The 144,179-nt window shown below is 37.5% G+C and overlaps 2 protein-coding genes across 3 annotated transcripts in view; both read right to left on the reverse strand.

The window, feature by feature from the left end:
- Positions 1 to 21,106: 21,106 nt before the first annotated feature.
- LOC101400020 (organic anion transporter 7-like) lies at positions 21,107 to 81,396 on the reverse strand. The gene is made up of 10 exons (XM_014792959.2): positions 80,956 to 81,396; positions 80,162 to 80,265; positions 56,402 to 56,556; positions 56,131 to 56,299; positions 54,714 to 54,837; positions 26,211 to 26,326; positions 24,752 to 24,966; positions 23,265 to 23,373; positions 22,593 to 22,796; positions 21,107 to 21,270 (listed from the first exon to the last, which is right to left on the reverse strand). Exons 1-10 carry the CDS (start codon positions 81,355 to 81,357, stop codon positions 21,210 to 21,212), a joined length of 1,659 nt encoding a protein of 552 aa, XP_014648445.2. The 5' UTR covers positions 81,358 to 81,396; the 3' UTR covers positions 21,107 to 21,209.
- A 58,323-nt stretch (positions 81,397 to 139,719) lies between these two features.
- LOC101405702 (solute carrier family 22 member 10) overlaps positions 139,720 to 144,179 on the reverse strand; it is a 13,200-nt gene continuing 8,740 nt past the window's right edge. For both annotated transcript variants that reach the window (XM_004437508.3, XM_087423227.1), the window contains 4 exons: positions 143,231 to 143,445; positions 141,571 to 141,679; positions 140,888 to 141,091; positions 139,720 to 139,780 (listed from right to left, as the gene is read on the reverse strand). In XM_004437508.3, the coding sequence (XP_004437565.1) occupies positions 139,720 to 139,780; positions 140,888 to 141,091; positions 141,571 to 141,679; positions 143,231 to 143,445 (589 nt within the window). The remainder of the gene's footprint in view (positions 139,781 to 140,887; positions 141,092 to 141,570; positions 141,680 to 143,230; positions 143,446 to 144,179) is intronic.

Consider the following 144,179-nt stretch of genomic DNA (forward strand, 5'->3'; position numbering starts at 1 on the left):
CCTACCCATCTAATACCTATCACTGTTCAGTTATACCAGAAAACATAAATTTACTTGCTCTTATACCATAACTAGGAAAATATTAGGATGACACCTTAATGCAGTACACTTTCACTCCTGGAAACACAGACTTGGAGTTATATTGGATCCCCCCTTATTCAGTGGAAGTGCCAGTTTTTGCAACTAAAAGTACAGTGTGCCTAGTTAATTTTGTATTCAAATAAACAGTGAATAACTCCTTAGTATAACAATGTTACGTGCAATACTTGGGACATACTTATATACAATGTTATTTGTTATTTATCCAAAATTTGAATTTAATGAGACATTCTGTATCTTATCCAGTTAGCACTTAAAAATATAGAACTCTCAGGTAAATAGAAATTTCACGTAAACAATGAATAATTTTCAGGGTAACTATGTGCCATATAATACTTAGGATATTAGAATACAAAAACCTGTGTCATTTATCCAAAAATTCAAATGCAATTTAGTGTCCATGATGTTATCTGGCAATGTTGTCTCTTCAGCTTCTTGATTTACACAGATTAGTAGAGCAAGGGCTCAATTGTTGACCAAGGACCAAACAGAATTCATGTGTCCCAATTCCATACATCTTTCATTCCAGGATCCTCTAAGACTAAGAGAGAGCTTATACCTTGAAGACAGAAAGATGGCAAATGCCAGCCCAGAAACCACCAGCTGGAGGGTGCACCAGTCTTGAATGGCAAAATCTAGACCTCCTATTATATCTGCCCAATACTGGCACAATCTGTCAGTGTCATTCCCATGGCTTGGAATCAGGGCACTGTCCATTCTACAACTGAAAGAAAACACAAACAGAATTTTGACTTTAAACCAAGGTGGAATGTCAACAGGAAAGTCAAGGCTTGGAAAATTTACGAGATCAAAAATGTTGAGTTACTGAGCATAGTACTATTTACCATGATGATCATGACAGAAAGGCCAGCCAAGAAGTATAGTGAGCAGTAAATGAGGAAGGTGGGAGCAAAGGCTGCACAGATGTCAGCAATGGCGAACTGGAGCAAACACCATCTGAACATTAACCTCCTCCGTAACCTGAGAAACAGGTATGGGTTAGATTAGGAAACAACAACCACCTATTGTAAAAATATGTGTGAAAAAGAAGGTGCATTTCGAAAGTTAGGGAATGTTTTCCCAAGTGAAACTTTGCACTTAAAACCTTACAGAATCATCAGATAATCAACAATAGATCTTCTCAGAAACAACCCTCCCTGTTAGTAAATAGATACTGAGTCTAACAAAGATTCTTCTCTGTTCTGTTACCAGCAGATCTTTGACACCAATTGAAATGAAATAAGACAGGCTGCATTATTGGAAATTTTAACACTTCATTAATATTCCTTGTACAAACAGAAGCACTTAGCATGGTAGAAAGTCTATATAGTGTCTGGAATGCAGTGGATCTAACTCTGTTCTTGAGACTCTAGGGCCCTGCAGGCTAAGGCTAAAGTGATGTGGATGGTTTCCTTCTCTTATTGATCTCTACCTTCATACCACTGTTTTCAGAAAAGATACTTCATAGGATTTCAATCTTCTTAAATTTTCTAGGAGTTTTTTTGTGACCTAACATATGATCTATGCTGGAGAATTTTCCACATGCACTTAGGAAGAATAGATAGTCTGCTGCTATTAGATAGAATATTCTGTATATGTCTGCCCCCTACTATTATTGTGTTGTTGTCTATTTCTTCCTTCATATGTGTTAGTAAATGCTTAATATATTTACATATTTTGATATTTGGCGTATATATTATTTTCCAGTTTTATTGAGATATAATTGACATACAGCACTGTATAGATTCATGGTGTACAGCATAAAGACTTGACTTACATATATTGTGAAATAATTACCAAAGTAAATTTAGATAACATCCATCATCTCATATAAATACAAAAATAAAAATAAATTTTTACTTTGTGATGAGAACTTTTAGGATCTACTATGTTAGCAACTTTCAAATATATCATACAGCAGTTTTAACTATAGTCTCATGTTGAACTTATTTATCTTGTATCTGGAAGTTTGAACCTTTTTACCACTTCACCTAATCCGCCCCACCCACCCACCCCGCCCCGCAGGCCTCTAGTAACCACAAATTGATTGATCTCTTCTTCTATGGGTTTGTTTTTGTTTTTTCAGAATCCACATTAGGTGAGATCATACAGTATTTGTCTTTCTCTGTTGGATTTATTTCACTTAGCATAATGTCCTCAAGGTCCATTTATGTTGCTACCAATGGCAAGATTTCCTTCTTCTTTGTTACGGCTGAATTATATATATGTATATACTTATTTATGTATGTATATATGTATATGATTATGTATATATATGATTATGCATATAGTATATATGTACATATATATTATTATACATATATGTATATATATAATCACAACTTCTTTATCCATTCATCCCTTGATGGACAATTAGGTCATTTCCATGTCTTGGCCATTGTAAATATGCTACAATGAATACAGGGGTGCAGATATCTCTGCAACATAGTGTTTTTGTTCTCTTCAGATACATACCCAGACATGGAATTACTGGATCATATAGTAGTTCTATTTTTAATTTTTTGAGGAACCTCCATACTGTTTTCCACACTGGCTGTACCAATTTACAACACTACCATCAGTGCATAAGCATCCCTTTTCTCCACGTCTTCACCAGCATTTGTTCTTCTCTTTTTGGTGATAGCCATTCTAACAGATGTGAGGCAATCTCATTGTGGTTTTGATTTGCATTTTCCTAATGGTTAGTGATGTTGAGCACCTTTTCATGGACATGTTGGCCATCTCTATATCTTCCTTGGTTAAATGTCTATTCAGGTCCTTTGCCCATTTGTAATTGGATTATTTGATGTTTTGCTTTTGAGTTGTATGACTTCTTTATATATTTTGGATATTACTCCTTATCAGATATATGATTTGCAAATATTTTTTCCCCTTCTGTAGGTCGTGCATTAATTTTATTGATCAATTTTTTTTTGCTGTGCAGAAGCATTTTAGTTTGATGTAGTCTCTCTTGTTTATTTTTACTTTTGTTGCTTGTGCTTTAGGTAACATATCCAAAACATCATTCCTAAGGCCCATGTCAAGGATCTTTTTTCCCATTTTCTTCTAGGAATTTTATGGTTTCAGGTTTCACATTTAAGTCATTAACCCATTTCAAGTTAAATTTTGTGTTTATGTGTTCTTTTGTTGTTCCATGTAAGTTTTATGATTCTTTGTTCTATTTCCATAAAATACAACACAAAGACTTTGATAGGGATTGCACTGAATCTGTCAATTGCTTTAGGAAGTACAGACTTATTAACTATGTTATTTCTTCCAATCAATTAGCACGGAATATGTTTCCATTTTTTAATGTCTTCTTCAATTTCTTTCAGTAATGTCTTACTGTTTTCAGTGTATAGGTCTTTCACCTTCATGGTTAAGTTTATTTCTAGGTATATTGTTCTTTTTGTTGAGATTGTAAACGGGATTGTATTCTTGACATCACTTTCTGCCAGTTCATTATTAGCTTATAGAATAACAACTGATTTTTGTATGTTGATTTTGTATCATGATACTTTACTTTGTTTGTTGATTCTTTCCAGTAGTTTTTGGTGGATTCTGTAGGATTTTTATGTATAGAGTCATGTCATTTGCTAATAGTGAGACTTTCACATTTTCCTTTCCAATTTGGATCCCATTTATTTCTGTTTATTTCCTAATTGCTCTGGCTAAAACTTCCAGTACTATGTTGAATAAGAATGGCAAGAGTGGGCATCCTTGTCTTATTCCTTTTCTCGGAAGAATGACTTTCAGTTTTCTCCATTGAGTATGACATTGGCTGTGAGTTTGTTGTATATAGACTTTATTATATTGAGGTATTTTCCTTCTATACCCATTTTTTTGAGAGTTTTTATCATAAATGGATGTTGAATCTTGTCAAATTTTTCTCTGTATCTACTGAGATGATCACGTGATTTTTATTCTTCATTTTGTTAATGTGGTGTATCACACTGATTGATTTGCCACTGTTGAATCATTCCTGTATCCCTGGAATAAATCCCACTTGATCACAGTGTATGATCCTTTTAATGTATGGTCTATTTTGTTTACTAATATTTTGCTGAGGATATTTGCATCTATGTTCATCAGCGATATAGGCCTGTAATTTTTGGTTTTTGTGTTGTCCTTGTCTGGTTTTGATATCAAGGTAATGTTAGCTACATAGAATGGGTTATGAAACGTCCCCTCTTCTTCAATTTTTGGAATAGTTTGAGAAGGAGAAATATTAAATCTTCCTTGAATGTTTGGTAGAATTCTCCAGAGAAGCCATCTGGTCCTGGACTTTTGTTTTTTGGGAGGTTTTTGATTACTGTTTCAACCTCCTTACTGGTGATTGATCTACTCAGAATCTCTATTTCTTCTTGATTCAGTTTTGGAAAGTTGTACAATTCTAAGAATTTATCCATTTTTCTGGGATATCCAGTTTGTTGGTAGCTTTTCAAGTATTCTCTTATTTCTCCTCTTTTTTTTTTTTTTTTTTTTGGTGAGGAAGATTGTCCCTGAGCTAACATCTGTGCCAATCTTCCTCTATTTCGTATGTGGGATGCCGCTACAGCATGGCTTGATGAACAGTATGTAGGTCCACACCTGGGATCTGAACATCTGAACCTGGGGCCACCAAAATGGAGCACATGAACTTAACCATATGCCACCACACCAGCCCCTCCTCTTTCATTTCTAATTTTGTTCATTTGAGTCTTCTCTCTTTTTTTCTTAGTGAGTTTAGCTAAGGGCTTATCAATTTTGTTTATCTTCTCAAACAACTAGCTCTTAGTTTCATTGACCCTTTCTTTGTTTCTTTAGTCTGTGTTGTGCTTATTTCTGTTCTGATTTGCATTATTTCCTTCCCTCTACTGACTGTGGGCTTTGTTCTTCTTTGTCTAGTTCTTTTAGGTATATTTGAGATTGTTTATTTGAGATTTTTCTTGTTTGTTGAGGCAGGCCTCTATTGCTATAAATTTCTCTCCTAGTACTACTTGGGTACTTTCCATAAGTTTGGTATGTTGTGTTTTCATTTTCATTTGTCTCTAGTTACTTTTTGACTTCTCCTTTGTTTTCTTCATTAATCCAATAGTGTTTAGCAGCATGTTGTTTGACCTCCACACATTTGTGCCTTTTCCAGCGTTTTTCTTGCAGTTGATTTCTAGTTTCATACCATTGTGGTCAGAAAAGGTGCTTGATATGATTTCAATCTTCTTAAATTTATTGATCCTTGCCTTGCATCCCAACATGTGCTCTATTTTTGAGAATGTTTCATGTACACTTGAGACAAATATGTATTCTGCTGTTTTTGGATGGAATGTTCTATATATATCTATTGACTCCATATGGTCTAGTGTTTCAGTTAAGGCCACTGTTTCCTTGTTGACTTTCTGTCTGGAAGATCTATCCATTGATGTAAGTGGGGTGTTAATGTCTCCCTACTATTGCTGTGTTGTTGTCAATTTCTCTCTTTAGGTTTGTTAATATTTGCTTTATATACTTTGGTGCTCCTGTGTGAGGTGCATATATGTTAATAAGTGTTTTGTCTTGTTGATGGTATGTCCCTTTTATCATTATATAATCTCCATCTTTATCTCTTTTTTTTTATCTTGCAGTCTGCTTTGTCTGATATAAGTATGGCTATACTTGCTTTCTTTTGCTTGCCATTTACTTGGAGTATCATATCCCATCCCTTTACTCTGAGCCTATGTTTGTCTTTAGAGCTGAGATGTGTTTCCTGGAGGCAGTATATTGTTGGGTCTTGTTTTTTAACCCAGATAGCTACTCTGTGTCTTTTGATTGGTGAATTCAATTCATTAACATCTAGGGTGATTACTGATATATGAGGGCTCAATAGTGCCATTTTATCTTTTGTTTTCTGGTTATTCTATATTTCCATTTTTTCTTTTCCTTTGTATTTCTGCCTGTCATTTCAGTTTGGGGCTTTCTATGATGTTTTACTCTTTTTTCTTCATTTATAATTTGTGAATCTGCTCTGATTTTTTGTTTAGTGGTTACCATGGGGTTTGTATAAAGATCTGATAGATGAGATAGACCATTTTCTGATAGCTTCTTTTCTTTGTTAACCTAAGCAGGTTCCATCCATTTCCTCTTCCTTTTCTATGCTTTAGTTGTCACAAATTATTCTCTTTCGTGTTGTCAGTTTGTGACCAAATTGAAGTGTTTGTAGTTATTTTTGATGCTTTCTTTCCCTTTAACCTTTATGTTATAATTAAGTGTTGCTAACCTATTCTGATACAGAGCTGCAATTTTCTGAGTTTGCCTGTCTGTTTATCTCCTTTCTGAAAGCTTTGGAAACCTTTGCCTTTTTGTTTCAGGCAGGAGGTCTCTTTACAACATTTCTTGTAAGGCAGATCTAGTGCCAATTAACTCCCTCAGCTTCTGTTTGTCTGGGAAACTTTTATTTCTCCCTCATAACTGTAGGGTAACTTTACTGGATAGAGTATTCTTGGCTAATAATTTTTGTATTTCAATATTTTGAATATATCATTACACTCTCTCCTAGCCTGTACGGTTTCTACTGAGAAATCTGCTGATAGCCTAATGGGGCTTCCTTTGTAGGTTTTTTATTCTCTCTGGTTGTCCTTTATATTCTTTCTTTGTGATTGACCTTTGACAGTTTTAATAGTATATGCCTTGGAGAAGGTCTTTTTTTCATTGATGTTCTTAGAAGATCTATTGGCTTCATGTACTTGCATATCCAGTTTCTTCCCCAGGTTTCAGAAGGTCTCATTTATTATTTCTTTGATTAAGCTCTCTGCTCCTTCTCCCCTGTGTTCTCCCTCTCAGACACCTATTTCCTTATGTTACTTTTCCTAATTGAGTCAGATATTTCTTGAAGAACTTCTTCATTATTTTTTAAATCTTAGTTTTCTTTCATCCTCCACCTGAAACATTTCTAGATTTCTATCTTCAAGCACACTAACTCTCTCCTCCATAAGGTCTGCTCTAGTTTTTTGTTTTGTTTTGTTTTTTTGCATTCTACATTACTTTTTATCTTATTAATTGTGTTCTTTATATCCAGAATTTCTGGGGGTTTTTTGGTTTTTATTTATTTATTTTTTTGAGCTTCAATATCTTTGGAGAAGTACTCCTGTTCATTTATTTTATTTCTGAGCTCATTAAACTGTCCTTCTGAGTCTTCTTGTAACTTGTCAAGTTCTTCATGACAGCTATTTTGAATTCTCTGTCATTTTGGTTATAATCTTCTGTGACTTCCAGTTTGGTTTCTGGTTAGTTGTCATTTTCCTTCTGTTCTCTCATGTTACTGTAGTTCTTTGTGGTGTTTGATGAATTGATCTTCTGCTGGAGCATTTGTGGTAGTAGTCACTTTTTCTTATTTGGTTACAGCTTGGTTAATTAGGTTCACTTAACCAGGATCTCTTATTCCTCCAATGGCTCCACACAGGCTTGGCTGCTGCTGCCCCATGCACCACCTATGCTGCTGTTCTCTGGTTGTCTTGGGGTACTGGTTTCACTGCTGCCAGTGGGGCTGGGTTCATGGGGGTCATTGTTGCTGACAGGAGCCTGAGGACCTGGGGACTTTTATGCAACCCTCCTGTTGGTGGAGGTGCTGTTGCGGTTGTCCCCACTAGAAGCTGGATCACTGGTTCTGCTATCATTCCTGATGCATCTGGTTGCGGAGTCCACCTGCTACCACTGTGGGCTGTTTTCTCTGTTCCCACCCCATAAGTTCATAGTAGTGCCAGTTGGGCCACTCTGTGTTCACATGGGTGGGACTGCTGCCACTTGGCGAGGCCTGTTTGCATGGCTGGGTTGTTGCCTTACAGTAGGACATATTCACATGGGTGGGGCTACTTCCCATCAGTGTGTCGTACTCATGCTGGTGGGGCTGCTGCTACTTGTTGATTCCTCTCACAGGCTGAGCCACTGCCATCTGGAGATGTTTGTGTGTGAGCCAGGCTGCCCCTACCTCCACTCACAGTCATGCTGGCTGCTGTGTGATGATCCACAGCCTGGATGCTGCTGCTGGGGATAGGGTAAGGGCTACTCCCCTAGTTCCCGTAGTTCCCGTGGGTCCAGTCAACTACTTTCAGATGTATAGCAGCATGGATCCCTCACATATCCTGTTGTGCTATGTAGGGAATCCTCTGTTGGTCAATGGATGTCTGTTTTATAGTAACTAAGAGGGAAGAGACAAAGGGAACAACTAACTCCACCATGACACTGATGTCACTTCTCACCAAAGGGTTTTTAAAAGAGTGCCATATTCCCATGTGTTTAGTAAAAAAGAATCCCTGTCATGGAAGTTGAAAAGGAAAAGGGGGGCCGGCCCCGTGGCTTGGTGGTTAAGTGAGCGCGCTCCACTGCTGGCGACCCGAGTTCGGATCCCGGGCTCCCACCGGCACGCTGCTTCTCCGGCCATGCTGAGGCCGCGTCCCACATACAGCAACTAGAAGGATGTGCAGCTATGACACACAACTATCTACTGGGGCTTTGGGGGGAAAAATAAATAAATAAAATCTTTAAAAAAAAAAAAAAGAAAAGGAAAAGGGAAACAGAATATGGCTGAAGTCAAGGAGACCTATACAGAAGGATATTGCAATAGCTTGCGTGAGATATGAAGAAGGTCTTAATTAAATTTGTTGAAGTGAGATGGACATAAAGAGATGATTTTGAGAGATATTTTTATGGAGATGTTATATGATGATACATTTTTATCATCAGAATTTTGTGAATCATTGAGTATTGAATTTATGAATAGGGAGAGTGAGGAAATCAAATTGACTGTTAGATTTCTTTCTTGTGCATCTGAATGACATTCTCTAAATTCAAAATATAAGAGGAGCAGATTTATGCTTTCCTTCCATTATTTGCTTAGGGATATTTAGGTAGGGTTTTCTAGTTGGTGTTTGAAACATGTGTCTAGACTAAATAGAGGGTCTGGGTTGGAGACGTAGTAGGTATAGATACAGGTTAAGTGCCTATTAGTGTCAGGAGCACCAAAGAAGATTATGTCAAAGGAGAAATGAAGACGGCTAGGGATGAGCTCTTGGAACTCTGATTTTAAATACAGCATCAAGAAGATTGATCCAGCAAAGTAGATATTAGGAATGTCTAGAAAAACTACAAGAGAAACAGAAATGTATCATTGCTACTATCTCCTTCAGATCCTCCTCCTCTTGCTATCACTTGCTCCTCTTATCTATCTCTGTAAATGGTACTCCCATCCACCAGTTACCCATGTCAAAAGCTTTTACAATACCTTTGACTCTCCCTTTACACTCACTCAAAACTCAGTCAATTCCAAATCCAGTCAATTCTACCTACTAAATATCTTTCCATAATCACAATAAGACCAGAGAGAAAATTGTAGGGTTGCCTGACTCAATATGGTTCCAGTAAAAAATGAAGAAACAATATCCATGCTATCTTGGGCTGCTTCACTGCAGGCACATGGACACTTTAGTGTTTGTCTTGGCTTGGTTTCCTGTGAAAGAAAATCTGAGGCACAAGTTTGCACACAGGAGGTTTAGTAGAACATACTCTAAGAACTACAATCTGTAAATGTGTGAGGGAAGCATGATTGTTGAAAGGTACATGTTGAACCATGATAGATAGTCTTTAAGCCATTCCATGGGCAGATATGGAGATGGAATGGCTCTTCATAAATGTCTGGAATTAAGCCATAGTGTGAACCACTGTAACCCAACATTGACTACTCAGTCAATAGAAGCTGCCCCTTAGTAGAGGAGTGTAACCTTGGAGGATGTAGTTTCCTTTGGCTAAAAGCAATTCCAAGGGAAGCTGTGAACTATCACTTGCCCAAAGTCAGAGCATTTAAGAATTAGTATTTCGATCCTGAAAGGGAAATCTAGATGGTGCTTCACAGGTATCACAATTTCCATGACAGTTCAATATTTGTGCTACACAGATGTACTTGATTTGTATAAGTTCATCTCACAGTGGAACAACTCTTTCAGGAAAAACTTTTAAGAGGGAGTTAGAGTGATTATCTACACACATATCCCACCATTATAGCTGGTCTCAGGGCTGCAGATGTTACTCATCATCTCTATCCTCCACAATCCATTATAGATATCTCTCATTCTCCTATTCTAGGTGGCATACCAGAAGGAGTGACACAGACCCAATCTCTGAGGTGTCAGAGCTCTACACACCATGGCCTTTTCATGTCCTGGCAAATTCTCATATCCTTTTACTATCAAAATCAGGCAGGGTAAAACCAATAGATGTCCCAATGGAATACTGTTGGGAGAGAAAATTATGTAGGCACACTGGGAATATCAGCCCTACCTCCTGTTGATGATCAGGCTCTGTTATTCTAGTCAGATTGGTGACTCTTTTCCTTGCCTACTAGCCTCTTAGCCCAGAAGTCTGATGTGACTAAGGGATAGGCATAGCTTAATGTTTGACACCCTCCCTATTTCTTCAGGTGCAAATCTTTCCATTCTGTATACCGTGATCTCTTTACTCACAGAGGCTTGATTTGCCGTGACAGAAAGAACAAGTCCCTAAGTGGGACATTGGGTGTTTGGTAAAAGGAGCCTTTCAACTTCCACCATTTTGTTCCTAGGCCATTTATCCTACCTCTGGGGGAACAAAGCACCATGTACTGTGCTTCAGATTTAGAGCATATGTTGCATCCTGGAAAATGATATCCCATTTTAGCAGAGTATCATCTCAACTGGAATCTCATCTGCACTTTCACAAGGCTGTCCCATTGCTCTTGGAACTGGGAGCTTCTGGGTGGTAGACTGTATGATAAAACCAGGGGATCCCAAGCTCATGAATCCACTACCGTACCTCTTTTCCTTCCATGTATGTCTCTCAGTTCAATGAAGCGTTATGAAGGATCCTGTGTTGATTGATCATACACTCTCAAGGCCTTTGGGTAGTTGTGCTGGTTGAAGCCATGAAGGCAAGAAAGAGAAATCCTTACCCAGAATATATGTTGATTCTGTTCAGTATGAACCCCTGAACCTTCGGAGATGAAAGGGAACTAATCTAATCAATTTGTCATCAAGGTGCTGGTTGGTCTCCTTGAAGAATGGTGCTATATTGATGACACAGCATTTGTCTCTGCTGCTTGCAGTTTAGACATTTGGAAGCAACAGCAGATATTTTAGAGATGGTGAGTGGGATCCCATGCCATTGGACCCCTGCATAGCCTCAATACTTGCCTCCAGTCAGAAGCCAATTTTGCCCATGTTGGGGAGGCTGACGAAAGAGGATGGTGGATATCAACTCGAAGTCATTTTGCTTACTCAGTGGTTTAATGCCTCACCTATGGTCTATGGTCTCCCGTGGTTGATAAATATGATACAAAGATCTTCACACATCATTCCACTCCCACAAGTGCTGCCACATGCCTCTTGCTCAGGCCTCCTATACTGCTATCATCCAATTTTTATGTTTTCCCACCCAGAACAGGAAGCTAAACCATTTGAAAACCTCTTTAATCCATATATATCTTATGGCAGGCTGTTTCTTTCCACGGACAGTGGATGATCATGTATAATGTGTGGATCTCTGCCTACTTAGAGAGCTTCCTGTCAGCATTGACTTTCGAGGTCACGCAGAGTGGGCCAGTAGTATGGAAGCAGTCCATTTGTGGCTTGTATTCATATATTGAGTCATTCCACATGTGAGCCTAGCTCAATTATTTTCTTCCTGTGTCATCTGGTGATAACAGACACCCGGGGGGCTTGGTGTCAACTGGAATTAGGTGTAACATTAGTAGATGATAGGGTCTCAAAACCACCTCTTATGCATCTTATTTCTGTCCTCTGTCCCTACCTATGCTTGTTGCAGATGAACCACCCCCATCTTAGGATGGATTGCTGCTGGCCCACCTGACAATATGACTTGGTGGCTTTAAGACAACTTAGTGATCATGTGCTCTGGTCACATGGCAATTTAGAGTCTTTAGTCATGCTTCAGGTGGCATGACCTTGTTCCACATCATCAGGGGCTATGATGTATTTCTCCTATTGAGATGACATAAAATTTATACACCTTTTCCCACTCCAGATGACTCTTCTACTGTAGGAGGTATTTTCAGGTAGTATGACCCAAGTGCGAGACTGCTCACAGCTTTTCCAGAGCCATTTCATATACTGGGTCCCCGTAAGACCTGGCAGTCTTCCATGATACTCAACTAATAGATTGAAAAGAAGCACTCCAAGTATGGAAAATCTACCTATAGCAGTAATGAGGCCTCCTAGGCACTGTGCTTCCTTCTTAGTAGTGGGAGATGCAAGATATAATAATTTGTCTTTTATTTTGTAGGACATATCATGGCATGCCCAAGCTATCTGGAATTCTAAAATATCCCTGATGTTGTGGGCTTGTGAATATTTGCAGTTTATTTCTCCCACTTAGTATCACATATGTCTGGCCAAAGTCTCCAATGTACTGCCATTTCTTGATCATCTATTCTGATGAATATCATGTCATTGGTATAAAGGACCAACATGATATTCTATGCAATATGCACACAGTCCGGGTCTTTTGGATTATATTATAAGGATAGGAAAGAGAGGTAACAGATTCTTGGGGCAAGAAAATAAGCGTATATTGCTGCACATCTCATGTGAATGTGGACTACTTTTAGTTATTATACTTAATAGGGATGGAAACAACACATTCCACAGATTAGGACTCATGTGCCATGACATGAATCTGAGTTAATTGGCTCCAGTAAAGACACTACATGTGGCAACAAGCTGTAATTCAGTCTAATGTTTGGTTCTATTTATGGTAGTCTCCCATTATCCAAGATAAGTCAACTATTTGCAGTGCCAGACTTAATTTACTTAACTCTGACCCTACAAATAATTAAATGGAGACATGATGGAAACTACTACCCCTGTGTGCTTTAGGCCTCTAAGGGTGGAATAACTTTTGCTATTCACCAGGAATACACTATTGTTTCTGATTTACTGTCTTGGGAGTGAGTTAGACAGTAGTTTTCAATTTCTACTTGTTTTTTTCCGCTAGGATAGCTCTTACTCCACAGGCCAAGGAACCAATATGGGGTTTCTGCAAACCTCTCAGTATGCTCAATCCCATTACACAGGCAGGAACTGGGGACATAATCATTTTAAGAGGGTGGACCTTGTGGTTCTACTGTGAGTCAGGCTTTAGTCAAGACACTCAATTACCTGAGCCCCTAAGCTCCTGTTCTTAGATGTGGAGCATGATGATTTTTTGAGTCCTTCAATCTTAGTGTCACCATGAACTCTGTGTCAAGCAGTCCTCAAAATGTTTCCAGTGCATGTTCACCCAAGTAAATCATGTCAGATCTCTCTAAGAAGGACTGGAAGAATCTTTCCTGTATGCGATTACCATGGTTTTCCAGAGTTCTTGCTTATGGGGATAAGTTTTCTCCTCCAGTCAGTGGTTTTGGGTTCTGAGAACTAGCTCTGGTATGAAAATTAGATAAGGGATCATGATTTTTTATTGGGACAGCTACCCTCAAATTGTTGATTATCCTTCCTTGATTTATTTTGATTGTATATATTAAGTAATACTCTTGTTGGCGTCCCATTTTTCTATATTTTTCCCAAAGTGTTACTGTGTTTCATTAGCCATTGCCATAGGTGGTTTTTTTTTTTTTTTTTTTGGTCCCTGGGAAAGAGAATCTGAGGCAGAAACATATATGCAGGAAATTTTATAAAAAGTGCTTCTAGAACCAACATTTGTAATCGTATAAGGGACTCAGAAGTAGAAATTGAACAAAGAGGCAGTTTGTGGTTTTTAAAATAAATATATCCATACACAGTTTGATAAATTTCCCTTTAAAAGTTGGAGTGCCTCCCCCTGCATGTCCTTGAGCATGGGCTGGACTTATTGACTCATCTCTGAATAAGTGAACAGAGTATAAATGATAATGTGTGGTTTTAGAGATTAAGTCATGAAAAGAAACTGCAGCTGCCATCTTGGTAGCTATGTCTTCTGAGTTATTTGCTCCTGGGCAAGCAAGTTGCCACATCATGAGGACATTCTCTGAGAAGAGACCCCTGTGACAAGGAACTGAGGCCATTTTTCAATAGCATCCAGAAAGTGAGCCATGTTGGAAGTAGATCCTCCAGCACCAGTCAAACCTTTAGATAAGTTAAACCTCTGCTAACAGCTTGAGTGTGACGTCATAAAAGACCGTGAGCCAGAGGTATCCAGCTAGGTTACTTCAGGATTCTTGACCCTCAGAAACTGTGTGAGATAACAAATGTTTGTTTTAAGATGCTAAGTTTTGGAGTGATTTGTTTTGCAGCAATAGATAACACCACATCTCCACCAACACTTATTATGTCTTCTCTTTTTGATAGTAGCCTTTCTAACAGGTGTGAGGTGATATCTCATTGTGGTTTTGAGTTGCATTTCTCTGCCTGTTAGTGATGTTGAGCACCTTTGCATATATCTATGTCTCCTTTGGAAAAACGTCTATTCAGGTCCTCTGCCCATTTTAAAATTGGATTTTTGGGGTTTTGTTTTTTTTTTTTTTTTTTGGCTATTGAGTTGCATAACATCCTTATGTTTTCAATTCAGTTATTGTATTTTTCACCTTTGCAATTTCTGCTTGGTTCTTTTTTTTATAATTTCTCTCTCTTGTTATAGTCTCATCTTGTTCATATATAGTTTTCCTGGTATCTTTTAGTTCTTTGTCCATGTTTTCTTTTAGTTCTTTCAGCTTATTCAAGATTGTTGTTTTAAAGTCCTTATGTGGTGGATCTGAGGCCTATCTTTACAGAGGGATGGTTTCTGCTGCCATTTTCTTCCTTTAATTGCACGACATTTTTCAGTTCCTTTGTAAGACTCATGATGTTTTGTTGAATATTGGGCATTTGAAGAAACAGCTCCCTCTGCTTATCTTTGTAGATTGGCTTTCTGTGGGGCATGGTCTTCACTAATTAGCAGAGTGTGTTTTGAGCCTTGTAATCAGCTCAAGGTGAAGCTTAAGGTTGTCTCAGGTCTTTTCTGAGAATGCATCCTGCATGAGTCTTCCTCTGGCTTTGTCAATTCCCTTATATACATAGCTGCTTTTAAATTTGTTTATTTTGCAAAGAGTCTCTGCTTTGGAACTTTAGAAAGTCTATTGTATTTCTCCACTAGTAATCTCTCCCTCAGGCTTCTATAGATTTTACAGTCATGTGTCTCTTAATGATGGGGACGGTTTCTGAGAAATGCATCATTAGGTGATTTTGTCATTGTATGAACATTATAGAGTGTACTTACACAAACCTATATGGTATAGCCTGCTACAAACCTAGGCTATATGGTATAGCCTATTGCTTTTAGGCTACAAACCTGTATAGCATGTTACTGTACTGAATACTGTGGGCAATTGTAATACAATACCAAGTGTTTGTATGTCTAAACATATCTAAACATAGAACAGCTACAGAAAAATACTGTATAAAAGATTAAAAAACTGGTACACCTGGGGGCCAGCCCAGTGGCATGGTGGTTAAGTTCACAATCTCCTCATCAGTGGCCCAGGGTTTGCAGGTTCGGATCTTGGGTGCGGACCAAAGCACCACTTATCAAGCCATGCTGTGGCAGAAGTCCCACGTAAAATGGAGGAACATGGACACAGACGTTAGCTCAGAGCTAATCTTCCTCAAAAAAAAAAAAACTGGCACACCTGTATAGGTAACTTACCATGAATGAAGCTTGCAGGACTGAAAGTTGCTCTGGATGAGTTAGTGAGTGAGTGGTGAACGAATGTGAAGGCCTAGGACATTACTGTACACTACTATAGACTTTATAAACACTGTACACTTAGGCTACACTAAATTTATTTTTTTTTAAATTTTCTTTCTTCAATAATAAATGAAGAGCTTACTGTGACTTTTTTACTTTATAAACTTTAACTTTTTTAAACTTTTGGAATCTTTTGTGATAACACTTAGCTTAGAACACAGACACATTGTACAGCTGTAAAAATATATTTTCTTTCATTATACCCTTATTCTATAAGCTTTTTTCTATTTTTAAATTAAAAACTGTTTTTTAATTTAAACTTTTTTGTTAAACACTAAGACAAAAATACACATTTTAGCCTAGGCCTATACAGGGTAAGGATCATCAATATCGCTATCTTCCACCTCTGCATCTTGTCCCACTGGAAAGTCTTCAGGGGCAATAAAACACATGAAGCTGTCATCTCTTATAACAATACCTTCCTCTAGAATACCTTTTGAAGGACCTGCCTGAGACTCTTCTTGAGGAGGTGTTGCTCTTCTCATAAATTTTCATCTCCATTATAATCTTATTGGACCACTGTTTTATATGCAGTCTCTCATTGACCGAAATATCATCATGTTCATATGCCTGTAGTCCCTCCGAGCTTTTGCGACCATTGTTCACCAGTTTCAGTCTCTTTTTCCAGCTTGAGATCTGAGTTATGCTCCTTTTCCTGCCCTGAGCTCTTACACAAAACGAAGACAACTGCTTTATGCAGCCCCCAGACAGTTTAGGACATTGCAATTAAGGTCTTCTCTGCTCCTTCCAGTTTTACACAAGGGATTGGGAGCTGGGCTGCTGCTTCCTCTAGACCATTACTGTGCTGCACTGGGGAAGGGGTGGGGTAAGCGTGAGTAAAAATTTCCTGCCTTGTTAAATGTGCCTTTTTTTTTATTGGCATTTGCTTGGTTACTGTAGTCCTTTAGTTGTTTTCCAGAACTCAGATAAAGTTACTTTACTCAGTCTCTAGATTTTTATTAATGTTGCCATAGGGCAATAAATGCCTTGTGTTTCCTAGTTTGCCACCTTTCCCCCTCTTACTTTATATCTTTTGAGGGTCTGTTATTAGGTGTGTAAATATTTATAATTGTTAGATATTCTTGCTGTATTGAAGCTTTTATTAACATATAATATTCTCTTTTGTCTCTTGTAAACTTTTTTATTTCAAGTCTATTTTGTCTAATACTAGTATAGCCAACCAGATCCCTTTTGATTACTATTTGCATGAAATATCCTTTTCTATCCTTTCACTTTCAAACTATCTGTGTCTTTGCCTCTGAAGTGAGCCTCTTATACACAGCACATAGTTGCAGCTTTGAATTACTGTCTATTGTTCTTTTATTTCAACTTGAAAACTACCTTTAGCATTTCTTGCAGGGCAGGTCTAGTGGTAATGAACTCCTTGAGCTTTTCCTTATCTAGGGATATCTTAATTTATCTCTCATTTTTAAAGGACAGTTTAGTCAGATATAGAATTCTCAGCTGATAATTTTTTTCTTCAGCACTTTGAATATATCAACCCACTGCCTCCTTGCCTCCAAGAAATTGAAGAATTTCACTGATAATCTTATTGAGGATCTCTGTACCTGATGAGTTGCTTCTCTCTTGCTGCTTTCATGAGTCTTTCCTTGTCTTTATCTTTTGACAGCTTGGTTATAATGTGACTTGTGTGGGCCTGTATAGGTTTATCACATTTGGACTTTGTTGAGGTTCTTAGATTTGTATATTCATGTCTTTCATGAAATTTGGGAAAATTTCAGCCATTATTTCTTCAATTTTTTTTTTGGTCCTTTTTTCTATAACTCTTTCATGCATTTATTGATCATCTTGAGGGTGTCACACAGGTCTCTTAGGCTTTGTCTCTCTTTTTTCAATATTTTATGTTTCTGTTTCCCAGATTTGATAATTTCAATGGTCTTATCTTTAAGTTCACTGATTCTTTCTTCTGCCTCCTGAAATCTGCTTTTGGACCCCTCTAGTGAAATTTTCATTTCAATTATTGTACTTTTCACCTCTATAATTTCTTTTTAGTTCCTTCTCGTATCTTCAAGCTTTTTATTGCCATTTTCATTTTGATCATACATCATTTTCTCATCCTTTTTCAAGTCTCCTTTCAGCTCTTTGTGTATCTTTAAGACAGTTGTTTTAAAGGCTTTGCCTAGTAAATTCATCCTCCAGCTTCCTCAGGGATGACTTTTGTTGATTTGCGTTGTTCCTGTAAATGGGTAATATATTTCTCTTTCTTTGTGTCTCCTATGTCTTTTTGTTGCAAACTTGACATTTGAAGCTTAATGCAGTAAAACTGGAAGTCAGATTTTCTGCCTTTACCAGGGTTTTCTTTCATTTAAAAAAATTGTTACAGGGTATCTCTGTGCCAGAGATCATCCTAAGATGAAATCTTAAGGTTTTCTTGGTTCTATTCTGAGACTAAATCTTTGCCTGAGCCTGAATTTTGGCTTCTAAACTTCCATGTATATGTGGTTGCTTTTTATTGTCCTAGTACTTAAATGTATAGCTCACAAAAGGAGAAAAAGGGAAAAAGAAGAAAAAAAGTGCTTTTTCTTTACGTCTCTTAAAGCTTCTTCAGCCTGTGCAGTTTGTAACAATGGCCACCTACCTCTATGTAGGCACCTCTGGTATCAGAAGCAGCAATCAGAACACAGATCCTTGATGTTTGAAGGAGAAGGTCCTTTTTGCCCACCCCGGCTCCCACAACCTGCTCCAAAAACATGGGCATGGCTACTCACCATAGGGATAAGTGTGTGTAGATGGTAGCCACTACTATGGTAATTGTTGAAATTGACTGAAATTAATCACAGTTTATCAGCCAAGCCTCACCTGGGAGCTGCAAGCTTTGACCTGACTTTATTTTTCTAAAATAGTTAACCAGATACTTTCTGCCGTTACTTTTGTTGTCCACATGCAAAGATGTTTTCCTGGTGCTTCCTACTCTGCCATCTTCCCTGATGTTACTACTTACATCACTCTTTTTCAATCCTTGCACCACTGACCATCTCACGGAGCACAGCTGCTGGTTTGCACGATTAAACGCCCATGAAGAACTGTGGGACATTCTCCCCCAGACACACCAGAATCTATGGATTGGCCACCATCCTTCAAAGTAAACAACCATAGGTTCAACCTGTTCCTTTTTGTGATAGGATCTCAAACATTTCATTAGGAGAAAGAATGTGGCTGGAGAAGCCAATGACATTCGTTATGGATGATTCCTTTGGAATTTCTGATGTGTCTTTCTCAAATTCTATAGTTTGTAATTTTTCTGCTTCTTTGTCTCTCAGAAGGCATTATAGAGGTGAAAGGAAGAAGCTTGATTGGCTTTGTTTTCAAAATCTAAAGTTCATAAGATAACTTGAGGGTCTCTGGAAGAGGTAATCAGAGAAGAGGAAGGAAGTTGAGTGTTTGGGAAGGGGCAAAATATGCAGAGGGTCTGTAGGTTATGGAGGAGAAAGACCCAGTCCTGAACAATAGTAGTGCCTTAGGGAAGCAGATGACACAAACAGAGTGGCTGCATAGGGAGCAGAACAGTCAGAGTGGAAGCCCCAGATTCCAACACCTCATGTGGTAAATGGGATGTTGTAGCAACCAAGTGTGTACAGGGCTATTATTAACCTGGTAATCTCTTTGAACAGATAACTGATAACCAGTAGCTGCCCTCTCTTGTTGTCATGCCATATCTTTGGCATTGTATGTGCCCAGGGGAATTAGATAGTTCTGCTAGGGAAGGATTGTGGAAATAATCCCCAAAACTAACTGATTTGTGGTTTACCGCCAACCTGGAGGAAATGGGAACTTAAATTAAATTACGTTGACCTGTAGAAAATAAAAATGTGAGAAAACACCCGCACTTGTGTACTAAGATACAAACCTGTTATATGTATTTTATGCCTATTTTTTCATTTCATGTTCTGATGCTTATCATACTTCTTGGTAGTTACTACATGCTCAATGAATGGCTATTGAATTAATGAAAGTTTATTTCAAAGCTCATAATAATGACACCAATCTGTGTTTTTAGCAGGTCTCTAGCAAGAATTATTTTATAATTTCACCATCAATCAATGAATTTCTATTTAACTGCACTCCACTAGCCTTGACAATGAGCATATTGTAAGTTCATCTTACATTTTATTTTATTTTGTATTGTTTAATTGCAGTGGGTTTGTACAGTTTTTCATAGATTTATTGCCCATGTTTCTTTTTATCACTTGAAAATGATATGTTCTACCTTTTATTCATTTTCTATGGAATTATTTATTATCTTTTTGCGTAGAAATTATGAGAATTCTACATTTTAAAGCACATTTTGAAAACAGTTTATGTTGTCATTTGCTCTTTTCATTTTTGACATATAATATTTCGAAATTTTATGTGTTCTTTGTTTAAACTTTGACTACAGAAACTTACAAAGAAGAAAGTAACAGTCACTTCAAAGTCCACCACTAAAAGTTAACTGTTTTTATCATTTTGATGAATATTTTTCTAGTTTTGTCTAATAAGTTGTTAGGGTTTTGCCCGGCAGAGTCTTCAAATGAGTAGTATTCAAATCTACTTGTCTTTAAATTTCTGGCTTCTGTTTTACTATCCAAAAAGTACTTAACCCAAGATATTGCAGCCAAGGTTTGTAATGAAAATTATAGTTCTTTTATTTCATTTAACTTTTCATTAAAGTGGAATTATTTTAGTTTAGGTTATGAAGTCTCATTATTAGTCATTTATTTTTAAATAATTATTTATGTGATCTGTTACATAATCCTTATTTTTGCCCTGTGATTTATTATGCCAATATTATATATTGTGTTACATTTACTATGATCTGTTTCTGGAATTCGCTTGATATGTACATGCATCTGGTATTACTATTTTGACTATTGCACTTATAATAAAATCCCACATATGCTACCTCATACAGTAGCCAGCCTCCCCTCACTCCATGATCCTCTTTTTTTGAATTACCTTATTTTTAGTTTCTAGATAAATATGTAACTATTTTTCAAATCTTCCAAAAGTATGTATTTTTTCATTGTAATTACTACATCAATTATTCTACCTATTAACTGGGTGAAGAATTGTTATTTTTAGTACTAATCAAACTGGCTATCCAGGAACATGCTGGTTAGCTACAATTATACTACTATTATAAGTTGTTTTAAAATATTATCTTTTCTTCACATTTCTTATTATGATAATTATAGGTATTTTATACTTAGTAATTTAACTCTGCAATGGGAAAAAATTTCATTTTTCCATTATATATTTTATTTATTTATTTTACATATTTTCCCTTATGAGGAATTACCTCATTTTCCCCCTTTATTTTGGTCTTGAATCAGCAGTTAGTTAGTTCCTGGAGATCCTTAAAATGGTGTGACTTTCATGGAAATATCTTCCTTCTTTGCTTTTCTCCAGCCTTTTCTCCTGGTAAAAATACAATGAAACCAATAAACAAACACAAAAAATGAAAAGACATGAAATAAGCATACATGTCCTGTATTCTTTAGAGCAAGCTTATCTTTCACCAAGCAGCTTTCCTACAAACCAGGAACCCTGTCCCAAGGGTTTGAGTAAATCTTGTGAAGAAAAAGACCTTGTTCCCAGAGCAGGATCTGACAAGGCAGCTTTGATAGTTTCTTGTCTCACCCTTGGACAGCTTGGCATTGGAAAAATGGTTTTGGAAAAGGCAAAGAAGTATAGAAAAGTTTTAGAACCTTTTCACTTTCTTCATCAGTTTAAAATCTCTGGTTCTCAACACTGTCTTTCCCAGTCAAAAACAGATGGTCTGAATCTCACAGGAAGCAAAACAGGACTCCTTCCCCTGAGAAATGTTGTCATCTGTGGGAGGGGCTCTTGTCCTCTCCCTGACCTTCCACAGATTCCTCAGTGACCAGGGCAGTCCTCAGGCCTTGTGGTGGTTAATATTGTAGGTCAACTTGGTTAGACCATAGTGCCCAGATGTTTGGTCAAACACCAGTCTAGAAGTTTCTTTGAAGGTATTTTTTAAATGTTATTAGTATTTAAATCAGTAGACTTCAAGTAAAGCACATTACACTTCACAATGTGGAGGGTCTCATTCAATCAGTTGAAGGCCTTATGGGAAAAAGACAGATCCCCCAGAGGAATAAGGAATTCTGCTTCCAGATTTGCCTTCCAACTGGAGAACTCTTATCTTCCTTCAACTATTCCCTGGGAATCCAGGCTGCTGTCTGCTTACAGACTTCAGACTTGTAAACCCCTCCAATCTTGTGAGCCAATTCCTTAAAGTAAATCTCTCTTGTGGTATATATACACATCTTATTGGTGCTGTTTCTCTGGAGAATAAGAATCAAATTACACAGGTCTACAGGAATCAGCAATCTCAGAGACCTTACCTGCACTCCCTGGGTTGAGGGCTTCCAGGGACAGGGAGATGAGAATCAGGTGTTTGGATACGTGCACGTTTGTGAAATACCTTAGGGGCTGTGTATGTCACACTAGGGTGGCTAATTTTGGCCTCTTCACCACAAACCTACTAGTTCAGGCTGTGCAGAGCAGATCTGTGTGATCTAGGGAGACTTGTGGGAGTCTGAGGTCACTGTGGGAGAAGAATAAGCCTGTAGCTTAACCAAAGACACTGACCACATGGAAATAGTCTAGGTCTAAAGCTTCCCCTGGGGAAAATCACCTTGAATTGTGTGTTGTCCCTCTCATCACAGATGTATAATGCACAGCAACCCTCAGAGACATCTAGAAGATTTACTCACTCATTTTCCACATCCTGGATGGAGTCAGGCAGAGGCTGATTCCTGGTTTCAGGAAGGAGTCGGATAAAAAGTCCAGCGAGGATCGGGAAGACTCCATACATGATCCATGGCAGGTTGGTGGAATACACCATTAAGATCATCAAGAGGGGAGCCAGGGCTGCCCCGATATTACCAGCAATTCCAATGATTCCTAAAGCTATTGCTCTTGGGGTGCAAACAATAATACAAAAAAATTGGTGAAAATCCACACATATTACTTGTGATTTATTATTTTGCTTTGGTTATGGTAGATAGCACATCAGTGTGTTTAGAAATGGAGATTGATGACATACTCTTATGTTGGAAATTTTCTCTCTTATTTGTTAGCAATTTTTTTCAAGTTTGCGTTGCATTAGGACAAAATTCAATCATTAATAAACTACTCTTATCTATAGCATTTACACTTCATGTGGTTGAGAAGATTACCGGAGAAGAAACATTAAAGGATATAACTCAGTGGCTGGCAACAAGTCAGCTTTCAGTAAATTTTGGCTATAATTTTTGTCATTATTATTACTATTTTAATTAATTATTTTTCATAACTAACCTGCCTTAGTTTACCTCCCCCAATAAGTGTAAGTTATCTGGAAATGATCTGTTTTTATTCTGAGTGACCATCCATGAACTTTTTACCTGATTACAGTGGGGATTAGTTCATTTCCATAGGTAACAAAATTGGTGAGAGCGGCAGAAGAAAATCCTACTCCCAAAGTTGCCAAAACCACACGCAGGGTCTGCATTTCTGGAAAGAAGACCAGTGAGACTCAGAAAATTGGAGCTGAAGAAATCAACATTCCTCAAATTACAAATGAAGAAGACCATATTGGAGGTGTTTTTGCATGTATAAAATATATTGTAGAGAAACTGCATGGAGTCAGAAAACGTGCATTGTCCAATCAGGTGAGAAATGTGACTTATCTACATATTATGGATTATGGTGAATAAAAAGATTGAGTTATTTCATCAACTCCATTTGCATATCTCAGATTTTCTGAAAAAGGAGAGGGGAAGGGGAGTCCATCAGGTGCTGTCTTGCATTAATTCTGTTCTGTGTCTCCTTTGCCTTCACATGAAATGTAGGACTGTCATGTGAGCAATTACTGAGTGGTGTAAGACTCATCCATTTGAGAGTTTTAAACCTAGGAACTTGCACAATATCGACAAGAGGCTATTAATGTAAAGAGAGTAATAAAAGAAACAGGACTCCTATTGTAATGGAAAAGCTGGTGAGTAGCTTGATCTAGAATAATGTTTCACTATTCAAGTATAAGGATCTCTATTAGCAAAAAATCCTGACTTTGGAAACTAATGAAGTGAAATTTTAGTTTTCTATCCCTGACTTGCCCTCCCTCCCCCCAAAAAATTTCATTAAGAGCATAGCAGGATTGAAGTGAGCTCTGCAGTTAGGTAGCAAACTTGCATCATTGCTGACATTCAGGATGAGTGGAGCCCACCAATGTGAGATCTTGGAAATCACATAACTATGCTGGTCGTCAGGTGAGGCATGGCGACCACCTGGGTCACCTATTCATTACATACAATCATTCAATTTAGTAAAATAGATTCTGAGAGAGGCTTAGTGCCTTGTTCCTGCTGTACACCTGTCTGCCTGAAGACAAGGAATTTTTGTTTTCTAGAGGTCAAGATGATTCCCCTGAACCAGTGTTTCTGTTATGGAGACCTGATATGAGACACATGAGTAGATACATAGAGATCAAATAATAAACTGTCACTGAAGCTGTAGTAACAAGAAAGAGCCTATACAGAGGAAGTGACAGTACTGGGTCCTCACATGGGATACAATGACAAGGTCTAGACCCTCCATGATTTCTACATAAAGTGTGATTGGCCAAAGGTAAGTGGTTAATTGCTGTCCTAGAGAAACTGTCAGTATTAGATGGCATCAGTTTCCAGATACTTCTAGAATGTGATGAAGACAACCATATAGCTGTGCTGTCCTATACTCACCTCTGGTTCTTTTCCCAGCAACTTCATGGCATAAGATGTACTAATCCCTTAGAATATAATTCTCCCTTTCCTTCTGGCTTCGGATAGGTGTGACCCACACAATCCTTGAGGAATGCAGAGAAGCCATTTCCCACTCTGTGCTCTTTTCTCACCTTCGGGCACAAATGTGATGGTCAGAATGGAAATTCCCAGCAAGAACAGGAAAAGCATCAGGCTGACTCGACGGCCCAGGTGATTCAGTGCAAAAAGTGCAACATAATTGCTTGGAAGTGTGACTACACCAAAAAGAATCAGAAACAAGTAAATATTCATCCCCAAGTGCTGGAGGTGGAGAGTCAGGCCGAAAAAAGGAATAAAACTTGAAAATCTGTGGTAAAAGGAAGAAACACAGATATCATAATGTTTAGATTCTCTGTCTTACAAATGATAATACTGAGTCAAGAAGCCAAGGGTTGTTGTCATGTAAGAAGGCATGGTCTGATTTGTAGAATATTTGTGTTGATTATACTATCTTTTTTTCTATATTTTGATACTCTGGCATTTAGGGTCTTGATCCTGGAGAGTTTTCCTTTCCCAGGGCTAACTAATTCTTAGAGATAGCAAATGACTCCCCTGTGAGTGCACCTTTAAATACAAACCAACAATCCAGAGTCCAAACTCCCAACAATCTCCTTTATCAAACTCACACAACAAGTCAATATTCCCCCATCCTAAATCAACCAAGGGCCTGGTACTGGACAACTATGGACCACCACTATAGCCCAGAGTCCACTAAAATTATTCAAACTTTCCAATCCTAAGCTTTCTCAGAGTACCTACCTTCCTTTCCCATTCCTTCTGACAAAAAAATAAATAAATAAAATAAAGACTCTTGGCCATGATCTTTCTTTTCTCCTCTACTTTACCATCTAACCAACCCTAGTGCCTCCCTGAATGACCCTGTGGGCTGTTTCATGCCTCCTCTTTCTAAGGATCTGTGAGTATAAACTTCCTTCACAACAATCATTCCTGAGTCTGTGTGTCTTAGCATACATGATTAAAACAAACCGTAGGTACATTTTAAACACAATTTCCTTACAAGCTAATGATTTAAAAATTACCATAAAATAATAGTATGATAAAGGAGGTTATAATTGTTGTTAAGTTTCTTTGGGGGGAGGTGGAGGGTATTCTTTTTGGAGTATATGAGGGGGCCTTCTAGAGTTTTAGAGTTTTTCCATATCCTGATCTGAGTGATGGTCGTATATTTACATATGGAACTATTCATTGATGCATATGTTTGAGTGCTTTGCTATTTGTAATTTTACCTCAAATAAAATGAAAACAAATGAAGAATGCTAAGCCAAGATCTGTACCATGATTGAAGTTCTCAGCATCATCTCCAGTGATGAGCCTAGTAGAATGATGTGACAACAAAACTCCTCATGATACAAATAGTTCCATGTCAGTCTTTTCTTAGCCCTTTCTCTACCTATAAACATAGCAACTATCTTTGTGACTTTCTCATTTCTTATCTTGAATCTATACTTAAGCATATGGTAGCTCCTGAAATAACACATAGAATCATGTCCCCACTAATTTAATGTTCTTTATGTACTTTCTGAATCCTACCTCACGAAGGACAGTAAACAGATCCTTTTACGCAGGTTGGGTGTGCGGAACAAGTCACACACAGATGGTTTGGTCCGTGCTGCCTCCAGCTCCTCCTGCATAGCAGATGTCAAAACCTTCACAACAAGAATAGGAAACAGTTCAGTTGTCACAAAATGGTAGACATTGTGAACCTCCAACAGAAGACAAGATAGATGACTTTCCTTTTTGTCCAACAGAAAATATAGCCATGGAAGATAGATGCAATTCATGAGATGAAAAATAGTGTATAAAGCATTAAACATAGAGCAGACTATATGGAGGACACAATTAGTGACGTCAAGGATTGAAACCTATACAAGCCCTATGATATGACAGAATTTTATATGATAGAATTTTCTAGAAATTTCTATGATAGAAAACATAGAAACTCATGAATCAGGCCAAGGAAGAGGGAAACCAAGATTTTTAAAAGAGAAAGGAATTCTTTGAGAGATATCTCACTCAATTAGGAAAAGTAGCATAATGATTATTGGTATCCCAGAATTAGAAGAGGGAGAGAAAGGAGCAGAGATCTTATTCAAAGAAGTAATAGCTGAGAGCTTCCCAAACATGGGGAAGGACGTGGACATGCAAGTATATGAAGCTAATACAACTCTTAATTACCTCAATACAAAAACACGTTCTCTGAGGCGTATAATAAAACTCTCAAAGGTCAATGACAGGGCCCGACCCCATGGCTTAGCGGTTAAGGATGTGCACTCCACTACTGGTGGCCTGGTTTGGGTCCCAGGCATGCACTGATGAACGACTTGTCTGGCCATGCTGAGGCAGCATCCCACATACAGCAACTAGAAGGATGTACAACTATGACATACAACTATCTACTGGGACTTTGGGGAGAAAAAGGGGAAAAAAGGATGAAGATTGGCAATAGATGTTAGCTTAGGGCCAGTCTTCCCCAGTGAAAAGAGGAGGATTCGCATGGATGTTAGCTCAGGGCTGATCTTCCTCAAGAAAAAAAACAGTCAATGACAAAGAGCAAGTATGAAGGGCAGCAGAGAGAGGAAAATAACCTACAAAGGAACTTCCATCAAACTTTCAGAAGATTTCTCAGCAGAAATCTTGAAGGCTAGGAGATAGTGGAATAATATATTTAAAATACTGAAAGACAAAAAATTAGCAGCCAAGAATACTCTATCCAGTGAAACTAACCTTCAGATATGATGGAGAAATAAAAGATTTCCTGGACAAAAAAAAAAAAGCTAAGTGAGTTCATTGCCACTAGATCTGCCTTACATGAAATTACGAAGGGAGCCCTTTCACCTGAAACAAAAAGGCAAGAGTTTACAAAACTTTGAGCAAGGAGATAAATAGAGAGACAGAACTGAAAAATTGCAGTTCTATACGAGAATACATCTGTAAACACTTAATTATAACATAAAGGATGAAGAAAAAGAAAGCATTAATAATAAATATAAACACTTCAATTTGTTCACAAACTCATAACAAGAAAAAAATTGGTGATAATGAAAACATAGAATGGGAAGAGGAAAAGGACAGAATATGCATAGGCTAATGTAGATAAGAGGCAATGAGAAAAAGGAATATCTCATCTATGAGATCTTTTATACAACCTCATGTTAACCACAATGCAAAAATTCAGAGCAAAATCACAAATTATAAATAAAGAGAAAGCGGAGAAAAACATCCCAGAATACCAGCAAACTGAAATGGCAGACAGAAATACAAGGAAAAAGAAACAGTAGAGGGGGAAGATCAAGATGGTGGCATAAGTAGACTCTGAACTCACCTCCTCACGAGGACACAGCCAATTTGCAACTACTCGTGGAAAAATTACCCCTGAGACAGAACTGAAAACTGGATAAGAGGAACTCCTGCAACAAAGGACAATCTTAATTGAGGTGGAAGACGCAGAAACTCCCTTCAGGAGAGGAAAAATGCTGTCTTCAAAAACCGCCAGCTTCACGGCCGCCCGGGAGCAGCCCACAGGTAAGCAGCCTTCCCTGGAGGAGTGGGCCCTGAGCCAAGAGCACCCCCGCTGTGGGCATTGTGTGGACCCAGCACAATCGAGACGAGTGGCATAATATCTGACATTGCCTGCTACTAAAACATTGGGGAGTACCCCCAGAAAAGCTGGTTCACAAAGAAATTGAAACCGGCTCTTAAGGGGCCCATGTGCAAACTCACCCATTTCAGAAAGCAACCTAAAATCACCAGAAAGAAAGGTGCACAGTGCTTTGGTGAAAAGAAACACAACTAATAGGCCCTGAGTTCATCTCGGTGACAGGCGAGAACTCCAGGGACTGGGACATTGGTGGTGGCCATTGTTGTGCCCTGGTGTGGGCGAGCTGACACAGACACCATTGGAGTTCTCCCTAGGGCCTGCTAGCCCAGGTCTGCCCCACCAACTAGAGCACAGATTTAATCCACCTTAGCCAGGGCAGGCAGCCCACCCTAGAGACTGGCCCCACCCAACAACAAGCCCTCAGGCAACATGTGGGCCTGCATGGGTTGGTAACTGGATTCGCTGCAGCCTGGCAACTAAGCCCACTTCAGTGGTGCAGGGCATGCACAAGGAGCAGGTGGAAATGTGGGGCAGTGGTGCAGTGTGTAGGGCTCCCACCGTGGAGAGACTGGGTCTAGTTCAAGAGGTGGGGGTGCACACATGGAGCAGGACTGTGTTAACTGTGCGTGTGGAACTGTGGGCGGCAGGTCTTGTCAGCTGAAGAAGACTTGTGCTTCTCAAAGACCCAAATAGGGGGTTTGCCCCACCTTCCAAAGCCTGAAACAACTGGGTGCTCCCATGTCTGAGGCCAGCCCCACACAGCTGCAATCCTCAGAGAGCTGACAAGAGACCTAAAGGCTGGAGGCTTATAGCAATTGTAAGACCCTGAGCGTAACAACCTGCCATGCTGGGGGCCTACTCACTTAAAAGAAATACTGCAACACAAATGTGGTATTAGAACTTGCAGCCAACAATGCTGGGGCTCCCACACCTGATAAAGAGACTGAAGGGCCCACAACAACTACAAGAAGCTGAGCATTACAACAACTGGTCAGCAGCATAACTTAGCCTACCTGGGTGCCTACAGGGAGAGCAAACAGGCCACAACAGAAGGACACACATAGCCCACATAGGGGTCACCCCTGGAACATTGAGAACTGAGGGAAGCACACTGCAGACCTCCTAAGGCATCACGTATATAAGGTCAGAAATCCAAGAGCAGGAGACGTAGCTGACCTACCTAATACGTAGACACAAGCATAGGGAAAGAGGGAAAATGAGGAGGCAAAGGAATACATTCCAAGTAAGGGAACAGGACAAAACCCCAGAAAAGGAACTAAGTGAAACAGAAATGAGCAACCTACCCAACAGAGAGTTCAAACAAAGAGTGATAAGAATGCTCACTGATGTGCAGAGAAGAATAGATGAACTCAGTGAGAATGTCAACAAAGAAATGGAAGATATAAAAAAGAACCAATCAGAAATGAAGAATACAATACAGGAAATGAAAATTTCACTAGAAGGACTCAAAAACAGCATATAGGATACAGAAGAATGGATCTGTGAGCTGGGCGAAAGGCTAGAAGAAATTACCCAAGCTGAACAGGTAAAAGAGAAAAGAACTAAAAAGAGTGAGGACAGTCTAAGGGACCTCTGGGACAACATCAAGCGCACTAACATCCGTGTTATAGGTGTCCCAGAAGGAGAAGAGCGAGACAAAGGGGCAGAGAATCTATTTCAAGAAATAATAGATGAAAACTTCCCTAACCTAAGGAAGGAAACAGACATCCAGGTACAGGAAGCACAGAGGGCCCCAAACAAGATAAACCAAAAGTGGTCCACACCAAGACACATCATAACCAAAATGCCCAGAATTAAGGATAAAGAGAGAATCCTAAAAGCTGCAACAGAAATACAAGTTACATACAAAGAAATCCCATAAGGCTATCAGCTGACTTCTCAGCAGAAACCTTACATGCTAGAAAAGAATGGAATTATATATTTAAAGTGCTAAAAGGAAAAAACTTACAGCCAAGAATACTCTACCCAGCAAAGTTATCATTCAAAATGGAAGGAGAGATCAAAAATTTCCCAGACAAGCAAAAATTAAAGGAGTTTGTCACCAAGAAACCAGTGCTACAAGAAATGTTAAAGGGACTGATTTAAGGGGAAAAGAGACGATCACAAATAGGAAAAGTTATCTATTTCCATGATAAGAGAGTAATGGATACAAATGCACAAAAAAGATGTTAGATATAATATCAACAACATAAAAGGATGGAGGAGGGGAGTTAAAGAGTAGAGCTTTCAGACACAGGTCAAACTAAAGAGACCATCAATTCTGTATAGAAGGAGAAAGGAACAGAGAAGGACTACTAAAACACTGAGAAAAAAAAGTTAAAAATGGCAGTAAGTAGATACTTATCAATAGCTACTTTAAATGTCAATGGACTAAATGCTCCAATTAAAAGGCATAGGGTGGCTGACTGGATAAAAAAACAAGACCCTTATATATGCGGCATACAAGAGACACACTTCAGACCTAAAGACACTCACAAACTGAAAGTGAAGGGATGGAAAAAGATACTCCATGCAAATGGCAATGAAAAGAAATCTGGGGTAGGAGTACTCATATCAGACAGAATAGACTTTAAAACAAAAACTGTAAAAAGAGACAAAGAAGGGCATTACATAATGATCAAGGGAACAATCCAACAAGAGGATATAACACTTGTAAATATATACGCACCCAAGGTAGGAGCACCTAAATATATAAAGCAATTATTAACAGACATAAAAAGACAAATAGACAGTAACACAATAATAGTAGGGGACTTTAGCACTGCACTTACAGCAAAGGATAGATCATCCAAACAGAAGATCAATAAGGAAACATTGGCGTTAAATGACACACTAGAACAGATGAACCTAGTAGATATATACAGAGCATTCCATCCAAAAACCGAAGAATACACGTTCTTTTCAAATGCACATGGAACATTCTCCAGGATTGATCACATATTAGGCCACAAAACAGGTCTCCATAAATTTAAGAAGATTGAAATATTACCAAGCATCTTTTCTGAACACAACATTATGAACTAGAAATCAACTATAGGAAGAAAATCAGAAAAACTACAAATACGTGGAGATTAAACAAAATGCTACTGAACAAAGATTGGGTCAATGAAGAAATCAAAGGAGAGATCAAAAAATACCTGGTGACAAATGAAAATGAAAATACAACATGCCAGAATTTATGGGATACAGCAAAAGCAGTTATAAGAGGGAAGTTTATAGCAATACAGGCCTATCTCAACAAACAAGAAAAATCTCAAATAAACAATCTAACAATGCACCTAAAGGAACTGGAAAAAGAAGAACAAACAAAGCCCAAAATCAGTAGAAGAAGGGAAATAATAAAAATGAGAGCAGAAATAAATGAAATAGAGACTAAAAAAACAATAGAAAAAATTAATAAAACCAAGAGCTGGTTCTTTGAAAAGATCAACAAAATTGACAAACCTTTAGCTAGACTCACCAAGAAAAAAAGAGAGAAGGCTCAAATAAGTAAAATCAGAAATGAAAGAGGAGAAATTACAACAGACACCTCAGAAATACAAAAGATTATAAGAGAATATTATGAAAAGCTATATGCCAACCAATTCGACAATCTGGAAGAAATGGATAAATTCTTGGAATCATACAACCTTCCAAACCTGGATCAAGAAGAAGTAGAGAATTTGAATAGACCAATCACCAGTAAGGAGATTGAAACAGTAATTGAAAACAGTATGGAGATTCCTCATAAAATCAAGGATAGAACTACCATATGATCCAGCTATTCCACTGCTGGGTATTTATCCAAAGAACTTGAAAACACCAATGCGTACAGATACATGTGCCCCTGTGTTCATTGCAGTGTTATTCACAATAGCCAAGACTTGGAAGCAACCTAAGTGCCCACCAAGGGATGAATGGATTAAGAAGATGTGGTATATATACACAATGGAATACTACTCAGCCATAAGAAATGATGAAATCCAGCTATTTGTGACAACATGGATGGACATTGAGGTTATTATGCAAAGTGAAATAAGTCAGAGGGAGAAGGTCAAATACCGTATGATTTCCTTCATTAAGTAGTAGATAATAACAACAATAAACAAACACATAGAGACAGAGATTGGATTGGTGGTTACCAGAGGGGAAGGGGGGAAGGAGGAGGGCGAAAGGGGTAATTCGGCACATGTGTGTGGTGATGGGTTGTAATTAGTATTCGGGTGGTGAACATGATGTAATCTATGGAGAAATAGAAGTATAATGATGTACACCTGAAATTTATACAATGTTATAAACCAATGTTACTGCAATAAAAAAAAATTAAAAAAAAAATAAAAGAAACAGTAGAAATGTAGAACTGGAATATAAAATGGCAATATTGAGCCTTCCTATATTAATAATCATTCTAAATATAGATGGATTGAATTCAGCAATCAAAAGACACAAAGTGGCTGGATGGACTAAGAACCAAGACCTAAAAAAATGCTGCCTCCAGCACAACTCATTTCAGCTCTAGAGACAAACATAGGCTCAGAGTGAAGGGATGGAAGATCCCTCCAAGCAAATGGCAACCAAAAGATAGTGGGTGTAGCCAATCTTATATTAGAGAAAAGAGACTTAAAGACAAAAGGGTATGAAGAGATAAAGATGGAGATTATATAATGATGAAAGGGATAGTCACCAAGAAGACATAACACTTATTAATATGTATGCACCTAACACAGGAGCATCAAAGTATATAAAGCAACTATTAACATTCCTAAAGGCAGAATTGACAGCAACACTACAATGGTAGGGGACCTGAACACCCCACTTACATCAATGTATAGATCATCCAGACAGAAAGTCAACAAGGAAACAGTGGCCTTAACTGAAACACTAGACCAGTAAAATGTAATAGATATATATAGAACATTCCACCCAAAGGTAGCAGAATATACATTCTTCTCAAGTGCACATGGAACATTCTCAAAAATAGACCATATATTGGGAAACAAAGCAAGCTTCAATAAATTTAAGAAGATTGAAATCATATCAAGCATCTTTTCCTTCTACAGTGGTATGAAACTAGAAACCAGCTACATGAAAAAAGCTGTAAAAGTCACAAATACGTGGAGACTAAACAACATGCTACTGTACACTATTAGATCAATGAAGAAATCAGAGGAGAAATAAAAAATTACCTGGACAGAAATGAAAATGAAAACACAACATGCCAAAACTAATGGGATGCAGCAAAAGTGGTACTAAGAGGGAAGTTTATAGATATATAGGCCTACCTCAAAAAACAAGAACAATCTTAAGTAAACAATCTTATACTGTACCTAAAAGAACTAGAAAAAGAAGAACAAACAAACCTGAAACTCAGAGGAAGGAAGGAAATAATAAAAATAGAGCAGAAATAAATGAAATAGATACTAAAAAAACAATAGAAAGGATCTATGAAACTAAGAGCCCTTTTTTGAAAAGATAAACAAAATTGGCAAAACCTTAGCTAGAATCACTAAGAAAAAAAGAGAGAAGACAGAAATAAATAAAATCAAAAATTAAAGGGAGAAATTATAATGGACACCACAGAAATACAAAGGATTATAAGAGAAAACTATGAACAGCTATACACCAAAACATTGAATGACCTCAAAGAAATGGATAAATTCTTAAAATCATGTAACCTGCCAAACCTGAATTAAGAAGAATAGAGAATGTGAATAGATCGACCACAAGTAAAGATATTAAAACAGTAATCAAAAACCTCCCCAAAAACAAAAGTCTACGACCAGATTGCTTCTCTGGTGAATTCTACCAAACATTCAAAGAAATCTTAATACCTATCATTCTCAAATTCTTACAAAAAAAATTGAAAATGATGGGACCTCCGGACTCTTTTTACAAGGCCAAAATTACCCTGATACCAAAACCAGACAAGGACACCACCAGAAAGAAAAATTAGAGACCAATAGATGAACATAAGTGCAAAATACCTCAACAAAATATTAGCAAATCGAATACAACAATACATTAAAAGGATCATACACTATGATCAAGTGGGATTTATTCCAGGGATGCAAGGATGATTCATCATCCACAAATAATTCAATGTGATAAACAACATTAACAAAATGAAGAATAAAAATCACATTATCATCTCAATAGATGCAGAGAAAGCATTTGACAAGATCCAACAACCATTTATGGTAAAAAAAAAAAAAACTCTCAATAAAATTAGCATAGAAGGCAAGTACCTCAATATTATAAAGGCCATATATGACAAACACACTACTAAAATCATACTCAACAATGAAAAACTGAAAGCTAGTCCTCAGAGAACAGGAACAAGACAAGCATGCCCACTTTCACCACTCTTGTTCAGCATACTACTGGAAGTTTTAGCTATAGCAATTAGGCAGGAAAAAGAAATAAAAGGTATCAAAATTGGAAAGGAAAAAGTAAAACAGTCACTATTTGCAGATGACACATTTTTAAACATAGAAAACTCTAAAGAATCCATCAAAAAACTATAAGAAATAATCAAGGAATACTGCGAATTTTTAGGGTAGAAAATCAACATACAAAAATTAGTTGCAATTCTATACACTAATAATGAACTAGAAAAAAGAGAAATCAAGAATACAATTCCATGTACAACTGCAACAATAACAACAAAATACCTAGGAATAAATTTAACAAGGGAAATGAAAGACCTATACACTGAAAACTATAAGACGTTATGGAAAGAAATCGAAGGAGACATAAAGAAATGGAAATATATTCCATGCTCATGGATTGGAAGAATAAACATAGTTAAAATGTCCATATTACCTAAAGCAATCTGCAGATTCAATGTCATCTGAATCAGAATTCCAATGACATTCTTCATGGAAATAGAAAAAGGAATTCTAAAATTTTCATGGAAGAATGAAAGACCCTGAATAGCCAAAGCAATCCTGAAAAAAAAAAAAAGTTGGAGGTATCACACTCCCTACTTGAAAATATACCACAAAGATATAAAAATCAATACAGCATGGTACTGGCAGAAGAAAACACACAGAGATCAATGGAACAGAACTGAAAGCCCAGAAATAAACCCACACATCTATGGACAGCTAATCTTCAACAAAGGAGCCAAGGACATACAATGGAGAAAGGAAAGCCTCTTCAATAAATAGTGTTGGGAAAACTGGACAGCCACATCAAAAGAATGAAAACAGACCATTGTCTTACAGCATGCACAAAACTTAACTCAAAAAACATTAAAGACTTGAATGTAAGATCTGAAATCATAAAACTGCTAGAAGAAAACATAGGCAGTACACTCTGACATTGGTTTTAGCAGTATCATTTTGAATATCATGTCTACTCAGGCAAGGGAAACAAAATTAAAAATAGACAAATGGGACTCTTTCAGATTAAAAGGCAACTGCATGACAAAGGAAATCATCAACAAAATGAAAAGACAACACAAACTAGGGTAGAATATCTGCAAATCATATATCCAACAAGGGGTTAATTTCTAAAATATATAGAACTCATACAACTCAACAGGAAAAAAATGAACAACCTAATCAAAAACTGGGCAGAGGACACGAACAGACATTTTTTCAAAGAAGTTATACAGATGGCCAATAGGCACATGAAAAGATGTTCAACATCACTAAATATTAGGGAAATGCAAATCAAAACTATAATGAGATTTCACCTCACATCCATCATAATGGTTATAATTAACAAAACAGGAAATAACAAGTGTTGGAGAGGATGTGGAGAAAAGTGAATCCTCATATACTGCTGGTGGGAATGTGAAAGGTGCAGCCACTATGGAAAACAGTATGGAGATTTCTCAAAAAGTTAAAAACAGAAACAGCACGTGATCCAGCTATCCCATTATTTGGTATTTATCCAAAGAACATGAAATCAACAATTCAAAGAGATTTATGCATCCGTATGTACATCACAGAATTATTCACAATAGCCAGGATGTGTAAGCAACCCAAGTGCCCATCAACAGATGAGTGGGTAAAGAATACGTGGTATATATATACATATACAGTGGGATACTACAACCCATAACAAAAGACGAAATCGTGCCACTCACAACAACATGGATGGACCTTGAGGGTATTATGCTAAGCAAATTAAGTCAGAGAAAGAAAGACAAACAGTGTATGATTTCACTAATATGCATAAGATAACCTAAAACATAGATAGGGAGAACAGATTAGTGGTTACCTGAGGGAAAGGGGGTGGGGGAGGACAAAAGGGACAAAGGGGTACATGTATGTTGATGGATAAAAACTAGTCTATTAGCGGCTAACATGATGCAGTCTATACAGAAACTGAAATAGAATAATGCACACCTGTAATTTACACAATGTTATAAGCCAATATGACCTCAATAAAAAAATAAAAATCTCCTCATAGTACAATTAGTTCCCTGTTAGTCTTTTCATAACCCTTTCACTGCCCCCAAACATAGTCATTATCTTTGTGTTTTCCTCGTGTTTTATTTCAAATCTGTCCCTATAGCATGTTATATCTTTGAAGTAAAAAATAGAATCATGTCTCCACTATTTTAACATTCCTCATGCACTGTCTGAAGCCTACCTCATAAAGGACAGTGAACAGATCCTTTTATACATGTTGGGTTTTCAGAACAAGTCATACACAAGAGTATTGTTCTGTGCTACCTCCAGCTCCTCCTGCATGGTGGATCTCAAAACCTTCAACAACAACAACAACAACAAACTGTTCAGTTGTCACAAAATGGTAGACATTGTGAAGCCCCAACAGAGGACAAGATAGATGACTTCCCTTTTTGTCCAGTGGAAAATATAGTCATGGAAGATGCAATGACAGGTGTAAAAGAGGTATGAAAGGTGAATTAGGGAGTTAAAGGGACCTGAGGGAAATTTTACATTGACAAGGACATTTTAACTTGAGAATCAACTTGGCTGCAGGGCATAAAAATGGGTAGGTAGGTTAGAGACATAGATCAGGAAGGGGACTAAATGAAGAGTTGCTTGCATTATAGTCCAAAGCTTCATTTACACTAGAAGGGCATGAAAGGCCTGGCAACTGAGCTTGGTTCTCAGCTGGCTGCTCTTAGTAGAAAAACAGTTTTTTTCAGGAAGGAGAACAATTTCCTAAGAGCCTTTATTCTGGTTCTCGGGTCAGCCTCTTTCAGGGAAATCTTGGCATATGTTGTGCCTCCATGACTGAGATGCCTAGAATTAAATCTGAGGATCAAATCAGGGGAGATTTTGATGTAGTATGATTTATACCCAGACTTGTATAACCCAGAGCATGATACAATGGCTCTGCCACGTGCTAGGTATACCTTGAGGAAGGCAACAGGAAACCTTCAAGTCTCAATTTCATTGTCATTAAAAAGATAAGAAGAAGAAGATGTGGCAACCTACCAAATAGAAGATATTTGCAAATCATATATATGATAAGGGGTTAATATCCAAAATATATACAGAACTCATACAATTCAATAGCAAAAAACAAACAATCTGATTAAAAATGGGCAGAGGATGTAAACAGACAGTTTTCCAAAGAGGACATACAGGTACATGAAAAGGTGCTCAACCTCACTAATCATCAAGGAAATACAAATCAGAACCACAAGGAGTTATCACCTCACACCTGTTAGAATGGTTATCCTCAAAAAGACAAGATATAACAAGTGTTGGTGAGGATGTGGAGAAAAAGGAACCCTTGTGCACTGTTGGTGGGAATGTAAATTAGTGCAGCCACTATGGAAAACAGTATGGAGGTTCCTCAAAAAATTAAAAATACAACTACCATATGATCCAGCAATTCCACTTCTGGATATTTACCTGAAGAAAATGAAAACACTGACTTCAAAAGATATATGCACCTTCATGTTCATTGCAGATTTATTTACAATTGCTAAGATATGGAAACGCACTAAGTATCCATTGATGGATGAATGGATAAAAAAATGTGGTATATATTTATATAAAATGGAATATTACTCAAGGATAAAATAGAAATCTTGCCATTTGAGATAATATGGATGGAACTTGAGGACATTATACTAAGTGAAATAAGTCAGACAGGGAAGGCAAATACTATGTGTTTTCACTTACACGTGGAATCTAAAAAATAAAACAAAACAAAACCAAGCTCATAGATACAAAGAACAGACTGATCATTGCCAGAGGCAGAGGTTGAGAGAGTGGACAAACTGAGTGAAGCAGATCAAAAGGAAGAAACTTCCCATTATAAAATAAGTAAGTCATGGGGATGTAGTGTACAGCATTGTTACTACAGTTAATAAGACTGTATTGTGCATTTGAATGTTGATAAGATAGTAGATCTTAAAAGTTCTTATCTCGGACTGACATCAGCATCATGGCTGAGTCAGCTTCCCCCAGTGAACTCTCCCCCTCTAAAACACAATAAAAAGGACATTCGTATTCCAACAGAAGCTATTCACACAACACAGGGGACATCTGAGGCACCTAGGCAGCCATACACCCGAGGACTGAGGTGCTGGAATTACAAGAGTAAGTGGAAGGAGGTAAGAGGAGCTCCCTTCCTTCCCCAAGGACTGAGACCCTGAGAGTGAGACCACGTGGCTGTTGGGGGGGGAGGGGTGGCTATATGCGGGAAAGCCAGTGCTCTCCAAGTCCCCTCAGCCTGTGGGGAATCTCCCTACAGAGGGAACAGAACTGTTCCAAGGGTTCTTTTGACAAGCTAGACCCCCAGGAGAGCAGAGGTGAGAGACTTCTGAGATAGGGGATGCGAAAGTAAGTACCCCTCCCCCACCTGGCCTGGCCACCTGGTGCTTCAGCACAGTGGCGCTTCAGCTCAGCCCCACCCCCAGAGGCAGTGGCCCCTAGGTGCCCAGGCCCCACCAGCAGCACAGCGTGCCTGTGCCCTGCCCCCAGAGGCAGTGGCCCCCAGGTGACCAGGCCCCACCAGCATGCCTGCGCCCCCACACCAGAGGTGGTGGCAGCTCAGGCTCCACTGCACCACAGCCCCAGCTGCTCTGGGTGGATCACGACACAGACCCAGCTGTCCTGGCTCCACCGCGACACAGCCCCATCTCCTTTGACTAGACTGTGCCTGGGCCCCAGCTGCATCAGCTCGACTGTGCCCCACTCCCAGCTCCTTGGCCTTGACTGCCCTCCTAACTCCAGCTGCTTCAGCTTGGCCATGCTCAGGCTCCAGATGACTTGGCGCCAGCAACTTCAGCCCAGCAGCACTCCAGTTCCAGCTTCTTCAGCCCAGTGTCACTCCAGCTCCTGCTTCTTCAGCCCAGTGGTGCTTCAGCTGCAACTGCTTCAACCCATCTGCACCCAAGCCCCAGCTGCTTCTGCCTAGCAATGCTCCAGTCCCAGCTGTTCCCACGCTTCACCCTCAGCAGCCTCTGCTCAGCTGCACTTCAGATCAGCCATGCTTCAGCTCAGTCATGCCTCAGCTGAGTCTAGGGCTGACCAGAGTGCCTGCAGATCTAGGCAGGCCAGAATACACAGCCCTTGACCCCCACCCAGTGGCAGCAAGAGGAAACTGAAACCATACATTTTCACTATGAGAAAAAATAAGCCAACACCGACAGGCACTATGAAAAACTATATTAAATCTCCAGACCAAAAGGAAAATGACAAGTGCCCAAAAGTTAACCTAGAAAGCACAGAAATGTATAACCTTAATGACAGAGAATTCAAAATAGCCATCATAAAAAAGCTTAATGAAATACAAGAAAAAACAGATAGACAATTCAATGAAATTAGGAGTTTCTTCACAAAAGAGATTGAAACTATAAAGAAAAACCAATCAGAGATCTTAGAGATGAAAAACACAATAGAGGAGATAAAGACAAATCTGGAAGCCTTAAGCATAAGGGATGAAAATATGGAGGAAAGAATTAGCAATATTGAGGACAGCAATGCAGAAATGCTCCAGATGGAGGAGGAAAGAGAGCTAAAACTAAAAAGAAATGAAGAAACTCTCTGAGAAATATCCAACTCAATTAGGAAATCCAACATAAGGATTATAGGTGTTCCAGAGGAGAAGAGAGGGGAAAAGGAGCAGAGAACTTGTTCAAAGAAATAATAGCTGAGAATATCCCAAACCTGGGGAAGGAGCTGGAAATACAAGTGAATGAAATAAATAGATCTCCTAAATATATCAACACGAAGAGACCCTCTCCAAGGCATATAGTAGTAAAGCTGGCAAAAGTCAACAACAAAGAAAAAATATTAAGGACAGCTAGACCAAAAAAAAAAAAAAAGTACAAAGGATTTCCTATCAGGCTCTCAGCTGATTTCTCCAATCAAAAGACACAAAGTGGCTAGATGGATTAAAAAAACAGGACCCAGGGCCGGCCCCGTGGCTTAGCGGTTAAGTGCACGCACTCCGCTGCTGGCGGCCTGGGTTCGGATCCCGGGCGTGCTCCGACACACCACTTCTCTAGCCATGCTGAGGCTGCATCCCACATACAGCAACTAGAAGGATGTGCAACCATGACATACAACTATCTACTGGGGCTTTGGGGGGAAAAAAGGAGGAGGATTGGCAATAGATGTTAGCTCAGAGCCGGTCTTCCTCAGCAAAAAGAGGAGGATTAGCATGGATGTTAGCTCAGGGCTGATCTTCCTCACAAAAAAAAAAAAAAAAAAACAGGACCCAACAATATGCTGCCTCCAGGAAACACATTTCAGCTCTAAAGACAAACACAGGCTCAGAGTGAAAGGATGGAAGACAATACTCCAAGCTAATGGCAAACAAAAGAAAGCAGGTGTTGCCATACTTATATCAGACGAAGTTGACTTCAAGATAAAACAGGTAATGAGAGACAAAGACGGGCAATATATAATGATAAAAGGGACACTCCACCAAGAAGACATATCACTTTTAAATATATACGCACCCAACACAGGAGCACCAAGGTACATAAAGCAACTATTAACAAACCTAAAAGGAGATATTAACAACAACACAGCAATAGTAGGGGATCTTAACACCCCACTTTCATCAATGGATAGATCATCCAGACAGAAAATCAATAAGGAAGTAATGGACTTAAACGAAAAACTTGATGAGATGGACTTAATAGATATATATAGAGCACTCCATCCAAACACAGCAGGTTACACATTCTTCTCAAGCACACATGGAACATTCTCAAGAATAGACCATATGTTGGGAAACAAGGCATGCTTATATAAATTTAAGAAGATTGAAATCATAGTAAGCATCTTTTCCAACCATAACACCATGAAGCTAGAAATCAACTAGGAGAAAAAAACCTGGAAAGGGACAAAGCTGTGGAGACTTAACAACATGCAACTAAACAACTAGTGGATCGTCGATGAAATTAAAGGAGAAATCAAATCATATCTGGAGACAAATGAAAATGAAAATACACCATACCAACTCATAGGGGATGTAGCAAAAGCAGTCTTGAGAGGGAAACTCGTAGCAATACAGGCCCACCTTAACAAACAAGAAAAAGCCCAAATAAGCAACCTCAAACTATGCCTAACAGAATTAGAAAAAGAAGAACAAACAAAGCCTAAAGTCAGCAGGAGGAGAGAAATAATAAAAATCTGAGCAGAAATAAATGAAATTGAAATCAAAGAAACAGCAGAAAGGATCAATGAAACAAAGAGCTGGTTCTTTGAGAAGATGAACAAAATTGACAAACTCTTAGCCAGACTCACCAAGAAAAGAGAAAAAGAGAAGGCTCAAATAAATAAAATTAGAAATGAAAAAGGACAAATTACAACAGACACCACATAAATACAAAAGATTGTAAGAGAATGCTATGAAAAACTACATGCCAACAAATTGGAGAATCTAGAAGAAATGGATAAATTCTTAGACTCATACAACCTCCCAAACTGAATCAAGAAGAAATAGAGAACCTGAATAGACAAATCACAAGTAAAGAGATTGAAACAGTAATTAAAAACCTCCCAAAAAATAAAAGTCCAGGACCAGATGGCATCTCTGGAGCATTTTACCAAACATTCAAAGAAGATTTAATACCTATCCTTCTCAAACTATTCCAAAAAATAGAGGAAGATGGAACACTTCCTAACACATTCTATGAGGCCAACATCCTGATACCAAAGCCAGACAATGACAATACTAAGAAGGAAAACTACAGACCAATATCCCAGATGAACGTAAATGCAAAAAACCCCAACAAAATATTGGCAAACCAAATACAGCAATACATTAAAAAGATCATACACCATGATCAAATGGGATTTATATCAGGGACACAGGGATGGTTCAACATCCGCAAATCAATCAATGTGATACACCACATTAACAAAATGAGGAATAAAAACCATATGATCATCTTAATAGACACAGAAGTCTATTTCTATCTTAATGCAGAGAAGGCATTTCACAAGATCCAACATCCATTTATGATAAAAAAAAAACTCTCAACAAAATGGGTATAGAAGGAAAGTACCTTAACATAGTAAGGCCACATATGACAAACCCATACCAACATCATACTTAATGAGGAAAAACTGAAAGCCATTCCTCTGAAAACAGGAACAAGACAAATGTTCCCACTTTCGCCATGCTTATTCAACACAGTACTGGAGGTTCTGGCCAGAGCAATTAGGCAAGAATAAGGAATAAAAGGAATCCAAATAGGCAATGAAGAAGTGAAACTCTCATAGTTTGCAGATGACATGATCTTACATATAGACAACCCTAAAGAATCCATTGGAAAACTATTAGAAATAATCAACAACTACAACAGAGTTCCAGGGTACAAAATCAACTTACAGAAATCAGTTGCATTTCTATATACTAACAATGAACTAACAGAAAGAGAACTTACGAAGACAATCCCATTTACAATTGCAACAGAAAGAATAAAATATCTAGGAATCAATGTAACCAAGGAAGTGAAAGACCTATACAATGAAAACTATAAGACAGTATTGAGTGAAATCAGTGATGACATAAAGAAATGGAAAAATATTCCATGCACTTGGATTGGAAGAATAAACATAGTTAAAATGTCCATGCTACCTAAAGCAATCTACAGATTCAATGCAATCCCAATCAGAATCCCAAGGACATTCTTCACAGAAATAGAACAAAGAGTACTAAAATTCATATGAGGCAACAAAAGACCCCGAATAGCTAAAGCAATCCTGAGAAAAAAGAACAAAGCTGGAGGCATCACAATCTGTGACTTCAAAACTGCAAAATGATAGTAATTAAAACAGCATGGTACTGGGGCCGGCCCCGTGGCTTGGTGGTTAGGTGAGCGCGCTCCACTGCTGGCGGCCCGGGTTCGGATCCCGGGCTCACACCGACGCGCTGCTTCTCCGGCCATGCTGAGGCCGCGTCCCACATACAGCAACTAGAAGGATGTGCAGCTATGACACACAACTATCTACTGGGGCTTTGGGGGAAAAAATAAAAAAAAATCTTTAAAAAAAAAAACAGCATGGTACTGGTACAAAACCAGACACACAGATCAATAGAACAGAATTGAAAGCCCAGAAATAAAACCTCACATCTACGGGCAGCAAATTTTTGACAAAAGAGCTAAGAACACACAATGGAGAAAGGAAAGTCTCTTCAATAAATGGTGCTGGGAAAACTGGACAGCCACTTGCAAAATAATGAAAGTAGACCATCTTCTTTTGCTGTACACAAAAATTAACTCAAAATGGATCAAAGACTTGAAGGTGAGACCTGAAACTATAAAACTCCTGGAGGAAAATATAGGTAGTACACTATTTGTCATCGGCCATAAAGGGATATTCTTGAATTCCACATGTACTCAGATAAGGGAAACAAAATAAAAAATAAACAGGTGGGACTTCATCAGATTAAACAGCCTCTACAAGGCAAATAAAACCAGGATCAAAATGAACAGGCAACCCACCAGCTGGGAAAAAATATTTGCAACCATGTATCCGACAAGCGGTTAATCTCCATAATATGTAAAGAACACATGCAACTGAACAACAAAAAAACAAACAACCCAATCAAAAAATGGGAAGAGGAAATGAACATACACTTCTGCAAAGAAGACATACAGATGGCCAATAGGCACATGAAAAATACTCAACATCACTAATCATCAGGAAAATGCAAATCAAAACCGCACTAAGATATCATCTTACACCCGTTAGAATGGCTATAATCACCAAGACAAAAAACAACAAATGCTGGAGAGGATGTGGAGAAATGCGAACTCTAATCTGCTGTTGATGGGAATGCAACTGGCACAGCCTCTATGGGAAACAGTATGGAGATTCCTCAAATAATTAAAAATATAAATACCTTAGGATCCAGCTATCCCACTACTGGGTATCTACCCAATGAACCTGAAATCAATAATCCAAAGAGGCTTATGCACCCCTATGTTCATCGCAGCATTATTCACTATAGCCAAGACATGGAAGCAACCCAAGTGTCCCTCGACTGATGATTTGATAAAGAAGAAATGGTATATATATACCAGGAAATACTACTCAGCCATAAAAAAAAGACAAAAGCATCCCATTTGCAACAATGTGGATGGAACTGGAGGATATTAAGTTAAGCAAAATAAGCTAGAAAGAGAAAAACAAACACTGCACGATTTCACACATGTGTGGCAGATAAACGAACACATGGACAGATAGAACTGTTTGTTGGTTACCAAGGGCAAGGGGGGTGGGGGGTGGACACAAGGGGAGGAGGGATGCTTTTTTATGGTGATTGACAAACAATAATGTACAACAAAAATTTCACAATTAAAAAAACTTTATATAAAAAACTGTATCTCAAGAAAAATAAATTTTGTAACTATGTATGGTGATGAACGTTAACTAGACTTACTGTGGTTGATCATTTTTCAATGTATACAAGTATGGAATTGTTCTGTTGTACACCTGAAACTAATATAATGTTATATGTCCATTATACCTCAAAAAAAGAAAAGAAACTATAAAAGAATTAGGATCAAGACAAGAAGAAGTAGGAGAAAAAAATAATGTCTCTCTCACAACGATTTCCAAGGCATACATGAGGTCACAAATGTGTGTATGAAATCATATCTATCACAGCTCAGGTAGTTATTGATATGTTAATTATTCAAATGCTATTAGCTCTATTCTCTTCCTATATCTATGAATGAAACAATGCCATAAGACTCATTAGAAAAAGTTCCATGATGAAGGGTATTCAGAAAAATGAATGGCCACCCTTCCCAGAGATCTGGAGTAATCAACAGATTGGTATTGATATAAAGTGGACCAGTTTTAAGTTAGAAGAATTACCTGGAGGAGGTGTGTTTGGCAATCCATCAGATGGATATTTAAACAGGACTAAGACCGCAAATTTCTGAATATCTTTTAAAAATTTTTTTTAAAATAAAATGAATGTATATTAGCTACCCATTCATGAATAGAATCCCTTGCTTAAACCGCATTTTAACTGCTACTCCTGCACCATGCTCTCTTTCTTTCCCCTGGTATGGAGTGATTGTCAGTTGCCATTTTCCTTGATCATGCATTCTTTTTCTTGGTTTCAGCTAGTATCACTTATTTTTGTATCTGCCTGCGCCCTGTAAATACTTAAGCTTTCCTTCTCTGGATTGGACCAATGTGGTAGGCAAAATACTAATGTGTGCTTGGAACCCAAGATAATTCCTGAGAGGATAGTTGGTCCAAAAGAATTTTGTATAATTTAGGCATATATTGACACAGTATGAATGTACCATAGAGGTCCACCTAAATTTTAAGGACAACTCCCATCCTTTTTTTTTCTAAAGCACAAGCCAATGTCCTTCCGATCATATCAGGAACCCTCAGTGCCATTGTCTGTGTAATGGCTTCATCTCTGGAAAATCTTGATTTCATCCCACCATCTTCAGTGGGATCTGAACTCTCAGGAGCATTATTTGAAATCTTCTAAAGGCTCCTGTTTTTTTCTGGGACTATAAGAACTTCCATCCGGTGTGCCATTGTACACGTGTCCAGAAATGTTTTATCATCCTTTTTGAATGGTTGCCTTCTAATCTTCTCTTTTATCAAAAAAAGGAGGGTAGATTTTTTTCCTTATATCCATTAGCATTCTTTACATTCTCTAATCATTTTAAACATTTGGATTTAAAAGTGTCTATAAATTTTTCACTCTCATATTAATATGAAAGTTCCTTGAAGTCTGAGACTCTGACTTATTCTGTATTCATGATTTAGCACCATACCTGGCACAATATAATTTTTCAATAAATACTTTATGTATGTGCATGACATAAAGGATGATTTAACTAATGATGCACAGCAATATCTGCCTTCCATACCTGGGATGGAAAATAAAAAAGAGAAAGACTTCTCTGGGGCATTTCCATTACAGTCATGCTCTTGGAACTTGTTATAAGGAGAATGCAAACTCCATACAACATGGATTTGGACTGTTGTGGTCACTGCCATATTTCCAGGGATAGAAGAAAACCTGCCACAAGTAGGCACTTAGTAAAGATACCATGAAATGAACTGCATGGGTGAATAAACAAATAAGAGAACCTCATTATGCTCTACTCTGCGTGGTCACTAATCTTTCTACTGGTGTTACTGATCTGTAAAATGGCCATCAGACCATTAATTGGAAGAGAATGGATTACCTTTTATTACTTTCTCTTACATAGGGTGAGGCCAACATACAAGGTTTTTTAAAAATAATTTTTCTTTAATTAATTTTTGAGGTAACATTGGCTTATAATGTTATGTAAATTTTAGGTGTACATGATTATATTTTGACTTCTGTGTAGACCACATTGCGTTCACTACCCAAAGTCTAATTGTCATCCATCACCAAATCCATGTGACTTTTTACCCATTTTGCCCTCCTCCTTTCCCTCTGGTAACCACCAACCTATTCTCTGTGTCTAACTGTGTTTGTTGTTGTTCTTTTTTATCTTCCATACATGAGTGAAATGATAAAGTATTTGGCTTTCTCCATCTGACTTATTTTGCTTAGCATAATTCCCTCAAGGTCCATCCATGTTATTGCAATTGGCAAGATTTCATTCTTTTTATGACTGAGAAGTATTCCATTGTGTATATATAACACATCTTCTTTATCCATTCTTGCATTAACGGGCACTTAGCTTGTTTCCAAATCTTGGCTATTATGAATACTGAACATAAGGGTGCATATATCTTTTCAAATTAGTGTTTTCATATTCTTTGGATAAATACCCAGAGGTGAAATGGCTGGATCATATGGTATTTCTGTTCTTAATTTTTTGAGGAATATTCATATTGTTTTCCATAGTGGCTGCACCAGTTTACATGGCGACCAGCAGTGTCTGAGAGTTCCCTTTTCTCCACATGATCTCCAACACTTGTTATTTCTTGTCTTTCTAATAGTAGTCATTTTGACAGATGTGAGGTGACATCTCAGTGTGGTTTTGATTTCCATTTCTTATAATTAATGATATTCAACTTCTTTTCATGGGCTTCATGACCATCTGTGTAACTTAATTGGAAAAATGTCTGTATATATCTTCTTCCCCCTTTTTAATTGGGTTGTTTCTTTGTTGTTGAGTTGTATGAATCCTTTATATACTTTTTAAAAATTTTTTTGTTTATTGCAGTAACATTGGTTTATAACATTGTATAGATTTCAGGTGTACATCATTATACTTCTATTTCTGCATGGATTACATCATGTTCTCATGTTCACCACCCAAATACTAATTACAATCCATCACCACACACATGTGCCTAATTATCACTTATATATATTTGAGTTATTAACCCCTTATCAGATATATGATTTGTAAATATCTTCTCCCAATTGTTAGGTTGTCTTTTTATTTTGTTCATGATTTCCTTTCCTGTGCTGAAGATTTTTATTTGATGTAGTCCCATTTGTTTCTTTTTTCATTTGTTTCCCTTGCCTGAGTAAATACGGTATTCAAAAAGATACTGCTAAAACTGACGTCAAAGAAGACCAATCACCAGTAAGGAGATCGAAACAGTAATCACAAACCTCCCCAAAAATAAAAGTCCAGGACCAGATGGCTTCCCTGGTGAATTGCACCAAACATTCAAAGAAGACTTAATACCTATCCTTCTCAAACTCTTTCAAAAAATTGAGGTGGGGGGGAGCTCCCTAACTCATTCTACGAAGCTGACATTACCCTGATACCAAAACCAGATAAGGACAACACAAAAAAAGAAAATTACAGGCCAATATCACTGATGAACATCGATGCAAATATCCTCAACAAAATACTAGCAAATCGCATACAACAATACGTTAAAAAGATTATACACCTTGATCAAGTAGGATTTATTCCAGGGATGCAGGGATGATTTAACATTCGCAAATCAATCAATGTAATACACCACATTAATAAAATGAAGAATAAAAATCACATGATCATCTCAATAGATGCAGAGAAAGCGTTTGACAAGATACAGCATTTGTTTATGATAAAAACTCTGAATAAAATGGGGATAGAAGGAAAGTACCTCAACATAATAAAGAGCATATATGACAAACCCACAGCTAATATAATCCTCAATAGTGAAAAACTGAAAGCTATCCCTCTAAGAACAGGAACCAGACAAGGATGCTCACTCTCACCACTCCTATTTAACATAGTACTGGAAGTCCTAGCCAGAGCAATCAGGCAAGAGAAAGAAATAAAAGGAACCCAAATTGGAAAGGAAGAAGTGAAACTCTCACTATTTGCAGATGACATGATTTTATATAGAAAACCCTAAAGAATCCACCGGAAAACTTTTAGAAGTAATAAATGAATATGGTAAAGTTGCAGGATACAAAATCAACATACAAAAATCAGTTGCATTTCTGTACACTAACAATGAAGTAGCAGAAAGAGAAATTAAGAATACCATCCCATTTACAATTGCAACAAAAAGAATAAAATACCTAGGAATAAACTTAACCAAAGAGGTGAAAGAGCTGTACACCAAAAACTATAAAACATTTCTGAAAGAAATTGAAGAAGACACAAAGAAATGGAAAGATATTCCGTACTCTTGGATTGGAAGAATTAACATAGTTAAGATGTCCATACTTCCTAAAGCCATCTATAGATTCAATGCAATCCCTATCAAAGTTCCAACAACATTTTTCACAGAAATAGAACAAAGAATCCTAAAATCTACATGGAACAACAAAAGACCCTGGATAACTAAAGGAATCCTGAGAAAAAAGAACAAAGCTGGAGGTATCACACTCCCTGATTTCAAAATATACTACAAAGCTATAGTAACCAAAACAGCATGGTACTGGCACAAAAACAGACACACAGATCAATGGAATAAAATCGAAAGCTCAGAAATAAACCCACACATCTATGGACAGCTAATCTTTGACAAAGGAGCCAAGAACATACAAAGGAGAAAAGAAAGTCTCTTCAACAAATGGTGTTGGGAAAACTGGATAGCCACAAGCAAAAAAATGAAAGTAGACCCTTACCTTACAACATACACAAAAATTAGCTCCAAATGGATTAAAGACTTGAATGTAAGACCTGAAACTATGAAACTTCTAGAAGAAAACATAGGCAGTAGGCTCTTCGACATCGGTCTTAGCAACATCTTTTCAAACACCACATCTGACCGGGCAAGAGAAACAATAGAAAAAATAAACAAATGGGACTACATCAAACTAAAAAGCTTCTGCACAGCAAAGGAAACCATCAACAAAACGAAAAGACAACCTAACAATTGGGAGAAGATATTTGCAAACCATACATCTGATAAGGGCTTAATCTCCAAAATATATAAAGAACTCATGCATCTCAACAACAAAAAAACTACCAACCCAATTAAAAAATGGGCAAAAGACCTGAACAGACATTTCTCCAAAGAAGATATACAGATGGCCAACAGACACATGAAAAGATGTTCAAAATCACTAACTATCAGGGAAATGCAAATCAAAACTACAATGAGATATCACCTCACGCCCGTCAGAATGGCTATAATTAACAAGACAGGAAACAACATGTGTTGGAGAGGATGTGGAGAGAAGGGAACTCTCATACACTGCTGGTGGGAGTGCAAACTGGTGCAGCCACTATGGAAAGCAGTATGGAGATTCCTCAAAAAATCAACGATAGAACTACCATATGATCCAGCTATTCCACTGCTGGGTATTTATCCAAAGAACTTGAAAACACCAATTTGTAAAGGTACATGCACCCCTGTGTTCATTGCAGCATTATTCACAATAGCCAAGACTTGGAAGCAACCTAAGTGCCCATCAAGGGACGAATGGATAAAGAAGATGTGGTATATACACACAATGGAATACTACTCAGCCATAAGAAATGATGAAATCCAGCCATTTGTGACAATATGGATGGACATTGAGGGTAAAATTCAAAGTGAAATAAGTCAGAGGGAGAGGGTCAAATACCTTATGATTTCCTTCATTAAGTAGTAGATAATAACAACAATAAACAAACACATAGGGACAGAGATTGGATTGGTGGTTACCAGAGGGGCAGGGGGGAGGGAAGAGGGTGAAAGGGATAATTCGGTACATGTGTGCAGTGATGGGTTGTAATTAATATTTTTGTGGTGAACATGATGTAATCTATGCAGAAATAGAAGTATAATGATGTACCTGAAATTTTTACAATGTTATAAACCAATGTTACTGCAATAAACAAAAAATTAAAAAAAAAAACTGACGTCAAAGAGTGTACTGCTTATGTTTTCTTTTAGGAGTTTTATGATTTCAGGTCCTACATTCAAGTCTTTAACCCATTTCAAGTTAAATTTTTTCTGTGGTGTAAGATAATGGTCTGTTTTCATTCTTTTGCATGTGGCTGTCCACTTTTCTAAGATAATTTGTTGAAGAGACTTTCCTTTCTCCATTGTATGTTCCTGGCTCCTTTGTTGAAAATTAGATGTCTATAGATGTGTGGGTTTATTTCTGGGCTCTCAATTCTGTTCCATTGATCTGTGTGTCTGTTTTTCTGCCAGTACCATGTTGTGTTGATTACTATAGCTTTGTAATATATTTTGAGTCAGGGATTGTGATGCCTCCAGCTTTGTTCTTTTATCTCAGGATTGCTTTGGCTATTGGAGATCTTTTTTTGTTCCTTGTATATTTTAGGATTCTTTGTTCTATTTCTTTGAAAAATGTCATTGGAACTTTGATGAGATTGCATTGAATCTTTAGCTTGCTTTAGGAAGTATGGACATTTTAACTGTCTTAATTCTCCCAATCTACAAGCACAGATAATCTTTCCCTTTTTTTGTGGTCTTCTTCGATATCTTTCAAAAACGTTTTATAGGTTTCAGGGTACAGGTCTTTCACTTCCTTGGTTAAATTCGTTCCTAAGTATTTTATTCTTTTTGTTGCGATTGTAAATGAAATTGTGTTCTTGATTTCTCTTTGCGATTTCATTGTTAGTGTATAGAAACACAGCTGATTTTTGTATGTTGATTTTGTACCCAGCAGTTTTACTGTATTCATTTCTTATTTCTAATAATTCTCTTTGGATTATTTAGAGTTTTCTATAATATAAAAAATGTCATCTGTTGACATGATTGTATATATAGAAAACCCTAAAGAATCTGTTGGAAAACTATTAGAAACAATCAACCACTACAGCAAAGTTGCAGGGTACAAAATCAATCTACAAAAATCAATTGCATTTCTATATGCTAATAACGAACTAACAGAAAGAGAGCTCAAAAAGATAATACCATTTACAATTGCATCAAAAAGAATAAAATACCTAGGAATAAATCTTACCAAGGAGGTGAAGGACCTATACAATGAGAACTACAAGACATTATTGAAAGAAATCCATGATGACATAAAGAAATGGAAAGATATCCCATGCACGTGGATTGGAAGAATAAACATATTTAAAATGTCTATATTACCTAAAGCAATCTACAGATTCAATGCAATCCCAATCAGAATCCCAATGACATTCTTCACAGAAATAGAAAAAAGAATACTAAAATTTATATGGGGCAACAAAAGACCCCGAATAGCTAAAGAAATCCTAAAGAAAAAGAACAAAGCAGGAGGCATCACAATCCCTGACTTCAAAACATACTACAAAGCAATAGTAATCAAAACAGCATGGTACTGGTACAAAAACAGACACACAGATCAACGGAACAGAATTGAAAGCCCAGAAATAAAACCACACATATATGGACAGCTAATTTTCGACAAAGGTGCTAAGAACATGCAAGGGAGAAAGGAAAGTCTCTTCAATAAATGGTGTTGGGAAAACTGGACAGCCACATGCAAAAGAATGAAAGTGGACCATGTGCTGTCGCCATTCACAAAAATTAACTCAAAATGGATCAAAGACATGAAGGTGAGACCTGAAACTATAAAACTCATAGAAGAAAATACAGGTAACATACTACTTGACATTGGTTTTAAAGGAATCTTTTCAGATGACATGCCTACCCAGACTAGGGAAACTAAAGAAAAAATAAACAAGTGGGACTTTATCAGATTAAAGAGCGTCTATAAGACAAATGAAACCAGAATCAAGATGAACAAACAACCAACCAGCTGGGAGAGAATATTTGCAAAACATACATCTGACAAGGGGTTGATCTCCATAATACATAAAGAACTCACACAATTGAACAACAAAAAAACAAACAACCCGATCAAAAAATGGGCAGAGGAAATGAACAGACACTTCTCCAAGGAAGATATACAGATGGCCAATAGGCACATGAAAAGATGCTCAACATCACTAATCATCAGGGAAATGCAAATCAAAACAACACTAAGATACCACCTCACGCCCGTTAGAATGGCTATAATCACCAAGACAAAAAACAACAAATGTTGGAGAGGATGTGGAGAAACAGGAACCCTCATACACAGCTGGTGGGAATGCAAATTGGTGCAGCCTCTATGGAAAACGGTATGGAGATTCCTCAAAGAATTAAAAATAGAGATGCCCTATGATCCAGCCATCCCACTACTGGGAATCTATCCAACTCACCTGAAATCAACAATCCAAAGAGGCTTATGCACCCCTATGTTAATTGCAGCATTATTCACCATAGCCAAGAAGTGGAAGCAACCTACGTGTCCCTCGACTGACGATTGGATTAAGAAAATGTGGTATATATATACAATGGAATACTACTCAGCCATAAAAAAAGACAAAATCGTCCCATTTGCAACAACATGGATGAGCCTGGAGTGTATTATGTTAAGTGAAATAAGCCAGAAAGAGAAAGACAAACACTGTATGATCTCACTCATATGTGGAATATAAACCAACACATGGACACAGAAAACTGGACTGTGGTTACTAGGGGCAGTGGGGGTGGGGGCTGGGCACAAGGGGTGAAGGGAGTCATATATATGGTGATGGACAAACAAAAATGTACAACCCAAAATTTCACAATGTTAGAAACCATTAAAACATCAATAAAAAAAATGTCATCTGTTGAGATAAGTTCCTTTTACATCTATTTTATTCAGAGTCTTTATGATAAATAGACACTGTATCTTGTTTAATGCTTTCTCTGCATCTATTGAGATGATCATGTGATTTTTATTCTTCATTATGTTAATGTGGTGTATCACATTGATTCATTTATGGAGGTTGAAGCATCCTTGCATCCCTGGAATAAATCCCACTTGATAATGGTGTACAATATTTTTACCGTATTGCTTTATTTTTGATTTGCTAATATTTTGTTGAGGATTTTTGCACCTATTCATCAGTGATATTGGCCTGTAATTTTCTTTTTTTGTGTTGTCCTTGTCTGGTTTTGGCACCAGGGTAATGTTGGCCTCATACAATGAATTAGGAAGTGTCATGTCCTCTTAAATTTTTTGGAAGAGTTTAAGAAGAGGTATAAAATCTTCTTTGAATGTTTAGTAGAAGTCACCAGGGAAGTCATGCAGTCCTGACTTTTGTTTTTTGGGAGGTTTCTGATTACTGTTTTGATCCCCTTACTAGTGATCAGTCTATTCATATGCTAAATTTCTTCTTGGTTCAGTTTTCAAAGGTTGTATAATTCTAAGAATTTATCCATTTCTTCTGGATTATCTAATTTTTTGACATATAAGTTTTCACTGTTTCTCTTATAATCTTTGTATTCTGTGGTATGGTTGCAATTTCTTCTCTTTATTTTCTAATTTTATTTACTTGAGCCTTCTCTCTTTCTTTGTGAGTCTACAATTTATAATTGTTAATACTCAGGGCATTCTGTCTCAAGTAAAATATGTGTCCAATGCTTTCAGCAACAGCATGTCTTTTTCTAACGTTAATCCAGACAATGTTGACACTCACTGAGAACCAGGACAGTGAGGTCAGAAAACCCATAACCACTCCTGAGATCTTACCTTCCATTCCTCTTATGGATACTGACTAATATAGATGTCAGGTCCTGTCTTCCCTATATCCCATATCCAGCTCCCATCCTGCTCACCTCCAGGGTTAGGGTGTCTCCTGCATCCTTCCTTCCATTCCTGTGTGCAGCTTTTCTAAGTTCCTTTAAGCCCTCCTCAGGTTTGTTGGTGATAATCAGCCACCGAGCAGACTCCAACAGCCACCTGATCAAAGAACAGAACAGAGATGCAGTTAACGCTCATTTACCCATTTTTCACATAACCTTTGTCCAGAGATGGGAAGGGGTTCTGCATACGTCACCCAAAATATGCTGCTTTGGCATATTGATGACTTGAGCTGAAGACACTTGAGAAACAGCAGATGCAGGAAGAACTCTCTGTCTTCCCCCTTTCTACCTAAACGTAGGTCATCAAATTTTACATGAGAAGATGCCCTTCCTGTGCCAGGAAGAGAAGAACATTCTTATCACCAGAGACTGGGAGTTGACACTGAAATGGATGTGTAGAAACAAACACTAGAATGATTCATTTTCCCAAAGTTTCCCAATATTTCTTAGTCACAGTCCCACAAATTACCGCCCCTGGTCCAAGTCACTTTGTCTTGCCACAGCTCCTCAATTTAAAGATTTTTTTGGGTGTAAAAGTGTATATATGTTTTTGGCCTAATGATTTCTTTGGGTCTTCATTTTTCTTCTGAAGACTCCTGTGTACATGAAAAAATATTAAAGAAATTTGTTTGCATTTCTCTTGTTAATCTGTCTTATGTCATCTTAATTCTTAGACCATCCACAGAACCTAAGAGCATAGAAGGAAGTTTCTCCTCCCCTGCTGATATCTTTTCCCTCCAATCTAATACCCACCAATGTTTGTTTATACCAGAAAATATAAATTTACTTCCTCGTATGTGATAACTAGGAAAAATATGAGGATGTTACATTAATGCGGTACACTTTTGCTGCTGTGAACACAGACTTGGAGTCATATTGGCTTCCCTCTTATTCAGAGGAAGTGCCAATTTTAGCAACTAAAAGTACAGTGTGCCTAGTTAAATTTGTATTCAAATAAACAGTGAATAACACTTTAGTATAACAATGTTCTGTGCAATACTTGGAACCACTCATACTAACATTTTATTGTTTATTTACCTCAAATTTGAATTTAATGGGACATTCCATATTTTATCCAGTTAGCACCTAACAATAGAGAACTCTCAGATAAAAAGAAATTTCACAAAATCAATGAATAATTTTCAGTGTAACTGTCTGCCATTTAATATTTAGAATATTATTATAAAAAATATTTGTTGTTTATCTGAAATCCAAATTTAAGTTAGTGTCTATGATGTAGTCTGGCAATGCTGTCTGTTCAGCTTCTGGAATCACACAAATTAGTAGAGCACATGCTCAAGCATTGACCAAAGACCAAACAGAATTCCTGTGTCCTGATTCCATGACTCTTTCATTCCAGGATCCTCTAAAACTAAGAGAGAGCTTATACCTTGAAGACAGAAGGATGGCAAATACTGGCAAAGAGACCACCAGCTGGAGGGTGCGCCAGTCTCGAATGGCAAAAGCCAGACCTCCTAATAATATCTGCCCGATACTATTTGCACAGGTTTTCGTTGTCATTCCCGCGGCTTGGTATCGGGGCACTGTCCATTCTACAACTGAAAGAAAACACAAACAGGATTTTGACTTTAAACAAAGGTGGAATGTCAACATCAAAGTCAAGGCTTGCAAAATGTACAAGATCAAAAGCTTTGACTTACTGAGAAAAGTACTATTTAACATGATGGTCGTGACAGAAAGGCCAGCGAAGAAGCGTAGTGAGCAGTAAATGAGGAAGGTGGGAGCAAAGGCTGCACAGGTGTCAGCAATGGCAAACTGGAGCAAACACCATCTGAGTATTAACCTCCTCCCAAACCTGAGAAACAGATACGGGTTAGATTACGGAACAAAAACAATCTATTGTAAAAAGAAGCGTGAAAAAGACGGCACATATTGAAATTCAGGGAATGTTTCGGCAAGTGAAACTTTGCACTTAAAACCTTAAATTTTCAACAGATAATCAACAACAGATCATCTCAGAAGCAACCCTCCCTGTTTGTAAATAGAGACTGAGTGTAACAAAGCTTCTTCTCTAATCTGTTACCAGTAGATCTTTGACACCAATTGAAACAAAATAAGACAGACTGCAATACTGGAAATTTTAACACATCATAAATGTTCCTTGTAGTAACAGATGGATTTAGAATAGTACAGTCTGTATAGTGTCTAGAACACAGTGGAGCTACATCTTTTCTTTGGACTCTAGGGCCCTGCAGGCTAAGGCAAAGTGACGTGAAAGGTCTCCTTCTGTTATGGATTCCTAGTTTCATACCATTGGTCAGAAAAGACACTTGATATTATTTCAAACTTTTAAATTTCCTAAGAGTTGTTTTGTGAACTAACAAATGATCTATGCTGGAGAACATTCCATGGGCACTTGAGAAGAATGTGTATTCTTATTACTCTCATGCTGCTTTTTCTAATTGATTCAGATACTTCTCATAGAATTTCGTCACTTCTTAAAATTATTAGTTCTCTCTCCTCTTCCACATGAATCATTTCTAGATTTCTTTGAGCTCCCTACTTCTGTCTTCCTCATGGCCTACTTTATTTCCAATGCTTTTTACTTTGTTTTCTCTCTTTAATTGGGTTATTTTCTCCAGAATTTTTTTTTTTTTTTAGAGTTTCAGTCTCTTTGGTGAAGTACTCCTTCTATTCGTTAGTTTTATTCCTGAGCTCATTGAGTTGTCTTTTTAAGTTTTCTTACATGCATTGAGTCTCTTCATGACAGCTGTTTTGAATTCTCTGTCATTTAGATTGCAATATTCTCTGACTTCAATTTTGGTTTCTGGAGAGTTGTCATTTTCTTTCTGTTCTACCATGTTACTGTAGTTTTTCATGGTGCTTGATGAGTTGATCCTCTGCCAGTGCATTTGTGGTAGTATACACTTTTCTTATTTGGGTAAGGCTTTAGCTACTTGATTCTGATATGCTTTTGGTTGTATTTGAGAGCCTGCACTTTCCACCCTCACTGCCTGTGCCAGAGACATTGTCATTGTCCTACTTGTGCCTCCAAGGATGCTGGTGCCTTGCAGCTTACAATGTCACTTCAGTCTTGGGTGTCGCCTCCTGGGTCACCAGGATGCAAGCACCTCTGCTGCTTCCAGGGTCACCAGGACCTCACTTTCTCCCACTGGCTCTCTGTGGGCTCTCCACAGGCGCAGGTGCTGCTGCCCCATGCACCACCTATAATGCGGATCCTGGGTTATGTGGGGGTGCAGGCAGCACGACTGCTGGGTGCTGGATTCATGGGTCTTGCTACCACTGCCATGGGCCATGGGTCTTGTATACATCACCTGCTGCTGATAAGGCTGGTGTGGGGGTGTTGCCACTGAAGGTTGGGTCAAAGTTTCTGTTATGATTTGTGAAGCCTCAGGTCAAAGATGCTACCTGCCACTGCTGGAGGAAGGGAGAGTGGCTCAGCCATCAGCACCACTGCTGCTCCTGCAACCTCTGGTCTCCACTGCTGGTGCACATTTGAAATCTCAGATCAAAGTGCCATTGTTTCTGCTGGGGGTATCCACATTTTGGATTGCCACTACCAGGGAAGAGGGAGGGAGCTGGGCCACCAGTACTGCTGTGTTTCCTGAGCCCTCTGCCACCACTGGGAGAGGAAAAGTGGTAAGCCATGAGTGTTTCTGCTGCTCCTGCAGCCTCTGGTCTCTGGTGCTGTTGCCTCTCTTGAACCTCAGGACAGGGCACTACCACCACCACTGGGAGTATATGCGTTTTGGATCACCACCACCACTGGAGGGTGAAGGGGTTGCTCTCCTAGATCCACTGCCTTCCACAGGTCCAGTTTGTTCACCTTCAGATGTATAGATACATGGATCTCTCAGACTTTCTGATGTGCTGTGCAGGGAGTCCTTTGTTGGTCAATGGATGTCCTACTCTTGCAATGTAGAGGGGAGAGACAGAGGGAATGACTCACTCACTCTGCCATGATGCTGACATCACTCCTCTAGTTTTCTTTTCCTTTAGTGTCCTTTTCTGGCTTTGGTATCAGGATAATGCTGGCTTCATAAAATGAGTTTGAAAATGTTCCTTCCTCTTTGATTTTTTGGAAGAGTTTGAGAAGGATTAGTGTTAATTATTCTTTAAATGTTTGGTAAAATTCACCAGCAGCGATCTTACCCTGGGCTTTTCTTTGTTTGGAGATTACTGATTTCTGATTCAATCTCCTTACTACTAATTAGTTTGTTCAGATTTTCTATTTCTTCTTGATTCAGTCTTGGTAAGTTGTATGTTTTTAGGAGTTTTTCCATTCCTGCTTGGTTGTCCAGTTCATGGCATACAGTTGTTTATAGGGACCTCTTGTATTTCTGTGGTATCAGTTGTAATGTTTCCTCTTTCATTTATAATTTTGTTGATTTGTGTCCTCTCTTTTTTTCCTTAGTTACTCTAGCTAATTGTTTGTCAATTTTGTTTATCTTTTCAAAGAACCAACTATTAGTTTTGTTAATCTTTTTTATTGTTCTCTTGTTCTATGCTTCATTTATTATTTCCTTCCTTCTGCTAAGTTTAGGCTTAGTTTTTTTTTTATTTTTCTACTTCCTGGAAGCATTGAGTTAGGGATTTTATTTGAGATCTTTCTTGTTTCTTAGTCTATGCATTTACTGCTATGAACTTCCCTCTTAGAACTACTTTTGTTATATCCCGTATGTTCTGGTATGTTGTGTTTCCTTTGTCATTTTCTCAAGATACTTCTTTATTTACCCTTTAGTATATATTCCTTGATCCGTTGGTTGTTCCAGAGAGGTGTGGTTTATTTTAAATGTATTTGTGAATTTCTCAGTTTTTCTCCGTTATTGATTTCTAGTTTCCCTATTGTGGTCAGAGAAGATACTTGGTATCCTTTCATTCTTCTTGAATTTGAAAAGACTTGTTTTGTCTCACCCTATTGTGGTAATTGTTTCACAATATACATTTGTACAAATCTTCATGTTGTACACCTTAAACTTACACAAAGTTATATGTTAACTATGTCTCAATTAACATGGGAAAAGGAATATGGAGCATTCTAACAGCAAAAATAAACTGATGTGAAAGGAAAATCTGTGAAAGAATATGCCAAAGTTAATTACTGGTTGCATAAGAGCTGCTCTCTGCTGAGTGTGGGTTTGCTGATGTTGGACAACATGGTTCCTCTAAAGTAGAATAGAAGAGAGCCACAATCCAGACAGAAGAACTTATAGAAAGTTCTCAGAGGAAAGAATTAGGTAAGATGAAGAATGAAGAAACATAGAACTATAAGGTTAAAAGATAAATGGAAAGAAAATTCTATGTTTCACAGATTTCTGGTAAAAGGGGTCTTCCTGTAGGCAAATTTGACTAAAAAACCTGTGTTGATTCTATATGACCAGTAATACTAATGAAAGGACAAAACTTAGGATTGGGCGACTGCTCTGTAATCTCTGCTTTACCCACACTATATTTGTATTATAATACAACTGTTAAATCTTTTATAGTCTGAGTTATTATACAATATGTACTTTACTCCTATGTTTGTGTTTCAATTCTGAATGGACTAGAATCTATACAAAGAAGTGCTATGATGAAGGAAATGATGTAGTGATGATTATTGGAAAGCCTGGTCAGTTAGAATAAAAGCAGTTACATATATGATATATAATGTACTCATACAAAATGGTCACAGATAAATTTGTTAAATGTAGTGATATTCATGTTATCATGCCTTTGGTGGCAATCTGATTGTCCTTTCCCAAAAGGGGGATTAGGAACATCATGATGGAGCCACACTGTGGAGCACTATGCAGCAATTAGGAAAATAAACTGGAACTATACGTAGGAATGTGTATATGTCTCAAAAACATAGTGGTAGTTGAACAAACAAAAAAAATGAGAAAACACATTTACATAATATGTAAACTACAATATATGTAAGTGATACAATGTCACTTGCTTTGTGAAAACACAAATAAATTTAAAATAGTAGATATTTACAAGTGTTATATCCTCTTGTTGGATTGTTTCCTTGATCATTATGTAATGCCCTTCTTTGTCTCGTTTTACAGTTTTTGCTTTAAAGTCTATTTTGTCTGATATGAGTACTGCTACCCCAGCTTTCTTTTCATTGCCATTTGCATGGAGTATCTTTTTCTATCCCTTCACTTTCAGTTTGTGAGTGTCTTTAGGTCTGAAGTGTGTCTCTTGTATGCAGCATATATATGGGTCTTGTTTTTTTATCCAATCAGCCACCCTATGCCTTTTAATTGGAGCATTTAGTCCATTGACGTTTAAAGTAGCTATTGATAAGTATGTACTTACTGCCATTTTTTAACTTTTTTTTTTCCCTCAGTGTTTTAGTAGTCCTTCTCTGTTCCTTACTTCTTCTATACAGAATTGATGGTCACTTTAGTTTGACCTCTGTCTGAAAGCTGTACTCTTTAACTACCCTCCTCCCTCCTTTTATGTTTTTGATATCATATCCAACCTCTTTTTTGTGCATTTGTATCCATTACGTTCTAATCGTGGAAATAGATAATTTTTCCTATTTGTGGTCTTCTCTTTTCCCCTTAAATCAGTCCCTTTAACATTTCTTGTAACACTGGTTTCTTGGTGACAAACTCCTTTAATTTGACAAGATCCAGCATCCATTTATGATAAAAACTATGAATAAAATGGGGATAGAAGGAAAGTACCTCAACATAAGAAAGACCATATATGAGAAACCCACAGCTAATATCATCCTCAATGGTGAAAAACTGAAAGCTATCCCTCTAAGAACAGGAACCAGACAAGGATGCCCACTCTCACCACTCCTATTTAACATAGTATTGGAAGTCCTAGCCAGAGCAATAAGGCAAGAGAAAGAAATAAAAGGGATCCAAATTGGAAAGGAAGAAGTGAAACTCTCACTATTTGCAGATGACATGATTTTATATATAGAAAACCCTAAAGAATCCACCAGAAAACTTTTAGAAGTAATAAACGAATATGGTAAAGTTGCAGGATACAAAATCAACATACAAAAATCAGTTGCATTTCTGTACCCTAACAACGAAGTAGCAGAAAGAGAAATTAAGAATACCATCCCATTTACAATTGCAACAAAAAGAATAAAATACCTAGGAATAAACTTAACCAAAGAGGTGAAAGATCTGTACACCGAAAACTATAAAACATTTCTGAAAGAAATTGAAGAAGACACAAAGAAATGGAAAGATATTCCGTGCACTTGGATTGGAAGAATTAACATAGTTAAGATGTCCATACTTCCTAAAGCCATCTATAGATTCAATGCAATCCCTATCAAAGGTCCAACAACATTTTTCACAGAAATAGAACAAAGAATCCTAAAATTTATATGGAACAACAAAAGACCCCGAATAGCTAAAGGAATCCTGAGAAAAAAGAACAAAGCTGGAGGTATCACACTCCCTGATTTCAAAATATACTACAAAGCTATAGCAACCAAAACAGCATGGTACTGGCACAAAAACAGACACACAGATCAATGGAATAGAATTGAAAGCCCAGAAATAAACCCACACATCTATGGACAGCTAATCTTTGACAAAGGAGCCAAGAACATACAATGGGGAAAAGAAAGTCTCTTCAACAAATGGTGTTGGGAAAACTGGATAGCCATATGCAAAAAAATGAAATTAGACCCTTACCTTACACCATACACAAAAATTAACTCCAAATGGATTAAAGACTTGAATATAAGACCTGAAACTATGAAACTTCTAGAAGAAAACATAGGCAGTACGCTCTTCGACATCGGTCTTAGCAACATCTTTTCAAACACCACGTCTGACCGGGCAAGAGAAACAATAGAAAAAATAAACAAATGGGACTACATCAAACTAAAAAGCTTCTGCACAGCAAAGGAAACCATCAACAAAACGAAAAGACAACCTAACAATTGGGAGAAGATATTTGCAAACCATACATCTGATAAGGGCTTAATCTCCAAAATATATAAAGAACTCATGCATCTCAACAACAAAAAAACTACCAACCCAATTAAAAAATGGGCAAAAGACCTGAACAGACATTTCTCCAAAGAAGATATACAGATGGCCAACAGACACATGAAAAGATGTTCAAAATCACTAACTATCAGGGAAATGCAAATCAAAACTACAATGAGATATCACCTCACGCCCGTCAGAATGGCTATAATTAACAAGACAGGAAACAACATGTGTTGGAGAGGATGTGGAGAGAAGGGAACTCTCATATACTGCTGGTAGGAGTGCAAACTGGTGCAGCCACTATGGAAAACAGTATGGAGATTCCTCAAAAAATCAACGATAGAACTACCATATGATCCAGCTATTCCACTGTTGGGTATTTATCCAAAGAACTTGAAAACACCAATTTGCAAAGGTACATGCACCTCTGTGTTCATTGCAGCCTTATTCACAATAGCCAAGACTTGGAAGCAACCTAAGTGCCCATCAAGGGACGAATGGATAAAGAAGCTGTGGTATATATACACAATGGAATACTACTCAGCCATAAGAAACGACGAAATCCAGCCATTTGTGACAACATGGATGGACATTGAGGGTATAATGCAAAGTGAAATAAGTCAGAGGGAGAAGGTCAAATACCGTATGATTTCCTTCATTAAGTAGTAGATAATAACAACAATAAAGAAACACATAGGGACAGAGATTGGATTGGTGGTTACCAGAGGGGAAGGGGGGAGGGAGGAGGGTGAAAGGGATAATTGGGTACATGTGTGTGGTGATGGGTTGTAATTAGTATTTTGGTGGTGAACATGATGTAGTCCATGCAGAAATAGAAGTACAATGATGTACACCTGAAATTTTTACAATGTTATAAACCAATGTTACTGCAATAAACAAAAAATTAAAATAAAATAAAATAAAATAAAATAAAATAAAATAAAATAAAATAGTATAGTTAACACATTATAATAATCCCCACATTTGGAGGAGAGAAATGGGAGTGGAGCATGGAGAAAAAGTGAAACAGATTTATACGGATATATATGAGGTGAATTCAAGGCCAAATTGATGAGGACACTGTCTCATATAATGAGAAGTATGATAATTCAACCATCTGTTCTTGACATCCAAAAACAGAGAAATTTGTGTTGTGCAATATTTAAAGGCTATTGTTTTATTATTAATTACTGCATGATCTGGCTAGATGCTCACCATTGCTTATCCTTTTTCTGGACATAGAGGAAGACTATACTTCCCAGTCTTATAATTAAGTAGGGTCCATGCACCTGTGTGCAGACCATGCACTATGGACAGAAGTGACATAGGCCAATTCCAGGCCTGTCCATACTGGATCTATTTTGGTTCTACCCATTCCATCTGACAACACAGCTGGAAACAAAGAACTTTTGATGAAAAGTCACGTGACGGAAGGAGATGTTTCCTGAGTCATTGCCTAGAAGATGGGGGCCTGGATGGTTACTTGACACACACTAAATATGACATCAGTGAGAATCATTCTTTTATTCAGGTAACAAATTATGATTCTGGATTTTTTTACTGCAACCAGTTACCTTGACTAATACAATAATGCTTGATTACAATGATGTTTAATGAAGATAACTAGAGAAGCTTTGTGTCTATTTATTTTTGTATATGTTATCAAATTTATTTTTTAAAAATTTTTATTTGAAAAGAAAATGTGATATATATTTATAAACAAATATGTCAAAAGAGGTTATGCAACTACAGATACGCATATCACACATATCCCAATTTTACTTAAAACATGTATTTGTGATGTATGTAAATATAACAAATTATGTTAATGTTGGCTACCAGTTGTGAGGATTTATTACAAACCACTCTTTATTTTGAAAATTTTCAAAAATTAAAGACAATTTAAATGAATACTATAGTGAATCTTGGCATAAACTTCAACCAGATTCATGACAAGATATCATCTTGCTGCATTGCCTTTATTTCCTTGCATGTATGTGAACACAAGCACACACACACTCTTTTTTTGTTGAATCATTTGAAAGGCAGTTACAAATCATAAGACATATCACTCCTTTAGCACGCAGTATGAAGAATAAGGACAATTTCTGATATTATTAAACTTCCATTATCACACGTAAGAACACTAACAATAATTCCTTCATATCAGCTATTAGACCATATTCAAATTGCCACAAAGGTCCTCAGTATCTCTTTCTAGCTGTTATTCTTCCTTATTCCATCCATGATGTTGTTGGAGTTTACACATTGCATTTTCTTTTTACGTTTTGTCAGTTTTTTAAATCTAGAATGATCACTCCATTTATTTTTTGCATGATGTCACCTTTTTGAAGAGTCCTGGTCAGTTGTCTTATAGAATGTGAAACCATGACAATTTAAAGTGTATTTTTAATTTTTATCCATATTCTAATTTTTTCCTCACACATTTTTTGGTCAGGAAATAACAAAAGGTTAAAAAAGTAAAATATATATTTGCATTTTATTTGCTGATGGCTTTGAGAGTCCTTTTTGCAAATATACAGTATTTTTAGAGCAGGTTCAGATTAATAGCAAAATTGAACAGAAGATACAGAGATTTCCCAAATACCTTCTACCCGACCCCCACACACGTGCATAGCTTCTCCCATTATCACATCCCCACCCAGAGTGGTCCATTTATTAAAACTGATGAACCTACACTGATACATCATAATAATCCAAAATTCATAGTTTAGATTAGGGTTCACGTCACATTAAGCATCTTTTCATGTACTTAATTGCTATCTGTATATCTTCTTTGTTGAGGTCTCTCTTAAGGTCTTTGGCCTAGTTTTTAATCAGGTTTTTTGTTTTGTTTTTTTATTGTTGAGTTTTAAGAGGTCTGTAATTTTCTAGCTAACTATTCTTTTTTTTTTTTAATTTTTTGTTTATTGCAGTAACATTGGTTTATAACATTGTAAAAATTTCAGGTGTACATCATTGTACTTCTATTTCTCATGGACTACTACTTCCTCAAAAAATCAACGATAGAACTACCATATGATCCAGCTATTCCACTGTTGGGTATTTATCTAGCTAACTATTCTTTATCAGATATGTTTTTGCAAATATTTTCTCCCAGTTGGTGGTTTGTCTTTTCATTCTCTTGACAGTGTCTTTCATAGAACAGAAAATTTTAACTTTAATGAAGTAAAACTTATAAATTTTTTCCTTCATGGGTCATACCTTTGGTGTTATATCTAAAAAGTCATCACCAAACCCAACGTTATGTAGACTTCTTCCTGTAATCTTCCTGGAGTTTTACAGTGTTGTGTTTTACTTTAAGTCCATGATCCATTTTGAATTAATTTTTGTGAAGGACATAAAGTCTCTTTCTAAATTCACTTTTTTCACGTATATGTCTAGTAGTTTCAGCACTATTTGTTGAAACAAATGTCTTTGCTCCATTGTATTGTCTATACTCCTTTGTCAAAGATCAGTTGACTGTATTTATGTGGGTCTATTTCTGGGCACTCTACATTGTTTTATTTATTGATTTGTCTATTCTTTCACCAATACCACACTGTCTTGATAAATAGAGCTTTATAGTAAGTATTGAAGTCGAGTAGTGTCAGTCCTCCAACTTTGTTTTTCCTCTTTAATGTGGTGTTGACAATTCTGGGTCTTTTGCCTCTCAATATTTACTTTAGAATTCATTGTTGATATCCACAAAATAATTTTGAGATTTGATTTTGATTGCATTGAATCTATAGATAAAGTTTGGAAGAAGTGACATCTTGAGAGTCTTTTTAATATTAAGCAGGAATAGGGAAGGGCTTTTGTTACTAACGTTATGCAAAGAGCCACCAGTAAACAGTTTCTACTCTATGACACTGAGTATGGCTTATCACTTCCTCCTCTTTACCCAAATTATTTAATGCTTCTATGATTCTGAAAGAGGCTAGGCAGAAAATAACCTGATGACATTCTTTATATTCTCAAAGTGAGTGTCCTACATGAGGGATCATAATAAATTCTTCATCATTAAAAAAAGACTTGAATGCATTAATGATGATTGCCTTTCTCCCAACTCTGAGATGTAGGAGTCTTCTGTTCTTTCCATAAAATTATTATGCTCAATGGGATACTTTTGAGACCAAAAAGGGATGTTATTAATAATTAAGCCTAGAGTGACCAGGCAAATGGGATGACCAGTCACTCAAGGAATAAGGGAAGTTGGGATATTACGTTAGATATGCAAAAGGAAAGGATTCTAGGAACTGATGCTGAGTAGGTTTGTTTAAGCTCAGACTAGTGTTCAGTCTGCACAAGATTGTGATCACTGAGGTAGTTGTCTGAGTGCCAGAAGCCCATATCTACACTCTGTGCCACCCTCACCAAAAATATTTATAAGTTGTTTCTACAAGGGCACCAGCATGGCTCTTATCCCTGCAATGGAGCAAAGGTGACGTCTGATTTGTTTGAGAGATTCAAACCATGAAGTTTTTTATTGCTTTATTTACATCTGAACATTTAGATATTCAACATTTTAAAGGAATAAGGCCTCCAGAGAAAAGTATAAGACTGCATATTTGTGAATTTTGACGGAAAGCGCTGTTCTAGTGGGTGGGAGGGATATTCCAAATGTTTAACAACCGATACTCTGGGGGAAATTCACCATTAATAATGGACATTGGCCTTGACACCGAAGTGGTCAAATACAGTATACCTGCTGGGCCCTACAATTCCCCTTTGGTAGATTGCTCATGAGGGATGATTGTTTTAATATTTATGAGCTGAATATCAGCCTGGCTAAAGGTTATGCTTGAGGTAGATTATTTTCAAGCAGGTCAATATTCTTAGTACTGCTTTCCCCTACTTGACATCTCTTGCTGCATGACTAATAGACACCTCGAATTTATTATCTCCAAAGCAGAAGTCTTGGCTTTCTCCTCCATATGGGTTTCTTTTCCCGTCTTCCCTCATCTTAATGGTATCAGCATTCAACCATTTGCTCAGGCTGAAGATATAGATATCATCTTTCATCCCCCATTTGCCATATCATAGCTTCCTTCTTAAATATTTGAAGCCATCAGGAAATCTTATTGCATCTTTCTACAGATAGCTTCCCAATCCAGCTCCTTGTTACCTTTTCCATAGACACCTTCCTAATTAAAATTCCCATAATTTTTCCTTAGAATTATTTGATAGTCTGTTAAATGATGTCCCTAGCACCACTTTTGCTCCCCAAGTTAGTTATCACTGAGGCACTAATAAAGAAGATTAAAAGATTCTATCATAATACTTCTCTTAAAGGCCTTTGATGCCTGCATTTCAGGTTTAGGGAATAAAGGACTTAAACTCTACAGCCTGCCCTCCACTCCCTCAGAGAAGAAATGTAAAGCCTGTGCGTAACACAAAAAGCAAGTACCAAAAGAGAATATTGGAGTGTTGGAGAGTGGATAGAAGCAGGTAGACTGTGGTGGGGAGAATATGCTCCCTCAAAGGAAACCAATGGGGAGCAATGTAAGGAAGATCTCATTTCCATGGCTATAACCTGGACTAAGGGGCAATCTACATAGTAAGTACAGTGGTTGGGTGCATGTGCAAATCTGCCCTCGTGGTCTGGAGAACCAGGTCACAGACCGTGGGAGACTGAGACCACTGCAGAGAGTGAGAGTTCCAGCAAGAGAAAGCGGCAAAGAGGGGATCTCTCAGCTGTGTCTACCATACATCCCTGATTGGCTGCTGAAACAGGTGTGTGCAGAATAAGCTCAAAGCAAGTTAGCTAAGGACATAGATCTGAACTGAGGCCAGTTGCATAAGAAACAGGGCATTTCAATCCCAGGCATGAAAATTACTCACTAAAATGAATGACTCAGTACTACTGATGAATAATAACAGAATCCAGAATCTCCACAACAATATTTGTAATAGTAAAGATACAATTCAAAATTTCCTGACACATGAAGAGCCAAGAAAATGGAACCCATTCTCAAAAGAATGAAAATGATTTGAATCTTCTCCTGAGGTGAGAAAAATTTTGGAATTAACCAATAAGTATTTTAAAGTGGTAGTATAAGTACCCTTAAAGATGTAAATTAAATATGACTTACTAACGTATGAAACTCACAGCTGAGAAATAGGCACTCTCAGCAGAGAAATTAACACAAACAATCCAAAATAATTGAAATTCTTGAACTGATATATAGCTTCTGATATAAAAATTCACTGTATAGACTTGACAGCCATGTGGACACAAGAGGGAGACTATGTGAACTTGAAGATAGAGCATTAGAAGTTATAGAAGGTGAAGAACAGAGAAAAACAATGCTTTAAAATAATCAACACAGAGCCTCAGAGTGCTGTTACACCAGGAGTCAGCAAATATTTCCAATAAAGACTAGATAATTATTATTTTATGCATTGTGAGCCACATACAGTGTCTATCAATGTTCATATTTGTTTTCCCTTTTATATTAATATTTGTGTTTATTTTTATTACAGTAAAATATATATAAAATAAATTTGCCATTTTAATCATGTTTAAGTGTATAAACTAGTGACATTAATTACATTCACAATGTTGTGCAACCTTCATTACCATCTACTGCCCAAAATTTTTCATTACTTCCAAAGAATTTCTGTGCTTAATGTGTAATAACTCTCCTTTTCTCCCTTCCCCCTACTCTGTGGTCACCTCTAACCTACTTTTTCTTCTATGAATTTGTGGAATCATACAATATTTGTCCTTTTGTGCCTGTCTTATTTCACTTGAGACCTGTTTGTGTCCTAAATGTGGTTTACCCCAGAAAATATTCCATTTGCATGTCAGAATTATGTGTATTCTGCTGTTGTTGGGTGTTTTATATATGTGTGTAAGATCTAGTAGATTTAATAGTGTCCAAGTTCTCTATTTCTCATTGCTCTTTGGTCTAGTGGTTCTGTCAATTATTGAAAGTGGGGTATTGAAGTACATAAGTGTATTAGAGAACTGTCTATTTCTACCTTCAACTCTGCCAGTATTTGCCTCCTATATTTTGAGCTCTATTGTTTAGTGCACATATATTTATCATTGTTATATATTCTTGTTGAATTGACTTTATGAAAATCAACATATAAATTCCTTCTTTGTCACATATCACAGTGTTTGAGCTAAAGTCTATTTTATCTCATATTAGGACTAACCAACCAAGTTTTCTTTTGGTGACAATTTGCATGGAATATCTTTTTCTGTCCTTTCACTTTCAACTTATTTGTGTCTTTAGATTCAAATGAATCTCTTGCAGACAGCATATAGTTGGATCCTATCTTTTTAAACTATTCTGGCAATCTTTGCCTTTTGACTGGAGGGTGTAATCCATTAACATTTAAGGTAATTATTGATAAGGAAGGACTTATTTTTGCCATTTTGCTATTTGTTTTCTGAATGTCCTACAGCTTTTTTTTATTTCTTACTCCCTCCATTACTGACTTATTTTTTGTTTACTTGATTTTTTTGTAGTGGAATGCTTTGTTTCCCTTTTCATTTCCTTTTGTGTATACTCTGTGGTATATTTTTTCTCTGTGGTTACCATATAATATCCTAAAGTTATAGTAATCTAGTTTGAATTAATACCAACTTAACTTCAATTGCATAAAATCTCTACTTCTATACAGCAATATGCTTGCCCTGTTTACATCACTGATATCACAAATTACACATCTAGACATTTAAATGTAGATTTAAAATGATTTTTAATACCTTTGTGTTTTAAATCCTTTGGAATATAAAAAGTAAATTTATACACAAAAATTTCCTTAATACTTGTTCTTATAATTGCCCATGTATTTACTTTTATCAGAGACCTTTTTTCTTCATATCTATATCTTCTTTGAGTTACTGTCTAGTGCCTTTTTATTTCAAATGGAAGGACCCCTTCAAGCACTTTTTAGGGTAGATCTAGTGGTATTGAACTGCATCAGCTTTTGCTTACCTGTAAGTTTCTTAATTTTTAGCTCATTTTTAAATGATGCTTTTGCCAGATGTAGAACTCTTGTTTGACAGTTTTTTTCTTTCCGTACTTTAAATATATCATCCACTACTTCTGCCCTCCAAAGTTTCTAATGAGACATCAACAAATGACTTCATTGAGGAGCCCTTGTATGTGATAAATTGCTTCTCTCTTGCTGCTTTCAAGACTCTTTCTTTGTCTTTCATTTTCCATTTTGATTACAATGTTTCTCAGTGTGGGTCTCTTTGAGCTAATCCTACTTAGATTTTGTTGAAGCTCTTGGATTTGTAGACTGATATCTTTCACGAAATTTGGGAAGATTTCTGTATCATTTCTTCACATAATATCTCTGCCCCTTTCTCTCTCTCTCTCTTCTCTTTCTGAGACTCCTATAATTAGTATATTGGTCTGTTTGCTGATGTTCCATAAGTCCTTTAGGCTGTGTTTACTTTTCCTCATTCTTTTTTCTTTCTGTGCATCAGACTGGATAATTTTAACTGCCTTCTCTTCCTGTTCACTCTTTCTTTTGCCTGCTCAGATCTACTGTTGAATCCCCCTAGAGAAAATTTCAATTCAATTATACTTTTCACCTCCAAAAATTCTGTTTGGCTCCATTTTAAAATTGTATCACTTTGTGGATATTCTCATTTTGTTCATGCAATATTTTCCTGAGTTATTTTAGTTATTTTCCCATGTTTTACTTCAGCTTTTTGAACATATTTAGGACGGAGTTTTTAAAGTCTTTCCCTGGATGTCTGACTTCTGGGCTTACTCATGAACAGTCTCTCTCAGTTTTCTTCTCCTTTTAAAGATCCATATTTCCCTGTTTCTTTGAATGCCTTCTGATATTTTGTGTGTGTGTGTGTAACATTGGGCATTTGACTATTATAATGTGATAACTCTGGAAATCAGATATCCCCTCTTCCCCAGAGAATGCTCATTCTTATTTTCAATGTTGAAGGGTTTACTAGACTATTTTTTTGAGACATTTCCAAACTATTCTGAAAAACTATTAGCTCATGTTCAGCTAAGTTTTGACAGAGATTTTCTTGAATGTTGAGGTTTTCTAGTGTTTGCAGATTGGATCTGTTTTAGGACATTCCTTAAAGACTTAGCTAGGCTTGCACTGTGGGTAGGAATCAACCTGAGGTAAAAGCTTTAGATATTCTCATGTCTTTTCTGATTACCTGCTTTGCCTGGCATTGCACATGGCTTTCCCAATTCACCCTTATATATGGCTGCTTTTGAATGTCTTAATTTCCCAAAGAGTCTCAGCCAAGCTTCTCCTTCGTGTCTTAGATGGTCTATTGTATGTCTTCAGTAGTGTTTATTGTATGTCAAAATCTTTTCAAATAAAATACACAGAAGAGTGACATTAGCATATTGGCAGAGTGAGCTGTTCCCTTAGTCTCTTCCCCCTAAGTTACAACCAAACCGACATTTGTTAACCAACAGAGGATTCCCTACAAAGCTAAAAAGGACGTCTGAGAGATCCACACAGCCATACATCTGAAAGTATGGATTATTGGATCCCTGGAAAGCAGTGGAAGGAGGTGAGTGGATCCCCTCCCCCTCTGCAGTGGCATTGATCTAGGTTATGGGTCTTCATGTAGCAGCTGTTGTGTGACTGTAAGAGAGGGTATGCACATGAACACTTTCATTTTCAGAGTTGAGGCTGGCCTGCAGGAACACTCCACACCAAGTAGCATGGCTCAGCCACCATGTGGGCGCCCCCACCAAGGAGGCACCCCCACCAAGCACTGCAGCCCATGCAAACAACCCAAGACTGCAGAGTGTGCCAATATGCATGAAAGAAAGAGCCCCTCCAACCTAGCACACCAGTTCAGCTGATTCTGGGCCAAGGTAGTGTTTCCACACAAGAACAGCTCCACATCCCTATTGACATAAATTCCAGAAGATATGGCAGGTGCAGAAAATGCAGCACTTGCCACGTCCCAGAAGTAGCGAGCAGGATCTGTGACCTGATACTCTCACTGTGCACTGGCAAAGGATCACTTCATCAAACACCATGAAGAACTACATTAACACTTCAGAGCAGAAGGAAAACACCAAGTCTCTAGAAACCAATCCTGAAGTCACAGAAATTTACAGTCTAAATGACAGAGAATTCAAAATAGTTGTCAAAAAGAAACTCAAGTTACAAGAAAACACAGAAAGACAGTTCAATGAACTCAGGAATAAAATTAATGAGCATAAGGAGTTCTTCTCCAAAAATATTGAAACTCGAAAAAAAAAAGAAATTTAGAAAATGAGGAACATAATAAATGAGATGGAAAAAAATCTAGAAACCTTATAAAACAAAGCTACTGTTATGGAGGACAGAATTAGTAATTTAGAGGACAGAAATAGAAATACTTTGGGTGGAGAAGGAGAGAGAACTAAGACTTTTAAAAAACGAAGAAACACTTGGAGAAATATCTGAATCAACTAGGCAATGCAACATAAAGATGATAGGTATTGCAGAGGGAAAAGTGAGGTAGAAAGGAGCAAAGAGCTTGCCCAAAGAAATAATATCTGAGAACTTCCCAAATGCGGGGAAGAAACTGAACTTACAAGTATACAAAGCCAATAGAATTCCTAATTACATCTATGCAAAAAAACCTTCTCCAAGGCTTATAATAGTAAAACTGGCAAAAGTCAATGACAAAAAAACTATTAAGGACAGCAAGGCAGAAGAGAATAATCTACAAAGGAACCCCTATTAGGCTTTCAGCAGATTTCTCAGCAGAAAACTTACAGGCTAGTAGAGTTTGGAATCATATATTTAAAAAACTGAAAGACAAAAATTTTCAACCAAGAATACTCTATCCAGCAAAACTATCCTTCATATATGATGGGGAAATAAAAGCTTTCCCACATAAACAAATCTGAGGGAGTTTATCACTGCTAGACCTCCCTTAGAAGAAATGATCAATGATGCCCTCATACCTGAAACAAAAAGGGAAAGGTTTAGAAAGTCTTGAGCAGGGGATAAATAGATAGACAAAATCAGAAAATTGTAGATCTCTATCAGAACAGGTTAGCAAACACTTAAATAAAACATAAAAGATAAAGAGAAGGAAAGCATCAAAAATAACTATAAAAAATTCATTTTAATCACCAACTTACAAAACAAAAATGGAATAATTTGAGATAACAATAACTTAGAAGGGGAAGAGGAACAGTATGGAACCTACTTAGGTTAATGGAGATAAGAGGCTATCAGAAAATGGACTATCTCATCTATGAGATCTTTTATACAAATCTCATGGTAACCACTAAACAAAAAAATCAGAGCAGAGTCACAAATCATAAATAAACAGAAAACCACCAAAATGAAATGGCAGTAAGAAATACAAGGGAAGAGAAACAAGAGAAATATAGAACAACCAGAAAACAAGAGATAAAATGGCAGTATTAAACCCTCATATATCAGTAATCACCCTAAATGTAAACGGATCGAATTCTCCAATCAACAGACACTGAGTAGCTGGATGGATTAAAAATCAAGACCAAACTATACTCTGCCTCCAGGAAACAGAGCTCTAAAGACAAATACAGGCTCAGAGTGAAGAGATGGAAGATGATACTCCAAGCAAATGGAAAGCAAAAGAAAGCAGATGTTGCCATACTTATATCAGACAAAGCAGACCTCAAGATAAAAAAAAGCAAGGAGAAAAAAAGAGAGGCAGCATATAATGATAAAAGGGACAATCCACCAAGAGGACATAACACTTATGAATATATAAGCACTTAACACAGGTGCACCAAAGTATATAAAGCAACTATTAACAGACCTAAAGGGAGAAATTGACAGCAACACAATAATAGTAGGGGACCTGAACACCACACTTACATCGAAGGATAGAATATACAGACAGAAAGTCAACAAGGAAATAGTGGATTAAAATGAAACACTTGAGCAGATAGACTTAATAGATAGACAGAGAGCATTCCATCCAAACACAGCAAAATATACATTCTCCTCAAGTGCACATGGAACATTCTCAAAGATAGACCATATATTGGGAAACAAGGCAAGCCTCAATAAATTTAAGAAGATTGAAATCATATCAAGCGTCTTTCCTGATCACAGTGGTATGAAAATAGAAATCAACTACACGAAAAAGCTGGGAAACTCACAAATATATGGAGACTAAACAAATGCTACTGAACAACCATTGGATCAATGAAGAAATCAAAGGAGAAATCAAAAAATACCTGGAGACAAATTAAAATGAAAATACATCATACCAACTCATATGGGTTGCAGCAAAAGCAGTTCTAAGAGGGAAATTCATAGCAATACAAGCCCAACAAACAAGAAAAATCTCAAATAAGTAATCTTAAACTACACATAACAGAACTAGACCAAAAGGAGATCAAACAAAGCCCAAAGTCAGCAGAAGGAAGGAAATAAGAAAAATTAAAGCAGAAATAAATGAAATAGAGAGACAAAAAAAACAGTAGAAAAGATCAATGAAACCAGGCGATGGTTCTTTGAGAAGATTAACAAAATTGACAATCCCTTAGCCAAACTCACTAGGAAATAGAGAAGCTCAAATAAATGAAATTAGAAATGAAAGAGGAGAAATTACAATGGAAACTACAGAAATACAAAGGAATAAGAGAATGCTATGAAAAACTATATGCCAACAAATTGTAGAAGAAATGGACAAATTATTAGACTGATACAACTTCCGAAAACTGAATTAATAAGAAATAAAGAATTGGAATAAACAAATAACAAGGAAAGAAATTGAAACAATAACCAAAAAACAAAAGTCCAGGACCAGATGGCTCCTCTGGAGAATTCTACCAAACATTCAAAGAATATTTAATATCTATCCTTCTCAAACTATTCCAAAAAACTGAAGAAGAAATGGAAGACTTCCTGATACTCTATGAGGCCAACATCACTCTGATACTAAAACCAGACAAGGACAACCAAAGAAGGAAAATTACAGGTCAATATTGCTAATGAACATGGATGCAAAAATCCTCTAAAAAATATTGGCAAACCAAGTACAGCAATACATTAAAAGGATCATACACCATGATCAAATGGGATTTATAATAGGAACATAGGGATGGTTCAACATCCACAAATCAATCAATGTGATACACTACATTAATAAGATGAAGAATAAAAATCACATTATCATCTCAATAGATGAGAAAGCATTTAACAAGATCCAACATCCATTTATGATGAAAAACTCTAAATAAAAAGGGTATAGAAAGAAAGTACCTCAACATAATAAAGGCCATATATGACAAACCCACAGCCAATATCATGCTCAATGGTGAAAAACTGAAAGCCATCCTTCTGAGAACAGGACAAAGACAAGGGTGCCCACTCTCACCACTCCTATTCAACATAGTGCTGGAGGATCTGGCCAGAGTAATTAGGCAAGAAAAAGAAATAAAAGTTATCTAAATTGGAAAGGAGGAGGTGAAACTCTTGTTGTCTGCTGGAGACAAGATCCTACACATGGAAAATCCTAAAGAATCCCCCAGAAAACTATTAGAAATAATCAACAACTACAGCAAAGTTGCAGGGTAGAACGTCAACTTACAAAACTCACTTGCATTTCAAAACACTAATAACAAACTAGCAAAAAGAGAACTCAAGGAAACAATCCCATTTAAAAGAGAAAATTATAATGACAAAATATTGCAAATCATATATCTGACAAAGGGTTCATTTCCAAAATTGCAACAAAGAGAATAAAATATCTAGGAATAAATTTACCAAGGAGGTGAAAGACCTGTACCTTGAAAAGTATAAAATATTATTGAAAGAAATCAAAGATGACATAAAGAAATGGAAAAATATTCCGTGCTCATTGACTGGAAGAATAAGCATAGTAAAATTTGCATATTACCTAAAGCAATCTACACATTCAATGCAATCCTGATCAGAATTCCTGTGACATTCTTCAGAGAAATAGAACAAAGAATCCTAAAATTGATGTGGAACAACAAAAGACCCCAAATAGCTAAAACAATCCTGAGAAAAATGAACAAAGCTGGAGGCATTACAATCCCTGACTTCAAAATATACTACAGAGCTATAGTAATAAAAACAGAAGGGTACTGGTACAAAAACAGACACACAGATCAATGGAACAGAGTTGAAAGCCCAGAAATAAAACCGCACATCTATGGACAGCTAATCTTTGACAAAGGAGCCAAGAACATACAATGGAGAAAGGAAAATCTCTTCAATGTGTTGGAAAAACTGGACACCCACAAGCAAAAGAATGAAAGTAGATCATTATCTTACCCCATACACAAAAATTAACTCAAAATGCATTAAAGAGTTGAAGTAAGACCTGAAACCATAAAACACCTAGAAGAAAACATTGGCAGTTCACTCTTTGACATCGGTCTTAGCAGCGTCTTTTCCAATACCATGTCTACTCAGGCATAAGAAACAAAAGAAAAAATATACAAATGGGACTACATCACATTAAAAAGCTTCTGTAAGGAAAAGGAAGCCATGAAGAAAATGAAAAGACAACTCACCAACTGGGATAAAATATTTTCAAATCATATATTGGGCAAGGGATTAATTTCCAAAATATATGAAGAACATATATAACTCAACAACAAAAAAACAAACAACCCAATCAAAAAATGAGCAGAGGACACGAACAGACGTTTTTCCAAAGAAGATATACAGATAGCCATGAGGCACATGAAAAGATGTTCAACATCACTAATTAGGGAAATGCAAATCAAAACTACAATGATATATCACATTACACCTGTCAGAATGGCCATAATTACCAAGACAAAAAGTAAGAAATGTTGGAGAGGATGTGGAGAAAGGGGAACCCTCATACTCTGCTAGTGAGAATGCAAACTAGTGCCGCAACTATGGAAAACAGTATGGAGATTTCTCAAAAAATTAAAAATACAACTATCATACAATCCAACTATCCCACTATTGGGTATTTATCCAAAAGAACTTGAAATCAACAATTCAAAGAGATTTATGCACCCCTATGTTCATTGCAGCATTATTCACAACAGCCAAGATGTGGAAGCAACTCAAGTGTCCTTCAACTGATGAATGGATAAAGAAGATGTAGTATATATATACAATGGAATACTACTCAGCCATAAAAAAGACAAAATCATCTCATTTGCAACAACACAGATTGACTTGAGGGCATTAGGTTAAGCAAAATAAGCCAAACAAGGAGAGACAAACCATGCACGATTTCACTCATATGTGGAAGATAAACAAACACATGGATAAAGAGAACAGATTGGTGGTTTCCAGAGGGGAAGGAGGTTGGAGGGTGGGTGAAAGAGGTAAAGGGGCACATACATATGATGACAGATAAAAATTAGACTATTGGTGGTGAACATGATGCAGTCTATACAGAAACTGATAAAAAATAATGTACACCTGAAATTACACGATGTTATATTCCATTATGACCTCAATAAAATAATTTTACAAAATACTCGGAAAACCAGAAAAAGGGGAAAACATCTTAAATCTCATTAAGGGTGTCTACTATAATCCTACAGCTCACATTATACTCAAGTTTGAAAGAATCAATGCATTCTACCTATGGTCAGAGTAAGGCAAGATTATCTCTGACCAGTTTCATTAAGCATGATACTGAATATTCTAGGTATCTACAGAAAAAGCGTGAAAGGAAGAAGATAGGAAAATAGTAAGTAAGACTATCCTTACTGGCAGACAAAGAGATAGTGTAGTAGAAATCTTTAAGGAATTCACAATAAAGCTACTAGAACTAATAAATAAATTGGTAAGTTGGTAAGGTCAGTATGTAAAAGTCAATGCATTTCTACATAGCAGCAATAAATAATTAGAAATTAAAGTTACAAAAAACAACTTCATAGCCTGAAAAACCAAGTTAATTAGAAACACATTTAATAGAAAATGCATGACTGTTTCTATAAACTATAACCACTGAGAAAGGACATTAAAATAATCTAAATTATCAGAGAGCTCCATAATGTTCAAAGATAAGATGAATCAATGTTCAAAACAGCAATCTAACCTAAACTGCTCTGTAGATTCAAGGCAAACCCAATAAAATTCTAAATAGAACCAATTTTCTGACTTCCAATGACATAGTATAACTTGCCTGTTTTTGAATCTACCAAAGTGTAATTGTCTAGCATGTAATCATTTGTATTTTGCTTCTTCTGCCCCACTACATGGTTTTGATATTCATTCATGTTACTGCAGAGTAGTTTGTTCATTTTCTTTACTGTATATTAATTCATTGTGTGAATATCCTACATCTTATTCTATTATGGATAGACATCTAGATTGTTTCCAGTATTGGGATATTATAAATAGTTGAGACTGTTAGTTACAAAGTAACAGTGTGTTCATGCCCCTCTCATGTGCATAATCCTTTCATTTTTCCTCTTAGCTTCCTGATGAAGTTCAAATTCCTTAGATTATCTTACCCCCTCAATTTAAGCTAGTTCTCCACTGTAATTTGCTACTAGGCCCACCTCCCACCTCAACCACTCTGCAATCCATAAAAATCGATATATCCATAATTTCTCATGACACCATCAAAGACTGTCTTACTGGACTGCTGAAAATGAACACGCTGTCTCTGAACTCACTTATATGTTACATTTACTGTGATATATTTAGTGTTCACATTTCTCAGCTGAGACAACAGTTAATATTATGCTGGTGAATGGTAAGGGGCACCTCATGTTCTCTATCTCCCTCAGGAGAGACATGGTTGGGTGTTGGCAATGATTTCCGTGGAAGTCTCTTTCAGAAGAGGTACTGTAAGGCACAGACTATCCCAAATTACTCACATGACAAACTGTGACAGCAATTGTGATTAGATTAATTACTTTACGTGATTGCAAAACTTACCTTTAAAAACCTGTTTTTGCAAAAGCAAAAGTTGAGGTTACTGGCATAAATTTTCAACACACCACCAATAACACATTTCTCTATACCCCACAGGTTTTATAGAAAAATCTACACATCACACTAGAGCAACTAGGCCATGATGACCGTTCTCTGGGAAGCCACAACCATTCAGCTCACAGGGTCCAAGAGGGACTGAACATAGCACCTCTGGCCAAGGCCAACAAAGTAGTTTTCCATATCTGGGTCTCAAACAGGCTGAATCTCATACCATGAAATATTTTCTTCTCCATTCCCATAGGTAACACTTTGTCATGTTTCTAATGTACATGCTATAGTGTATTAGAAATAACATGTACAGGACAGTGTCCTGTCCTGATGTGGTTTCAGATTTGATGGAAATATCATACTGTGTCCTGTACACCAATCTCAATTTTATAAAAATAGCTCTCACCACGCTGATTAATTCTCCATTTGTATTTTTAGAACACTGGAGACCAAGGTAGCTCTAGAAGAGGGTAATTTGCAATATTTATTTCCTAATGTAAGAATGATTCATGAAAGGATGAAAATACTCAGGAGTAACGAGAGCTGTGATCCAGAGACACTCACCTGTCTGATAAATGGCCATATATGATGCTTCCCACCAGCGCTCCAGCCATGAATAAGAATCTAGACACTGAGTCCAGTGACTGAAATTCACATACCAGGTCCCACTGGAAGAGAAGCAAACTTGCAAAGGAGAGCTCTACGGCAGCTTATAAGCCCACAGTGGAAACGCTTTAACATTACTTGTGAATTTTAGAATATTGGGTCCCTATCTTCCTTTCCAGCTTCCCTTTCTATATTAGCTGACCTTCTCATTCAGATCTTGGTTTAAATATAACTTTTCTGGAAGCCTCTTCTAAAATTGTAGGTTTTATTAATGCCCTGTTTTACTCCATGCTAACTGGTTCTTAATCTTGGCCATAGAGTGCAATTATTTTAGTTTTAAAATTTTATTCATGCTTGAATTTCATCATAGACCTTGTTATTTGACTGCTCTGGGGTACAGTCTGAGCCTGGAGGTTTTCATCAAGCTCTCAAATACTTATAATTTGCAACCAAATGGTAAGCATTACCGACCTACCATGACGTTTTTAACACATTACATAAATTGCTTGCTTAAACTTGGTCTTTCCAAGAGTAAAAGCACTACAATAGCAGGGTTCATGTCTATTTTTTATTTCATTCGTATTATTATTCAGGAAAGTGGCCAGCATTTAATAGAGAAGTAATTAATATTTGCTGAAACAGTGAAGAATGAGTAGCTGTGTTGTGACTAAAGGCTTGAAGTATCTTCATTATTTTTTGTACCTCTAAACACCCACACTATGTACTCACAGAACATACATGGGGCCTCTTACCTCGGTCACAATGGTGGAGGAGAAGGAGCTTTGGTCATACACCCAGCCATTCACACAGGGTTCCATGTCCAGCTCACTCATATTAGAGAAGGTCCCATTCAGATGAAGGAGCTGCCACTGGGGGTGGAGGAAGCGATGACACTTCTCTGGCCTCTGATTTGAATCCAGTGGAATTGAGATTTTGAGGACAGCATCTTGGCTGAGGGTCCCAGTGCCATTAGCAGAGACAGTGTCATTTTCAAGGATGTGGACCCAGCAGCGGTGACCAGGGATGGCAGCAGTGAAGTTCTCCAATATCGTATGAGGGTATACTATGAGGTTGGAGATAGAAAGGAAAACTATCTGAAGAATCTGGAATCTCCCCAGGCCTCCAACTTGATCCAAGAGGTCCTGAAAGGCCATTGAGGCTGTGCAGGTGATCCCCAAGATGAGGTAAAATGACTTTATCTATAAAAGTTCAAGGGGAGAAAATGTTTTTTCCACACCGAGTGTGTGAGGGCCGCATTCTGTCCTCAACTGGCCCTGTCACCCCTCCAAAGCAGGGCTTTGGAAGCTGTTTCTCCAAATTGTTTTAGGGTCAGTTTAGTAGCTATTCTCATTAGTTACATGGAGAATTATTTTGCTGATGTACTTCCAGCAATTGACAGTTAAATCTGTTAATGGTGTACTTTGTAAAAGATCTTGTCCCCAGCAGCCCTTAAAAGTCAACATTGGACTTTGATCTACAGAATCTTAGTAAACAATCTAAAAATAAACCTGCTACATTGTATGTAGTTCTACCAGAAAATCTACTTGGTGAGACTCAAAAGTGAAATGCTTTTTGATTTTTCTTTGAAAATAGAGAAAGCATTTTGCTTGTTTAGCACTGAACTTTGATTAAAAGAGTTAATGAAAACAATCCTGAGTTAAATAAAAGCTAGTGAAATGTGGTGCAATCCTTCCGTTTTCATAAGTGACATTCTGTGTCGGTTCAAATCATATCACAAATTCACACTGAAAATAACTTACTTGAAATCGGGGCAGAGTAGGCAGTGATGGAGGCCCGAAGGGTAAACCAGTGGTAAAGCTCATATAAAGATTTATTTTTATTGGCTTATTGATTCATTCAGATAACATTTTTGAGGACCTTTTCTGTGCTAGTTCTAGGAATACAGTAATGTGTCAGACAAGGTTTTCATGGCTCTTAAACTCCAGTAAGTGAGGGAGATTTATACCATGACCTCGTAAAATTCCTATCTGGTACATGCACAATCTGCTAGGGAAGAATTGAAGAGAAAATATGGGATAAAATGTCATAGCACTATTTATTATCACTAAATCATCTACTAGAAATTTCTTTGTTTACAGCTTCATTGAGATATAATTTGTGTACCATCTGTTCAAAAGCAAAATTCAACTGAGTACATTTGAAGATGTTAATTGGCTTTCTTAAGCAACTCATAAATCAAGTAGCATCTCATCCAGATACTAGAAGGGCACTATGAGGAAGTATACAAAATGGAAAGTTTTTATAGGAAAGAGCATGGGGTAAGGACATCATTACCAGAAGAAAACAAAGTGTTATTTTGGGCCAGAACACCTTATTGGGGGAAAGGGAACTGGCATGTGTTTTATCTTGCAGATTACCTTACTTGTGCAACTCAGGAAACTTCAGATTGACTGTTTAAAGGTCACATTCCTGGGAGGGCTGATACTGTAATTAAACCTTGGTTTGCTGTCATGAGGACCATTTTGGCCTTGTTATTTCTTTGTTTTATCAATTCCCCTTCTCTGATTAAAACTCTCAGCCACACTGAGAGATGTGATTTAAAAAAAAATTAAGGCATTAGCATCAGTCTCAACCACTGTTCCATAGTTCCCATGGTTTTTTCTGTTCTTCTGTGTGATATTTGCAGGTCATGATGATTTTGCTTAATCCTGGTGCTAATTACATGTCATGTCTTCAGGTTCACAGCCTTTAAGTGGATCATTTTCTTTGTTCCTTCTCTGATGTTTCAGTCTAGGGAGATCGTTTGTTTGGTGGTTAGCAACTGCAAACATGCATTAAAAGTTTTTGATATAATACAATGTAACCAAAGCAGGTAAATTTTGCCTGCCACATGATTGAGCCAGTCACTGAGATGACGAGTTTGCAAAGAGAAAGGATTTAGTCACAAGTCAGCCAAGTGAGGAGGCAGGAGAAACAATCTCAGATCTGCCTCCCTGAAAATGGGGACTCCGGGATATTTATGGGGTAGGGAGAAAGATGGTCTGAAGTGTGGGCATAGATGATTGTAGGTAAGGAGAAGTGAGATAGGTAAGGATTGTAGGTAAGGAGATGATTGGCACAAGTGTTGTCCAGCTCCATGACTCTTCATAAGATGCATGTTCAAAAAATGGTGGTGTTCCCATGATCTGAGGGTGGAGTTTTTAGCTTCTTGATGTCAAAAAGGTCACTTGAGCACCCACACAGGCCCAGTTAATGAGTTGGTGGTCTCAACTGGCCTGAACTGGATAAGGGGGTCCTAATTCCTGAAAAACAGCTCAAATACCCATTACCATGATGACCCAGGTGCCGGGGAGATATTATCTATAGGAACCTAGTGGGAGCCAGTTAATATATTGCCTAAGCAACACAGTTAACAATGGGTAGATGAACAACTAAAAGCTATAATTTGCATTTGCAAAAAAAAAAAAAAAGAGGAGTTACTAGCTACCTAATCATTAATGGCTGTTTGCAGGTTTCAGTCACCCCTATTCTTTGGTCATTCCTCATTCTTGAGGGATTCAGGGTGATGACCGATCTAGCTACTTCCTGCTGAGTTGAGTCATAGATCTGGGTTAGAGGAATGGAACTGTTTAGCACTCATTTGGAAACATTCTCTTGTTCTCAGCTTCAGGTTGAAATTTTGCATTATTAGAATTTTTGTACCTTATTCAATAGTTTGGGTACAATATTTAAAGGCACATTTTATAATTAAGATTCTGACCAGAAGGACAAGAAATATAGAGAACCCAAATTTTAATAGTCCCTGAAAAATAGATCTAATCCCTTGGGAATCCAAGAAAATAGTCCTGAAAACCAGTCTGGGTCCAGTTCTTCTATGGATACCTGCTGTAGCCAGGTAGCTTGTTGTCTGATTTTGTCTATGTGAGTTTCAGTCTCTGATGAGGTGATTAATTAACAAAATTAATCTCAATTAACAAAATGTGTCTTCATACTAGAATTTTTACCTTTAAAAACCTTAATTTCTAAGTGAAAAATAAGGCAATAAACAATTATAAGCTGTCTTTTATTTTAGAAGTCTGTGGATTGGCAGATTTATAAATTTTTTTTACAATTTCTAGAAACATAATGCTTTTTCATAGAAAATTTCTCAGTGTGGCATGAAACACGTTTACTAATAAATCCAAATTTACCTTTAGTTTCTCTGTCATAGGATGTCAAGGGTAAATAAACCTGTGTTCAATAATTAATGTTTCACTATTTTATCTTATTTGAAAATGGTCTAGATATTTAATAAATTTCTCATATAATTTAACTTAGCAAAACCCTAAAGTTTCAAGTTAACAAAAAAATTTTGGAAGTTATTTTTAAGTAAGATGCCATAAGATATAATTGTTGCTAAAAAGTTTATAAACTTTTATCTCAATTCATATATCTAAATGATTTTCTGTCAATAATTACATTTAGATTACCCACAAATTGTATATTGTATATTGGACAAAATCAGCTATCATTTTAAATTATTTTTTGATGAAAAATTTGCAACAGAAATAACATAAATTTAACTAGTTAATCCGGGTAGAATAAAAGTTATCTCCATTTTATTCAATGTCAGTATCTTTAAAGATAGGTCTGTTTAATTAAACCAACAACCTTAAGCTAGATTTTCCACCTGGTATTTCCCAGATCACTTGAACTTGAAAAAATTTGGGTTAGTTTGTGCTATATTTCTGAGAACTTTAAAATACCCAATCCTTACAAGTGCTTGACCTTTAACTTAATTAAATAGAGCTCTTTTACAAATTAATTTTAGCAATAACTTATGGAAGTAGAAAATACCACACATCAACAATACATATATATAGATGTAGAGATAGATACATAGACAGACACAGAGACCTTATAGTTACTAATTTTTGTGGAGAAGATTTTTATGATTTCTAATTAACCCAATTTCCAAATACTTTCTCTCTCCTTTATTTTCCTTCTGATGAGAAACATTGCATTTCAAAGAATGACTCTTAAGTCCCAGAGGAGATGTGGGTAGAAAATATACATCAGAAAGGTACAGAGAAGTTATCCAAGTTTTCTTCAAGATGGAGTTTTGGGGGCATATTTGCAGAACAGTTGTGTTTCTAAGATCCAAATATGTGCAACTCTTTTGAGATGAATATGGAAAGTTTTGGGATTGGCAAAAAGGAATGACATACTCATCTACCTATTGGAATATTTCTTTCCCTCTGGGTATATAGCTTTATTTCAGCTTAGTGGAGAAGGCCTGCAAAAAACTTCCTGTCAAGCTCTACTTATCAGTTTTTGATTTGGCCAAATTTCTGATCATAAAGTTATTAAATCCTTGTAAATATCTCATCAGGTTTCAACTAGAACAAACAGTAAATATATCTGGTAGTATTGGACAACTTCATTAATTATAACTTTAGTTTCTCCTTGGGAGTTTAAGGGAATAATATAGCAGTTTAACAAGAAATCCCTCAGAGTCCTGTCAACATTGGTAGGAGCCCATACAGGGATCCTTTTTCAAAGGTAGATATGGGGTGTCGGTAAGGCCATTAACTTGGCCAGCGTTTTTTATGATCATGTTGTCTTTTCAGAGTGTAAAAACAATTCAGACATAAGATTATTAGAATAAGTACTCAAGTACAGAAGGATAGATGGGGCAGTAGGTGTTCTGTCAGTGTTACATTGGTCTTACAGTCTTTTGTTTTAGATACCTCTTATCTCTTTAATTTTTTTGAATCTTTTGCAGTGAATCTTTCAATGCTGAATGTTGAAGAGTTTTCTAAGCTTCTGCATTGATTTTATCTAATTGGAATGTTCCCCATAATGACCATTGTGATTCTAGGTTGTCTCTAGTCAAATTTCGCCATTTTTACAAATATCTATGACTCCCGGGACCACAATTCTTGGATATAAAATAAACAGATGTGTGAGAAGCTGGTGCACTCAATTCTTTGAAACTTGATGGTTTCATTTCTCTTATCTAAGGCTTTTGGGTGATCTGAGCCAAATTAATACCTAAGAGAGACTTGCTGTGTGGTTAGGAGACAGCAAGTGTTTTAACAGCCTTTAAATGTTTGACCCATGCACAAGAATTTTGTGAGTTTTTCCTTGAGAGGTTCCCATTACCAACAAGCCTTTATTTAATATCCATCTTAGGAGAAAAGTCAAGATGGCATCGTAAGCAGACTCCGAACTCACCTCCTCCCATGAACACAGCCAACTTATAACTACTCGTGGAAAAATTACCCCTGAGACAGAACTGAAAACTGCATAAGAGGAACTCCTGCAACAAACGACAATCCTAATTGAGGTGGAAGAGGCAGAAATTCCCTTCTGGTGAGGAAAAATGCCGCCTTCACAAGGCACAGCACCTCACGCCCACCCAGGAGCAGCCCAAATGTACGCAGCCCTCCCTGGAGGCGCGGGCCCAGAGCCAGGGAACGCCCCTGCTGTGGGCACTTTGTGGACCCAGCACAATCGAGATGAGTGGCATAACATCTGGCTTTGTCTGCTACTAAAACATTGGGGAGTACCCCCAGAAAATCTGGTTCACAAAGAAATTAAAAATGGTTCTTAAATGGCCCACGCGCAAACTCACCCGATTCAGAAAGCAACCTGAAATCACCAGAAAGAAAGGTGCACAGTGCTTTGGTGAAAAGAGACTCAGCTGATAGGCCCTGAGTGGATCTCGGTGAGAGGTGAGACCTCTCCAGTGACTGGGACATTGGCGGTGGCCATTGTTGTGGCCTGGTGTGGGCATGCTGACACAGACGCAATTGGAGTTCTCACTGAGGCCTGCTACCCCATGTCTGCCCCACCCACTAGAGCACTGATTTAATCCAGCTCAGCTAGGGCAGGCAGCGCACCCTAGAGACTGGCCCCACCCAACAACAAGCCCTCAGGCAACTTATGGACCTGCATAGATTGGTGACTGGATTCTCTGCAGCCTGGCAACTGAGCTGACTTCAGTGGGGTAGGGCATGCACAAGGAGCAGGTGGAGAGTGTGGGGCAGTGGTGGAGTGTTTGGGGCTCCCGCCGTGGAGAGACTGGGTCCACTTCACCAGGTCGGGGGACGCACATGGGGGAGGACTTTGTTGACGATGTGTGTGAACCTGTGGGAGGTGGGGATTGTCAGCTGCAGAAGACTTGTGCTTCTCAAAGACCCACATAGGGGGTTTGCCCCACCTTCCAAAGCCTGAAACAATTGGGTGCTCCCATGCCTGAGGCCAGACCCACCCAGCTGTAATCTTCAGAGAGTTGACAAGAGACCTAAAGGCTGGAGGCTTATAGCAATTATAAGCCCCTGAGCCTAACAACCTGCCACACTTGGGGCCTACTCACTTAAAAGAAATACTGCAACACAAATGTGGTATTAGAACTTGCAGCCAACTGTGCTGGGGATCCCCACACCTGATAAAGAGACTGAAGGGCCCACAACAACTACAAGCAGCTGAGCATTACAACAGCTGGCCAGGAGTGTAACTCGGCCTCCCTGGGCACGTACAGGGAGAGCAAACAGGCCACAACAGAAGGACACACATAGCCCACATAGGGGTCACCCCTGGAACATTGAGAACTGAGGGAAGCACACGGCAGGCCTCCTAAGACATCACTTACATAAGGTCACCTATCCAAGAGCAGGAGACATAGCTGAGCTACCTAATACATAGAACAAGCACAGGGAGAGAGGCAAAATGAGGAGGGAAAGGAATACATTCCAAGTAAGGGAAGAGGACAAAACCGCAGAAAAGGAACTAAGTGAAATGGAAATGAGCAACCTACCTGTCAGATCATTCAAACTAAGAGTGTTAAGGATGCTCACTGAACTGGGGAGAAGAATAGATGAACTCAGTGAGAATGTCAGCAAAGAAATGGAAGATATAAAAAAGAACCAATCAGAAATGAAGACTACAGTACTAAAAATGAAAAATTCACTAGAGGGACTCAAAAGCAGAGTGGAGGATACGGAAGAATGGATCTGCGAGCTGGACAAAAGACTAGAAGAAATTACCCAAGCTGAACATGTAAAACAGAAAAGAATTAAAAAGAGTGAGGACAGTGTAAGGGAAATCTGGGACAACATCAAGTGCACTAACATCCATGTTATAGGTGTCCCGGAAGGAGAAGTGCGAGACAAAGGGGCAGAGAATCTATTTCAAGAAATAATAGATGAAAACTTCCCTAAACTAAGGAAGGAAACAGACATCCAGGTACAGGAAACACAGAGAGCACCAAACAAGACAAAGCCAAAGAGGCCGACACCCTGACACATCATAATCAAAATGTCAAGAATTAAAGATGAAGAGAGGAACCAGCCCCATGGCATAGCGAGTAAGTGCGTGCTCTGCTGCTGGCAGCCCGGGTTCAGATCCCAGATGTGCACCAACGCACTGCTTCTCCGGCCATGCTGAGGCCACGTCCCACATACAGCAACTAGAAGGATGTGCAACTACAACATACAACTATCTACTGGGGCTTTGGGGAAAATGAAATACATAAATAAAATTATAAAAAAAAAAAGATAAAGGGAGAATCCTAAAAGCCGCAAGAGAAAGACAAGTTACATACAAAGGAAACCCCATAACGCTATCAGCTGACTTCTCAGCAGAAACCTTACAGGCTAGAAGAGAGTGGCATGATATACTTAAAGTGCTAAAAGGAAAAAACTTACAGCCAAGAATACTCTACCCAGCAAGGTTATCATTCAAAATGGAAGGAGAGATCAAAAATTTCCCAGACAAGCAAAAATTAAAGGAGTTTGTCACCAAGAAACCAGTGCTACAAGAAATGTTAAAGAGACTGATTTAAGGGGAAAAGAGAAGAACACAAATAGGAAAAATTGTGTATTTCCATGATAAGAGGGTAATGGATACAAATGCACAAAATAGAGGTTAGATATGATATCAAAAACATAAAAGGAGGGAGGAGGGGAGTTAAAGAGTAGAGCTTTCAGACACAGGTCAAACTAAAGAGACCATCAATTCTGTATAGAAGGACAAAAGAACAGAGAAGGACTACTAAAACACTGAGAAAAAAAAGTTTAAAAATGGCACTAAGTACATACTTATCAATAGCTACTTTAAATGTCAATGGACTAAATGCTCCAATTAAAAGGTTTAGGGTGGCTGATTGGATAAAACAACAAGACCCATATATATGCTGTATACAAGAGACACACTTCAGACATAAAGACACTCACAAACTGAAAGTGAAGGGATGGAAAAAGATACTCCATGCAAATGGCAATGAAAAGAAAGCTGGTGTTGCAGTAATCATATCAGACAAAATAGACTTTAAAACAAAAACCGTAAAAGAGAAAAAGAAGGGCATTACATAATGATCAAGGGAACAATCCAACAAGAGGATATAACACTTGTAACTATCTACGCACCCAATGTAGCAGCACCTAAATATATAAAGCAATTATTAACAGACATAAAAAGAGAAATAAACAGTAACACAATAATAGTAGGGGAGTTTAACACTCCACTTATATCAACCGATAGATCATCCAAACAGAAGATCAATAAGGAAACATTGGCCTTAAATGACACACTAGAACAGATGGACCTAGTAGATCTATACAGAGCATTCCATGCAAAAACCGAAGAATACATGTTCTTTTCAAATGCACATGGAACATTCTCCAGGATTGATCACATATTAGGCCACAAAACAAGTCTCCATAAATTTAAGAAGATGGAAATAATACCAAGCATCTTTTCTGACCACAACATTATGAACTAGAAATCAACTATAGGAAGAAAATCAGAAAAGCCACAAATACGTGGAGATTAAACAAAATGCTACTGAAAAACGACTGGGTCAACGAAGAAATCAAAAAATACCTAGAGACAAATGAAAATGAAAATACTACATGCCAGAATTTATGGGATACGGCAAAAGCGGTTCTAAGAGGGAAGTTTATAGCAATAAAGGCCTATCTCAACAAACAAGAAAAATCTGAAATAAACAATCTAACAATGCACCTAAAGGGACTGGAAAAAGAAGAACAAACAAAGCCCAAAATCAGTAGAAGAAGGGAAATAATAAAAATCAGAGCAGAAATAAATGAAATAGAGACCAAAAAAGCAATAGAAAAAATTAATAAAACTGAGAGCTGGTTCTTAAAAAGGTAAACAAAATTGACAAACCTTTAGCTAGACTCACCAAGAAAAAAAGAGAGAAGGCACAAATAAGTAAAATCAGAAATGAAAGAGGAGAGGTTACAACAGACACCTCAGAGATACAAAAGATTATAAGAGAATACTATGAAAAGCTATATGCCAACCAATTCGACAATCTGGAAGAAATGGATAAATTCTTAGAATCATACAACCTTCCAAAACTGGATCAAGAAGATGTAGAGAATTTGAATAGACCAATCATCAGTAAGGAGATCGAAACAGTAATCAAAGACCTCCCCAAAAGTAAAAGTCCAGGACCAGACGGCTTCCCTGGTGAATTCTACCAAACATTCAAAGAAGACTTAATACCTATCCTTCTCAAACTCTTCCAAAAAATTGAGGAGAGGGGGAATCTCCGTAACTCATTCTATGAAGCTGACACTACCCTGATCCCAAAACCAGACAAGGATAACCAAAAAAAGAAAACTACAGGCCAATATTACTGATGAACATCAATGCAAAAATCCTCAACAAAATACTAGCAAATCGCATACAACAATACGTTAAAAAGATTATACACCATGATCAAGAGGGATTTATTCCAGGTATGCAGGGATGGTTCAACATTGGCAAATCAATCAAGGTAATACACCACATTAATAAAATGAAGAATAAAAATCACATGATCATCTCAATAGATGCAGAGAAAGCATTTGACAAGATACAGCATCCATTTATGATAAAAACTCTGAATAAAATGGGTATAGAAGGAAAGTACCTCAACATAATAAAGAGCATATATGACAAACCCACAGCTAATATCATCCTCAATGGTGAAAAACTGAAAGCTATCCCTCTAAGAACAGGAACCAGACAAGGATGCCCACTCTCACCACTCCTATTTAACATAGTACTGGAAGTCCTAGCCAGAGCAATCAGGCAAGAGAAAGAAATAAAAGGGATCCAAATTGGAAAGAAAGAAGTGAATCTCTCAATATTTGCAGATGACATGATTTTGTATATAGAAAACCCTAAAGAATCCACCAGAAAACTTTTAGAAGTAATAAACGAATATGGTAAAGTTGCAGGATACAAAATCAACATTCAAAAATCAGTTGCGTTTCTATACACTAACAACGAAGTAGCAGAAAGAGAAATTAAGAATACCATCGCATTTACAACTGCAACAAAAAGAATAAAATACCTAGGAATAAACTTAAACAAAGAGGTGAAAGACCTGTACACGGAAAACTATAAAAATTGCTGAAAGAAATTGAAGAAGACACAAAGAAATGGAAGGATATTCCGTGCTCTTGGATTGGAAGAATTAACATAGTTAAGATGTCCATCCTTCCTAAAGCCATCTATAGATTCAATGCAATCCCTATCAAAGGTCCAACAACATTTTTCACAGAAATAGAACAAAGAATCCTAAAATTTATTTGTAACAACAAAAGACCCTGAATAGCTAAAGGAATCCTGAGAAAAAAGAACAAAGCTGGAGGTATCACACTCCCTGATTTCAAAATATACTACTAAGCTATAGGAACCAAAACAGCATGGTAATGGCACAAAAACAGACACACAGATCAATGGAATAGAATCAAAAGCTGAGAAATAAACCCACACATCTATGGACAGCTAATCTTTGACAAAGGAGCCAAGAACATACAAGGGAGAAAAGAAAGTCTCTTCAACAAATGGTGTTGGGAAAACGGGATAGCCACATGCAAAAAAATGAAAGTAGACCCTTAACTTACACCATACACAAAAATTAACTCCAAATGGATTAAAGACTTGAATATAAGACCTGAAACTATGAAACTTCTACAAGAAAACATAGGCAGTGCGCTCTTTGACATTGGTCTTAGCTACATATTTTCAAGCACCATGTCTGACCGGGCAAGAGAAACAATAGAAAAAATAAACTAATGGGACTACATCAAACTAAAAAGCTTCTGCACAGCAAAGGAAACCATCAACAAAACGAAAAGACAACCTAATAATTGGGAGAAGATATTTGCAAACCATACATCTGATAAGGGCTTAATCTCCAAAATATACAAAGAACTGATGCATCTCAACAAGAAAAAAACTAACCCAATCCAAAAATGGGCAAAAGACCTGAACAGATATTTCTCCAAAGAAGATATACAGATGGCCAACAGACACATGAAAAGATGTTCAAAATCATTAACTATCAGGGAAATGCAAATCAAAACTACAATGAGATATCACCTCTCGCCCGTCAGAATGGCTATTATTTTTTTTTTTAAAGATTTTATTTATTCATTTTTTTCCCCCCAAAGCCCCAGCAGATAGTTGTATGTCATAGGTTCACATCCTTCCAGTTGCTGTACGTGGGACTCAGCCTCACGCTGGACGGAGAAGTGGTGCCTTGGGGCGCGCCCGGGATCCGAACCCAGGCCGCCAGCATCAGAGCGCGCGCACTTAACCGCTAAGCCACAGAGCCGGCCCAGAATGGCTATTATTAACAAGACAGAAAACAACATGTGGAGAGAAGGGAACACTCATACACTGCTGGTGGGAGTGCAAACTGGTGTAGCTACTATGGAAAACAGTATGGAGATTCCTCAAAAAATCAAGGATAGAACTACCATATGATCCAGCTATTCCACTGCTGGATATTTATCCAAAGAACTTGAAAACATCAATGCGTAAAAATACATGCACCCCTGTGTTCATCGCAGCGTTATTCACAATAGCCAAGACTTGGAAGCAACCTAAGTGCCCATCAAGGGACGAATGGATAAAGAAGATGTGGTATATATACACAATGGAATACTGCTCAGCCATAAGAAACGATGAAATCCAGCCATTTGTGACAACATGGGTGGACATTGAGGGTATTATGCAAAGTGAAATAAGTCAGAGGGAGAAGGTCAAATACCGTATGATTTCCTTCATTAAGTAGTAGATAATAACAACAATAAACAAACACATACAGACAGAGATTGGATTGGTGGTTACCAGAGGGGAAGGGGGGAGGGAGGAAGGCGAAAGGGATAATTCGGCACATGTGTGTGGTGATGGGTTGTAATTAGTATTTGGCTGATGAACATGATGTAATCTATGCAGAAATAAAAGTATAATGATGTACACCTGAAATTTATACAATGTTATAAACCAATGTTACTGCAATAAGCAAAAAATTTAAAAAAATAAAAAAAAAAAGATGTCATTGACCAGAGGTCTAAAGAGACCAGTGAGAGTCGTAACTTTCAAAACTGTTTTGTTGGGTCTGTATAGGCAGCAAGGCCTTTTCTAACATTTTGTGCCATGCACTGTGCCACGCAGTACTTTAATGAGTCATCTCATTAATCAATCCCTCATGGATTTTTCTGGCTCAAAAGCTCATGATTAGAAGATCAGTTTGTACTTGTTCATGGATAAAGATAAAGTTATTTTTAACTTTTATAGTTTTTTAATGTTTATTTTTGTTTGTTGATTGGTTGTTTCTGTTTTGTTTTTCCAGCAAAAATTCTCAAGAATAGTAAATGAAGAAGATTCCTACATAAAAGTGACAAAATTTTAAGGTGCTGTTGTAAGCTAACTGTTGTGGAAAAGAAAAATATGAAAGAAAAAATCCCAGAAGTTTTCCTTTATATCTACAAACTTGCAAGGCAATCTGCTGGAAAATCAATCTCATTTACATTTATCGCACTAATTTACAATTAAAAAAATTTGTGGGAACATGTAATTCTGTGAACAATCCAATATTCTTGGGAAGTAGTTGAAAAAATTTTCAAATTTATCAATAAATATTAATAGACAAGATGACTCAGAAACAGGAAAACCATGGAATTTGGATGTAGCTGGTTGTTGTGTGGAGCGGCACACAGTAAACTAAATCATAAATCTGCAAAAATCAGAGCAATATAGCGTATGCAACCAGAAATCAAAAGATATCCCGAAGCAGATAGCAATATATATGCACTTAATGCATGATACTTTTTTGGGGGGTAAGTATGGGGTAGAAACTGGTATCATCTCTGATATCAGCTCATTTAAACCATTTTCTGGTTGTCTTGACAACTTGTGTTTGTCTTGATACTTTTTACATCATAAATCACTGGTGAATAGAAAGATTATGTACTCTTTTGTTACATTCCATGTAAATGATTACAATGGTGACCTTTCAATGATGGAATTTTAAGTGATTATTACATTTTCTTTGTAATTTTCTCTCTTCATATTTTAAACAATTACCATATGTCATTTAAAATATTATAAAGATATTATCAAAATCAAAGGGCAAATAGCTAAGTGATTTTCAAAATGTGTATACATTTGATAAAATCATTTTAAATTAAAGATTATATTCCAAATGACATGGTTAATTAATATATGAAAAGCTGTACAAATATTAGTAATTTAAGACAAACCCACTGTGAAATATAAGATTTCATTTTCAAAACAGTATATTTAAAAGTGCTAGTAATTCCCATTGTGGGTGAGGGCGCATTGTAATGGGAATTCATAAAGGCGAAAGCATGCTATAATAAAAATTCAAGCATGTTAAAACACTTAGCATCATATTAAGAATTGTATTTAATTTTAGTTCAACAAACACTTATTGAGTAGTTATAATTTACAAAGGACTTGGCTTGTTCCCGTGGATACAGAGATTTAATGAGACAAAAGCATAAAATCAGAAGTATCATGTTGTCCACACATGCAATTTCTTTTTTTTTTTAATTTTTTGTTTATTGCAGTAACATTGGTTTATGACATTGTGTAAATTTCAGGTGTACATCATTAAACTTCTATTTCTGCATAGATTACATCATGTTCACCACCCAAATACTAATTACAACCCATCACCACACACATGTGCCAAATTATCCCTTTTGCCCTCCTCCCTCCCCCCTTCCCCTCTGGTAACCACCAATCCAATCTCTGTCTCTATGTGTTTGTTTGTTGTTGTTACTATCTACTACCTAATGAGTGAGCACATGAAAAGATGTTCAACATCATTAACTATCAGGGAAATGCAAATCAAAACTACAATGAGATATCACCTCACATCCGTCAGAATGGCTATAGTTATCAAGACAGGAAACAACATGTGTTGGAGAGGATGTGGAGAGAAGGGAACTCTCATACACTGCTGGTGGGAGTGCAAACTGGTGCAGCCACTATGGAAAACAGTATGGAGATTCCTCAAAAAATTAAGGATAGAACTACCATATGATCCAGCTATTCCACTGCTGGGTATTTACCCAAAGAACTTGAAAACACCAATGCGTAAAGATACATGGACCCCTGTGTTCATTGCAGTGTTAGTCACACATGCAATTTCGACGTCACATTGTACTTTTCTAAAAGTCTATATGATTTTAACTTGGAGGCTCAATTCTCTAAGTTGGCAGGATTCCAGAGTTATTTTGGTGGCGTATACATCAAGACCTCTCCAACTGGGGAATCAAGATTCCAGCATCTTATACAATGCCAGAATTATGGGCTGGAGAACAAAGAAGGGGCGCCAATGGATTTCACTTTTTGCTTCAAAAAGATTACTGGGTCTCTGGGAAAAAACACCCTTTCTCTATGTCCACTTTTCAGTGTTACAACTTTTTGCCTTTCCCAATAGATTTTGTCAATTTTATTTAGTTGAACATAACAGTTTTTCTTGTTTTAGTCTTTTTAAGTGGTAAATTACATTGATATATTTCTAAATGTTAAGTTAACCTTGCACTAGGATAAGCCTACTTGGTCAAGATGTAGTAACGTTTTTTAAAAAAAAAAAACATGTTGCTTTATCTAATTTGCTAAAATTTTAGTGAAAAGTTCTGCATCTATGTTAATGAGAATTATTGGTCTGTAGTTTACTCTTCTTAAATCTTCATCTGCTTTTGGTATCAAAATAATGTTGGATACATAAAATGTTTGGAAACATTGTCTCTTCTTCTATTCCTGAAGGAGTTTGTATACAATTGGAATTATGTCTTCCTTAAATACTTGGTAAAAGTTTCGAGTAAAAATACCTGTAGTTTTCTTTGTGGGAGGATGTTTAACTATAAATTTATTTTATGTAGTGGAATAGGACTATTCAGTTTATATATTCTTCTTGAGTGATTTTTCTTCTCACATGGATCTTATTTTCCTATTTCTTTGCTTGTCTGGTAATTTTTGATTGGAAGCCAAGCATTGTGACACTTACATTGTTGAATGCAGGATATTTTTGTATACATACAAATATTATTGAGCTGTATGGAATGTGCTTAAGTTACTTGGAAATACTGATATTTTTGTGCCTTGCATGTAATCATCTTTAGGTGACACAAGAGCGGCATTTAGCCTAGCGTTAATTTTGTTCCCTACTGAATCAAATTCTGAGAATTCTACCAAAAACTGCATGTGAATTATGAGGTTTTTCTGCTATGGATGGTGGGAATAAGCACTATTCCCACCCTGGTGTGAAATTCATGGAGTGTTACCTCTAATCGTCTAGGATGGGTCTTTCTCCATTCTTACGTATTTTTCTTACATGCATAAATGTGTCTTCCTACTCCTCCATCTTACTGAAATCACTCAGCAATTATTTCTTTTTTTTTTTTTTTTTGTGAGGAAGATCAGGCCTGAGCTAACATCCGTGCTAATCCTCCTCTTTTTGCTGAGGAAGACAGGCTCTGCGCTAACATCTATTGCCAATCCTCCTCCTTTTTTTTTTTCCCCAAAGCCCCAGTAGATAGTTGTATGTCATAGTCGCACATCCTTCTAGTTGCTGTATGTGGGACATGGCCTCAGCATGGCCAGAGAAGCAGTGCGTCAGTGCGTGCCCGGGATCCGAACCCGGGCAGCCAGTAGCGGAGCGTGCGCACTTAACTGCTAAGCCACGGGGCCAGCCCCATCAGTAATTATTTCTATAAATACATTTCCACACTTTGCTCTGCTCTGCCCCTCTGGGACTTTCATTATGCATATGTCAGTACACCTGATGGAGTCCCACAGGTGTCTGAGGTTCTGTTCATTTTTCTTCATTCTTTTTTTTAGTTCCTTAAACTGGATAATTCCAATTGACCTCTCTTTAAATTCATTGCTCATTTTCTGCCTGCTTACCTCTGCTGTTGAGACCCTCTAGTGAATTTTTTACTTCAGTTATTGTACATTTCAACTCCAGAATTTCTATTTCATTCCTTCTTATAATTTCCATGTTCTCTCATACTCTGTTTGGTGAGATAACTTTGTCATACTTTTCTTTAGTTCTTTAATTTTGTGGATGTTTTATTTTAAGTCTCAAGAATATTTAATATAACAGATTTAAGGCTTTGTCTGATAAGTGAACATTTGGGTTTCTTCAGGTACAGTTTATATTGATTGCTTTTCTTTCCTGTGTAAGAGTTGTGCTTTCTTGTTTCTTTGCATGGCTCAGAACTTTTGTTGAGAACTGCATCTTTTAAATAATGTAATGTGGTAACTCTGGAAATCAGATTTTTCCCCCTTTCCTATTGTTTGTTGTTGTTGCTGCTGCTTGTTGTAGTTTGTTTGGTTAGTGACCTTTTGTGAACAAATTCTGTAAAATCTGTATCATTTTTCATGCATAGCCACTGACCTCTGTACTTGTGTAGCCAGAAAAAAACCCAGGACCCTGTCACCATAGCTGAATCAATGAACACAATGACAAGGGATCAAGGAAGAGAAAAATGGTTTAATTTTGCCAGCAAATTAGGCTGTGGTGGGCTTGTGCCCCAAAGTCCACGGTCCTCCTGGGGCATTAGGAGTTGGGGTTTTTAAAGGAAACTCTGTGGGAAATAGTATACTCTTTGTGACTGTGATTATTTGTTGGGGAGGAATATTGCAGGGGTCCCAGACCTTCTGGTGCAGGGCTAGCTGTTATCTCTATCTATAGCAGGAGATTTTGGCCTCCATTGATCAATTTTCCCACATTGCATGATATTGGGCCCTGGGGAGTGGAAGAAAACTTCCACCAATTAATGATTACTAAGTTTACAAGGTTTTAGATAGAGGAGGGGGAGCTGTGGCTTTGCAGTCCAGCATCCTCCCATCAGCCTGCATTTGGCCAAGGTAAGGGGAGCTGCAGGTGTCCTCCATTTGTCTGTCTCTGTGATGAATGGTGAATTCGGCACCAGGAACAAAGAGTTGGGGAGCTTCAGCTTCTTGATAACTTTTGGATGTCAGTTTCCCTGTAAAAAAAAAAAAAAACCCAAGAACTTGTAATTAGCCAGAACTTCAGTGTAAAGCCACCTTGGCTTTTAACAATTTAAGCAGGGAAAGGGAATGAGTGCTTTTTCATTTTTAACCCCATATATGCTGGGTTTGACACTGGCTCAACACAAGGTTGACTTGTGGGAAGCCATATTGTAGAAAAGAAGCCCTATTGTAACTTTGAATGACCCCTGACAAACTAACCCAGCTGGATATGCACACTCCAGGAGATCTAACTGCTCTGTAGATTTTATGACCCCTGCTTCTGCATGTACCTCCCAGCTGTGATAAGATGATAACTTTGTTCTTTTGAGTTCGTTAGGAATGTGATGACCCCCAAACAGAGAGTCTATGCTGATAGCCATCATCAATGAAAACTGAAAGATCTGGTGTGGCTTTCCCAGTCTGTAACACCAGAGGGTCAACTTTCCACCATCTTGCCTCTTGATGATTGGCTTTTGTCTCGCGGCAAGCAGATCATGCCCTTTGTGTGGTAACAGGTTCAATGTAGGGGAACTGATATCAGAGCTGGCATCTATTTGCTTGCTCACTGGTTAGCTAATGAATTAGTGACCTGCAACCAATAAATGTCTCAGATTTTCCTGAGAGGCTCTCTGAATATGTGTTGGAGCACGCCTTCAACACTCAGCCAGGCAGTCTGATCTCTGACTTTGTCTTTACTTACCGCTTGTACAGAGCCTCCAGGTCATCCAGAGGAGAAAGCTTAGGGTATTCCCTAGACTTTAATGAGTATGCACACAGTCCTACACATGCACATGGTCTTTTGGCTCCAATAAATATTTTGGAGTTTTTCAAAGCCATTGTAGATATTTTGTTCCTCAGCTTCTCATTTTAAGCTTGTTTTGTTAGTCTATTGTTTTTCTAATTGCTATCCATCAACTCAGCCATCCTGTGACCTCAAAACACTTGCCAGTAAATAGTTGCAGCAAGTGGAGCAGGGGAGAGGCGTTTCACATTAGTCAAATACAGACTACTTTCCAAATAGGATCTTAGGGAAACCAGCAGGCAGGCCAAATAGTAACAGTTCTCTGTTAATGAAGCTTTCAAATAACTCAAGCTTTGTTCTTCTCCCCCTTTTACTAAAACTGTTAGTCGTCATTTTTCAAGGTTGCAGCATAACTGAGGAGTAGGAAATGGACAGGACTTGTTAAAACATCTTAACACTGAAGGGGAGGAAGATTATCCTCTACCCACTCTGGGTCCTTTATGGCTGGGCTACAAATTAAATGACATGAGACTGAATAGCAGGAGAAAGTCAAAGAAAGCTTTATTACATGTATATGTGGGAGAAACTCAGAAAATAGAAACTGAGCAACTCATCACTCTGACTAAGTTGCTTCCTTAAGTATTTTTCAGCTCAAGATAAGGAGAGTGTTGGGGTAGTGGTTTGGGATTTCCGAGGTTAAGAAGACAATTCACATGGAGATGGAAATGCAAATATTTGTCAGACAACTCTTTACAGGCCCACCTATAGAGAATGTGGCTGGAGAGACAGAATTTTTGATACAATGGGCTTGTTAGTGCCTTTCTTATCACAACTACTGTACATTATATTACAGCTATCATATGGTAGTGACTCCTTCCTGGAACAGGCCTTCTATGTTAAATTCTTTAGGCAGTTTGGGAAAGGAAGGTCAAGTGTCCTTCAGAGAAAATAATCAAGGTAAAGAGACATATTTTGAGGTGGCCAATTTTGATCTCCCACAACACTCACTATTCTTACTGGAATTTATTCATTTTTCTTGAACAAAAGATTTCTTGCATTGCTGCAAGGCTTTAATTCATTTCCAGAGCTCTGAAAAGGTTTATTCTGCCAGTTTTTGCAAGGTTTTTTTTGCTATTATGGAGCAGCTGATTTTCGGAGGTCCTTATTCTGTTATTTTTCAGAAATCACCTCCATATAATTCTTAGTGGTAGAGAAAATATGCTCTTTTAATTTCGAATATTTATGGAGACAAACTTGTCTTTTACTTTTATCCAATCTTATTTACAATGACAAAAAGCCATCAAATCATTTCCATCACACAACCCTTTCCAAAAGTTAAAAAAATAATATAGCATATTTGCTTCATAAATAAGTGGGTATGTTATTTTCTATTAAGAAAAATGATTTCATGCTAATTCTGTGTCTACTATGCAACAATGATGACCAAAAAATGCCAATCTCTTGGGTAGCATGCCATTCTATTCCTTCTTTTTTTTTCCTCAAGTGTCACAGTGGATACTAACGAGAACCAGGCTCAGGATCAGGCCAGGGAATAAACAGATCAAGTGTCAGAATTCTCTTCTCTGTTCTCACCACAGCCTCTCTTATAGGCAATTAACCTGGAGATTGTCCATACCTGGAGAACAAGAAGAGGACAAATAAGGCTCTAGACCTTGTCAGTTGCAGTGTGCACCAGTCTCAAATGGTAAAATCCAGTCATCACAGGAGTATCTGTCCAATACTACAGAAATATATTATTATCCCTGCTACCATAGCTATCGATTGGGGCTCTGCCTACTCTGACACTGGAAGAAGATACAGATAATAATTATAATTTCAGACAAAGGGAAATTTCAAGATCAATTAAAGACAAGGAGACAATAATAGCTCAAAATATTGACGTACTGAGAGTGAGAACATTTGTATTAATAGTAATGATTACAAGAAGCACAGTGAGCAGTAAACGAGGAAGGTGGGAGCAAAGGCTGCACAGGTGTCAGCAATGGCGAACTGGAGCAAACACCATCTGAACACAATCTTCTGTTCAAATCTAAGAAATAGTGGATCAGGTAGATTATTTAGGAGCAAAGATAATATGTGGAAAACTTGAAAAAAGTTAACATATCTTTAAATTTAGAATAAATGTTTAACAAGTGAAACATTGCACTTGAGACCTGGAAGAATAATTATATTAGTCAACAGCAGGAATCACAGATGTAACCCTCTTCATCTGTCAATATGAGACTGTTGTCAAAGCTCTGTCACCAACCTATCACCAGGAGGCCTCTTAAGCTGTGTGAAACCATATAAAACAAGATAAAATATGGAAAGTTGTCACAAATGCTTATTATACAGTACATGCATTTAGGCTATGGATTTGTGTGTTGTGTTTAGAGCACTGAGGAGTGAAATCAAGAGATCTCTATTCGGGTCCACATTATCAAGGTAAAGGCTAAATGTATTTGAAAGGAAGAGTGGGATTACAACACATCAAAGTTGTAGAGAGATTGCATAAGAGCCACTCTCAGTTGTGTCTGGGTTTAAAGACCTTGGGAAATATGTTTTGGCTCAAATGGATGATAATCCAGCAACCATTGCATTCAGTGCAGGAACTGATAGGAAGTTCACAGAAGAGAGGATGAGGTGAGACAGAGAATAAGGAATGAAGAAGGAAAAATAAACAAAAGGAAGGGAATTCTCTATGTCAGGGAGTGGCAGGAAGGGGCCCACTCTGGAGTCAATTTGAACAAAACTACTTGCACTGATACTAAATTCCCAGTAGTATTAACACATGGACAAATCTTGGTTTTGGACACCTGCTCTGAAACATTCGTTACTTTAGTAGTAGTATATTTCAGTCATTGTAAAATGTGTTACCTTTGGGGTATTTTTACAACATATTTTATTACTGTATTTGTGTAAGAGAACTCATGATAGAACCAAATTGTCCTTTTAAGAAGAGCTATAATTGAGGACATGATAGAGAGACAGTCATTGAAAAAATAAGAAATGAAAATATAATGAGTATAGTAAGAGTCTATATATCTTAAATAAATCTTCATGGTACTGGTTGCCAGAGGTTCAGAGGGAGGGATGAATAGTTCTGGCACAGGGCACTTTTAGGGGGATCTCTTCTAATGGTGGATACATGACATTATCCATTTGCCCCTAAGACTATACAACACAAAGAGTGTGCCTGATGTAAACTATGGATTTATTCAATAATGTATCAATATTGGTCCATCAGTTGAAGGAAATGTACCACACTAATGGAAGACATTAATTCCATGGGAAACTGTGTGTATGAGGGGGTATATTAGAACTCTCTGTACATTCTACTCAATATTTCTGTACACCTACAATTGCTCTAAAAATTAAAGCCTTTAGTAAAAAAAAATTGTCTTTGTAGAGGGTCATATATCAAGATGTCAATATAGTGATAGGTGTGGTGTTAGGGATGTTGTGTGAATCAAGGAATCTATCACTGGGAAAGAGAAGAGGAAAAATTGTTGGGGGCTCAGCATGGAGAGCTACAGAGTAGTTTGAAGCCACAGACTAGATATACACACAGAAATACAAGTAGATTTCAAAAGCTTAGTGGTGACTAATAAAAAGTAAGAAAGAGATTGGATAAACACCATGATATCTTTTATGTAAATTAAAATACAGGTGGTCCTTGACTTGCTATAGTTCAACTTACTATTTTTCAACATTAAAATGATGTAAAATGATACACATTCAGTGGAAACTGTACCTTGAATTAGAAATTTTTATCTTTCCCTGGGCTAGCAATATGTGGTACAATAATCTCTTGTGATGCTGGACAGCGGCAGCAAGTCACAGCTCCCAGTCAGCCCTACAATCACGAGAGTAAACAACCGATACACTTACAACCATTCTGTATGAAATGTCTCAGAATGAAAACATTCTGTTGTTCACTTTCAGCATAATGTTCAAGAAATTACATGAGATATTCAATACTTTATTATAAAATAGGATGTGACTTGGATGATTTTGCCCAACTGTAGGCTAATGTAAGTGTTCTGAGCATGTTTAATGTAGGCGAGGCTAGGCTATGATGTTCAGTAGGTTAGGTGTACTAAATTCATTTTTGACTTAAATGATATTTTTAACTTAAGATGGGTTTATCGGAAAGTAATCTCATCATAATTTGAGGAAGATCTGTACCTACCTATATACCCAATGATATTACACCTTTATAATAACATATACAAATAAAGAGATAAATAGTAAACACATGAGAATAGTCTCTGGTGAAAGAGGGGAATGGAGACAAATGGGAGTACATACAAAGAGATGTACATATAAGAAAGAAGCCTTGCTCAAACCAATGAGGATATTACATCATGAATGATGAGAGTGGTTAACTGAAGTTTTTCATTTCCTTGAAAATAAAATTGATGTCTTGTTAGAGTCTTACCGTCCCTTTCCTTCATTCAGGACATGCAGGCAGACATTTCCCAAAGCTGATTGTAGTTACCACAGGGCCCTATAACTGGGTCAATTGGATGTGGCAAAGAACGGCATGCCAATTCCAGGCCTAACCATAAACGCTACACTGTGGTCTTACTGTCTCACAGATGTTAGAGTCCTACAATGGATGGAGCTGGAACTTTGAGAAACTGCCTGAAATGTGGATACCCAAGGGGATCAACCTACCACACCTGACTGAAACATCAGTGAGCACTATGCTTTAATGATCGAAACTGATTGAGATTTGGGGTAGCTAACTACCATGACTAATATGGCAATGTCATGATGAAAATGCTGTTTCATGAAGGTAAGTAGAACAGCATCATGTGCATTTTTGATTGGAGGAGGAGGAAGGAGAGGAAGCAAGGAGAACATATAGGATGAAAAGATGTGTCAGTCTTGATATGATTTAATGATGAGATCTTAGGTTAGGGCAAAAGTGGATGCTAGTGAAAAAGAATTGAAGGCACAGATGGATACATAGTGCATAATGAACAACTTTGTGTGGATTTGCAATCTGACAAAGAAAGAAGTCAAGCCTGCAAAACTTGAGTAACCAGGTAAGAGAATGACAGCTCCAGTGGTGGTGATGTAAAATGGTGATCACATGGTGAGTTATTGCCTACTCATCTCTTTTGCTCCCCTCAATCCCCCCTTCTCCTCTGGTAACCACCAATCCAATCTCTGTCTCTATGTGACTGTTTGCTGTTGTTTTTATCTTCTACTTATGTGTGAGTATGTGTACCGTATTTGACTTTATCCCTCTGACTTGTTTCCCCTAGCATAATACCCTCAAGGTCCATCCATGTTGTCACAAATGGCTGGATTTCATCATTTCTTATGGCTCAGTAGTATTCCATTGTGTATATATACCACATCTCCCTTATCAATTCGTCCCTTGATGGGCACTTAGGTTGCTTCCAAGTCTTGGCTATTGTGAATAATGCTGCAATGAACACAGGGGTGCATGTATCTTTACATATTCGTGTTTTCATGTTCTTTGGATAAACACCCAGAAATGGAATGGCTGGATAGTATAGTAGTTCTATTCTTAATTTTTTGAGGAATCTCTATATTGTTTTCAATAGTGGCTGCACCAGTTTGCACTCCCATCAGCAGTGTATGAGAGTTCCCTTCTCTCTACATCCTCTCCAACACTTGTTGTTTCCTGTGTTGTTAATTATAGCCATTCTGACGGGCATGAGGTGATATCTCATTGTAATTTGATTTGCATTTCCTTGATAATTAGTGATGTTGAACATCTGTTCATGTGCCTGTTGGCCATCTTCTTTGGAGAAATGTCTGTTCAGATCTTTTGCCCATTTTTTAATTGGGTTGTTTGTTTTTTTGTTGTTAAGACGTATAAGTTCTTTATATATTTTGGATATTAACCCCTTATCAGATATATGGTTTGCAAATATCTTCTCCCAATGTTTAGCTTGTCTTTTCATTTTGTTGGTGGTTTCCTTTGTTGTGCCGAAGCTTTCTAGCTTGATGTAGTCTCATTTGCTTATTTTTTCTGTTGTTTCCCTTGCCCGGTCAGACACGGTGCTTGAAAATATATTGCTAAGACCGATGTCGAAGAACATACTGCCTACGTTTTCTTCTAGAAGTTTCATGGTTTCAGGTTTTACATTCAAGTATTTAATCCGTGTAGAGTTAATTTTTGTGTATGGTGTAAGAAAATAGTCTACTTTCATTTTTTTGTATGTGGCTGTCCAGTTTTCCCAGCACAATTTATTGAAGAGACTTTCCTTTCTCCATTGTGTATTCTTGGCTCCCTTGTCAAAAGTTAGCTGTCCATAGATGTGTGGGTTTATTTCTGCAGTCTCAATTCTGTTCCACGGTGTGTCTGTTTTTGTGCTAATACCCTGATGTTTTGGTTACTATAGCGTTGTAGTATATTTTGAAGTCAGGTATTGTGACACCTTCAGCTTTGTTCTTTTTTCTCAGGAATCCTTTGGTTATTCAGGGTCTTTTGTTGTTCCATATAATTTTAGGATCCTTTGTTCTATTTCTGTGAAAAATGTTGTTGGAACTTTGATAGAGATTGCATTGAATCTGTAGATTGCTTTAGGAAGTATGGACATTTTAACTATGTTATTTCTTCCAATGCCAGAGCATGGAATATCTTTCCATTTCTTGGTGTCTTCTTTAATTTCTTTCAAAAATGTTTTATAGTCCTCACTATACAAATCTTTCACCTCTTTGGTTAAGTTTATTCCTAGGTATTTTATTCTTTTTGTTGCAATTGTAAATGGGATTGTATTTTTAATGTCTCTTTCTGCTACTTCGTTGTTAGTTTATAGAAAAGCAACTGATTTTTGTATGTTGATTTTGTATCCTGCAACTTTACCATATTCATTTGTTATTTGTAAAAGTTTTTTTGTGGAGTATTTAGGGTTTTCTATATACAAAATCACATCATCTGCAAATAGTGACAGTTTCACTTCTTTTCCAACTTGGATCTCTTTTATTTCTTTTTCTTGCCTGGTTGCTCTGGCTAGGACTTCCGATACTATGTGAAATAGGAGTAGTGAAAGTGGACATCCTTGTCTGGTTCTTGCTCTTAAAGGGATAGTTTTCAGTTTTTCACCATTGAGGATGATACTAGCTGTGGGTTTGTTATATATGGCCTTTATTATGTTTAGGTACTTTCCTTCTCTACCCACTTTATTGAGAGTTTTTATTATAAATGGCTGCTGTATCTTGTCAACTGTTTTCTCTGCATCTATTGAGATGATCACGTGATTTTTAGTCTTCATTTTGTTAATGTAGTGTATCACTTTGATTGATTTGTGGATGTTGAACCATCCCTGAATCCCTGGAATAAATTCCTCTTGATCATGGCGTATGATCTTTTTAATGTATTGTTGCATTCAATCTGCCAGTATTTTGTTGAGGATTTTTTTTTTTTTTTTTTTTTTTTGTGAGGAGATCAGCCCTGTGCTAACATCCGCCAATCCTCCTCTTTTGGCCCTGGCAAATCCGTGCCCATCCTCCTCCACTTTATATGGGACGCCGCCACAGCATGGCTTGCCAAAGCAGTGCGTCCGTGCGCGCCCGGGATCCGAACCAGCGAACCCCGGGCCGCCGCAGCAGAGCGCGCACACCCAACCGCTTGCGCCACTGGGCGGGCCCCTTGTTGAGGATTTTTGCATCGATGTTCTTCAGTGATAGTGGCCTGTAATTTTCCTTTTCTGGGTTGTCCTTGTCTGGTTTTGGCATCAGGGTAAGGTTGGCTTTGTAGAATGAGTTAGGAAGCTTCCCATCCTCTTCAATTGTTTGCCAGAGTTGAGAAGGATATGTATTAAGTCTTCTTTGAGTGTTTGGTAGAATTCACCAGGGAAGCCGTCTGGTCCTGGAATTTTGTTTTTGGGAAGGTGGTCTATTCAAGTTCTTTATTTCCTCTCGATTCAGTTTTGGAAGTTTGTATGATTCTAAGAATTTATCCATTTCTTCTAGATTATCCAATTTGTTGGCATATAGATTTTCTTAGTATTCTCTTATAATCTTTTGTACTTCTGAGGTGTCCGTTGTAATTTCTTCTCTTTCATTTCTGGTTTACTTATTTGAGCCTTCTCTGGTTTTTTCTTGGTGAGTCCAGCTAAAGTTTTGTCAATTTTATTCATCTTTTCAAAAAAGCAGCTCTTGGTTTCATTGATTTTTTTCTTTTCTTTTTTTTTTTTTTTTAGTCTCTATGTCATTTATTTCTGCTCTGATTTTTATTATTCCCTCCTTCTGCTGATTTTTTATTTTGTTTGTTCTCGTTTTGCCAGTTCTTTTAGGTGCACTGTTAGAATGTTTATTTGAGATTTTTTTTGTTTATTGAGATAGGCCTGTATTGGTATAAACTTCCCTCTCAGAACCGCTTTTGCTGTATCCCATAAATTCTGGCATGTCGTATTTTCATTTCATTTGTCTCCAGGTATTTTTTGATTTCTCCTTTGATTTCTTCATTGACCCAATCATTGTTCTGTAGCATTTTGTTTGATCTCCACATATTTGTGGCTTTTCTGATTTTCTTCTTGTAGTTGTTTTCTAGTTTCATACTGTTGTGATCAGAAAAGATGCTTGGTATTATTTCAATCTTCTTAAAATTTATTGAGACTTGTTTAGTGGCCTAATATGTGATCAGTCCTGGAGAATGTTCCATGTGCATTTGAAAAGAATGTGTATTCTTTGGTTTTTGGATGGAATGTTCTGTATATATCTACTAAGTACATCTGGTCCAATGTGTCGTTTAAGGCCAATGTTTCCTTATTAATCTTCAAGTTTTGATGATCTATCCATTGGTGTAAGTGGAGTGTTAAAGTCCCCTACTATTGTTGTGTTACTATTTCTCCTCTTATGTTTGTTAATAATTGTTTTATATATTTAGCTGCTCCTATACTGGATGCATAGATCTTTATGAGTGTTATATTCTTTTATTGGATTGTTCCCTTGATCATTATGTAGTGCCCTTCTTTGTCTCGTTACAGTTTTTAGTTTAAAGTCTATTTTGTCTGATATGAGTATGGCTACCCCAGCTTTCTTTTCATTGCCGTTTGCGTGGGGTATCTTTTTCCATCCCTTTCACTTTCAGTTTGTGAGTGTCTTTAGGTCTGAAGTGTGTCTCTTGTATGCAGCATATATATGGGTCTTGTGTTTTTACCCGACAGCTATCCCATGGCTTTTGTTTGGAGCATTTAGTCCATTGACATTTAAAGTAGCTATTCATTAGTACGTACTTATTGCCATTTTTTACTTGTTTTCTGGGTGGTTTAGTAATTCTTCTCTGTTCCTTTCTTCTTTTGTTCTCTTCTCTTGTGGTTTGATGCCTTTCTTTAGTATTATGTTTGGGTTTCTTTCTGTCAGTTTTTTGTGTATTTATTATAGGTCTCTGGTTTGTGATTACCATGAGGTTCATACATATTAACCTACCTATATAGGAATGTGTATTAAGGTGATGATCTCTTTAGTTGGATCTCTTTCTTGAAACTCTACTGTTTTACTCCCCTCCTCACACTTTTTATGTTTTCGATATCATATATAACCTCTTTTTTGTGCGTTCGTATCCATTACCCTCTTATCATGGAAATAAATAATTTTTTTCTGTTTGTGGTCTTCTCTTTCCACCTTACATAAGTCCCTTTAGCATTTCTTGTAGGTTTGGTTTCTTGGTGATAAACTCCTTTAATTTTTGCTTGTCTGGGAAACTCCTTATCTCTCCTTCCATTCTGAATGGTAACCTTGCCGGGTAGAGCATTCTTGGCTGTAGGTTTTTTCCTTTTAGCACTTTAAATATATCATTCCACTCTCTCCTAGCCTGTAAGATTTCTGCTGAGAAGTCGGTTGATAGCATTATTGGGTTTCCTTTGTATGTAATTTGTTGGTTTTCTCTTGTGGCTTTTAGGATTCTCTGTTTATCTTTAATTCTGGACATTTTAATTATGATATGTCTTAGTGTAGGCCTCTTTGGGTTTATCTTTTTTGGTGCTATCTGTACTTCCTGTACCTGGATGTATGTTTCCTTCCTTAGGTTAGTAAACTTTTCAGCTATTATTTCTTCAAATAGATTCTCTGCCCCTTTGTTTTTCTCTTCTCCTTCTGGGACACGTGTAACACAGATGTTAGTGTGCTTATTGTTGTCCCAGAGGTCCCTTAGACTGTCCACATTCTTTTTAATTATTTTTTCTTTTATCTATTCAGCTTGGGTGATTTCCTCTAGTCTTTCATCCAGCTCGCTGATCTGTTCTTCTGTATCCTCTACTCTGCTTTTAAGTCTCTTTAGTTCATTTTTCATTTCCAGTATTGTATTCTTCATTTATGATTTGTTCTTTTTTATATCTTCCATTTCATTGTTGACATTCTCACTGAGTTCAACCAATCTTCTCCCAAGATCAATGAGCATCCTTATGGCTCTTTGTTTGAACTCTCTGTGAGTTACATTCCTCATTTCTGTTTCATTTAGTTCCTTTTTCAGGGTTTTGTCCTGTTCTCTTACTTGGAACATATTCCTTTGCCTTCTCATATTTCCTCTTTCTCTGCACTTGTATCTATGTGTTAGGTAGGTCAGTTATGTTTACTAAACTTGGAGAGGTGACCTTATGTAAGTTAAGCCTGAGACTCAGCAGTGTGTTTCCCTCTCATCTCCAGTTCCAAATGTTCCAGGAGTGACTCCCTTGTCAGCTACGTGTGTCTTTCTGTTGTGGCAGGGTTCTCTTGCCGCAGGTGCCCAGGGAGGCTGAGCTGTACCACTGGCTGGCTAGGTGAAGTGCTCAGCGGCATGTGGTTGTTGTGGGCCCTTCAGTCTTTTTATCAGGTGTGTGGAGCCCCAGCATATTTGGCTGCAAGGTCTAATATCGCATTCCTGTTGCAGTTTTTCTATTAAGTGAATAGGGCTCCAGCGTGGCTGATTGTTAGGCTCAGGGGCTTACAATTGCTGTAGGCCTCTGGCCTATAAGGATCTTGTCATCTCTCTGAGGATTACAGATGGTTGGGGCTGCCCCCAGGCATGGGAGCACCCAATTGTTTCAGACTTTGGAAGGTGCAGCCGATCTCGTATGTGGCTGTTTGAGAAACACAGTCTTCTTCTGCCGACAAGCCCCACTGCCCACAGGGCCACTCACCCTGTCAACACAGTCCTGCACCATGCACCAACCCCAACCACCTCATGTGGACCCTGTTGCCCCACAGCAAAGGCCCCATACCCTCCACCAACGTCATACACTCTCCACTGGCTCCTCATGCACGCTCTGCCCCACAGAGGTGTACCCACTTACCATGCTGCAGAGAATCCAGGCAGGTCACCTATGCAGTCCCACAAGTTGCCAAAGGGATTGTTGTTGGATAGGGCCTGTCCTGAGCATGGGCAGATATCCTTGGCTCAGATGGAATAAGTTGGTGCTATAGTGGATGGGGGCAGATCCTGCGCTAGCTGGCCACAGGGAGAACTCTAAAGGCATTGGCCAGCAGCTGTGTCAACATGCCCACACCGGGTCACAACAATGGCTGCCACCAATGTCCCAGTCTCTGGAGAGGTCTCACTTCTCACTGAGATGCACCCAGACTCTATCAGGTGAGTCTCAAAATTTTCACCAAAGGACTATGCACCCTTCTTTCCGGTGATTTTAGATTGCTTTCTTTTTTTTTTTTTTAATTTTTTGTTTATTGCAGTAACATTGGTTTATAACATTGTAAAACTTTCAGGTGTACATCATTATACTTCTATTTCTGCATAGAATACATCATGTTCACCACCAAAATACTAATTACAACCCATCACCACACACGTACCGAATTATCCCTTTCACCCTCCTCCCTCCCCCCTTCCCCTCTGGTAACCACCAATCCAATCTCTGTCCCTATGTGTTTGTTTATTGTTGTTATTATCTACTACTTAATGAAGGAAATCATACGGTATTTGACCATCTCCATCTGACTTATTTCACTTTGCATTATACCCTCAATGTCCATCCATGTTGTCACAAATGGCTGGATTTCATCGTTTCTTATGGCTGAGTAGTATTCCATTGTGTATATATACCACAGCTTCTTTACCCATTCGTCCCTTGATGGGCACGTAGGTTGCTTCAAGTCTTGGCTATTGTGAATAACGCTGCAATGAACTCAGGGGTGCATGTACCTTTACAAATTGGTGTTTTCAAGTTCTTTGGATAAATACCCAGCAGTGGAATAGCGGGATCATATGGTGGTTCTATCCTTGATTTTTTGAGGAATCTCCATACTGTTTTCCATAGTGGCTGCACCAGTTTGCATTCCCACCAGCAGTGTATGAGAGTTCCCTTCTCTCCACATCCTCTCCAACACATGTTGTTTCCTGTCTTGTTAATTGTAGCCATTCTGACGGACGTGAGGTGATGTCTCATTGTAGTTTTGATTTGCATTTCCCTGATAGTTAGTGATTTTGAACATCTTTTCATGTGTCTGTTGGCCATCTGTATATCTTCTTTGGAGAAATGTCTGTTCAGGTCTTTTGCCCATTTTTTAATTGGGTTGGTAGTTTTGTTGTTGTTGAGATGCACGTGTTCTTTATATATTTTGGAGATTAAGCCCTTATCAGATGTATGGTTTGCAAATATCTTCTCCCAATTGTTAGGTTGTCTTTTCGTTTTGTTGATGGTTTCCTTTGCTGTGCAGAAGCTTTTTAGTTTGATGTAGTCCCATTTATTTTTTCTATTGTTTCTCTTGCCCCGTCACACTTGGTGTTTGAAAAGATGTTGCTAAGACCGATGTCAAAGAGCGCACTGCCTATGTTTTCTTCTAGAAGTTTCATAGTTTCAGGTCTTACATTCAAGTCTTTAGTCCACTTGGAGTTAATTTTTGTGTATGGTGTAAGGTAAGGGTCTACTTTCATTTTTTTGCATGTGGCTATCCAGTTTGCCCAACACCATTTGTTGAAGAGACTTTCTTTTCTCCTTTGCATCTTCTTGGCTCCTTTGTCAAAGATTAGCTGTCCATAGATGTGTGGGTTTATTTGTGGGCTTTCGATTCTATTCCATTGATCTGCGTGTCTGTTTTTGTGCCAGTACCATGCTGTTTTGGTTACTACAGCTTTGTAACATATTTTGAAATCAGGGAGTGTGATACCTCCAGCTTTGTTCTTTTTTCTCAGGATTCCTTTAGCTATTCGGGGTCTTTTGTTGTTCCATATAAATTTTAGGATTCTTTGTTCTATTTCTGTGAAAAATGTTGTTGGAACTTTGATAGGGATTGCATTGAATCTATATAAGACTTTAGGAAGTATGGACATCTTAATTATGTTAATTCTTCCAATCCAAGAACACGGAATATCTTTCCATTTCTTTGTGTCTTCTTCAATTCCTTTCAGAAATGTTTTATAGTTTTCGGTGTACATATCTTTCACCTCTTTACTTAAGTTTATTCCTAGGTATTTTATTCTTTTTGTTGCAATTGTAAATGGGATGGTATTCTTAATTTTTCTTTCTGCTACTTCGTTGTTAGTGTACAGAAATGCAACTGATTTTTGTATGTTGATTTTGTATCCTGCAACTTTACCATATTCGTTTATTACTTCTAAAAGTTTTCTGGTGGATTCTTTAGGGTTTTCTATATATAAAATCATGTCATCTGCCAATAGTGAGAGTTTCACTTCTTCCTTTCCAATTTGGATTCCTTTTATTTCTTTCTCTTGCCTTATTGCTCTGGCTAAGGCTTCCAGTACTATGTTAAATAGGAGTGGTGAGAGTGGACATCCTTTTCTGGTTCCTGTTCTTAGAGGGATAGCTTTCAGTTTTTCACCATTGAGGATGATATTAGCTGTGGGTTTGTCACATATGGCCTTTATTACATTGAGGTACTTTCCTTCTATCCCCATTTTATTCAGAGTTTTTATCATAAATGGATGCTGTATCTTGTCAAATGCTTTCTCTGCATCTATCGAGATGATCATGTGATTTTTATTCTTCATTTTATTAATGTGGTGTATTTCGTTGATTGATTTGCAAATGTTAGACCATCCCTGCATCCCTGGAATAAATCCCACTTGATCATGGTGTATAATCTTTTCAACGTATTGTTGTATGCGATTTGCTAGTATTTTGTTGAGGAGTTTTCCATCGATGTTCATCAGTGATACTGGCCTGTAATTTTCTCTTTTTGTGTTGTCCTTGTCTGGTTTTGGTATCAGGATAATGCTGGCTTAGTAGAATGAGTTAGGGAGCTTCCCCCTCTCCTCAATTTTTTGGATAGGTATTAAGTCTTCTTTGAATGTTTGGTAGAATTCACCAGGAAAGCCATCTGGTCCTGGACTTTTATTTTGGGGGAGGTTTTTGATTACTGTTTGAATCTCCTTACTGGTGATTGGTCTATTCAAATTCTCTACTTCTTCTTGATCCAGTTTTGGAAGGTTGTATGATTCTAAGAATTTATCCATTTCTTCCAGATTGTCGAATTGGTTGGCATATAGCTTTTCATAGTATTCTCTTATAATCTTTTGTATTTCTGAGGGGTCTGTTGTAACCTCTCCTCTTTCATTTCTGATTTTACTTATTTGTGCCTTCTCTCTTTTTTTCTTGCTGAGTCTAGCTAAAGGTTTGTCAATTTTGTTGATCTTTTCAAAGAACCAGCTCTTGGTTTTATTAACTTTTTCTATTGTTCTTTTGGTCTCTATTTCATTTATTTCTGCTCTGATTTTTATTATTTCCCTTCTTCTACTGATTTGGGGCTTTGTTTGTTCTTCTTTTTCCAGTCCCTTTAGGTGCATTGTCAGACTGTTTATTTGAGATTTTTCTTGTTTGTTGAGATAGCCCTGTATCACTATAAACTTCCCTCTTAGAACTGCTTTTGCTGTATCCCATAAATTCTGGCATGTCGTATTTTCATTTTCATTTGTCCTCAGGTATTTTTTGATTTCTTCTCTGATTTCTTCATTAACCCAGTTGTTGTTCAGTAGTATTTTGTTTAATCTCCAGGTATTTGTGGCTTTTCTGATTTTCTTCCTATAGTTGATTTCTAGTTTCATACCGTTGTCATCAGAAAAGATGCTTGGCATTATTTCAATCTTCTTAAATTTATGGAGACTTGTTTTGTGGCCTAACATGTGATCAATCCTGGAGAATGTTCCATGTGCATTTGAAAAGAACGTGTATTCTTCGGTTTTTGTATGGAATGCTCTGTATATATCTACTAGGTCCATCTGTTCTAGTGTGTCGTGTATGGCCAATGTTTCCTTATTGATCTTCTGTTTGGATGATCTATCCGTTTGTGTAAGTGGAGTGTTAAAGTCCCCTACTATTATTGTATTACTGTCTATTTCTGGTTTTATGTCTGTTAATAATTGCTTTATATATTTAGGTGCACCTACATTGGGTGTGTAGATATTTACAAGAGTTATAGCCTCTTGTTGGATTGTTCCCTTGATCATTATGTAATGCCCTTCTTTGTCTCTTTTTACAGTTTTTGTTTTAAAGTCTATTTTGTCTGATATGAGTACTGCTACCCCAGATTTCTTTTCATTGCCATTTGCATGGAGTATCTTTTTCCATCCCTTCACTTTCAGTTTGTGAGTGTCTTTATGTCTGAAGTGTGTCTCTTGTATGCAGCATATACATGGGTCTTGTTTTTTTATCCAGTCAGCCACTCTATTCCTTTTAATTGGAGGATTTAGTCTATTGACGTTTAAAGTAGCTATTGATAAGTATGTACTTACTGCCATTTTTTAACTTTTTTTTTCTCAGTGTTTTAGTAGTACTCCTCTGTTCCTTTCTTCTTCTATACAGAATTGATGGTCACTTTAGTTTGACCTCTGTCTGAAAGCTGTGCTCTTTAACTCCCCTCCTCCCTCCGTTTATGTTTTTGATATCATATCTAAACTCTTTTTTGTGCATTTGTATCCATTACATTCTTATCATGGAAATAGATAATTTTTCCTATTTGTGGTCTTCTCTTTTCCCCTTAAATCAATCCCTCTAACATTTCTTGTAGCACTGGTTTCTTGGTGACAAACTCCTTTAATTTTTGCTTGTCTGGGAAATTTTTGATCTCTCCTTCCATTTTGAATGATAACCTTGCTGGGTAGAGTATTCTTGGCTGTAAGTTTTTTCCTTTTAGCACTTTAAATATATCATGCCATTCTCTTCTAGCCTCTAAGGTTTCTGCTGGGAAGTCAGCTGATAGCCTTATGGGGTTTCCTTTGTATGTAACGACATTCTCTTGTGGCTTTTAGGATTCTCTCTTTATCTTTAATTCTGGACATTTTGATTATGATGTGTCTTGGTGTGGGCCTCTTTGGGTTTATCTTGTTTGGGGCTCTCTGTGCTTCCTGTACCTGGATGTCTGTTTCCTTCCTTACGTTAGGGAAGTTTTCATCTATTATTTCTTGAAATAGATTCTCTGCCCCCTTGTCTCGCTCTACTCCTTCCGGGACACCTATAACACGGATGTTAGTGCGCTTGATGTTGTCCCAGAGGTCCCTTAGACTGTCCTCACTCTTTTTAATTCTTTTCTCTTTTACCTGTTCAGTTTGGGTAATTTCTTCTAGTCTTTCATCCAGCTCACAGATCCGTTCTTCTGTATCCTCTACTCTGCTTTTGAGTCCCTCTAATGAATTTTTCATTTCCAGTATTGTATTCTTCATTTCTGATTGGTTCTTTTTTATATCTTCCATTTCTTTGTTGACCTTCTCACTGAGTTCATCTATTCTTCTCCCCAGATCAGTGAGCATCCTTAACACTCTTAGTTTGAACTCTCTGTCAGGTAGGTTGCTCATTTCTGTTTCACTTATTTCCTTTCCTGGGGTTTTGTCCTGTTCCCTTACTTGGAATGTATTCTTTTGCCTCCTCATTTTGCCTCTTTCCCTATGCTTGTGTCTAGGTATTAGGTAGGTCAGCTACGTCTCCTGCTCTTGGATAGGTGACCTTATGTAAATGATGCCCTGAGAGGCTTCCAGTGTGCTTCCCTCAGTTCTCAATGTTTCAGGGGTGAGCACTATGTGGGCTACGTGTGTCCTTCTGTTGTGGCCTGTTTGCTTTCCCATACACGCCCAGGGAGGCTGAGTTATGCTCCTGGCCAGCTGTTGTAATGCTCAGCTGCTTGTAGTTGTTGTGGGCCCTCCAGTCTCTTTATCAGGTGTGGGGAGCCCCAGCACAGTTGGCTGCAAGTTCTAATACCACATTTGTGTTGCAGTATTTCTTTTAAGTGAGTAGGCCCCAGTGTGGCAGGTTGTTAGGCTCAGGGCCTTACAATTGCTGTAAGCCTCTAGCCTATTAGGTCTCTTGTCAGCTCTCTGAGGATTGCAGCTGGGTGGGGCTGGCCTCAGGCATGGGAGCACTCAATTGTCTCAGGCTTTGCAAGGTGGGGCAAACCCCCTATGTGGGTCTTTGAGAAGCACAAGTCTTCTGCAGCTGACAAGCCCTGCCGCCCACAGGTCCACACACACAGTCAACACAGTCCTGCCCCGTCTGAGCGCCCCAACCTCCCCAAGTGGATCCAGTCTCTCCACGGCGGGAGCCCCACACACTCCGCCACCACCCCACACTCTCCACCTGCTCCTTGTGCACACCCTGCCCCGCTCAATTCAGCTCAGTTGCCAGGCTGCAGAGAATCCAGTCACCAATCTATGCAGGCCCACAAGTTGCCTAAGGGCTTGTTGTTGGGTGGGGCCAGTCTCTAGGGTGGGCTGCCTGCCCTGGCTGAGGTGGATTAAATCGGTGCTCTAGCGGGTGGGGCAGACCCTGGGCTAGCAGGCCTCAGGGAGAACTCCAATGGCATCTGTGTCAGCATGCTCACACCAGGCCACAACAATGGCAGCTGCCAATGTCCCAGTCCCTGGAGAGGTCTCACCTCTCACCGAGATGCACTCAGGGCCTATTAGGTGAGTCTCTTGTCACCACAGCACTGTGCACCTTTCTTTCTGGTGATTTTAGGATGCTTTCTGAAACAGGTGCGTTTGCACATGGGCCCTTTAAGAGCCGGTTTTAGTTTCTTTGTGAACCGGGTTTTCTGGGGGTACTCCCCAATGTTTTAGTAGCACGCAAAGTCAGATATTATGCCGCTGGTCTCGATTCTGCTGGGTCCACAAAATGCCCACAGCAGGGGCGCTCCCTGGCTCAGGGCCCCGTGCCTCCAGGGAGGGCTTCGAACCTGTGAGCTGCTCCCGGCGGCCGTGAAGCTGTCAGCTTGTGAAGGCAGCATTTTTCTTCTCCAGAAGGTAGTCTCTGCCTCTTCTACCTCAGTTAGGATTGTCTGTTGTTGCAGGAGTTATTCTTATCCAGTTCTCAGTTCTGTCTCAGGGGTAATTTTTCCACGAGTAGTTGTAAATTGGCTGTGTCCACGGGAGGAGGTGAGTTCCGAGTCTGCTTAAGCCGCCATCTTGACTCCGCCTCCTAGATTGCTTTCTGAAATGGGTGAATTTGTACTTGGGCCCTTTAAGAACTGGCTTTAATTTCTTTACATCCCAGCTTTTCTGGGGGTATTCCTCATTGTTGTTAGTAGCAAACAAAGCCAGATATTATGACACTTGTCTCAGTTGTACTGGGTCCAAAAAATTCCTATCATGGCTATGCTTTCTGGCTCAGGACCCCCACTCTTCCATGGAAGACTGTGCACCTTGGATTACTACTGGGAGGCCGTGAAGCACTGTGGCTTGTGAGTGGCATTTTTTTCTCTCCAGAGGGGAATATCTTCCTCTTCTACTTCAGTTAGGACTGTGGCTTTTCAGGAGTTCCTCTTATCCAGTTTTCAGTTCTCTCTCAGGGATAAATTTTCCAAGAGTAGTTGTAAGTCTGCTGTTTCCATGGGAGGAGTTGAATTCAGAGACTCCCTACGTCACCATCTTGACTTCTCCTCTATAAATTTCTGAATAGACTTCATCGTGCTCACCACCAGTAGTCTAATTTTTGTCCGACACCATACATATGTGCCACTTTACCCCTTTCTCCCATCCCTTTCCCCCTTCCCTTCTCATAACCATGAATCTGTTCTCTTTATCCTTATATATGTTTATCTTCCAAATATGAGTGAAATCATGCAGTATTTGTCTTTCTCTGTCTGGCTTATTTCGCTTAACATCATACCATCCAGGTCCATCCACGTTGTTGCAAATGGGACAATTTTGTCCCATTTATGGCTAAGTAATATTCCATTGTATCTATATGCCACATCTTTATCCATTCATCTGTAGAAGGACACTTGAGTTGCTTCCACGTCTTGGCTACTGTGAATAATTCCACATTGAACATAGAGGTGCATAAGTCTCTTTGGATCATTGATTTCAAGTTCCTTGGATAAATACCCAGTAGTGGGATGGCTGGATCTTATGGTATTTCTGTTTTTAATATTTTGAGAAATCGCCATACTGTTTTCCGTAGTGGCTGCACCAGTTTGCATTCCCACCAGCAGTGCCTGAGGGTTCCCTTTTCTCCACATCCTCTTCAACATTTTTTGTTTTTTGTCTTGGTAATTATAGCCAGTCTGACTGGTATAAGGTGATATCTCATTGTAGTTTTGATTTGCATTTCCCTAGTAATTAGTGATGTTGGACATCTTTTCATGTGTCTATTGGCCTTATCTATATCCTTTTTAGGAAAAGGTCTGTTAAGATCCTCTGCTCTTTTTTTGATTGGGTTGCTTGGTTTATTTTATTGAGTTGTATAAGTTCTTTATGTATTTTGTATATTAACCCCTTGTTGGATATAATTTGCAAATACTTTCTCTCAGTTGGTGGGTTGTCTTTTCATTTTGTTCATGGTTTTCTTTGCCTTGCAGAAGCTTTTTAGCCTGATGTTGGCTCATTTGTTTATTTTTTCTTTTGTTTCCCTTTCTCAAGTAGACATGGTATTCAAAAAGAAGCTGCTAAGACCAATGTCAAACAGTGTACTGCCTATGTTTTCTGCTAGGATTTTTATGGTTTCAGGTCTTAGATTCAAGTCTTTAATCCATTTTGAATTAATTTTTTGTATAGTGCAAGATAATGGTCTACTTTAATTCTCTTGCATGTTGCTGTCTAGTGTTCCCAACATCATTTATTGAAGAGACTTTTATTTCTCCATTGTATGTTCTTGGCCCCTTTGTCAAAGATTAACTGTCCATAGATGTGTGGTTTTATTTCTGGGCTTTCAATTCCATTCCATGATCTGTGTATCTGTTTTTGTGCCAGTACCCTGCTGTTTTGATACTATAGCTTTGTAATATATTTTGAAGTCTGGTTTGTGATGCCTCCAGCATTGTTCTTTTTCCTTAGTATTGCTTTGGTTATTCGAGGTCTTTTGTTGTTCCATATAAATTTTATGATTCTTTGTTCTATTTCTGTGAAGAGTGTCATTGGATTCCAATTGGGATTGCATTGAATCTGTAGATTACTTTAGGAAGTATGGACATTTTCACTATGTTTTTTCTTCCAACCCATGAGCATGGAATATCTTTCCATGTCTTTATGTCTTCTTCAATTTGTTTCCATAATATCTTATAGTTTTCAGTGTTATGGTCTTTCACCTTTTTGGTTAAGTTTATTCCTAGATATATTATTCCTTTTGTTGTGATTATAAATAGGATTGTATTCTTGACTTCTCTTTCTACTACTTTGTTGCTAGTGTATAGAAAAGCAATTGATTTTTCAAGTTGATTTTGTACACTGCAACTTTGCTGTAGTTGTCGATTATTTCTAATACTTTTCTCATGGATTATTTAGGGTTTTCTATATATAGAATCATGTCATCTGCAAACAGCGACAGTTTCACTTCTTCCTTTCCAATTTGGATTCCTTTTATTTCTTTTCTTGCTTATTTCCTCTGGCCAAAATCTCCAGTACTATGGTGAATAAGAGTGGTGAGAGTGGGCACCCTGGTATTGTTCCTATTCTCAGAGGGATAGTTTTCAGTTTTTCACTGTTGAGTTTCATGTTGGCTGTAGGTTTGTCATATGTGGCCTTTATTATGTTGAGGTACTTTCCTTCTATCCCCATTTTATTGACAGTTTTTATCACAAATGGATGCTGGATCTTGGATTTTGTCAGATGGTTTCTCTGCATCTATTGAGAGGATCATATGATTCTTATTCCTTATTTTGTTAATGTGGTGTATCACATTCATTGATTTGTGGATGTTGAACCATTCCTGCATCCCTGGAATAAATCCTACTTGATCTTGATATATGATCCTTTTAATGTATTGCTGTATTCAATTTTTCAGTATTTTGTTGAGGATTTTTGAATCGATGTTCATCTGTGACATTGGCCTTTAATTTTCCTTCTTTATGTTGTCTTTGTCTGGTTTTGGTATCAAGGTAAGGTTGGCCGCATAGAATGAGATAGGAAGCATTCCATCTTCTTCAATGGCAATAGCCATTGCCAATCCTCCTAATTTTGCTGAGGAAGATTGGCCCTGAGGTAACATCCCTGCCCATCTTCCTCCATTTTATATGTGAGATGCCTGCCACAGCACAGCTTGATAAGTGGTGCCTAGGTCCATGCCTAGCATCTGAACATGCGAACGCCGGATCACCAAAATGGAGTGCATGAACTTAACCAGTACACCAACCAGATGGCCCTATAGTTACTTTTGATGCTGTCTGTCCCTTTATTTTTTAGGTTAAAATTGAGTATTTGCTTCCCTGTTCTGACAGAGAGCTGTGTTTTCTGATTTTTCTGTCTATTCATCTCCTTGCTCAAATCTTTGTAGAACTTAAGTGTTTTTGTTTCCACTGTGAGAGCATCTTTAATCATTTCTTGCAAGGGAAGTCTAGTGGCAATGAACTCCCTCAGCTTTTGTTTATCTGGGAAAGTTTTTATTTCTCCATCGTATCCGAAGGACAGTTTCACTGGACAGAGTATTCTTGGCTGAAAGTTTTGTCTTTCAGTATTTTGAATATATCATTCCATTCTCTCTTAGCCTGTAAGCTTTCTGCTGAGAAATCTGATGAAAGCCTGATAAAGGTTCCTTTGTAGGTTATTTGCTTCTGCCTTGCTGCCCTTAATATTTTTTCTTTGTCATTGACTTTTGCCAGTTTTACTCTTATATGCCTTGGAGTAGGTCTTTTTTTTATTATTATTGATGTTTTAATGGTTTCTAACATTGTGAAATTTTGGGTTGTACATTTTTCTTTGTCCATCACCATATATATGACTCCCTCCACCCCTTGTGCCCATCCCCCACCCCCACCCCCACTGCCCCTGGTAACCACAGTCCAGTTTTCTCTGTCCACGTGTTGGTTTATATTCCACATATGAGTGAGATCATACAGTGTTTGTCTTTCTCTTTCTGGCTTATTTCACTTAACATAATACGCTCCAGACCCAACCATGTTGTTGCAAATGGGACGATTTTGTCTTTTTTTATGGCTGAGTAGTGTTCCATTGTATATATATACCACATTTTCTTAATCCAATCGTCAGTCGAGGGACACTTAGGTTGCTTCCACCTTTTGGCTATGGTGAATAATGCTGCAGTGAACATAGGGGTGCATAAGCCTCTTTGGATTGTTGATTTCAGGTTCGTTGGATAGATTCCCAGTAGTGGGATGGCTGGATCATAGGGCATCTCTATTTTTAATTCTTTGAGAAATCTTGGAGTGGGTCTTTTAACATCTATGTAATTAGGCATTCTATTAGCTTCATGTATTTGTAAATATGGTTCCTTCCCCCAGGTTTGGAAAGTTCTCAGTTGTTATTTTTTTGAAGTATCTCCCTGCTCCTTTATTCCTCTCTTCTCCCCCTAGAATACCTATAATCCTTATGTTTATTTTCCTAATTGGGTCAGATATCTCTTGAAGTATTCCTTCTTTTTTTTTATTGAGGTGATAATAGTTTATAACATTGTGAAATTTCACTTGTACATTATCGTTTGTCAGTCACCATAGATGCACCCCTTCACCCCTTGTGCCCACCCCTCAACCCCCTTCCCCCTGGTAACCACTAAGCTATTCTCTCTGTCTGTGTACTATCTTCCACACATGACTGAAATCTTCCTGTGTTTGCCTTTCTCTATCTGGCTTATTTCACTTAACATAATACTCTCAAGGTCCATCCATGTTGTTGCAAATGGGGCAATTTGGTCTTTATTCATGGCTGTGTAGTATTCCATTGTGTATATATATAATATACATATACATATGTGGTATACACATATATTATATATATGTGTATATATATATATATATATATATATATATATATATATATATATATATATATATATACACACACACCACATCTTCTTTATCCAATCATCAGTTGAGGGACATTTGGGTTGCTTCCACTTCTTTGCTACAGTGAATAATGCTGCAATGAACATAGGGATGCATAAGTCTCTTTGAATTGTTGATTTCAAGTTCCTTGGATAAATACCCAGTAGTGGGATAGCTGGGTCATATGGTATTTCTATTTTTAATATTTTGAGAAATCTCCATACTGTTTTCCACAGTGTCTTCACCTTTTTGCATTCCCACCAGCAGTGTATAAGGGTTCCCTTTTCTCCACAACCTCTCCAGCATTTGTTATTTTTTGTCTTGGTGATGATAGCCATTCTAATGGGTGTAAGGTTATATCTTAGTGTAGTTTTGATTTGCATTTCCCTGATGATTAGTGATGTTGAACATCTTTTCATATGCCTATTGGATCTCTGTATATCTTCCTTGGAAAATTGTCTGTTCATATCCTCTGCCCATTTTTTATCGGGTTGTTTTTTTTTGTTGTTCAGTTGTGTGAGTTCTTTATATATTATGGAGTTTAACCCATTGTCAGATATATAATTTGCAAACATTTTCTTCCAGTTGGTGGGTTGACTTTTCATTTTCATCCTGGTTTCCTTTGTCTTGCAGAAACTCTTCAGGTGATGAAGTCCCACTTGTTTATTTTTCCTTTTATTCCCTTGTCCAAGTAGACATGGTATTTGAAAATATCCTTTTAAGCTGATGTCAAAGATTGTACTGCCTTATTTTCTTCTAGGAGTTTTATGGTTTCAGGTCTTACATTCAAGTCTTGATCCTTTTTGAGTTAATTTTAGTATATGGTGCAAGATAATGGTCTACTTTCATTCTTTTGCATGTGGCTGCCCAGTTTTTCCAATACCATTTCTTGAAGAGAATTTCTTTACTCCAATGCATGTTCTTAGCTCCTTTATCAGAGATTAGCTGTCCATAGGTGTGTGGGTTTATTTCTGGGCTTTCAATTCTGTTCCATTGATCTGTTTGTTTTTGTACCAGTACCATTTTGTTTTGAAATTTATAGCTTTGGAGTATATTTTGAAGTCAAGGATTGTGATGACTTCAGCTTTGTTCTTTTTTCTCAGGATTGCTTTGGCTTTTTGGGGTCTTTTGTTGTCTCATATGAATTTTAGGATTCTTTGTTCTATTTCCATGAAGAATGTCATTGGGATTCTGATTGGGATTGCATTGAATCTGTAGGTTGCTTTAGGAAGTATGGACATTTTAACTATGTTTAGTCTTCCAATCCATGTGCATGGAATAGCTTTCCATTTCTTTATGTCATCATTGATTTATTTCGATAATGTTTTATAGTTTTCATTGTATAGATCTTTCACCTCGTCAGTTAAATTTATTCCTAGATATTTTATTCTTTCTGTTGTGATTGTAAATGGTATTGTATTCTTGAGCTCTCTTTCTGTTAGTTCGTTGTTAGAGTTTACATATACAACTGATTTTTTTAAGTTGATTTTGTACACTTCAACATTTGCTGTCGTTGTCGATTATTTCTAATACTTTTCTCATGGATTATTTAGGGTTTTCCATATATAGAATCATTTCATCTGCAAACAGTGAGACTTAACTTCGTCCTTTCCAATTTTGATTCCTTTTATTTCTTTTTCTTGCCTAATTGCTCTGGTCAAAACATCCAGTACTGTGGGCAATAAGAGTGATGTGGGTGGGCACCCTTGTCTTGTTCCTGTTCTCAGAGGGATGGCTTTCAGTTTTTCACCATTGAGTTTGATGTTGGCTGTAGGTTTGTCATATATGGCTTTTATAATGTTGAGGTACTTTCCTTCTATACCCATTTTATTGAGAGTTTTATCATAAATTGATGTTGGACCTTTTCAAATGCTTTCTCTGTGTGTATTGATATGATCATGTGGTTTTTGTTCCTTACTTTTTTAATGTGGTGTATCTCATTGATTGATTTGCACATCAATCCATTGATCTGCTGAATCATCCCTGCATCCCTGGAATAAATCCCACTTGATCATTCTGTATGATCTTTTTAATGTATTGCTGCATTCGGTTGGCCAATATTTTGTTGAGGATTTTTGTTTCTATGTTCATCCATGATATTGGCCAGTAATTCTCCATCTTTGTGTTGTGCTTGTATGGTTTGGTATTAAGGTGATGTTGGCCTTGTAGAATGTGTTAGGAAGAGTTCTGTCTTCCTCAATTTTGTAGAATAGTTTGAGAAAGATAGGTGTTAAATCTTTGAATGTTTGGTAGAATTCTCCAGGGAAGCCATCTGGTCCTGGACTTTTATTTTTTGGTAGGTTTTTGATTACCATTTCAATCTCTTTGCTTGTGGTTGGACTATTCAGATTCTCTATTTGTTCTTGATTCAGTTTTGGGAGGTTGTATGAGTCTAAGAATTTATCCGTTTCTTCTAGATTGTCCAACTTGTTGGCATATAGTTTTTCATAGTATTCTCTTATAATCTTTTGTATTTCTGTGGTATCCATTGTAATTTCTCCTCTTTCAGTTCTAATTTTTATTATTTGGGCCTTCTCTCTTTTTTTCTTAGTGAGTCTAGCAAAGGGTTTGTCAATTTTATGTATCTTCTCAAAGAACCAGCTGTTTTTTTCATTGATCTTTTCTACTGTTTTGTTTGTTTGTTTGTTTTGTTTCAATATCATTTATTGATATTGAATTGATATTGAAACTTTATTTCTGCTCTAATTTTTATTTCCCTCCTTCTGCTGACTTTGGGCTTTGTTTGTTCTTCTTTTTCTAATTATGTGTTGTAGTTTAAGATTGCTTATTTGAGATTTATGTTGTTTATTAAGTTGGCCTGTATTGCTATGATTTTCCCTCTTAGGACTGCTTTACCTGCATCCCATTAGTGTTGGTATTGTGTATTTTCCTTTTCTTTTGTCTCAAGATATTTTATGATTTCTCCTTTAATTTCTTCAGTGATCCATTGGTTGTTCAGTAGCATGTTGCTTAGTCTCCACATATATTTCACTTTCCCAGCATTTTTCTTGTAGTTGATTTCTAGTTTTGTAACATTATGGTCTGAAAAGATGCTTGATATGATTTCAGTCTTCTTAAATTTATTGAAGTTTGCCTTGTTTCCCAACATATGGTCTATCCTTGAGAACATTCCATGTGCACTAGAGAAGAATGTGTATTTTTCTGCTTTTGGATTCTGTGTTCTATACATATCAATAAAGTCCATCTGGTCTAGTTTTTCATTTAAATCCACTATTTCCTTCTTGATGTTCTGTCTGGACGATCTATCCATTGATGTAAGTGTGGTGTCAAGGTCCCCTACTATTATTGTACTGTTATTAATATCCCATTTTAGGTTTGTTAATAGTTGGTTTATGTACTTTGGTGCTCTTGTGTTGGGTGCATATATATTTATAAGTGTTATGTCTTCTTGGTGGAGTGTCCCTTTTATCATTATATGCTGTCCCTCTTTGTCTCTCATTACCTGTTTTATCTTGAAGTCTACTTTGTCAGATATAAGTATGGCAACATCTGCTTTCTTTTGTTTGCCATTAGTTTTGAGTATCATCGTCCATCTCTTTACTCTGAGCCTGTCTTTGTCTTTAGAGCCAAGATGTGTTTCCTTGAGGCAGCATATTGTTGGGCCTTGTTTTTAATCCATCCTGCCACTTTGTGTCTTTTGATTAGAGAATTCAATCCATTTAGAGTGATCATTGATATATCAGGCAGCTTAATGCTGCCATGTTCTTGCTCTCTTTCTGGTTCTTCTGCATTTCCCTTCTTTCTTGTTCCATTTATTTTGGACTACAAATTCAGTTTGGTAGTTCTCTATGGTAATTTTGTTAGTTTTCTCTTTATTTATCAGTCGTGTCTCTGTTCTGATTATTTGTTTAGTGGTTACCATGAGGTTTGTATAAAAAATCTCATAGATGATATAGACCATTTTCTGATAGCCTCTTATTTCCTTAGACTAAGCTGATTCCATCCCTTTCCTCTTTCTCTTCTAATTTATTATTGTCACAACTTATTCTATCTTGCGTTGTGAGCTTGTGGTTAAGATGACAAGATTATATTTATTTTTGATGTTTTTGTTCCCTTTATCTTTAATGTTATAATTAAGTGTTTGCTAACCTGTTCTGATAGAGAGCTGCAATTTTCTGATTTAGTCTACCTATTTCTCTCCTTGCTCAAGTCTTTGTAACCTCTTTCTTTTTTTTCAGGTATGAAGGCCTTTCTTCTCGGAGGGGGGGTCTTGTGGTGATGAACTCACTTTGCTTTTGTTTATCTGGGAAAGTTTTTATTTCTCCATCATTTATGAAGGATATTTTCGCTGGATAGAGTATTCTTGGCTGAAAGATTTTGTCTTTAAGAATTTTGAATATATCATTCCACTCTCTCCTAGTCTGTAAGTTATCATTGAGAAATCTTCTGAAAGTCTGATAGGGGTTCCTTTATAAGTTATTTTCTTCTTCCTTGCTGCTCTTAATATTTTTTCACTGTCATTGACTTTTGTCTGTTTTACTACTATATGCCTTGGAGAAGGTCTTTTTACATTGATATATTTAGGAGTTCTGTTAGCTTCTTCTACTTGTATTTCTGGGTCCTTCCCTAGGTTTGAGAACTTTTCAACTATTATTTCTTTGAACAAACTCTCTGCTCCATTCTCCTTCTCTTTTCCTTCTGGAATGCATATAATCCTTATGTTGCATTTCCTGAGTCAGATACTTTTTGGAGAATTTCTTCATTTCTTTTTAGTTTTAGTTCTTTCTGCTCTTCCATCTGAGGCATTTCTATATTTCTGTCCTCCAAGCTGCTAATTCTTTCCTCCATAATATCAGCTCTGTTGTTGAGGAATTCCAGATTTTTCCTCATCTCAGTCATTACGTTTTTCACCTCTGACATTTTTCATTGGGTTTTCTTTCCAGTTTCAATCTCTTTTGTGAAGAAGTTCCTGATTTCATTGAACTATATATCTATACTTTCTTGTAACTCATTGAGTTTTTTTATGATAGCTATTTTCAATTGTCTGTTATTTTTTTGTTTCTTTGTTTATTGCAGTAACATTGGTTTATAACATTGTAAAAATTTCAGGTGTACATCATTGTACTTCTATTTCTGCATGGACTACATCATGTTCACCACCAAAATACTAATTACAACCCATCACCACACACATGTACCGAATTATCCCTTTCACCCTCCTCCCTCCCCCCTTCCCCTCTGGTAACCACCAATCCAATCTCTGTCCCTATGTGTTTGTTTATTGTTGTTATTATCTACTACTTAATGAAGGAAATCATACGGTATTTGGCCTTCTCCCTCTGACTTATTTCACTTTGCATTATACCCTCAATGTCCATCCATGTTGTCACAAATGGCTGGATTTCATCATTTCTTATGGCTGAGTAGTATTCCATTGTGTATATATACCACAGCTTCTTTATCCATTCGTCCCTTGATGGGCACTTAGGTTGCTTCCAAGTCTCGGCTATTGTGAATAACGCAGCAAAGAACACAGGGGTGCATGTACCTTTGCAAATTGGTGTTTTCAAGTTCTTTGGATAAATACCCAACAGTGGAATAGCTGGATCATATGGTAGTTCTATCATTGATTTTTTGAGGAATCTCCATACTGTTTTCCATAGTGGCTGCACCAGTTTGCACTCCCACCAGCAGTGTATGAGAGTTCCCTTCTCTCCACAACCTCTCCAACACATGTTGTTTCCTGTCTTGTTAATTGTAGCCATTCTGACGGGCGTGAGGTGATATCTCATTGTAGTTTTGATTTGCATTTCCCTGATAGTTAGTGATTTTGAACATCTTTTCATGTGTCTGTTGGCCATCTGTATATCTTCTTTGGAGAAATGTCTGTTCAGGTCTTTTGTCCATTTTTTAATTGGGTTGGTAGTTTTTTTGTTGTTGAGATGCATGAGTTCTTTATATATTTTGGAGATTAAGCCCTTATCAGATGTATGGTTTGCAAATATCTTCTCCCAATTGTTAGGTTGTCTTTTCGTTTTGTTGATGGTTTCCTTTGCTGTGCAGAAGCTTTTTAGTTTGATGTAGTCCCATTTGTTTATTTTTTCTATTGTTTCTCTTGCCCGGTCAGACGTGGTGTTTGAAAAGATGTTGCTAAGACCGATGTCGAAGAGCGTACTGCCTATGTTTTCTTCTAGAACTTTCACAGTTTCAGGTCTTACATTGAAGTCTTTAATCCATTTGAAGTTAATTTTTGTGTATGGTGTAAGGTAAGGGTCTACTTTCATTTTTTTGCATATGGCTATCCAGTTTTCCCAACACCATTTGTTGAAGAGACTTTCTTTTCCCCACTGTATGTTCTTGGCTCCTTTGTCAAAGATTAGCTGTCCATAGATGTGTGGGTTTATTTGTGGGCTTTCGATTCTATTCCATTGATCTGTGTGTCTGTTTTCGTGCCAGTACCATGCTGTTTTGGTTGCTATAGCTTTGTAGTATATTTTGAAATCAGGGAGTGTGATACCTCCAGCTTTGTTCTTTTTTCTCAGGATTCCTTTAGCTATTCGGGGTCTTTTGTTGTTACAAATAAATTTTAGGATTCTTTGTTCTATTTCTGTGAAAAATGTTGTTGGAACTTTGATAGGGATTACATTGAATCTATAGATGGCTTTAGGAAGTATGGACATCTTAACTATGTTAATTCTTCCAATCCAAGAGCACGGAATATCTTTCCATTTCTTTGTGTCTTCTTCAATTTCTTTCAGAAATGTTTTATAGATTTCAGTGTACAGATCTTTCACCTCTTTGGTTAAGTTTATTCCTAGGTATTTTATTCTTTTTGTTGCAATTGTAAATGGGATGGTATTCTTAATTTCTCTTTCTGCTACTTCGTTGTTAGTGTACAGAAATGGAACTGATTTTTGTATGTTGATTTTGTATCCTGCAACTTTACCATATTCGTTTATTACTTCTAAAAGTTTTCTGGTGGATTCTTTAGGGTTTTCTATATACAAAATCATGTCATCTGCAAATAGTGACAGTTTCACTTCTTCCTTTCCAATTTGGATCGCTTTTATTTGTTTCTCTTGCCTGATTGTTCTGGCTAGGACTTCCAATACTATGTTAAATAGGAGTGGTGACAGTGGACATCCTTGTCTGGTTCCTGTTCTTAGAGGGATAGCTTTCAGTTTTTCACCATTGAGGATGATATTAGCTGTGGGTTTCTCATATATGGTCTTTATTATGTTGAGGTGCTTTCCTTCTATCCCCATTTTATTCAGAGTTTTTATCATAAATGGATGCTGTATCTTGTCAAATGCTTTCTCTGCATCTATTGAGATGATCATGTGATTTTTATTCTTCATTTTATTAATGTGGTGTATTACGTTGATTGATTGGTGCATGTTAAACCATCCCTGCATACCTGGAACAAATCCCACTTGATCATGGTGTATAATCTTTTTAACATATTGTTGTATGCGATTTGCTAGTATTTTGTTGAGGATTTTTGCATCGATGTTCATCAGTGATATTGGCCTGTAATTTTCTTTTTTTGTGTTGTCCTTGTCTGGTTTTGGTATCAAGGTAATGTTGGCTTTGTAGAATGAGTTTGGGAGCTTCCCCCCCCCCCTCAATTTTTTGGAAGAGTTTGAGAAGGATAGGTATTAAGTCTTCTTTGAATGTTTGGTAGAATTCACCAGGGAAACCATCTGGTCCTGGACTCTTATTTTTGGGAAGGTTTGTGATTACTGTTTCGATCTCCTTACTGGTGATTGGTCTATTCAAATTCTCTACTTCTTCTTGATCCAGTTTTGGAAGGTTGTATGATTCTAAGAATTTATCCATTTCTTCCAGATTGCCGAATTGGTTGGCATATAGCTTTTCATAGTATTCTCTTATAATCTTTTGTATTTCGGAGGTGTCTGTTGTAACCTCTCCTCCTTCATTTCTGATTTTACTTATTTGTGCCTTCTCTCTTTTTTTCTTGGTGAGTCTTAGCTAAAGGTTTGTCAATTTTGTTGATCTTTTCAAAGAACCAGCTCTTGGTTTTATTAATTTTTTCTATTGTTTTTTTAGTCTCTATTTCATTTATTTCTGCTCTGATTTTTATTATTTCTCTTCTTCTACTGATTTTGGGCTTTGTTTGTTCATCTTTTTCCAGTTCCTTTAGATGCATTAGATTATAAACTTCTGTGCCTTCAGCATTGATTTCTCAGTGCTTGTCATTTTCCTTCTGGTCTGGAGATTTAACATATTTTTTCATACTGTATAATGGCATAGATTTGTGCCTCTGCATAGTGATGGTATCTGGTTGCAGCTTCCACTTGCCACTACTGGGTGGGGGTTAAGAGCTGTGTATTCTGATCCCCCTGTGACCCTGGCTTGCTCGCTCCCAGCTGCTGGCTTTCCATCCTTTGCACAGGCTCTCTGGAAGACTGGCTTAGCTGGAGTGCTGGATGGGGGGAGAGGCCCTTTCTTTCATCTGCATGATCCCAGGGATGTTCTCACTCTGCCCTCACTATCTGCTCTCCTGAGGTGCTGGCTTGATGAAGAAACCCCCACAGTAGCTTAGTCATCTCTGTGTGGGCCTTTCCCACAGGCTGTGAGGGAACTTGGAGAGCAAGTGTGTTCTTGCCTTTGGTCACTCCTCCCCTCTCTCCTCTGAGAGCTGTGTGGTCCAGAGCCCAGTGTTGCAGCTGTTGGGGAAAGAGAGGAGATCTCCTTACCTCCTTCCACTTCTTCTGAGGCTCTGCCTCCACCAACAGATGTATGGCTGTGTGGGTTTCTCAGGCGTCTTTTGTGTTGTGTGAATGTCCTCTGTTGGTATATGAATATGCTTTTCATTGTATCTTAGGGGGGAGAGTCTAAGGGGAGAGTTCACTCCACCATGATGCTAAAGTCACTCTTCCCTCCTTGATTTTTTTAAAATCTTATTTCTCTCTCCTCCTCCACCTGTAGCATTTCTATATTTCTATCCTCTAACTCATTAATTCTTTCCTCTATAATATCAGCTCTATTTTTTAAGGATTTAGATTATTTTTATTTAATTAATTGTATTCTCCATATCCAGGATTTCTGGGATTTTAAAAAATAGTTTCAATCTCTTTGGTGAAGTATTCTTTCTCATTAATTGTATTTCTGATCTCATTGAACTGTCTTTCTGGTTTTTCTTTTAACTCATTGAGTTTCTTTATAGCAGCTATTTTGAATTCTCTGTCATTTAGATTGTAAATTTCTGGGCCTTCAGGGTTGGTTTCTGGAGAATTCTTATTTTCTTTGTTGTCTGAATTGTTGCTGTAGTTCCCCATGGTGTTTGATGAACTAATCTTCTGTTGGCACATTTGTGGTAGTATTAGTTGGCAGATTCCCCTTGCTACCACTGGGGGGGAGCAGAAGCTGCGTTTCTGATCCCACTCTGTCTGCTGGAAGTTATGAGGGTACTATGGGCACTTTTGCCAGCCTGGAGAGCATTCTGGTGAGTGTGTAGACTGTGCTTGGTTGGTGTGACTTCCTTGCAGGTCCGAGCTTGGGCTTCTCCTTGGGGCTTCAGCAGCATGGTGGGCTCTCCCATCACTGGGAAAGTGACCATGAGTGGGCTAAGGGCTGCCACTGCCTCCTCATTTGGTCCCCCCAAGGTGCCTTCCCACTTTAGGGGTGCAGCAGTTCTAGGGCACTTGTGTGGGCCAGGAATGCACCCACTTCAGTGTGTAGATCTGTCGTGGCCTCTTCTTGTCATCTTGCTAGCTACTATGCTTGGTGGGCAGAGCCTCCTCATGGGGATAGAGTCAGGGCCACTCCTTGGGGCCACAGCAGTATGGTGGGCTCTTCCACTGCCAAGAAAGTGATCACTAGTGGGCTGAGGGCTGCTGCTGCCTCTTCCTACAGTAACCCTGGGGGGTGTTCCCACTTTTGGGGCACAGAGGTACTATGGGCACTTGCGTGGGCCAGGAGTGCAATGCCCTGGAGTGTAGAACTGCTGCCACCTCTTCTTGTGGTCCTGCCCACCATTGTGCTTGGTGGGCAGGCCTTCCTCACACGGACTGAGCCAGGGCCAGTCCTTGGGGCCACAGCAGTATGGTGGCCTCCCCCCCACCAAGAAAGTGATCACAAGAAGGCTAAGGGCTGCTGCTGCCACTTCATACCATTGCCCTGGGGCATGTTCCCACTTTTGGAGCACAGGGGTACTATGAGCACTCGTGCATGCCAGAAATGTGCTCACCCCTTCATGTAGATCTGCTGTCACCTATTCTTGTGCTCATGTCAGCTGCTGTGCTTGGTGGGTGGGGCTTCCTCATGGGGACAGAGCCAGTCCTTAGGGTTGCAGTTGCATGATGGGATCTCCCACCATCAGGAAAGTGATCATAAGCAGGCTAAAGGCTGCATCCACCTCTGCATACAGTCACTCCGGGGTGTGTTGCCACTTTTAGGATGCAGTGGTGTTATGGGCACTCACGCCAGGCTGGAAAATATTTATGCATGTCCACAGGGCTTCCAGGGAAGAGCAGAGAGTGCTCACCTATCTCCACTACTTCCTGGAAGGCCAGTCAATCCATCTTCAGATGTATAGCTGCATGGGTCTCTCAGGCATCCTGTTGTGGAGTGTGGGCTTCCTCCATTGGTCAATGAATGTCTATTTAGTTGTAGTTCAAAGGGGGAGAGTAAAAGGAACAGCTCACTCTGCCATGTTGCTGATGTCGCTCTATTTCTATTTAGATCTGTCATTTGCTTTATATATTTTGGTACTCTGATATTGAGTGTTTTATATATATATTGATAATTATTATATCTTCCTGGGAGATTGACTCTTTTTTCATTATGTAATGACTTTCTTTTTCCCTTGTGACAGTTTTTGACTTAAAGTCTATTCTGTCTTACATAAGAATAGTCACTCCTCCTCTCCTTTAATTACAGTTTGCATGGAATATGGTTTTCCATCCCTTCACTTTCAGCTTATATGTATACTTAAATCTAAAATGGGTCTCTTGTAATGGATGGACCTTGAGGGTATTATGCTAAGCAAAATAAGTCAGAGGGAGAAAGTCAAATACCATATGATCTCACTCATAGGTAAAAGATAAAAACAACAACAAACAATCACATAGAGACAGAGATTGTATTGGTGGTTAGCACAGGGGTGGGAGTAGGGGGACAAGGGTGACAGGGGTGATTAGGCATATGTGTATGGTAATGGATTGTAATTAGTCTTTGGGTGGTGAACATGATGTAATCTACACAGAAATCAAAATATAGTGATGTACACCTGGAGTTTATATAATGTTATAAACCAATGTTACTGCAATAAAAAAATAAATAAAAAACATATATTATAAAAAGATGAGTCTCTTGTAGATAACAGTTGGGTCTTTTTTTTTTTTTCACTCAACCACTCTATATATTTTTATTAGTGAGTTTAATCCATTTACATTTAAAGTAACCATTGATATATTAGTACTTAGCAATTGACATTTTTGTTTTCTGGTTGATTTGTAGTCCTTTGTTCCTTTCTTTATCTCTTGCTGTATTTCTTTGTGACTTGATTTTATTTGTGTGTGGTAATATACTTTATTTTCTCGTTATCTTTTTGTATCTACTGTCAGTTGTTTTTGTAGTTACCATGGGACTTGCATAAACTTCTTATAGTTATAATAGTCTATTTTAAGTTGATAACAACTAACTTCAGTTGCATACAAAAACTCTATGATTTTACTTACACACTATATGTTATTTACATCAGAATTTACATCTTTTTATATTGTGTGTTTATATAACAAATTTTTATGGTCATATTTATTATTAATACTTTTGTATTTTTCTTTTATGCCAGGCTAAAAGATGATTTATGCACCACCATTACAGTATTACATTACGTTCTGTTTGTCTATATATTTTCCTTTACCTTTATCAGTGAGATTTATACTTTAATGTTGCTGCTTAGCATCTTTTCATTTCAACTTAAAGAACTCCTTGAGCTTCTTTAAGATGATTATTTTGAATTCTTTGTTAGGCAGTTCCATAGATCTCCATTTCTTTAGGGTCAGTTACTGGAGCTTTATTTTGTTTCTTTAGTTGTATATTTCCCTGATTCTTCATGACCCTTATAGCCTAGCATTTGTGTCTGCACATTTGAAGAAGCAGTGACCCTTTCCAGTCTTCATAGACTGGCTTCAGCATGGAAAGGCCTACACCAGTCAGCTTGGCCAGAGATTCTGGGTAGGCCAATTAGCAGGGACAATCTTACAGTGGGCTGGCTGGTGGAGTCCACAGATGAGCCTCTCCAGAATCTGCAGACAGGCTTTCTCTCTCCCCTGAGGGAGCACTTGTGAGCCAAGGGGATCTCTTTCAGTGCTGTGCTATGCCAGGTTGGGAATGGGGTGACACAGGGAAAGTGGAACTTTTCTATTTACTCTTTTAAATGGGTCTTTTCTCATTTCAGTCCTCCACCAGGGTGCTGTAACATCTCACCTGGATTCCAGATATCTCATAAAGAAATTTTCATCCATGGTCAGTTGTAAAATTGGTGTTTCTGTCGGGGAGAGGAGCTGGGACCTCCTATTCTGCCATCTTGCTGATGTCAATCTTTCCTCAATCTTCTCTTTTATCATTTGTTCTTCATGTCATAGTTAAGAAATCATTGTCTAACTCCAAATAATAAATATTTACTCATGTTTTCTTCTGAGAATTTACTTTTAGCTCTTATATTTAGGTCTAACATTAACTTTGAGTTATTTTTTTATGGTGTAAGGTAGAGATTCAAATTAATATTTTTGTATGTGTATATCTATTTGCCCAAGCACCATGTCTTAAAGACTTCCTTTCTCCCATTGACTTTTTTCTTGTTCCCTTTGTTAAATCAATTGATCAAAAATTTAGGGTTTATTTTTGTACTCTCAACTTTATTACTTTTTCTCTATATCTATCGTTATCTGGAATCACACTATACTATAGCTTTTCAGTAAGCTTTGAAATTGAAAAATATGAGTCCTCTAAGTTCATTCTTCTTTTTCAATATTGTTTTGACATTCTGGGTCCTTGACTTTCCATGTGACTATTAATGACAGCTTATCAATTTCTGCAAAAAAAAAAAGCCAACTGACATTTGGATAGAAATTGTGTTGAATCGGTAGATAAATTTGGGGAGTATTGTTATATTAACAATATTAAGCCTCCTGATACAAGAATATGAGGTATCTTTTCATTTATTTAGATCTTCTTTATTTCCTTACAACACTTTTGTAGTTTACAGTGGAAAATTCTTTCATTCCTTTTATTAATTTTTCTATGTATTTTATTTCTGTGATACTACTGTAAATTGATTTGTTTTCTTAGATTTATTTTTTGATTGTTTATTGTGAATGTAAAGAAATACAATTGATTTTTGCAATACAGTTTTATCTGCAATGTTGGTAAAGTCATTTATTACTTCTAGCAGATATTTAGATGATTCCTTGGGATTTTCTATATATGTCATCTGCAAATAAAGATAGTTTTGCTTTTTCTTTTCCAATATGGATGTTTTTTATTAATTTTCTTGTCTAATTACCCTCACTAGAATTTTCAACACAATGTTGAATGTACATTGTGAGAAGATAGCATTATATTGTTCCTGAACTTATGGTAAAGAAATTAGCCTTTCACCATTTAGGATGACAATTTCTTCAAGTTCTTATGTATGCTCTTTTTTACCTTTATTGAGGTATAATTGATATACCAAAAAATTGCACACATTAGTGTATATATCTTGATGAATTTCTACATATGCATACACCTATGATACCATCACTACAATCAAGGTACTAACCATATTGTTCACCTCCAAAAATTTCCTTGTGTTCTTTTGTAGTTTTTTTGTAAGAACACTGAATGTAAGGTCCATCCTCTTAATATATTTTGAATATATATATGATATGAAATCTTTCACATTCTGAAGATTTGATGTTTATCTGTATTTTCTCATAGGATTTTTATGACTTGCTTTTCTTTAAAATTTTTGCTCTTAAATTAATCAGAATTTATTCAATGTGATATAAAGCTATAATATTTCCTAAAACACTTAAATAATTTTTTCTAGAACTATACTTTCCTCACTATTTCTAATTTCACCTATGTCATAAATTCATCTACATACATCTAAGTTTTTTTTTTTTTAACTATCTTATTCAATTGGCTTTCCTAGAAATTATTTTGAGTCTGGCATCTGCAGAGAGACTCCACGGAGCATTCAGCAGAGGGTCTCTCGCAAGTATTTATACATGTGAAAAAATACATCAGAATGGAGAAAGACCCATCCTAGATGATTAGAGGTAAAACTCCCTGAATTTCACACCAGGGTGGGAATAGTGCCTATCCCCATCATCCAGAGTAGAAAACCTCAGAATTCATATGGGGTTTTGGGCAGAATTCTCAGAATTTGAGTCAGTAGGGAAGAAAATTAACCCTAGCCTAAATGCTGCTCATGTGTCACCTAAAGATGCTTAAAAGCGAGACCCAAAGAGATCAGTATTTCCAAGTTACTTAAGCATATCCCATAAGCTCAATAATATTTTTAGGCATACAAAAATATCCAGCACCCAACAAGGTAAGAATCACAATGCTTGGCTTCCAATCAAAAATTACCATGCAAGCAAAGAAATAGGAAAATAGGATCCATGTGAGGATAAACATCACTCAAGAAGAAATAGATAAACTGAATAGTCCTATATCTACATTGTAAAATAAGTTTACAGTTAAACATCCTCTCACAAAGAAATTGGTATCTTTGCTGGAAACTTTTACCAAATATTTAAGGAAGACATAATTCCAATTGTACACAAACTCCTTCAGGAATAGAAGAGGAGAGAATGTTTTCAAACATTTTATGTGGCCAGCATTATTCTGATACCAAGAACGAATGAAGATAGAAGAAAAGTAAACTACAGACCAATAACTCTCATTAACATAGATGCAAAACTTCTCACTAAAATTTTAGCAAATCAACTCAGCTATATATATATATATATTTAAGTAGGTATTTTATCTTTTTTTTTTTTTTTGAGGAAGATTGTGCCTGCGCTAAGGTCTGTTGCCAATCTTCCTCTTTTTCCTTTTTTCTCCCCAAATTCCCAGTACATAGTTGCGTATCGTAGTTGTAGAGTTGTAGCTCTTCTGTATGGGATGTCGCCTCAGCATGGCTTGATGAGCAGTGAGTAGGTCCGCACCCAGGATCCGAACCAGTGAACCCCAGGCAACCAAAGTGGAATGCGTGAACTTAATCACTATGCCAGCAGTCCGGCCCCGCAATATATATATATTTTTAAAAAGGTTACTGCATACTGACCAAGTATGCAGTAGGCTTATCCTAGTGCAAGGTTAGCTTAATATTTTAAAAATATATCAATGTAATTCACCACTTAATGAGATTAAGACAAGAAAAACCATATGTTCATCTCAATAAAATTGACAAAATCTATTGAAAAAGGCAAAAAGTTGTAGAACTGCAAAGTAGACATGGACAAAATGTTCTTTTACAGAGACCTAGTAATCTTTTGAATAGAAAAGTGAAAACCGTTGCACTCCTTCTTTGTTCTCCAGCACATAATTTTGGCATTGTATAAGATGCTGGAATCTTGATACCTCAGATGGAGAAGTTTTGATGTATATGCCCACAAAATAACTCTGGAAACTTGTCAACTTAGAGAATTGAACCCCCAAGTTAAAATCATGTAGACTTGTAGAAAAGTACAATGTGACATCCAAATTGCATTTGTAGACAACCTGATACTTCTGATTTTGTGCTTTTGTCTCATTAATTCTCTGTATCCACAGGAACAAGCCAAGTCCTTTGCATGTTATACATGCTCAATAAGTGTTTGTTGAACTAAAAATTGAATAAAATTCTTAATGTGATGCTAACCATTTTAATGTGCTTGATTTTTTATTATAGCATGCTTTCACCTTTATGAATTCCCACTGCAGTGTGCCTTCACTCACAATGGCAATTATTAGCACTTTTAAATCTGCTGTTTTGAAAATGACATCTTATATTTCAAAGTGGGTTTGAGTTAAATTTACTACTATATTTGAACAGATTTTCATGTATTAATTAACCATGTCATTTGGAATAAAATTTTTAATTTATAGTGACTTTATTAAATGCATATATATTTTGAAAATTGCTTACCCTGTTATTTGCCCTCAATTTTGATAATACCTTTACAATATTTTAAATGACATATGGTAATTATTTAAAATATGACGAGAGAAAAGTACAAAGAAAATGTAATAATCACTTAAAATTCCATCATTGAAAGGTCACTATTGTTATCATTTCAATGAATGTAACCAAAGAGCACATAATCTTTCTATTTGCCAGTGATATGATGTCAAAAGTATCAAGACACCAATCCAATCTCTGTCTTTATGTGTTTGTTTTTTGTTGTTATTATCTACTACTTAATGAAGGAAATCATACGGTATTAGTCCTTCTCCCTCTGACTTATTTTGCTTTGCATAATACCCTCAATGTCCATCCATGTTGTCACAAATGGCTGGATTTCATCACTTCTTATGGCTGAGTAGTATCCCATTGTGTATATATACTACATCTTCTTTATCCATTCGTCCCTTGATGGGCACTTAGGTCGCTTCCAAGTCTTTGCTATTGTGAATAACAGGGGAGGGGGGAGGGAGAAAGGATAATTCGGCACATGTGTGTGGTGATGGGTTGTAATTAGTATTTGGGTGGTGAACATGATGTAATCTATGCAGAAATAGAAGTATAATGATGTACACCTGAAATTTATGCAATGTTATAAACCAATGTTACTGCAATAAACAAAAAATTAAAAAAATAAAAATAAAGTCTCTACAAATAATAAAAAATAAAAAATAAGTAAAAAATAAAGTATCAAGACAAACACAAGTTGTCAACACAACCCTAAAATGGTTTAAATGAGCTTATATCAGAGATGACACTAGTTTCTAATTCATTCCCCCTCCCCCACAAATAGTCTCATTTATTAAGTGCATGTATATTGGTATCTGTTTCTGGATTTCTTTTGCTTTCTGGTTACATATTCTATATTGCTCTGATTTTTGCAGATTTATGATAGAGTTCATAATATTCTGCTTCACACATCAACCAGCTACATCCTAATTCCATGATTACCCTTGATTTCTGAGTCATCTTGTCTACTAATATTTATTGATAAATTTGAAATTTTTTCAACAACTTTCCAAAAATATTGGATTTTTCATAGAATTGCGTGTTCCCACAAATTATTTTAATTGCAAATTAGAGCCATATTGTAAAAGAGATTGAATTTTCCAGTGTACTATCTCGCTAGTTTATAGATTTAAAGGAAAACTTCTGGGTTTTTTTCTTTCATAGTTTTCTTTTCCTCACTGGTCTGCTCATGAGACCATGTTAAAATTTTGTCACTTTTATGTAGGAATCTTTTTCATTTACTTTTCTTGAGAATTTTCTGCTGGAGAAACAAAACAGAAACAACCAATCAGCAAACACTAAAAAAACAGAAAAGATAAAAATAAGTTTGTCTTTATCCATGCATACATACAAACTGATCTTCTAATCATCAGCTTTTTATAATCCAGTAAAATCCATGAGGGATTGACACTCATGCTGGAAAAGGCCTTGCTGCTTGGGCAGACCCAACAAAGCAATTTTTAAAGTTACGACTCTCATTGGTCTCTTTAGACTTCTGGTCAATGACACCTTTTGAAAGTCAAGAGGTGAACTGAAAATCTTAAGGGGACTGCCTATTTGTTTTGGGTTGAATTGTGTTCCCCCAAAATTCATATGTTGAATCTTAACTCTCAGTTTCTCAGAATGTGAGGTTACTATATTCAGAAATAGGGTTGTTGCAGATATAATTAGTTAAGATGAAGTCATACTGGAGTACAGTGGGCCTCGAATCCTATATGACTGGTGTGCTTATAAAATGGGGGAATTTGGACACAGAGGCATGCCAGGGAGAATGCCATGTGAAGACTGGAGTTCTGCTGCCACAAGCCAAGGAACTACCAGAAACTAGGAGAGAAGCCTGAACAGATACTTCCATAGAGCCTCCAGAGGGATCATGACCCTGCTGTCAACTTGAGCTCAGACTTCCAGGCTCCAGAACTGTGAGAAAATAAATTTCTGTCATTGAAGTAACTCAATTTGTGGAACTTTATTATGGAAGCCCTAGGAAACTAATATACCATTTGTATCATTTAAAAACACCTTTTATTAGTTTCTTATTTTCTCTATCCTCAATCTTTCCATTACTTGTGACAGCAAAATTGCCCAACTCTCACAGGCAACTAAACAAGATTTATTTCCTTTATTGTCTTTTCAAAGAGAGTCTTTAACTCTATGTGATCTTCAAAACATTATTCCTTCGTTAACTATCTCATTTCTTTCCCCTTCATATCCCAGGCTGTTATGGATCTGAGAATCATGAAATACCATCATGAATGTGTGTCTCTCATGAGGGCAGGTAGTATGCGCCATCACAATAGAGCTAATATTTATCTCTTCACCACTAAAACCAGCCCCTTCGTCCCAGGGGGTGGCTAGAAAGTTTACTCACCCTTTTTCCACATCCTGGATGATGTCAAGCAGAGGCTGATTCCTGGTTTCAGGTAGAAAAAGGACAACAAGACCACCAATGATGGGGGAGACTCCATAGATGATCCATGGCAAAGTGGAAAAATATACCGTGAGAATCATCAAGAGAGGAGCCAGTGCTGCCCCAATCCTACTAGCCACTATATCTAGTCCTGAAGCTCTTGCCCTGAGAGGTAAACGACAACACATAATAATCCAGTAAAAATCCACATACATAATTTGTGATATGTTATTTTGACTTGATTATGGAAGACAGTAGAACACAATTGTTAAATATATGGCCTTTGATGTTAAACGCTTGTTTCTGAGCATTGCTCTATGATTTTGTAGCTCTATTTGTTAGGTTCAAAGTGTACTAAGACTCATTCTTATCATTTTAAATCGAATGTTACATATTGTACTACACTGATGAGTAGTCCAAAAGATTAATGAGATGAGCATTGAAGTACTGCTTGGCACAGTGCGTGGCATCAAATCGGCTTTCAATAAACTTTGGCTATAGTTGTTGTTAGTATAACATTACCATTACTATTGCAATGATTGCTTTTATAATATAGAGGTCTTATTGTATTATTCCTGCAATAAATGTTGATTAGCTGGGAAAGTCCTGTTTTGGGCCCTGGAAGAGCATCCATAAACTCACACCTGAGGATGGTGGGGATGAGTTCAGCTGTGTGGACATAATTACTGGAGGTAGAGGCAGCAGAAGAGCCAATTCCCACGCTTGCCAAAGCCACACGCATGGTCTGCATTTCTGGAGAGAGGAAGACCAGTGAGACTAATAAATCTGGGCTGAAGGAATCAGCATCCATCAAATGTAGTCAGAAAAAAGACCATATAGGTTATTTGTACATTTGAAATATACTGTAAAAATTGTACAGTGACAGAGAGCATGGAGTTATGGATAAGCTGAGAAATTTAGAATTTGCAACTTGAGTGGTAAAAAGCACATAAAATTATCAGATTAATTGCAGAAAATCTCTCTGTGTATCTGAGATTTGCCAGGGGAGAATAAAAGGTGAGTCTGGAAGGAATTTACTTTTACCTATTCTGTGCAGTGCTTGTTATATCCTTATTGTAGAAGGTAGCATCATCATGTGGACAATTATGGAATCTAAGACTCAGCTCTAAACTTGAGGACCTTACAATCAAAATGCTCAATTGAAAATGACCAGCCATTCTGGTTGTCCTGGGAATCAGAGGGTTTTAGTGATGTGGGATTTTCATTGATCAAACCAGGAAAGTCCCAGGTAAACCTGGATGAGTCAGTCAACCTACTGTAGATACAACATTGTCATGGGATGGATATGACATGATAGAGTAATCAAAGGACAGGACTACTCTGCTAGTGGACAGGCTGAAGAGAGGCTAGATCTAGAAGAATGTTAGACACAAGGAACCAAGGATGGAAACTTCTATTTGGAAAAAAATTTCAGAATTAAGGAACCACTGAAGAGAAGTTTCAGATAGTCAGTTTTCTGCCCAACATAAAAAAGAAAGCTAATTATAGCTTTATAATATTGGAAAGGACTCTTTCGTAAGGGAGTAAGCCTGCATCATTAATGATATTCTGAGGAGCAGTCCACCTATCTGTAATGCTGTAAAGTACATTCCTGCATTGAGAGATAGATGAAACATAATGCCCACTGAGGTTCTCGTAATCAATACATATCATCATTCTATTAACTTATAAAGTAATCTAACAGGGAATGAACTAGGCTTTTAATCTGTTTACTTCCTTGTTCCCACTGTACATTCCTTCGCTACTTGAAAAAGGGGGATTCTTTTCATTTCCTGCAAGTCAAGAAGACTCCCATATGCAAAGGCTGCAGTCATGGTGACTTAACACCTCACTCACATGTGGATAGGTAGAGATTGGGAAATAGACTAGTTATCAAAGCTAGTAAGGAAGAGCCCAGACAGAGGGAGTGACCATATTGTGTCCTCACATGGGATATAATTGGAAGGCCTTGTTCCTCCATGCTTGTTATTAAAAATGTGAATAGCCAAAAAGCAAGTGATCAATTGCTGCCTGAGAGAAACTGTCAGGAAGAAATGGCACCAGTTTCCAGATACTTCCAGGATATGAAGAAGATAAATATATGTCTGAGCTGCCCCAAGCTGACCTTTGGCTCTTTTCCCAACAACTTATTAGCAGACTGTATCATAAACTCCCAGATTGGTTTTGGAGAATACTTAGCCCTTAATTGGGACCATTCTTTGCTTCAGACAATGGTGACAAATACAATCCCTAAAAGATGGGGAAAAGATACTTTCTTTCCCCAAAAATCCAATCTTCTCTCACCTTGGGGCACAAAAATGTTGACCAAAATGCAAAGTCCCTCCAGGAACATGAAAAGCATCTGGGTTATTCGACGGCCCATATGCTTCTGTGCTAAAAGTGCAACACATCGGGCTAAGGCAGACAGAACTCCAAAGACTACCTGGAACAGGAAAATATTGCTCCCAAAGTGCTGAAGATTGATAAAGATGCCATAAAATGTTATGATGTTGGTAAATCTGTAGTGAACAAAAGAGGAAAGACACATCCCATAAGATTTAGAGCCTACATGCTGCAGCTGATGATCATATTGACCCAGGCAATCAATGATCAATGTTACAGAATAAAGGCCCACTCTGATTTGTATAATACTTCATTTTAAGGTGATAATTTAAAGTTACCATAAATAATTGCATGACAATATATGAAAATGATACTCCTCCTGTCGTTCTTTAGTCTGAGTCCCTAGGAGTTACCAGTGACAGGGAAACATAACCTGACCCAATCACCAAACTGGATGGGGTATAGAAGTTGAGTATAGAAGGATTAAAACTTGGAAATTAGGGAAAGAATTTCTTTTCTGTAGGTTGTCAGTATGCTGGGAGTCTTCCCTCTTTTCCCCCAACCCCAACACTTTGAGAACTTTCCTTCTGCTCAAGTAGTGATTGAGGCTTCAAAGAGACTACTTGTGTCCCCTTGATTTGGAAGCACAGCATCCTGGGATCTGACTCAACTCGAGGGAACTTAAGGTTCATATCTGACTTCCTAGGGCTAAGAGAAAATGTAAGAATTCAGGCAGACAAACACGCACCAACTATACCATAGGAAATGGAATCAAAGGTTCCCACTGGGGATTTACAATTTACCCAGAAAGCATCTAAAGGAAATGAGTCCACTTCAATAATCTACACCACCCAGAGAGAGCTAGATTTCAACATTACAGCAGAAGAAACCACCATAGACCACAGCAATC

The sequence above is a fragment of the Ceratotherium simum genome, chromosome 34, assembly GCF_057802395.1.
Source record: "Ceratotherium simum simum isolate JZ-2026a chromosome 34, ASM5780239v1, whole genome shotgun sequence".
Lineage (NCBI taxonomy): Eukaryota > Metazoa > Chordata > Mammalia > Perissodactyla > Rhinocerotidae > Ceratotherium > Ceratotherium simum.

Bases quoted from the DNA above. Each gene is read 5' to 3' on its own strand.
- LOC101400020 (XM_014792959.2), bottom strand. From the start codon at position 81,357: ATGGCCTTTCAGGACCTCTTGGATCAAGTTGGAGGCCTGGGGAGATTC. The intron at 56,300-56,401 runs GTAAGTCAAAGC...GTTTTCTTTCAG, and splicing joins GTTAAATAGTACTTTTCTCA to TTGTAGAATGGACAGTGCCC. The intron at 54,838-56,130 runs GTATAAGCTCTC...TTCTTTGATCAG, and splicing joins GCCATCCTTCTGTCTTCAAG to GTGGCTGTTGGAGTCTGCTC.